The following is a 138,390-nucleotide window of genomic DNA, read 5'->3' as shown; positions in this document are numbered from 1 at the left end:
GAGGTTCTAAAGGAAGCATCAGTGGTTCCTAAGCTAAAGGAGGTTCTAAAGGATGCATCAGTGGTTCCTAAGCTAAAGGAGTTATAAAGGAACCATCAGTGGTTCCTAAGCTAAAGGAGGTTCTCAAGGAAGCATCAGTGGTTCCTAAGCTAAAGGAGGTTCTAAAGGAAGCAACGAGCCTCCTTTCCTTTGCTTATTGAGAATTCGGACAGTTCTTATCATGGCTGCCACACTAAACACTTCCGGGGTGAAGGAGAAGTCGACAGTTAAGGAGTTAGGAGGGACAATTTGGACGTACCTATAGACTCTGATTGTGTCAGGGTCCGAGGAGAACCCAGAAGCAGACTCGTAGACTCTAGCAAACTATAGTTCACAGGTTTTATTAAACAGAAGAAGCAAACAGGTTTACGGATGGCGTTCAAACAGGCGATCCAGGTCCAGGCAAAGGTCGGCACATGGGAGAAATCCAAAACACGGGAAGTCCACAGGGGAGAACACAGGAAGAGGGCTGGGGTCATGAAGACAAGCAACAATGACAATCAAGCACAGAGACATGAAGGAGCAGGTTTAAATACATGAGAAGGAAGTCACAGGTGAGACAAATCAGACTGATTACACAAGCGCACACAGGAGGCGTACACAGGAGGCGTACACAGGAGGCGTACACAGGAAGGGCAAGTGACAGAGACGCAGACGGACGGAGGCTATACAACAAAACAGGAAGTGAACACAGAGTGCGAAATGCAGACACAAAGACAAAGAAACAGGCCCTTACAGTTTGGACCAGGAGACGAAAACCGTGATTGGCCAAGAAGACGCAGGACGTGATGACATACAGTGCGTGACGTGCTTAGTCTGTGCGGAGGGACACGCCCCTCCAGGTATATCTGTTGTTGAACAATGAGGCTCGCTCTTTTGAACTCCACAAGGTTTGATTGAGCCCATATGGCCCTGGTTCTGAACACCAGGTGAATACAACTTTTGTTAATAAATGCTTGTGTAAACTTTGATCATTTCAGACCCGTTTTATTAGTTTGCCACGGATTGTAACATGCAGTGAGGTGAATCTCTCACCCTCAACTTTGGAACAGCGCTGGACTGCCAGCAGGTGCCGGAGAAACTAGCCCAGCACAAGTTACTGCAGCCTCACACCAACGAGCCATGCCACTGCATACACCAAGTCGGAAGTGCAGAACAGGGGTGTGCTGATTCATAAACACACTGCATTATCAGGGGCACCACCTTCTAATCAGTGTATCAGCCTGACGAAGAGACAGAGCGCAGGGAAGAGATACACCACGATTGACCGCCCCCAAACTGGCCCTTCTCCTTCTGATCAAACACAACACAGCCAATACACCCTTACCAGAAACAAGAGAACCTGGAAAACGCCTCACATCTATACCTGTTTACAGAAGTACGGGGATTTAACTCTAAATTACACCTTGGGGACTGCAGTGACGTACCAATTTGACCTGTGTGATGTAATAAACTGCAGGATCATGAGAAAAATGGAGAGAATACGATGTTTACCTGTGCAACATGAGATTTGGGGGTCCGGCACAGACTTATGAATTTCTATCTCCTAATGGGGGATGGTGCGCCCAATATAGTGACATATTGCGATCCATCTCACCCACAGCAACAAAACAAAAAGGATACATATGGGATTATACCGGAAAGAAACCAGCGCAATTACAAAACGCACTCTCCTTCACATGTGGGCAGCTAACAACCACTCCCAGGTCTGGCATGAACCCACTGCTGGTAACTTTTGAGGGACTTACGGAGCCTCCATACTCAGATGAAGCATACACATTTCCCACCTCTTTCAGTTGTGGGGACCACACCAATAACTCTTTCTACTTAATCATAGGAGTGGACGGCCAGGAAAAGATCCCATGCACTTAATTAAGATCCGTCTATTTCCCAACCAAAAAAAAGCACACAAGCTGAAGTACAGGGCGGAGGAAGCGATAAAAATGTTTGACACCACCAAACTAACTACATCTCAGGTTTTTACTGCAGAAACAGGGACCACATTCCAAAACACATGGGTGCAACTCTTGCAGACGGAAGCAAACTCCTTGCATGTGGGCTCCTGCTTCGCCTGTGCTTGCACACGTCCCACACTCCACATGGTTCCTACCACTAGCGGAACAAATCAGAGCCGGGCCCTTTTAACCCAAATGACAAAGCTCATCATAACACAATTATTCAAGATACACATCCCGCAACCGCGGGGCTTAGAAGTGCAGTACCACGAAGAGCAAGTATGTCACTTTGAAGTTCATCAAACAGACATGAAGTAGAACAAACCAAGAGAACATACATCACTAAAGGCATGTTTCCAACTCACAGAAACTCCTTTAGCTTAGGAACCACTGATGCTTCCTTTAGAACCTCCTTTAGCCTAGGAACCACTGATGCTTCCTTTAGAAAGGTCGGGTTTCCACGGCAAGAATTTGGGATTTCCCGGAAAATCCCGCTCCAAGGGTTGGACGCTTTTCCGCTACCCCTCCGTCGGGGTACTCAGGACCATGAACGGGTCTGGTTTTGAGGAGCCGTTTGCTGATTGGTCAGTGATTTACTACACGCCCTCAATATTTGAATATGTGGCTGTATGAATCCTCTGTTGTTAACATATTCAGCTTTGCACTGGTTGTTTTTTTATTTCGTTTTTTTCATGTTGGTTCCCTAAAGAGCAGACACAAGGCAGAACGGAGACCGGGACTCTGGAGCAGATGCTACGGCCGTAATCGATCCGCTACCGAGTTCGCTTGTCACGTCGCATTGCGTCGCTTTGCTGGCCGGTGCTCCATTGCGTGAACCGCCACGTGCCATCCAGGAGCTCCGGTTCACCGACGCTGGAATCTGCCGGTGCGCCGGGACGCCGGAGCTGGTCTGAGCCCCGAGCCCTGAGCCCCAGTATCTGTCCTGGCATCACGTTCGCGATCTCTGCCTCCATGTGGAAGTTGCAGCCGTCACAGCCAGCAGGGCGAGACCGGCAGCAACCGGCTTTGTGACTTTGGAGTGCGCTCTGGTGTCACAAAGTCGGGGTAACGTGCGTCTCTCTCGGAACCAACACGGAAGTTGCAGTTGCATAGTGGTGATTAAAAAATACTGTTTAAATGAGCTGAGCTCCTCCCTGCCCAGCCCTGAGAGGCACGCTCTCCCCAGCCTGGAGCTGGAGGAGGGCCCCGGCTACCCCGGCTACCCCCGGTGTGCCACCCTCCTAGCCCCTCCTTAAGCTCCGCCCCTGGTTCCCACTGATTTTGAAAGATGTTATAATGCCACAGATTGCCAAAACTCTTTACATACTGATTATGCTTGTCTCCTGCATGCAATGTCTAATGACAAGCTTGACTCCACCTGCTCAGGTTGGGATGAAACTTATCCAGTGACTCCCAAACACCTTACCACCCATATTTAACCCAGAGCAGGATGTGATGACAGCCAACCTCACCTGTTTCATGCAAAACACTGCCAACATTACAACTACCACTGCACTGATGGGACATGCACCCATTCACAGATGCTGTTACATGGTAGAGCTAACCCAATCCGCAACTGCTGCCCAGCTCTTAACAGCCCGCACGGATGTCTGGCGGTTTTGCGGAACTAGATGTGTTCATGATATCCTCCCATCCTCATGGACGGGCACCTGTTCTCTCGTGTCTTTCCTCTTGCCTACCCACATTCAATCGACCACTATTGAACATAGATTAGCCACAGCAAAAGATTGTTCAGTATGTTCTCCTTTCCGGCGCCACCTTCGCTCCTCCCCCGATGAGCTGTTCGTTGCATCACTGTCAGCCACCGGAGATATAAGCACGTCCCAACCAAGTATCGACTTGTGTGTGTGTGTGTGTGTGTGTGTGTGTGTGTGTGTGTGTGTGTGTGTGTGTGTGTGTGTGTGTGTGTGTGTGTGTGTGTGCGTGTGGTTTGTCCACTGGGTGTGGCCGGAACTGTTGTGGGAGGACCTGTTGCAACACCCCGGGGCCCGAGGCCATCGGGCCCGGACACCATCACCCCGGCAGACGGCAGCCCCCCAGAACCAGGGAGGCCCCAGCGAACCACCCCAGAGAGACACGCCCCCGCCCAGAAAGCACCAGATGAAGAATGCAGAGAGGAATCCCACCCAGGTAAGAAGAGTCCACAAGAGAAGGGCACAGGGCCCCAGGCCCCGACCCAAGCTGAGATCGGCCGGAGCAGGGCCCCCAGGCCAAGCGGGCCGAAAGCCCCCCCAATCCCAGCAGCGAAGCCCGCTGCACCCCCGGGAGCCGGCCCACCCACTGCCCCCCCCCAACCGGAGACAGAGATGGCCCCAGCCGCCGCGCTCCGGACCAGTCTTGGGGAGGGCCCCCAGACCATGAAGAGCGAAGGCCCAGCCGGGCCTGGTCAGAGGACAGCCAACAACCCGCCCCCAGGGGCCTCATAACCCACCACCCACGTTCCTATCTAGGCTGATTCTTGTGAAAAAAGTTAAGTATTTTGTGTGTAAAATGACTTTTCACGTCGAGTCCCGGAGGTTAGTGGGTCGCTAAGCGTAGCGATCCCAGATCTATAGTAGAACAATAGAGAGACATTCGCTAGAATCCAAGGACCATCTTTTTTTTTATCATAGATCGTGCACAAATTAATAAAAAAAACTATTATTAACGGCTCCAACCGCTCACCGAGCGCGGCCGACAACATCACGTTGAGTTTTCATCATAAATCTGGGTTTTACTTGGCCTATCAAAACGATTCAAAGACTGGCATAAAGCCTCAAGTCTGCCCTCAGTATCTATGGTGAAGTGTAGTCTCAATGCCCATGCGCCGTCACGCTACGTAAACAAGGCATGCGATTCGGACTGATGATGACTGTGATTAAAGCTCACCGCAGTATTAAATAATGAAGAGTAACAAACTACTGTCGTGGCTTCAGTCTGCGAAGGGAACTGTGGACCAGAAGAGAGCGAGAACTGAAGAGTACGAGTGTCAGCAGATTGCAGGTGCCGACAGCGGTGGCGCCAGTGCAGCCCCCAGTGGAGCTGCTAGCAAAAACAAAAGTCACAGACCAGTGAGGAGATATGACGAAAGCTACATAAAATTTGGATTTATTTGGAGCGGGAGCGAGGAAGAGCCCAGGCCGCAGGGTGTGGTATGTGGTGACGTTTTGAGCAATGAATGCATGAAACCATCGCATCTCAAACGACATCTTTCAACCAAACTCAAGGCACTTAACGACAAACCAGTGGAATTTTTTTTACGAAAACGTGATGAACTGAAACAGTCAAAGTCCACCATTCAGTCCTTTGGTACACCCATAGCCAAAGCACAAGAAGCTTCATATTGTGCCAGCCTCCGGATCGCAAGAGCCGGTAAGCCGCACACAAAACTTTTCTGTGCAATATAATTTAATTTAATCATTATTTAAGTACAGTCTTTTATTTTCCTATATTTAAGCGTAGTGTTACTAATCTAACTGTAAAATGTTACAATGGCTGACAATATTAAATATACTTCTTTAGGAGTAAAACCTCTGCCTTGTTTTTGATTAATGCTGAGGCTTACTAGGCTACTGTATAGTGTTGGTCATTATGGTGGTATTTGGAGAGCAAAGCATTTTCTGGGTGGTACTTGGTGTAAAAAGTTTGAGAACCACTGGTCTAGAAGTAAGTTTTTAAATAACTTTATACTCAGGTTACTTTGGGATTTCCAGTTCATGAGCCTTTTTTGCAACGCTTAGGGAAACCAGGAGCATCAGGACTCTTTTATTCTCTTTTAATTTCTGTGAGATCTCCTGACAAGCAAAGTGCAGGTGAGACTGGAATAGGGTGGCCCAGGTAGAACCATAAACCTTCACTGATAAAGATCAGTGAAGGTTTATGGTTCTACCTAGAACGTTTGGACTGGTGTACACAGCCAAAGTGTGTGTAGATAGTATCAGGAGATCACAATGTGTAGATACTATCAGGGAGATCACCTGTGCAGTTTGAACATATGATAGTGGGAGTGAGACCCATCTTGAACATCCTTTGTCCTGTGTAAAGTACTCTGTGAAGGACCTTGTATTGTAAAGTACTCTGTGAGGGACCTTGTATTATAAAGTACTCTGTGAAGGACCTTGTATTGTAAAGTACTCTGTGAAGAACCTTGTATTGTAAAGTACTCTGTGAAGGGCCTTGTATTGTAAAGTACTCTGTGAATGAGCTTGTAAAGTACTCTGTGAAGGAGCTTGTATTGTAAAGTACTCTGTGGAGGACCTTGTATTGTAAAGTACTCTGTGAATGAGCTTGTAAAGTACTCTATGAAGGAGCTTGTATTGTAAAGTACTCTGTGAAGGAGCTTGTAAAGTACTCTGTGGAGGACCTTGTATTGTAAAGTACTCTGTGAAGGAGCTTGTATTGTAAAGTACTCTCTGAAGGAGCTTGTAAAGTACTCTGTGGAGGACCTTATATTGTAAAGTACTCTGTGAAGGACCTTGTATTGTAAAGTACTGTGTGAAGGAGCTTGTATTGTAAAGTACTGTGTGGAGGAGCTTGTACTGTATGAGCAGTATGGTGGTGTTATTAGAGTACTAATGTACTAGTACAGAGTAGTGAGCCAAATGTTGGGTCTGTTGATGTTGAGATCTTCTTCCCATCTGGAGGTTGAAGGGATGTTGAGATATTTGAAGCTGACAGGATTGAGATGATTTTAGAAAGAGGTTTAGGAGCTGAGATCTTCAGGAGCTTTGTCACTGTCTGAGGTCAGTTCAGCTCAATCTCTTCTATATTACACTGACTTGGTTTATTGACTGAAGCTGAAGAGGTTCCAGATACTTGTTCTGACTGATAGCAGATGGTTCTATTAGCTCATTCAATGGAATTAAAGAGTTACTGGAGAAAAGTTCTTCTAAGGTTCTTCTTCCTTTATTTTGCCATCTTGGGAAGTTTCTTGGTTTCTTTCTTTGCAGGATGTCAGGATTGTTCCAGAGGGGGTGAAGAACCTCCCAGCAAGCTGTCAGAGACGTGGTTCTATTGATGCTTTTAAAGCAGCTGGGTTCTTTGATGAAGGACTGAAGAAGGGAAGATCTCTGGTCTGGAGATCTTCACACAAGGTTTTCTCAATGTCTAGCCAGCCTTCATCTAAGGGTTTCTGATTAATCCATTTTACTACATAAAGTACTTTATTGGCCAGATAATGAGTATAAAGTCTGGGAGTTCTAAGCCACCTTGGTCCTTGGTGTTCTGGAGTGTTTTTAAACTTCTAACTGATGGTTTGTTTTTCCATCAGAATGTTGAGACGTGAGAATCCAGAGTGTTAAGGCAGGTTTTTGGTGGTTTTGTTGGGATCATTGAGAAGATGGAGTTCATTTTAGGCAGGACCATCATTTTGATTGTTGCTACTCTCCCCAGAAGTGAAATAGGGAGTGTCCTCCATCGGGTGAGGTCCTCCTCCAATGTTTTAATAAGGGGGGGTAGTTTAAGTTCACCAAGTCTGAGAGTTTGGCTGAGATGTTAATGCTGAGGTATTTGATGTTCCCTGGTTTTAGTGGGGTGTTAGGTGTGTGCTGAAATATAGAGTTAATAGGCAAGACGACTGATTTGTTCCAATTTATAGAATATTCTGAGATTGAGGAGAACCTGTCTATTAACCCTTTTGTTTCTGGAAGAGAGGTCTGTGTGTCACATCATCTGCATAGAGACATATTTTATGTCTTACATTTACTGTTGGTATTCCTTTTATGTTATTGTTCTGTCTGATGGCTGCTGCTAGTGGTTCCATAGAAATAGCAAAGAGAGATGGTGAGAGTGGACACCCCTGTCTGGGGCCTCTCCCAAGATTGAACCTTGAGGACATTTGGTCATTGGTTTTAACACGGGCACTGGGTGAGGTGGACAGGATCTTTATCCAGGAGAGGTCATTTTCTCTAAATCCAAATTTCCGTGGTGTAGCGAATAGGAATTTCCAATTTACCCGATCAAAGGCTTTTTCTGCATCAAAGGGGGTGATAATGGTCTTTTGTTTATTGTGGTGGCAGTGGTTTTTAAGATTAATTAATCTACGTGTATTGTTAGTAGAGTGGTCTATAAGATTAATTAATCTACATGTATTGTTAGTGCAGTGGTCTATTAGATTAATTAATCTACGTGTATTGTTAGTGGAGTGGTCTATAAGATTAATTAATCTACGTGTATTGTTGGTGCAGTGGTCTATAAGATGTATTAATCTATGTGTATTGTTAGTGCAGTGGTCTATAAGATTAATTAATCTATGTGTATTGTTAGTGCAGTGGTCTATAAGATTAATTAATCTATGTGTATTGTTAGTGGAGTGGTCTATACGATTAATTAATCTACGTGTATTGTTAGTGGAGTGGTCGATAAGATTAATTAATCTATGTGTATTGTTTGTTTTTTTTTAAATATGTTTATTGATTTTTAATAATACAATACAATCAACAATCTGGTTACATCAACCTGTACCAGAGGACATGAGCAAAACAACACGAGACGCACATTCATACATCCATCCACACACACACACACACACACACACACACACACACACACACACACACACACACACACACACACACACACACACACACACACACACACACACACACACACACTTAGTGAAGTTTGCACACGAAAATATATAAACAATTTTAAATAGACCGTTGTACAGTACAACATAATGGTTTGGATACAGAAATATTAATGAGGAAGAACAAGAAACATCAACAAAAACAACAACAAAAAAAAAATCAAATAAAAAAAATAACTAATTAGTTATGATGGTCATGTAAGGTTCCCATAACCTCTCAAAGTCTCTTTGTTTTCCTTTTGCAATATAAGTTAGTCTTTCTAGTCCAATGCATTCTGAGAGTTCTTTGATCCATTGTTGTGTTGAAGGAGCCTCCATCCTCTTCCAGTTTAACGCTATAGCTCTCCTGGCGTGTAGCAGCCCAAAATCCAGTAGTTTCTTTTGCTTCCTTGTTCTTGAAAAGTTTTCTGGGTATATGCCCAATATACAAAGTTTGGCAGAAAGGGGAACTTTCACTTCAAAAATTTCTGATAAGCATTTAAGCACATCCTTCCAAAATTGTAATATATCTTTACACTCCCACATACAATGTATTAGTGTCCCTTTGTGATCACAACATTTGGTGCATGTGTCTGGATTATTGCTGGATATGTGATGAAGTATTTCAGGTGTTATATATGTCCTTGTCAGCCACTTGTATTGAAGTAACTTTAGTCGTGTATTAATTGTTTCTTTTTGAGCTCGCAAACAAGCGTCATTCCAATCTGCTTCATCTATATGTTCATGTATGTCATTTCTCCAAGCATTTAATTTATCTATCGCAGAATCCGGTGAATTCGACCTGAATAGATTATAATATTTTGACATCAAACCTTTTTGGTCCCGCTTTTTGAGAGAGATTTCTTCTACTAGTGATAAACTAAGAATGTGTATCATGTCTTCATACTTTGATGAAAGAAAACTTTTTAGTTGTAGGTATTTGAAGAAATGCTTTGTAGGGATTTGGAATTTATGGCACAGTTCACTAAATGTAAGTAATATCCCATCTTCATATAAATCTTTGACTGTTTGGACCCCCCCTTTCTTTCCATAGTTTAAATCCTCCATCCTGTTTTCCAGGTGTGAAGTGTTCATTATTACACAGGGGAGTGAATTGGGATAAAGATAAAGGATTACCAATTTGTTTATGTGCACTGTGCCACACGATGATAGTGTTTTTTAGAAAGGGGTTCTTAGTCTGTTTTTTAAGAGTTTTTAAATTGGCTGAATAGATATAACTATTAAGGGGCAAATTTGGACTAGATTGTTGTTCAATAGTCACCCAAGTAGGGGGTGGGTTTGTGCAAAAATAGTGTGAAGCTGATGTTAATTGGGCAGCCATGTAATACCATCTAAGGTTTGGGAGTTGGAGGCCCCCTCTTTCATAGGGCAAGTGTAGTAATTTAAAACGAAGCCTTGCTTTCCTATTGTTCCATACAAAATGACTGAATGTTTTATTGAGTTTATTAAAGAAGGATTGTGTTAAGGGCATGGGAAGTGTCTGGAAGTAGTACAAGAATTTGGGTAAGATTGACATCTTCAGGATATTTATTCGTCCTATCATGGAGATGGGTAAGTTTGTCCAACGATTTAAAGATTCTGTAACCTGATCCACTAGGGGGTCGTAATTAGTACCAACTATTTTGTTCAAATCTGGAGTGATTTTGATGCCCAAGTAGTTAAATCCATCTGTGGCAATTGTAAAGTTTGTTTGTATGGTTGGATTTTTTCTGTCCTCTTCATTAAGAAACATAAGTATTGATTTACTGTTGTTAATTTTATACCCAGAGAACATTCCAAATTTTTCAGTAAGGTTCACCAGGTTGGGAATGGTATTTTTTAAATCTGTCAGAAAAAATATTATATCATCAGCAAATAACGATATAAGATGATTTATCCCCCCAATGCATACCCCTGACAGTCCTGCCTGAGTTCTCACTGCAATGGCTAAAGGTTCCAAAGCAAGAGTGAATAGAATTGGAGACAGCGGGCATCCTTGTCGTGTGGAACGTTGTAAATTGAAAGGTTCTGAAATGTTGTTGTTAGTTAAAACTTGGGCAGTAGGGTTTGTATATAGCAATTCAATCCATTTGATAAATTCCTCTCCTAGTCCGTATCTTGGAAGCAGTTTCAGAAGATAGGCCCACTCAATTCTATCAAATGCTTGGCATGCGTCTACAGCCAGCATTGCTGTATCCTTTGCATTTTTTTTTTTCATACAGTATATTTAGAACACGTCTAATATTATGATAACCTTGTCTTTTTTGAATGAAACCTTGTTGATCATCTATTATTAGTTTTGGTACGAGTCTTTCTAAGCGTTTTGCCAGGATTTTACATAATATTTTCATATCACATCCCATAAGACTGATCCCCCGATATGATGAGCACTCAGTTTGAGGTTTATTAGGTTTCAATATTAGAGTGATTGTAGCTAATCTTAAGGATTCTGGGAGACTTCTGGTTTCATATGATTCTTTAAACATGTTAAGCAGTGGTTGGGCTAACTTGTTTTTAAACACCTTGTAACATTCAATAGGTAGCCCATCAGGGCCTGGGGCTTTGCCGCTATTTATATTTCCTATAGCTTCCAATATATCCTTTGTTGTTAGTGGGTTATCCAGAGCTTCTTTATCCTCATCAGATAATGTTTGGAACGGTAATTTATCCAGAAATGCATTTTGAACTGCTTCATCCACATAACACTCTGATTCATATAGTTTTTTATAGAATTCTCTAAAACTTTTATTTATCTCTAATGGGTCGGAAGTCAGTTTATCAACATCTGATTTTATGCTGGGGATTGTTCTATCTGCCTGCATTTTTTTAATTCTCCAGGCTAATAATTTTCCTGCCTTCTCTCCTTGATCATAAAATGTTTGTTTTGTCCACAACAAGCTTTTTGCCACTTTGTCAGTCATTAATTTATCATATTTAGCTCTCAAAATAGTTAGATTTTTAATTTTTCCTAAGTTGTTATTACTATAAATTTCATTTTCCAGTGTCTTAATTTGTTGTTCCATTAATATAATTTCTTGGTTATATTTTTTATTTTTAGCACTCGTGTAACTGATAATTTCTCCTCTTATATAAGCTTTAAAAGCTTCCCATCTGACACTGGCTGACGTTTCATCTTTATTAAATTCAAAATAATTGTCTATGCATTTTTCAATAACTTTAATGAAGACATTATCTTTTAATTAAAAGGCCTGTAATCTCCATCGTTTTTGGCCCTGTTCAACTTTATCCAAATTAACTTTAATTGAGACTGGAGCATGGTCACTCATAACAATGCTACTGTACAAACATTCTTCCACCCTTAATTCTATGGATGTTAGAAAATAGTCTATTCGTGAGTGGCTTTTGTGACTACTTGAAAAACATGAATACTGTTTGTTAGTTGGATTTTTAACCCTCCATATGTCATGTAACCTAAGGTCTTTTGTATAGTTATGTATTATTTTCCTGGTTTTTGTACGTGTATTGTCAATTTGAGAGGACCTATCGAGGGTTGGATCAAGGGTGCAATTAAAGTCACCTCCCATGATATATATGCCATCTAGGGCAGATAGTGTCAGAAAGAGTTTGTCAAAGAAGGATGGGGAATCATCATTGGGGCCATATACATTAACCAAATTGAATTTCTGTGACAATAATGTATCTCCCACCTGGGTCTAAAATAAGTTTAGTTTTTTGAAATGGTACAGATTTGTGGATCAAAGTTACCACCCCTCTGGCATGACCAGTGAAAGGGGCATGACATATCTGACCTGGCCATCTTTTAACTAGGATTTGAATATCTGGTGTTGTCATGTGTGATTCTTGTATAAAAACAATCTTTGAATTTAGGAGTTTTATTCTACTCAATACTTTTTTAACTTTTACCAATTTTCTCATTCCCCTGACATTCCAACTAGTAATAGTAATGTTAAAATTACTTCCCTGCTGTGTCCTTTCCATATATTTTTATAATGAACTTAAGGAGCATTAGAGCCAATAAGGTAAATAATAAAATAGTGAAATAGTAATAGATAAAGTGCAAACTTACACAGGCACACACACACATTCATACCTACACATATAAACAGTACTGAACTTTTGAACCTTCCCTTGAACCCGTGCACTTCATCCTGTGAAATGCACACCCACCCTCCCAGAACGTAGTGGTTATTAGGGATGCTGATCCACAAATCTGAGGAGCAGCTGGTCAACATGACCCCAACTCTTCTAAAACCCCTAACCATACACCATGCTACTTCACAGTTGTATTTACTTACCCTTATGAAATAGAACTAGAACACATTTACACAAATATGAATTTAAATTTAACTGCCAACATTAACATTTAGAACAAATGATTATCAAGTGTCTTTTACCACCAGCCTCATATTACAGCACGTGATGGAGCTTGTTCATGTGGAGCGAGTGTCCCCCGCTGTAGATGGGAGTTGTTTGTAGAAGTCCTCAGCTTCTTGTGGTGTGGAAAACAGGTGCATCTTGCCTCCATGTAGGATCCTGAGTTTACAGGGATTGTACTGAAATCCACGGAAAGCATTGATGTCGATGAAGCCTTTTATGACGGGGTGAAATCCTCTCCTCACGCGAACTGTTTCAGCTGAAAGGTCCTGTGCGAAAGTGATTTTTTGCCCATCGTGAAGTATTTGCTGTTTTTTAGCTTCACGGAAAACGAGTTCCTTTTCTTGGAATCTCAGGAACCGGACAAGAACCGCTCTATTTTGTCCGGGCCTTCCTGTCGCCAGTGTACGATGGGCAAGCTCGAGAGTGAACACTTTTTGTGGTGGGAGACCGAGCCATGACGGTAGCATCTCAGTTATGTATTCAATGAGCGGCCGTCTCCCCTCTACCCCTTCACGTATACCAAAGATGCGCAGATTCTTCCTCCTGCCCCGGTTTTCAAGATCTTCTGTTTTCCCCTCCAGGAAAGCAATTCTCTTTAAGGCGGATTGTAGGGCTGTATCGGCAGTCTGCTGTGACTCCTCAGTCATAACAATGCGGGTCTCCGCTAGCTCAATCCGGCTAGTATTAGCCGTAACTTCCTGGTTAGTGGCAGTTAGCTTACCCTCTAAAGTTGTGAGAGTGGTTGACATGCTCGTTAGTCTCTGGTCGATACCATCGAGTCTTCCTCCAAAGTCCGACCGCATTGCCCGGAGCTCTGATAGCACTTCTCCAATGCCCTCCGTGTTAGCAATGTCCATGCTGTTAGCAGTCTGAGTGCTAGCTATGCTAACACTCGTGTCATCCAGGAGGCTTACCGGGGTTGTTTTCGTGCTCGTCTTGCGTCTGCGGGTGAAGATTTCGCACTGTTTCGAAGTTGGTGTCTTTGACATGGCCTTTTTTAACTCGACTGTTGGCAGTTGGATAGGGTATTTCTAAGAAAAGTGTAGCATGGTGTCGGAGCTTCTCGGCTAGACCTCCATCTTGGTCACGCTTCTCCCCGGAAAACCCTATGTGTATTGTTAGTGGAGTGGTCTATAAGATTAATTAATCTACATGTATTGTTAGTGGAGAGTCGTCCTTTAATGAACCCAGTCTGATCAGGGTGTATGATGTGGGGTGTAATTTTTTTCCAGTCTGCTTGCTAATGTTTTACTAATTATTTTAAGATCTACATTGATTAGTGATATTGGGCGATAGCTAGATGGTAGTGTGGGATCTTTATCCGGTTTTAAAAGAACACTAATATTTGCACAGTTCATATGTTGGGGGAGAGTTGAAGATTCTTTAATTTTCTCAATTATTCTAAACAAAATAGGTGAGAGTAAAGAACATAATTTTTGTAAAATTCAGCGGGGTATCCATCAGGTCCTAGAGCTTTACCCTCAGGTCCTGGGACTTTACCAGCAGATCTTGGAGGTTTACCATCAGGTCCTGGAGCTTTACCATCAGGTCCTGGAGCTTTACCACCAGATCTTGGAGCTTTACCGTCAGGTCCTGGAGCTTTACCGTCAGGTCCTGGAGCTTTACCATCAGGTCCTGGAGCTTTACCATCAGGCATGTGCTGGAGAGCTTCATGCAGTTCTTCTACTGAGATGGAAGCTTTAAGGCCTTGGATCTGTTGGTCTTTTAATTCCAGGAGGTCAACTGTGCTCAGAAAGTCTATTTCAGATTGTGAAGGGTCAATTTGTGAAGAGTAAAGTTTTTGTATAATTCTCTGAAGGTATTGTTTATTTCTTGAGGGTTAAAAGTGATTTTACATTTTGAGTTTGGACTGAGGGGACTGTACATTTTTCTTTATTTTGTTTTAACTGATTGGCTCAGAGTTTGCTGGATGTATTACCAGGTTCAAAGTTCTCCCAGCGTAGTCTCTGCAGTTGAAATTGTGTTTTATGTTCAATTTATTCAAATCCATTTTTATTTTCCTTAGTTCCATCAATAGGCGCTCGTCTTTGCAGGCAGCATGAGCTGTCTCCATGGTTTTGATTTTATCGTCCAGGTCTTTCTCCTTTATTTTGTCCTCTTGGTCTTGTATGAGGAGTAAGAAATGATTTTACCTCTCATGAAGACTCTAGCGCCTCCCAGAGGACACAGGGAGAGACACCAGGCAGGTCTAGCACCTCCCAGAGGACACAGGTAGAGACACCAGAAAGGTCTAGCACCTCCCAGAGGACACAGGGAGAGACACCAGGCAGGTCATTTGTTTCTAAAAAGATTGTCCATTGTTTTTTAAAGAATGTGAGGAAGTCTGGATCCTTGAGCAGTGGTGTGTTAAATCCCCATTGTCTGATAGGAGGGTGATAGTTCTATTAGTGACTGTCATAGTGACAGGTCAAATGTCAAAGGTCACTGATAGTGATGGGGTGAATCTGTGTGTCCAAGATGTCTTTAATCACTGATTTACTCACCAGAAAGTAATCTAACCCTGAATAGGATTGGTGCACTGCTGAGTACGAGCTGTACTCTTTAAGAGTGGGATGAGAGGTGAGCCAAGCGTCTCAAAGACCATAGTGACTCATGTACTGCTGGACTAGATCTATTGATTAGTGACCATAGTCACTCATGTACTGCTGGACTATATCTATTGATTAGTGACCATAGTCACTCATGTAGTGCTGGTCTAGATCTATTGATTAGTGACCATAGTCACTCATGTACTGCTGGACTAGATCTATTGATTAGTGACCATAGTCACTCATGTACTGCTGGACTAGATCTATTGATTAGTGACCATAGTCACTCATGTACTGCTGGACTAGATCTATTGATTAGTGACCATAGTCACTCATGTTCTGCTGGACTATATCTATTGATTAGTGACCATAGTCACTCATGTAGTGCTGGACTATGTCTATTGATTAGTGACCATAGTCGCTCATATACTGCTGGACTATGTCTATTGATTAGTGACCATAGTCACTCATGTACTGCTGGACTAGATCTATTGATATAGTGACCATAGTCACTCATGTACTGCTGGACTAGATCTATTGATTAGTGACCATAGTCACTCATGGACTGCTGGACTATATCAGTGGATTCCCAGTGTCGGTGTTTACTGCTTTACTACCTCTGTTTACTTGTGGATTGAGGACCTTGTTGAGGACTCCTCCCACTATCAGTGTTTGGTCAGAGTGTGTTGAGAGGGTGGTGAAGAAGTTGTGATAGAAGGAGGGTCATCAACATTTGGGCCGTAGATGTTTGTGATCCACATCTCTATGTTCTGAAGAGAGATGGGAATAATTATAAATCTTCCCTCTGGATCTGTGATTGTGTCTTTACAAGAGAATTGTATTTTATTGTTGATTAATGTAGCTCCGCCTCTCTGCTGGGAGTTCTACCAAGCTGAGTGTGTGTGAGGGAACTATGGGTGAAATCAGTTTGTGATGTCCTATGATAGGTGTGTGCATCTCTTGTAATAAGACAATGTCTCTTGTAACAAGACAATGTCTGCAGTTTGTTTAAGTGTTCAAAAACGTCTTGTCTTTTTATTTGCGTGTCCATTCCTCGTACATTCCAGGTGACAAACCTGAACCTGTTCCTAGTTACACTCATCTTCTTGGTGTGTTTTCTGATGCTGTGTGTGTGTGTGTGTGTGTGTGTGTGTGTGTGTGTGTGTGTGTGTGTGTGTGTGTGTGTGTGTGTGTGTGTGTGTGTGTGTTTGAATGTGTATGTGCGTGCGTGTTTGAATGTGTGTGTGTGTGTGCGTGTCCGCATGTGTTTGTGCGACTGTTTGCATGCGACAGTGAGCGTGTGCATGTGTGTGCATGCGCGCGTGTTTGTACGTGTGTGTCCGCATGTGTGGGTGTGGGTGTGCGTATGTGCACATGTCTGTGCGTGTGTTTGTAGGATCCCTAAGTCTGACTGGCTATTCAAATGTGGTGGGGGAATACCTGCAGGTGCAATACTACAGCCACATAATCAGAGCCAGGCTATTTAAGACAGGTGCTCCCCTTTGTTCTCTCTCTGCTTCCTGATCTCTGTTCCTGCTGTGGCTGGCAGTGGTTGGTCCCCCAGGTAGGTGAAGAAGTGGTTTGACTCACACTTTTTTCTTGGTAACTATTTTAATAGTTGTAACTTTTTGTTTAAAGCGTGGTTGACTGGGCAGGGCCTGTGTTGCAGCCCTCTCCTCTCTACATTTAAGGAATTAGCTAATGCCCCATACCAGAGGTGGTGAATAGGGTCGTGGTTCTAAAATACATTCAGCCGTAAATATAGGTTAAGCCTGGCTAATGAGGTTTTCCCCTTTCCCAGGTTCTCCTGCCACGTGACCACTGCTGTTTTGTCTTAGTTTGATTTAGTTTAGGTTCCTGTGTTTACCAACTGGGTTACATTACTTTACTTTCTTTTTCTTTCTGTTGTATTGAGTTCTTTACTTTCTAGAGCTGAGTGTCATGATGTGGAGAGTCTAGGCACCTGTGGTGAGGTCCCTTCACTTGGTTTTTTGCATGTGAGTCTATACACAGGGACACTTTGTAGACTGCACCAGTTTGACGTGAGGTTTGCCGTGAGCTTGCTGAGTTGCACTAAGGTGAGTAGTGGTGGCACCCCTGGACACTCCGTGTAGTCTGCCTCTCCACACGTGGCGCCGGCCCGGTTTTGTTCTTTTTGCTTTGTACTGAATTTTACATTGAGACTTCTTAAACTGTAATTGTAATAAAACAAGACTTTTATTCCACTGTTTTTCTTAAAGAGTTGTCTCTTAACCCTTCTGTTCTTTTCCGCAGTTCCAGTCCCTGCCGGTTCTGTTCTGTTTTTGCTCATTTAAAATAAAACAATTTGATTTACTCATAAAATTACATCTCTGTCTTCCAGAATGAACCTGGGTGCCTGTTGATCTATTGTTCAGACACTTTTATAGTAAAATTAGTATTTCCCGGGATACCATCCCCCAGGTGGCGTTGTTTGGCATTTTTCATATTTCATATTTGTAGGACACCACACCACACAAACACAGGAGTGTGTGTCTGCCAATATGAGTGTGTGATATGGTGACAGCTGGATTGTGATGTGGAGGTTTTAATGTGGTGAACACAATGGAAATGTATTATTAAAACAAGGGAGGGGGTGTGGAATAGAAAAGAAAAGTGAGAAAACAGAAAAAGAACCAATTCAAACCCAGAGGGGACATTTAGCGGAGACGTAATGAGGCTTTTTTTTCTCCCTTTTTTATATCCCAGTGCTGACCGTGCAAGTCCAAGATAATAATTGCTACAACAATATAGTAAACATCATGTACATTAATGATGTAATATTAATTAGCTTCACTTTAATATAGGTGAAAAGCTGTTACTGTTAAATACTTACCTGGACCTGAGTACACCTGTGATGTGTGTGTGTTAGAGTGGTTATACTCAGCTTGTGAGGACCATCAGTAGAGCCAGGGGGGGACGGCGGGGTCCTGGAACAGCTGGCCGTTGACATAGAGCCTGTCCACTGTGAGGACGGCTCGGGATCCCTCAGCGATGAGCGGCGGCGGTCCAGGATGTCCTTCTTGAACTGCTCGTTGATGCTGAAGTCCGTCCCTCTCAGTTCCCTGCCGCGACTCTTCACCTGCTCTTCCTGTTTGAAATGGTCAAACATGGAGACGGCGGGCCGCGGGCGCTGGTTGTCCTGTCGTCTTCCTTCCTGGCAGTGGACGCGGGCGAAGGTGATCTTACTCACGGTGTCAGCGGCAGCTTCAGGCTCACATGCATGAAGTCCCGCAGCGATCTCGGCGTCCTCCTCTGCCCGCTCGGGCAGTCCCGCGAAGACGAGGTTGTCCCGCATGCTCTGACTCTGGAGATCAAGGATGCAAATTGCATATCACATGGAATCAATCAAAAAAAAAAAACGAAACTATTTGTCACAAACATAAACAATCAGTCCTGAGGAGAGTATATAGGGAAGACCTAAAGAGTCCATTAGAGGTTCTAGACTTCAGTGAAACAGGTAGGGCTCTTTCAATCACCGGGGGTGTAGTGAAGCTCGCATTGCTGAAGAGGTCGCGGATGAGCCGGTGAAGGAAAGCCACCACGTCGGTGTTTGGAGGGAGAACTCACGTTGGCTCGTCCTGCAGCTATAAGTTTCTCCAGTTGACCAGGTCATGGCAAAACTGGTAGAGGAAGCGTTAAGGTTTTATGCTATGTCAGAGTTGTTAGACTACATAGAGGGTCAAGTTAATGCAGTAATGCTGATGCCTCTGAGGAGTGTTCAGTCAGCGGCAGCCATCTTGACGCCACAGACTGACTGTGACTGTGACATCGCTGTTATCGCCCTGTACAAAACACTGGAAAAAATACAAAATTGTCATCAGACAGAAAAAAACAAGTCTGAAGCGGAAATGTCATGCTCCAAATAATCCGGAGGGTTTATCCTGCATGTGCTGTCTGTGGCCCTGCCCATTCTGGGACAGGTCTTGGGGAGAGTATTTAACAGGTCAAAGTAATAAGGTGAAATCATCACAATTTCTGAGTAACTCCAACCAGTCTACGAGCGATCTACCTGGCCCGTCAATCAGACAGAAGATGATCTGGACTTGAAAATGAGACAAAATATAGATGACCCTGGGTTAACTCAATATGAAAAAATTAAACAATACGACGCTCTGCAGCAGAGATACCTCAATCTGACCAGGCAGAATGACGTTGAAACCCGACTTCCCGGAGCAGCAGCAGCAGCAGGCTGGTGAGGAAATGGAGGAGGAGGGGGTGTAGTGAAAGACAGCGAGGAAATACTACAGATTATACCCCAGCGCGACCGTAGAAAGGCCAAGTACATCCTTAAGAAGCTATCGTCGGGCCGAGGAGAGTGGAACTCCAAAGGAGAGTTTGTTTACAGTGGGAGAGTCATAGAGGGGTCACATGTGGTTGACCTTCTCAAGAAGCTCCCTCAGCCGTGTCCTAAGAAAGGTCAGGCCGACCCGCGTGGCTGGAAGAATTTCTTAAGCGCTCTTGCCGAGCTGAACGTACCGTCCACCTCCATATATAAAAAAATATATAAATAATCCTCAGGCCCGTGAACAATACCAGCTTTTGAAAACGGACTTACCCCCAGGCCGTGGGGAGATGAGCGGCCAGTTGAAAAGATGTCAAAACCAAAGAAAAAACGAATTATTCTCTCTCTGAGTCGGTCGAGAAATGAGAATGAGGAGCCAAAACCAGTCAAAAAAGCCAAGAGACAGAATGAGAAATTTTGTCTTTCCAACAATAAAGGTTTATTGAAACCCAGTCTTTATCGTTTGGGAGCAGTCTTTAAACATTTGTAGGGAACACTCGGATTGACTATCACAATTTTGCTTTCTAACGCATGTATTATATCTTTTCATACTTTGCAACGCAAAGGTCGTTTTTGAAGACATCCTCCATGCACAGGGAAAGGGAAACTGCATGCACGATGACAGAGGTAGAAAACACAGTGCTGACCGCACACGTTAGACAGTGGATGTTGCAACATGAGATCGTGGTAATAAATAAAGTTGAGTCTAAAGTCTAAATAGTCTTTATTCCACGTTGATTTTCCAAAAAATACAAGATGCTCAACGGATACTAGGGATGTCCCGATCAGGTCGGTAGATATCGGATCGGGGCGAATCCAGCCGATCACCCCGCAGATCTAAAAAAACAAAAACACCTTTTCCCATCAGCTGCCGTAAAGCGAGCCCCGTGTGCGACCTGCCGTAAACTGAGGTGAGCAGCCTGAAGCCATTGAGAGGATAAACCAGCAGTCTGGAGGGATTTCAAGGTTGATAACCAAACCAGTTGGACTATTTGCTTCACCACAGTCCTGAGAGGTGGAGCTCCAGAGCTTCATCACAGTCCCGAGAGGTGGAGCACCAGAGCTTCACCACAGTTCCAAGAGGTGGAGCACCAGAGCTTCACCACAATCCCGAGAGGTGGAGCACCAGAGCTTCGTTTGACACAACTAATCTGATAAGACATCTGAAAAGTAACCATGCGGCGGAGTACGCTCAGCAAAGACCATCATCCGTGGACAAAAGATGACGTAATGGCCTCCTCCCCCCCACCGCGGTCCGCTACGTCACCTAATAACCACAGCAATCAGGGACTACAAGCTCCGGTGTGGAATCATAACAGGTGTACAGGATGAGAGTGGTGGTCTGAGGCAGGGGGGCTCTGAATCTTAAACTCCGCTGGAGGTCAGAGACAGGGCATCGGTGTCCTCGCTCAGGTTGAGCTTAAACAAGAAAAGCGTGGATCCGTTTCCAAACTGTCTGCGGGTAATGCTCAGAGGCAAATCTTGGAGGTGTCTCCCTCTTGTGCTGAACATGTTGTAGAACTCCCTGACCGAAGCCCCCTGGGTAAATCTAAGCCGAAAAGCCTTGGCCAGAACTTCACGTCCGTGCTGACAGAGGGCCAGAGATTCAACGTCGTTGCGGGTGAAATTAAAGCGGGACAGGTCTCTTGGCTCCGTAGAGGCTTGGTGGTGTACCATGCCGAGCACGACTGCCCAGAAACAGGTTCTCCTGTGTACAGACTCTGGAGTTTTGTGGGACAGAATAAGTTTTTACGTTGACGCGCAACAGGGGGTAGAGGGCGTTACCCTTTAGCAGAGCGACAGTGGGACCCAGACGAAAGGCGGGGGAGCCCGTCACTTTTTTGACAAACAACGAGGAGACGGAATGTCGAATGGCCGGCACTGCTCGGCTTGATTTGGATGTCCCCCGAGTTCAGCTAAAGCCTCTCACTAAACAATATGTCGCCGTTGCGAGGTCAGTGAGACTAGCTGTCAACAGGTAACATGAACACCTGGTCAGTGAAACTAGCTGTCAACAGGTAACAGGAACACCTGGTCAGTGAAAATAACTGTCAACAGGTAACAGGAACACCTGGTCAGTGAGACTGGCTGTCAACAGGTAACAGGAACACCTGGTCAGTGAAACTGACTGTCAACAGGTAACGGGAACACCTGGTCAGTGAAACTAGCTGTCAACAGGTAACGGGAACACCTGGTCAGTGAGACTAACTGTCAACAGGTAACAGGAACACCTGGTCAGTGAGACTAGCTGTCAACAGGTAACAGGAACACCTGGTCAGTGAGACTAACTGTCAACAGGTAACAGGAACACCTGGTCAGTGAGACTGGCTGTCAACAGGTAACAGGAACACCTGGTCAGTGAAACTAACTGTCAACAGGTAACAGGAACACCTGGTCAGTGAGACTGGCTGTCAACAGGTAACAGGAACACCTGGTCAGTGAAACTAACTGTCAACAGGTAACAGGAACACCTGGTCAGTGAGACTAACTGTCAACAGGTAACAGGAACACCTGGTCAGTGACACCAGCTCCTTCCTCCCACTAAGCTTGACCCTCTCTTCTCCTTCCTTCGGACTCTTCAGCCTCGTCACTCAGGCCTCCAGCATGGACCCAGACTCTGCTCAGCCCTGATGGCTTTGAGTTTGAACTAACAACCTGTAACACCTGAACCATCACTCCTCCTCCTACATAACCTCTGATATGAAGATCACACCTGGTCCACCTGGTTCTTCAGCCTCTGCCAGGTGAAATGATGGGAGAGTATTGCTTTGTCTCCAGTCATTGGTTCATAATGAGTGTGTGTGAAGGAGGCAGATCACTATAAGATTGTTCTTCTCTCCTTTTCATCCTTTCACATTCAGTAGTTTTTTGTCCATATTTTTTTTTACTTTATTTTAAATGAAATAAACAAACTAGAATATTGTGAATCCATTTCTTGTTTTGCAGGATTTTTTTATCCAGACACAGAAATGCTGGAATGGAAGCAGTGTAAACTTTGTAAAGACTGGCTGCATGTTGGTTGTTTGTTAAAATCCCACCAACATCTGGATGAGTCATCCAGCTGTGGCTGTAACACCATGAGTGAGAGCACAAGGTACTAAAACAATAGTTATCAATTATTCAATAGATGTGTGTCGTATGGCAGAAAGGACTGAACTACTTGGCTGAGATATTTATTCTGGACTCTTTGTGTTGGACGCTGTGTCTTTAAATGACATCACTACATTCCTAAAGGGGTTTGAACCATCAACCGTTGTTTGATGATCACATTGTCTAAGTAAAACATCAACTGATTCTACATCTTGTCTCCAGTTGGCTGATTAATATTGTTAAATGACAGTTTGACTTTAATCAAAGTGTAACTTTGCTGCTGCTGCATCTTTTATTGGTTTAACAACATATTTTAATCTGCAGGATGATTGAGGTGTTGAAGGGGGGAGATCCTGACTGTATTCTCCAGAGAGCAGATCAAGGTGAGTGAAACAAACGGTGCTGTTAGTGCTTCTATTCCCCACTGCTAATATATGTTCTCTCTCATGGAGTGGAGGGTCTGTTCAGACAGAATAAACCTCTGGAAGATGTCGTCAGCATCACTTTCCCTAAAGCAGCAGCTCAAACTGAGGATGTTTCCTTTCAGTGAGCAGCAGGTAAGAAAACATCTCATCAATCAGAGTTTTTACTTAACATAAGCTTATGTTAAGCTTATGCTTTATGTGGTCAATATTGTGAGTCTTTGTAAACCTCTCTACCGGCACCTTGTCAAGGTTTCTCAGATCCTCATCAACATCCTGATGGCTGAAGGTCCTACAAGGCCTGAGGCAGAGGTCATCATAGCCAGAGGGAGAAAGTTCTAACATGCTCTCACAGGGGAACCAACCGGACATGACAGTGGAGCTGAAGGTGGATTGAAGCCTCCTGTCCTGATCAGTCTTCACAGAGTGGATCTCTCTCTTATCTATCTGTCTGTCCTCTCCTCTGTCCTCTGTCCTCTCACCCCACCCGGCCAGCAGGAAGCCTCCACCTCTGAGTCTGCTTTCTGCAGGTCTCTTCCTGTTAGAGGGAGTTCTTCCTTTCCACCGTCGCTCACGCTTGCTCATGTGGATTAGTTGGGTTTTCTCTGTTAAAGTACCCTGTGCTTGTATATATAATAAAGAACTATGACATGATTTATGATGGTTTTATTCTTTTAAAGTTGTCATAAGTATTTGTTGAAGGTTTGTCATAGACATTTACTCCTTCCTGCTGAAGAAACTACAGTTATTCTTCATTCTGGTCCTTTGTTTTGCTTCATGCAGCCACACATTGTCACTGGATGAATGAAGGAGGCAGATCAGTTTAGTACCTCTGACCTCTGACCCTGAGCTTCACTGAGGTTACAGCTGACCTCTGACCCTGAGCTTCACTGTGGTTACAGCTGACCTCTGACCTCTGACCCTGAGCTTCACTGTGGTTACAGCTGACCTCTGACCTCTGACCCTGAGCTTCACTGTGGTTCCAGTTGACCTCTGACCCTGAGCTTCACTGTGGTTACAGCTGCAGCTGCTTAGACAACCTCGTCAATCATGTATGAAGTATAAAACAGAATAAACTTCTGTTACATGGCTCACCAACATTTTGGGCTATAACATGACGCAGGTGCAGTGAAGTGAAATGTAAAGCAGAATTTAGAATAGAGCAGAGTGGAGTTAGATGTGACACTTTTCTTATTTTGACCTGAAGTTAAGGAAATATGACAAATACACATCCTGAAATACACATTCTACCTCATATCTTTGTCAATAATTCCTTTCCATTAAAACATTATTGCCTCAAATAACAACGTTTTAATTTCTTTTCAGAAAAGTTTGTAGTGATTCCATCTGAGCCTGGAGATCAGTCAGAGGCTGTTTTCATGATGATTCTTCCATTTTAAATCCTCCTCACAAACATTTCTAAAGGTTTCATCATTTACAGTAATAAATGATTTAAAGTAATTCAGCATTTTGTTTAGAATAAGAAGAATCATACAGGTATCTAAAGAAATTCAGGATCTCCTTCACTATACTTTTTGGTTCTAAGTATTCTTCCCCGTTCATCATGAGAGTGAATCTTTTCTTTCTAGGCTGTTTTTATAAATTGAACTTGGAATATGATGGTTTGTTCTCCTTCCTCAATCCACTTGGCTCTGGACCTTATAAATACTCTCTGAGCTTTATTTAGATAAAATCTACCTGGATGTACCTTCCAGTGTACTTGTGCTTCCCAGAACTGAACATGTCCCATGAAGCCATGACGTAACTTTAGCCACTGTCGTCATTCTGCTTTTTAAATATGGCGGCGACCACATACAAGTATGACGGCGACCACATTCAAGTATGACGGCGACCATACGCCGCCATTAATTGATACCGCACTGGCGGGGTTTCAATTTTGAGAGTAGTATGGCGCGGACCGTGAGCAATTATGGCGGCGACCCTGAGCAGTATGCCAGCCACCATCTTGATACCGCACTGGCGGGGATTCCATTCTGCTGAAGCAAGGTCGCACTGCGGATCATGTACTCTTGCCTCCCACCGACAGTGGCGCTGTGATTGTGCTTCAAAACAAAATGGCGGCGACCTGCAGGAAGCGGCCATATTTCATGTACTACTGCCTCCCACCGACAGTGGCGCTGTGATTGTGCTTCAAAACAAAATGGCGGCGACCTGCAGGAAGCGGCCATATTTCATGTACTACTGCCTCCCACGGACAGTGGCGCTGTGGTGGTGATTCGGAATAAAATGGCGGAACAATGTGGCGGCGATCAGAAGGAAGCGGCCATATTGTTGGCCATCCTCTCCTTTTTTGCACGGTGGACATGAAAGTGAAAAGTATTCCCCTCATTAGGTTTCTTTTGAGTTGTGTTACAAAATGTTCAACCTGAATAAGAAAATGAAAATGCAGTTTGGATGATGCTTTAATAATTTTATTTATGAGTCAAACTAAGCAGCCAGAACCTTGAAATGAAAAAGCATTTCTGCTGACGTATTTAAATTTTCAAATTTGTTTTCAAAATGAATTTTGGGGACTATTTGCTGAGGCCCATTTTGAAAATTAAAACTTAAAAGTCATTTTCTTTTTCATTTTAATTAAGGCACAGAATAAGCACTCTTGTATAAGAAAATTAATACAGTTTGGATGATTGATCATTCATTTTTATTTATGAGTGAAAAAATGCAGCTTAATTCTAAAATGAAAAAGCATTTCTGTGAAGACATTTCAAATTGATTTTTGAGCCATATTTGCTTCCATAGAATGTCAAGGTGAACTATCTGTTATTGTGTATTAGAAAACTCAGTCCAACTGAGTGGATCCAACTTCTCTGCTCTTACTTTGCAAAGTAGTTAAGAGATGCAGGCGCCACTTTGTGGGCTCCCTCTCCTGCAGACAGCTTACCGTTTTCTGTGTGGTTTGTGCCTTGAAGCTTCAATAATAAAACACCCCGAAGACCAAAGGTTTGACAAGCTCTTTATTCCAAGACAGCAGAAGACAATTTGCCATAATAGTAGGTACTGCCTCCCCTGACTGCTTGTCACTGCCTCTGAACCATAGTGCACACTATGGAATATGGAGAAAAGATTATGATTGAATTGTGTTCAAATCGGACCTTTCTCTCAGTGAAAATGTTTTGTTCTGCAACAGAAGAGAAGGGAACAGTGATCTACACTAGAAGGTCCAGCTGGGCTGAATGAGACCGGCCACAACTGTCACTGGAGCCTGGCAGAATGGACAGGATGGACAATGAGGACATCAGAGGTACAGCTCATGGTGGACAGAACCAGAGCAGAAGGGTTGGTCATGTATGTAGGAGAGTTGAGAGCTGTGTGGGGAGAAGGATGAAGAGGAAGATCAGTGAGGAAGCTGATGGATGCAGTGACCTACTGGAGACATCCGATTCATCTTGGGAGTAATCGCAGGAAAATGTCCAAAAAAGAAGAACCAAGCATAGGGTTAGGGTTTCTTTATATTTAAATAAATCTGTTGTTCTGTACATTTATACTTCTGCAAGTTATTTTCAGAAGCACAGAAGACGCAAGGAGATAAAAAAGACTTATTTAATCACTCAGCATGAAGGCAAGATTAAGACGAGCCACAATGTGCTTGAATCAGTATCAACAAGATATTTACAAGATCACACAAACTTTATTACATTTTGAAAACATCCATGAAAGTCAAAGTCAGTAGAGAGTTGTTCCTTTTCAGAAGCTGGAGATAGTGCAGCTACAGCAGTTCCGTGCCGAGCGCATCCATCTGATTCAGACATTTGGCTGTCTTGCTTCATGTGGCAGGGGGAGACAAACACATTGGAAAAGTGTCTTCATATCCATATGGCAACATCATCATCTGCAAATGAAGCTTCACTCTTTATCTCCTGCATCTTCACCTGCTCCGGGGCCCCAGAGACACGCAAGGACGCTGGAAGAGGCTGCTGGAGGCCAGAAAAGCCTCCTGTAGAGTATACTCCAGAGTCTCCACTGCTGCTGCTGACCTGACAACTGAAAGCAGAAAGAAAAAGGATAATGCTTTCTGGATTGATGGACAGATTTCTATATGAAGCATACAGAGGTATAGTATCAGTGACCTGCTGTCTGATGGTCGGTCAGCCAAGTCCTTCTCTGGAGGAACTTCCTGTTCCCAGAGTCTGGGCTCTGGGCAGATGAGCACTTTATCATAAAGGAGTGACTCTGAATCCGGGGTGAGAAGTGGAGGAACGTCAGAACCAGGAGAGTCATGGGGAAACTGGCAGAAAGACAACAGGGACGAAGGTGAAAGAGGACAGGGACGCGGGTAAAACACTGGCATGGATTCTGTTAACTCTTACACTGCATCACACGGGGAAAGTAACAGATTACATTTGCTCACGTTACTGCAATTGAGTACTCTTTTTGTGTACTTGTACTTTTTGAAGTCATTTTGAAACTCAGGACTTTTACTTGAGTATGTTTTCATAAAAGTACTGTACTACAATTACAATTGTGTTTGTTACAGAGTACAGATTTAATCAATAAATGTATGGATTAAGAGTTGTGCTTTGGATATACAGTAAAACCTCTGAAGTAGGGATGCGCTAAAATGCAAAGGCCCCCTGAAAACAGGTGTCCTCTCTTCAGAGGGACGGGTCACGGGGACAAATTGTAGGACCACCAATATGTTATTGTTATTTAAAAGCACATAACTGAACCAATTCAAAGATATATACACATATATACATGCATATAAAATATATACAAAATAATTATTAAATAAGATTTAATGTACTTCAGGGACCACATACAGTCCAGTTTCACCTTGAGTGGACCAGACTGGTAAAATATTACTATAATAACCTTTAAAGTTACACTTGAAAGTTTTTCTTTCTTGTGGTCAGAGTGTGTGTAATGAAATTATCTATATTTTTGCAAGATCAAACAGTTAGTACTGAAAATGATTACAATCTCAACATAAAGTCAATTTTAATGAAACATTCTGCTGCGAAATACAATGGAAAACCTTGTATAAATCCTCTATAAGCGCCTTGCTTGGTGGGACCAGACTGGAGCCTCTTGGTGGGTTTTGGCCCTCGGGCCTTATGTCCTCTGCTGTTAAGGGAAAGTTAAACTTTCATGTACCAGAGGACGTGTGACGTTTGTTGATTGGCGAACACAGAAGTAGGTCACCTGTAGCTGATACTTTGCAGCCAGCAGAGGCTCTGTGTGCAGAGTAGTGTCCCCCTCTCCCTTTACTTCACTGCTCCAAACCTCAACAACAAACATGTCTGCTGTTTGGAAATTTGATAAGATCTGTGAGAGTAATGTAAAGTTTGCATCCTGCAACACATGCAACGACAAAAATACCTTGCATGATAAAAGGCTTCAACACAACAAACTTGATCCAACATTTCAAGAACAAACACTTGACGGAGTATTGTGAGTTTTCGAGGCTCACAGCAGACAATGAAAAAAAGACTGCAGCAGTTAACGCAGCCCACAATGGGCAACACTCGTACTTATGAGCGCTCATATCACAGTCAAGACTAAGTCCTACGTCACTCCTGTGTCAATGCTGAGTTTAACAGCTCACTGGATTGATGCAGATTTTCAACTTTGAAAAGCTGTTCTGCATGCCCAGGCTCCCATACTGCTGTAGCTTTAGCAGCCGCATTTGAGAAAATGTTTCAAACATGGCACATTCCAAAAGACAAGGTACACGTGATACTGAGAGACAATGTCTGAAACATGGTGAAAGCTGTGACAGATGCTGGGTATCCAGGTTTGGGGTGTATGGCACACACCCTGCAGCTGGCCAGCCATGGTGCAGTGCTGTCACACGCAGTAGAAGGGACATTAGTGCCAAGGTGAGAAAATTATCATCAAATAATGATGAAAAATAAGCATTTACTTATACATAGTTAATGGTTATATTTTGAAGTGGCATGTTAAGTTTCATGCCAAATTAACGTAATGTTTTACCCCCATTCAAGGTACGAAAGACACATTTTATTCTGAGGAAGGACTCAAGACCAAAACGTAGACATCTGTTTTGTTCTGATGACAGAGGGACCGAAACCAAGAACCTGGAGCTGACAGCACAGGGGCGCCACGACCAGGATCCTCTTCAATGTTTGGTGAAGTCCTGGCAGGAGAAAGCCAGCAGCAGCAGGCTCACACTGACAGTGCAGCACCATCAGAGAGGATCATCTACGTCTCAGAGCCGCCCAGCCCTTGGACTGCATCACCATTGCCAAACTGAAAAACTAATAAGGAACGATTCCCGGACCTTGCTAAAGTAGCAAGAGCTTACCTGTCTGCACCCTGCACAGGTGTGGAGAGTGAGCACTTATCCAGCGCTCACCCTGCACAGGTGTGGAGAGTGAGCACTTATCCAGCGCTGCATCCCACATTGTGGATGAACACAGGAAGAGACTCACAACAGAAAATGCAGAGATGCTCCTCTTAATTAAAAAGAATCTTCCCACAATGACTCAACAAGTCATTTTGGATGTGCAAATGCTGTTTAACATATTTATCCTGTTCAAAGCAAACACACTAAGTTCACTTGTGCTATTTTTAGGGACGTCCCGATCACACTTTTTTGCCCCCGATACCGATCCGATTTTTCAGAATTGAGTATCGGCCGATACCGATACTTTCCCGATCCGATACTTACATCACTATTGTAAATATACTCGATAGTGTATTTTTGGAACAACTAAGATGTCTGAAGCTAAAAGCACTATTGGCAGAAGCTTTGTTTACCTAGAAATTATTGTAAAACTCACTTATTGAATCAGAATTCTTCTCAGAATGACTTAAGAACTTATTTAAACGTTATTCAGTCAGAACAACAAAAACCCAGTTACACTCTGCAGTCTTGTTTCTCTTATTTATCTTAACTTAAACTACTTCACCTGCATTTTGTGGCAAATAAAAATTTTTTTAAATGAAACCCAGTGAATCAGTTTGACTAACATATAAACTATAAAAAACTACAACATAAACAGTATTCAGTAAAACCAATTAGAAGAACCCAATTCCCAATTGCCTTTAGGGGGTGCTGTGACTCACCAAACACAACAAAAACGCAGAAGACAGACAGACCACATAGAGATTTAGAAGTAGACTCCTGCACATAAAAACATAAACCACTAAATATAACTCTAGTTTTATAGGTCTATGGCCCCGCTCCACCTGCTTCTAGCTTCTGCAGCTCCACCGGAGCTTCTAGCTTCTGCAGCTCCACCGGAGCTTGTAATCCCTAATTGTTGTGGTTATTAGGTGATTGTTGTGGTGTTGGGATTTATGGCTGGTTATTAGCATTAAATTACTGTAAGTAATAGATTACTGAAAGTAATAAATTACTGGAAGTAATTTATGAAAGATTGAAATTATTAATGGAAGTAAATGGTCATTTACTCATTAACAACTCCTAAAGTAATTGAGTAATTACTTAAAAGGGGAAAAAAATGAATAAATTATCAAAAAAATTGATTAATAAAAAAATTATTAATTTGCATAAATTTGTTATTTATCTATTAATAATAAATCGGGGCACCACCAGATAAACTGGAAATAGCTAATACCAAAATATCAGTCTCGTTTGTAAAAAGTTTATTTAAGTTAGTTAATATTTCTGCATAAAATATAACAATCTTAAATAGAATGGAAGGTGTGAGATCCGAGCACAGACTGTTACAAACCAGTGAATTGTCAACAATAAATACACAGTTTTCACCAAGAAGCGTTCAATTCAGCTAACAGGCGTTTATTAACAAAATGTACTAATTCATAAATAATTTGAAATTATTTCATAAATCAACACATTCAAGTAGCAAACGACACCTAACATGGAGATCTAATATATTAAACAGCAACACTATGTACAAAGAGTGTGTGTGTGTGTGTGTGTGTGTGTGTGTGTGTGTGTGTGTGTGTGTGTGTGTGTGTGTGTGTGTGTGTGTGTGTGTGTGTGTGTGTGTGTGTGTGAGTGTGAGTGAGTGTGTGTGTGTGGGGTCTGGAGTGACGACTGTGAGTGGGTGTGATGACCTCAACCTTCCACCAGGTGGAGGCAGACGTCCGCGGGTCAAGGTGAGGTTGTGTAATGACCTCGAACGTCCACCAGGTGGAGGCAGACGTCTGGGTCAGTGCAGTGACTGTGACGACCACTAGGGGCGTGCGGCGGCACGCAGAGGGAGAGCGCAATGACTTGATGTGTCCACCAGGTGGATGTCAAGAGGGATTGCGATGACCCACACGACCACTAGAGGCGTTTGACTCGCTCTTTCTGGGGACATGGCGATTGCTTAGCGGCCAGATAAACAAGACATTCGTCGAGCGCGCATGCGCGAGGGCGGTCTCGGAGCAAGTTAGTCTACCGAGGGCGTAACGAACGGGCGGTTCCGTTGGCCTGGTTCTGAGCACTGGAGTCCTAAGTGGAGGTCGGGACCTGCAGTTAGAACTCTTGTGATCAAGGCAGCTCTGACCTTGCAGCAGATAACACATAGGTGTTACATGCAGTTGAGTGTGTCTGTGACTTTATCTTGATCAAGAAAGGGGGGTCGTAGCTGCGGGGGATGACAGGCAGATCACCAGCAGATCAGGGTTAGTAGAAGGAGGAGGGTGAATGACAGAGAAAGACAGAGAATTCTGACGAGGCTCGGTTCTGAACCCTGGTTCCTCCACACAGAGCTCCCAGTGGGCCTGGAGCTCACTTGGACCTCTGGTTCTGAGGTGGAAAACCAGAGTCCTGGACTTGGTTGGTGCGCGTGAACACACATACACAAACATATGAGATGCTGCGGCCTTCTGAGCGGCACATTTTCAACACATTGCATTTTCAACACAACATCATTCTAACACTATATCTCTGCCCAGACAAAAGCTCTCACCCTCCTGGCTGGACAGCACCGTCCGTGGTTCTGTTGGTTCTGGGAGGTTCTGGTAACTGGTTGTTACCGGGTCTGAATTCAGCATCCTGAATTCAGAGGCTTGGCTTCAGCTGCAGGAGTGGACAGCTGAGAGGATGATTTTGGAGAAGAGGAGACGCTAGCTGGTCTCCAGAATCCCCCAAAAAGGCAAAAATAGAGGAAACAGAAGGTGTAGTCCGAACTGAGTCCTGCTCGTCCAGCGGGCTGGTGTCTTGTTTCTTTTATTCCTCTTGGGTGCTCTCTATACCATCTTGAGGCAGGAGAGACAGTCAGATGAGAAACAGAGAGATTTGGTAGGAGAAGTTTCACCCAGGCTAGAATTTCGGACCCCTGTGGTGTTTGGGTCGGATTCGAGCATCCTCATTGGTCTGGCTCGCTCCCCTGCGGTTTTATGGCCTATCCGTTGTTGCTGGTGTTTTTCCTTCGGGGGAGAAACCTCTGGAGGAGTTCATGGAATCTTCAGCCCCAACAGTGGTTATTAGGTGACGTTGTGGTTATTAGGGGACGTTGTGGACCGCGGTGGGGGGAGGAGGGGGGCCATTACGTCATCTTTTGTCCATCTTTTGTCATCTTTGCTGAGCGTACTCCACCACATGTTTACTTTTTAGATGTCTTATCAGATTAGTTGTGTTAAACGAAGCTCTGGTGCTTCACCTCTCAGGACTGTGGTGAAGCTCTGGTGCTCCACCTCCCAGGACTGTGGTGAAGCAAATAGTCCAACTGGCCGCTGGACTGGTTTGGTTATCAACCTTAAAATCCCTCCAGACTGCTGGTTGATCCTCTCAATGGCTTCAGGCTGCTCACCTCAGTTTACGGCAGAACGCACACGGGGCTCGCTTTACGGCAGCTGACGGGAAAAGGTGTTTTTGTTTTTTTAGATCTGCGGGGTGATCGGCTGGATTTGACGATTCCCGATCACTTACAAATCACCAATATCGGCCCTGATCCGATATCTACCAATCTGATCGGGACATCCCTAGTATTTTTCTGTTTCACGGTATTTAGGACCATATTTATGTTGTTTAAGTGACAAATGGGTTATTTTATTTTACATGCGAAGCAACAGACCCATTATATTTCTTTTGTAAATTATAGGAAAGGTAAGCACTAAGTTGTTGTTTTTCTTTCACAATGCACAACAGAGTTTCTTAAGCCATGTTCTCGGGTATTTTTGATTCAGTAACTTATAGTTTATTTGAATGCAACCTGCATTTGACTTCGGATATATCCTTTGTTACTTGACATTATTTGATTTAGGCAGTGTTGTGAGATATATTGCCTTTTATTTATTTGATTTTCTGCACTATGTATGTAGCCTGTTGAGAGCCTTAATGTTTTCAATCTGTTACAGATTGTGTTACTGATATCAGGTCATTCTAAGTGTTTTTCAGTTGTTATTTGACTGAATTGTGCCTGCAAGTTTTTTGTATTTTTTTCTCTTGAATAAGTAAAAACATGCTTTTGTCTAAATTAAGGCGACTTTATGGTTCCTTTTTTCAAAATCATCTAGTCGGTAGCACTCATCATAACTAAATTGAAAAATGTACAGCCAATCCATGTGATCGGTATCGATGATCGGCAGCGATCGGCTCTTTGGCTGATCAGGATCGGTGATCCTGATCGGAGCATCCCGAGTACTGATGTATCAAGCGACATAGAAGACCTTTGACGGTGAGTAAGCACTTCCATCATGCCAACAGTTAATGGCACAGGCTTTTATTTTGACACATCCAAACAGGAACACCGTAGCAGGAGAAGATTATACAACACTTTTGACTCATGGTTGCAAAATAATAATTACTACGCTACAGTAAACTAAACCAACTAACTAATGACACCAAGTAAACCACAACACAACCACTAACAACACTACAAAACAGATATCATTGAACTTCATGTCAGAGGAGCTGAGTAAGGTCTTCTGGAGATGTGAAACAGCTGAAGGCTGTGATCAAAGAAAGAGACCAAAAAATTGAAGAACTGGAAAGAAGAGTGGACGATCTGGAGCAGAAGGCAAGGAGGGAGGACCTAGTGATATCTGGACTTGTTGGTAGTGCGGCCGTCTCCCAATCAGAAGGTTGCAGGTTCGATTCGCATCTCTGCCTTGGGAAAGACACTGAACCCCAAACTGCTCCCATTGGAGTGACAACATGGCTGCAACCTCCAATGCTGTGTGAAGGTATGTGATGAATCATGTAAAGCGCTTTGGGGGCTGCTCACAAGTATATAAGTGAAGTCCATTCACCATTCACAGCAGGTGACAGGGAGGGTGAGATGAACAAACACAATGGTCATCAACTTCTTCAGCAGCAAAGACAGTCAGACTATAGCTGCTTGCCACACTTTACCCCAAAAGGAGAGACAACAGGTCCAACATCAACACTAGATTAAATACAAAACACTGTGTTAAGGCAGGGGAAAAAGCTCAAGGGTTTATGTAAATGAACATCTGACTAAGAGAAATTGTGAAATTGCAAGGCAATAGAATCCTGAAAAAGGAGAAGCAGATTCAAGACACTTGGACAAGAAACTGCTAAATAATGATTGGACGAAATGGCACACCAGAACAGTCAGGGACATTAAAGAGCTGGACCAATACAAATAAAAAGCATGGATCACAATATGGAGAGATGGAACAATGAAGGAATGTCAAATATTTTTCGCTATGACGCATAGATATTCAGAAATACTGCTGGCGACTGACAAATATGGAACATTTGAAATCCTTTGACTTTCAAGACTAGATAGATACATTGGATCTCTGAAATAGAGAATGACATTGATCCAGAGACCCACTTCTACCAGAATACTGGCATGAACTCTGAAGACCCTCCAGTGTCACACTGGAATTAAACTTATCTTCAGATTATTAATAGTAGGAGTCTGTACTGTAACTTCTCCAAAATTAAAGATCACAACAGCTTCAACACAAATTTACAATTTCAGAGACTTGGTTGACTGACAAAGATCTAGAGGATGGATTTGAGTCTAATCCATCCATCTAGTCCATCATTTCATAATCTTCTAATCATTAGAAGATTATGAAATGTTTTGGCAAAACAGAGACAATATAAGGGGAGGGGATGTTGCCCTTTTTGTGATGCAGCCTTTAAAATGGAGTCATTGGTAATATGACCATGGCTAATAATAATTTAATGGAATGTATAACCATTGAAATTGAGGTTGAAAGATCGAGAAATAAAAGTGGTAATTGGTGTAATTGACACCAGGGTCGTGTATTGATCAGTTCAAGAATAAGATTTGTGAAATATATGAAAAAGAATGTGATAAGAATATTTTGGTTTGTGGTGACTTCAACATTGATTTATTGAAAACAAATGATCATATGAAAACAGCAGAATTTGTTAATATCATGTTTAGCTGGAGTTTTCATCCGTTAAATATAAAATCTAGCAGAATAGCCAAAGATGCTGCAACACTGATTGATAATATTTTTACGAATGTAACGGAGATGAAAATAACAAGTGAATTACCAGTAACCGATGGAAGTAATCACTTGCCTGTTTTTGCTGTTAAAAATGAGAACAAGGGTAAAAGGAGGAACAAGGACACAGACTAGTAATTTGATTAGAATAAAATCACCAGATTCAATTATGGCATTCAAGACAGACCTTATAAATCACAATTGATTAGCATCATCTACATCAATTCCCTGCCAATCATATGATGCATTTGTAGATATATTTGTGTTATTTTATGACCACCATTGCCCATTAAAATAACTTAGACAAAATCCAAAAGAGAAGGGAAAAGCATGGTTCACAGAAGGTTAAAAAAGCTTGTAAAAAGCAAAATAGGCTCCATAGGGGATTTATCACACAAAAGAAAAAAGGATAAGGAGGGCAAGTACAAAAACTATAAGACCAAATTGACATCAATTATGAGATTACTATTATAAAAAAAGAATACTACGATCAATTGCTATTTAAACACAAAAACAACATATAGGGAACCTGGAGAGTACTCAATGGTATAAAAACAAAAAATGACTTTCCAACATGTTTTATAAATAATAATTAAGTTATTGAAAATACTCAAGAAATTGTGATTTTTGTAATATCGGCCCAAATTTAGCAAAGGCAATTAGGGATGTGGACCATCATTCTGATTCAGCATTCAGCATTCAATGTTCCTGGGGGGAGTCTGTGAGAGTGACGTATCAGAAGTGGTCTGAAAGTTTAAGAGTAAAAAGTCTACGGAAGATAATACCATTGATATGTCACGTATAAGGGAAGTAACGGACTGTGTCCTGCCTTAAACTATTCACTTACATATGCAACAAATCATTTCAAACTGGTATTTTTCTGGACAGTATGAAAATGGCTAAGGTGGTCCCAATCTTTAAAAAAGATGGCAAACATATATTATCAAATTACAGACCTGAGTTATTGAGTGATCATCAATGTGTGTTCAGCAGTAACTGATCAACTTCCTTAGCAGTGATGGTATTTATAGAAGATATATCTTCAGCTATAGACAAGAAACAATAAGAGACAATACTCTGTAAGTGCTTTTATTGATCTACGTGAAGCATTCGACATGATTAATCTCCTTACTTCTGCAGAAACTGGATCCTTATGACATAAGAGGTGTTACACTACACTGGAGAAGAAGTTACTTAGATAATAGATGTCAGTTTGTAAAAATTAATAATACAGTGTCACAGTATAAAAAGTAATGTGAGGTGTTCCACAAGGTTCTGTATTGGGACCTCAGTTATTTTGACTTTATTTAAAAGATATCTGTACAATATTTAATAAATTGAAATGTATAATATTTGCGGATGATACAACTTTGTATTCCACAGGACCAGACACTAAAGAATTGTTTACAATCGTAGAAAGGGAGATGATCGCATTATATGAATGGTTTATTAATAAGTTATCATTAAATGAAAATAAAACAAAATGTATGGTGTTTGGTGGGGCTCGGACAAATTGTGACAGTCAATTAATCCTAAATGGAGTAAGAATTGAAAGAGAGTATAAGAGCAAATTCCTGGAAGATAAATTCAGTTAGAAGCCACATATAGAATATAGGAAAAAGATTGATCTAAAAGTATTGGTATTATTTATAAAACAAGCGACTTTCTGAACAAGAAATGTTTGCATTTATTGTATTTCTCACATATTATGCCATGTATGACATATTGTGTTGAGGTTTGGGTAAATAAATATAGAAGACATATAGACCCTCATTAAACTCTGGAAAAGAATTATTAGAATAAATAAAGCTTCCTATCGGGAAAACACTAAGAAACTATTCATAGAATCTTGCACCTTAAGATTCATAGATATTGTATTCTTTTTTAAATTAAGAGAAAATAATTATTATTGACGAGGATTGTGTGTATTCAAAAGAGGTAGTGCGAGAACCAATGTTAAATACAGATGTGTTTCCTTTCTGGGGGACATTTTATGGAATGGACTTAGCAACAACTTAAAATTGTGTAAATCTTTGTTGTGCTTCAAAAAAACATTAATGGTTCCAATGAAAAATGCCTTCTGTTGCATTTTGTTTTATTTTTCTCTTTTGTATTACTTCTGTTATGATTTATTTATTTTTTTTTAAATCTTGTATCACAGTTGTCCTGGGTAACTTAATGGTTTTTAAGGGATAGGCAAAAATAAGCTTCTGCCTCGACCCATGTCGGCTCCATATATTGTTAAAAGGAAAACAAAAAACGTGTGCATGAACTTCAAAGCACTATAAACTGAATGCACACAATTCAACTTTTGCACCGAGACTGTAACCGAAATAAATCCTTCATTCATTCATAACCCCAAATAATGGCATTTAAATCCCAACAACCCGAACTCCCATGATGCATTGCAGCACAACAGTTCAGTTCTTGCAGTTGCTCAGCGACTGCTCCACTATCATTGGACAGGTAGACACCGCTTATTTCACATAATGCCGTAGTTTGGTCTTAAAACATGGTGACGATGTTTATGTATAAACGCGGTCCCACGGCGCAGTACGTGCCACAGCGGGGCGGGGCGGTAGGATACGGTACAGCAAAGCACACCCTGCGGTGCGGTCCCACCGCAGACAGTATGGTTAAAAGGCGGGGTTGTGAACAACACGGGGACGTGTTGGGTGCAAGAGCGGTGGCCGGCTTCCTCCGGCCGCAGCTCCGCGGCAGTCCGAGTAAAGTCTTGAGCCTCGTTCTCTGTGACACAGCATAAGCATTCTCATTGTAAACAGCAGCGCCCAGCTCCTGCTGAAGCTCTGCCTCTCCTGTCACTGAGAAGAGCATCTGCACCTGGTTGAACGACCAACGTTTCAATAAACCCAGTTAAGAAAACAACCCGTGAGCGCAAAGCGGCGTACGTAAACAACAACGGGAGGGTTTATGGTCAATGAAATATTTAAATATTGTGGTCAAGTCAAGAGTGACGATCGTCACTACCAATCAGCAGACGGCTGCGCTGCAGCCCCTCCTCACAGACCCATTCCTCTGTGCTCGGTACCTCAACAGAGGGGTGACGGAACATCATAGCCGGTCTTTGGTCCTTCAGGGAAAGTCACAGCTTGTGACCGTCACCATTCTGAGTTCTACATTTACAGTTTCACTTCTGTTGCACTTTCATTTGTAAAGTTGTTCCTTTCATCAAGAACAACTACTTACAGGTTTATATACCGTTGTCTTTCTACTCCTCAGGAGACCAATTTCCTTCCTGTCAAAAAGTAATTCAGTAACTTTTACTCATACATCTTATATGAGCTACTTTTTAGTTGGACTAGAGTACACTTCTAGACGAGTACTTTTACTTGCACTTGAGTAAAATTTTATCAAATTAATTGTACTTGTACATGAGTAGAATATCTTTCATCATCTGCACTGCATGGCCTGGATCTTATTCCTTTTGGAATTCAGCTGTGCAAAGACAAAATAAAATGGCCAGTTGAGAAAATGTCAACTACACTGAAGAAAAATATCCAGACGAGAATTTGGCAGCAGGATCACTGCACACCTGTGTGCAGGATGCTTATCTCAGCTCAGTACAAATGCTCACTAAACCAGAAATAAACTCATCTGTGAACAATATACCAGAGAAATAGGCCTATTGTATACGTAGAAACAGTCCTTGATCTTTGAGCTCAGGATCTATCTTGTTGCTGCGTTGATGTGTGTTCTGTATGACATGCTGTACTGCTACGTACCTGCTGGAAGTGTGCGGGCAGCCTGTTGGCGGGGTACCATGTGGCTTTGAAGGTTTTGCAGATGAAAAACAAGCTGTAGAGTAAAACCATGACCAATAGAAAGCAGATCATCAGAGAGCCAAGGAAGAACATGATGATCTGCCACCAGGGAACAGCACCTGTCCAGGTGAGAAACAGACACAGACACAGACCTTGATGAGCTCTGTCAGTTCACCTCATTGCACTGTGAGCTAACTGCTTTGGTTGGTTCAGCCTCTTATTCCGCCCTGTTGGACCCTGTTGGACCCTTTGAACACCACCCAGGGAGTTTACTTTTCTGCACAGAAGAATCGGACCAGTAGCTGAAGCTGGAGCACCAGTCGCTCTGTCTCAGGTCTGTCTCAGGTTCACAGACCAGTCGCTCTGTCTCAGGTCTGTCTCAGCTCTGTCTCAGGTTCGCAGACCAGTCGCTCTGTCTCAGGTCTGTCTCAGGTTCGCAGACCAGTCGCTCTGTCTCAGCTCTACAGACCAGTCGCTCTGTCTCAGGTCTGTCTCAGCTCTGTCTCAGGTTCGCAGACCAGTCGCTCTGTCTCAGCTCTACAGACCAGTCGCTCTGTCTCAGCTCTGTCTCAGCTCTGTCTCAGGTTCGCAGACCAGTCGCTCTGTCTCAGGTCTGTCTCAGGTTCGCAGACCAGTCGCTCTGTCTCAGGTCTCCAGACCGGTTGCTCTGTCCCAGGTCTGTCTCAGGTCTACAGACCGGCCGCACTGTCCCAGGTCTACAGTCCAGCTGCTCTGTCTCAGGTCTACAGTACAGGAAGTAGAAGTACATTCCTTCTAAACACAGCGGGGGCTGCAGAGGCTACACATCTCGCTTTTCAGTTAATCTTTTAAGGTGGTCATCTTGTACATATTGATTGGCTGCGTCAGCTGCCATTTTATTCAGGCCGTTAAGATCATCTTCAAATATCAGCCACATGGCAAAACTGAGGTCATATTCTGAGGTGGCACAACATCCCAACAAAGAAATGAAATGGTGACTTTCTAGTGTGCCTGTGCACACTGCCAAGTCCTTCACATTGTTGTTTTTCATATATATTTTGGTAGTTCTATGTTAATGAATCTCAAAACATTGTGACTATACTTTCTAGTCTGATGCTGGTATCGGTATCAGTGCATCACTACTTCTTAGCAATTGTGACGTTTTCCAAAAGCAAACGGTCGACTTTTGAAGTACCCTTCCTTTACAAAGACAAGGTGTTGTTGAGTACCTTTGGTCTGCATGCAGTGCGGTGCGGTGAAATTGCTGCTCTTCTGGTAGAAGTCACAGCGTGATTGAACGCTCACGCAATAACGGGTCCAGGCCTTCAGGTTCGGTAGAGTCACCATGTTGGCCGAGCTGCTTAACACTGAGCCCTGAACACACAAAGGAATCACTTTCATTGCAGCCATTGTTCCACTAAACCAAACATTACACACACACACACACACACACACACACACACACACACACACACACACACACACACACACACACACACACACACACACACACACACACACACACACACACACACACACACACACACACACACACACACACACACACACACACACACACACACACACACACACACACACACACACACACACACACACACACACACACACACACACACACACACACACACACACACACACTGTGATATTGCAATAAATTGATTTCACAAGAAAACACAATGGCCTCTTGTGGTAATGTTTGTTACTTTAAGTTGTACATCACTTTAGTACGACTAAAGTGAGTAGCTCTACTAATTCATTCTCACTTCTCTCCAGTCAAATTCAGTCTTTCGATTTAATGTTTTCCAGACCTGGCGTCAGGCACAACTAGTCGAAAGCAGATTGACAAGGTTGATTTTATGACAGCAATGTGCTTTTTGTTCTTTATCTGGCGTAAAAACACCTCCAACATGTCCAGTGGTGAACTGGCCAGCTAGCATACCTGGACAAATCCCGGTGGGCCGAAACCATCAGTCCCAGGCCCTGGCAGCCGGTGTACTGGATTAACGGCTTTCCCTGTTAACTGACTTCCTTTAGCTTCTGTTTGCTGCTAGTAACAGCAGATGTTAAAATAAGACTCAGAAAAGGTTTGGCACTTCTAAACTTTATTGTAACCTGTGCTCACAGGCCCATCGGTGGATTCCTGTCGGGTTTTCAACATCTGCTCTTACTGGCCACAACAACGAACAACGGAGGAACTCTCTCACCAGTTAACCGGGAAATCAGTTGATCCATAACACCAGTCTCTGCTCTGGTCCAAAACACTCAAACCAGCCAAGTCCTCCTCTTTCAATGCTTCTCAACTGAAACATTACTCTTTGTCATTAATTGTGTGACTGTACCTGGAGGTTTGTTGTTCAGATGGACACTTGGCTCAGCAGGTCCATAGGAAGTTCTAACACTGGTCAATAAATTTTACTAGTATGTTGCTGACCTGACAACTTCGGAAATGTCTCCTTGTCAAACTTAATAATAATAATGCAGCAATATGTTAAAAAAGAAACTGTAGCTCCTCAAATGAAGGATTATTGATTGATCTTCCATTCTATAATTAATGGAGCTGAGTCGGGGAGCCAGGAGTGACGGTGCCAGCCTGTCAGGATTAGTCCCGGTATGCCAGCTGGCCAGTTCACCAGTCCACACATCGTATTTCCAATCAATTCTACTATCGGAGGTGTTTACACCAGGTAAAGAACGTAAAGCACGTTGCTGTCATAAAATCAACCTTGTCCATCTGCATTCGACTAGTTTTGCCTGACGCTAGGTCCGGGTTTGTGGCACAAAACATTGAATGCAAAAATGTTATGTGAAAGGAGAGAAGTGAAACTGAAAAGTGACAATGAATTAGAGAGTTTCAATTGAATTAAATACAGTTTCGATGTTATTGGGATTCACACTCAAACCAATAGATTCAATTTTAAAATAGACCATTCAGATTCAGATTTAAAATATCCAGATTCACTTCTTGCTTCACAAGAGTTATCTAATTGAACAAACTCAGTTTTAAAGTGTTAAAACATACACACTGTGTTTTAACTGGTCAGGAGTTTTATAGAACAACACATTTTATGCTCTCCGGATGGTCTGGAGGTTCATATATTGTAAATTCTATTTACCAATGTGTGGCAACTAATGTTATCGACAGGGCAATTTTTGTTATTACCACATGGAAACATGTATTTGAGATTTCGCCCTTTGTGTTTACTATATGCCACTATTCACAGGGGGCCGAACGATGGCGCAGTGGTTAGCGCTCTCGCCTCATAGTCCACACACACCTACACACACCCACACACACCCACACACACCAAGCTGTATATAGGTTAAGGCTGGGCGATGCAGCATTTTATCAAAATCTCAATATTCTTAGGCTATATCACAATAGACCATATATATCTCCATATTTTGCCTTAGCCTGAAATCAACACTTTTGATGAATCAATCATACTAGTATGACGATTCTATGTCTACATTAAATCATTCTTGTTCACACTACATTATATTAGGGATTGGGCCGATCCGATCCAGTATCGGGATCCGGTACCAATACCAATGTAATTTACAGATCGAAAATTTACGATCCATGAAGCCTTTGTTTTACTGTTACTGAAATGACTCCACAGTGTTTCCCTGCTCCTGCTCCATTCCACAGTTTGCAGCCAGCGAGCAGGCTAGGGAAGTAGCACTGTGCTATCGAACTTTTCATGGCAACATGTTGCTGTTTGGATGTAATTTACGCTCAAAACACCACAAAGCAACACAGCACCGTGCAATGTTAGCAAAGCAACACAGCAACGTGCAATATTTGCAAAGCCGTAGTCCAGCAGGGCGGCGCTCTGCAGCCAGACGTCAGCGTTTTCAAACTCCAGCTCTCGGAGGAGAACAGCACTGACATCAAAACAATGAACAGCAGCTCCTCCAGGCTGTCAGCAGGCAATTCACACCTCCGTGAAGCTGCGTCCTACTCCACGCTAAACTCCCTGAAAATAGTCCCAATCATTTGTTCTGTGTTCGAGCTGGAAACACTGCTGTTGCTGCTGCCTTGCTCAAGAATTTCCCCAGGGATTAATAAAGTCATTCTGAGGTTTGAAAGATAGAACTAGTTTATTATGAGATGATGACGTCACGCAGACCCCCACATTGTCCACATGGAACAAAAATACTTTGTCCTTTTCTGACCTGATACTAACCTCAAGTTGTCTTTTGGGAGAATACGTGTATACATCAGCACATTTCATACTTTACTGTAGAGAGGAATTTATTACAGCCTCAAAGTGAAAAAACATGGATGGGTGCATCCCTAATTAATATATGCTAATGTTTAACTTGGATGCAAAGAGGGGGAATCACAACAAAGTGAATGTTGACAAAACAGTATTTATTAAACTGCACAATCAGGAAATTATGATTTTGTTCTTTTCTTCTCTAACTTGAGTAAACAATCCTCGTAGCGCTTTCTGTGCAGGAGGTTTGCAACCAGGCAGATTATATCTTGGGTCAAGTGTGTTGATGAGTTTTCTGAATCCGGACTTTCCCGCCACACTAGCGGGGACCATGTTGTAGTTTCAGACACACTTCATTTTCTAGTGGGTGGATTTCTATAAGGCGATATACATTTGTTGTGCTGCGACCTTTTGTACAACACTGTTCAACGTCTTCCTTCTTCAATCCAAACCACTGACAGTTTAATGCCTCCTGCTAAAAGCTACAGGGACACTGGAATATTGACAATATAGTCATTTTCTATATCGCACTGAGAACAAGCCGGGATACATTGAGTATATTCGCCAAGCCCTAATATAGGTAGTTAGAATCTGTGTTTTTTTCATAGTTAATAAATATAATTTTTGGAATCTCCCTTGCTGTCATTAATGTACACAAAGGTGACTGAACTGTCAACCTCGTCTGTGTCAAGAACTCCAAACTTTACTGTTAACTTTGGTAATTGTAATGAATATAACTATTATTTAAAATTCCAAATGAATAACTTAGTTTATATCAGGAGAATAAGTGAATTGGCTCTCATTTCCTATTCAATAGCTGGTGCCTCCAAGGTATCTGATAGACAATACAGATACAGATCAATACATTCCAGTTATGCGTTGAACAGTTCTTATTAAACACATGTGGTCCCCAAGGCTGCATTTAAGCTGTCAGTGTAATGTGAGCCAATTACGATCATTTGCTCTGATGCGGTACAGACTGGATCTGCTTTAGGAAAAGATGGAAAGGGCATGCATTCGGATATTCTCAGACTGGATACAGGCCTCATTTGTATGTGGAAATAAAATATGAGACAATAAGACTGCCGTGTAACTTGGATGATCAGATTAAATTAACATTGCGTCTCTGCCACCATCAAATCTGCCACCATCAAGGCTATATTGTCGTTTAGTGAATCTGCAGTCAGGAAATGAGAACCCTAACCCTAACCCAATCCGAGAGGAGGAAAATCCAGCACAGTGGTCACCTGGGGAAGTCACATGACTTCTCAGGAAATATTTGTAGCATATGCATAAGATGCAATTTTGGCACTTTTCCTACTCTACCAAAAAATCCAAAGTTTGGTGAAGTTGTCAGGCTCTGTAAGATTAGCATTAATGACATGTTTTCTGACTTTGCTGTTGGCGCCTGGTTCAGAAGTACCCTGAAGTTTGTCAGGACTACATGTACACATGATGGCTCAGACTTTGCAGGCCAGTGTAATGGCGAGAATCAGATATGGGTCACTTGATAAGATACTTGTAACCACGTAGTCAACCAAATCTGACTTAGGCAGCAAATCAATCTGTCAGTGTAAATGTATTCTAAGTACCAAACGTCTTCCTGTCCAGTATCAGGAGCCGTGAGATGCCAGCTAACAAGGAAGGCCTGCATCTAGACTATTTTAAACAGGGAACACCGCAATATTATGTTGGTGGATTTATTGTTGGAAGTTGAAAGTGATTGGGATTGTAGTGATAGCAGGGTTACTGATATTTGTAATGTAAACAGTGTTGTGAGCTTGGATAAATACTGAGCATTTGGTCCAAGTGTAACTAAAGGGTTAACTGTTTACCAATGTCCCCAGCCAGCTCAGTAGGTAGAGCATGAGACTCTCAATCCCAAGGGAGAGGGTTCATGTCCCCCACCGGGCGCCACCTTCCTGTGGGCTCTCCACCCGCAGGAAAGGTTCTTAATGGTGCAATGTGATCTGGGTGACGGTGCTCAGACTGACACCCCCACCACCCGGGAACGGATAAGATGGATGGATGGATATTTACCAATGTTTCCTCCAAGTATTCCCAGTAACGGATGTGGTAGTACAGTCTGGGAAGAAGGTCCCTCATAGAGCTGTTGTTGGTGGTACGGGGGTCGACGATGGTGACCTCCAGGTCAGATCCAACAGGGACAAGTCGCACTCCAACTGGAGGTCCCACTGCAGCTGGACGGAAGAGGACAAGGACGCCACATCCTTTACCAATAGACAGGAACCTGACACAGAAGCCATTTTCAATGAAGACTTATAAACACATTTTCCTTTAATTGTATCAGTTTATGTAAGAATTTGACACCATTGATCAGGCTTCTCAAGCAGCACGAGACTAATTTAAATCATCTCTGTCGGACTACAACTTCTGTGTACTTCCAGTATTTTCAAATCCGAGCTCAACACAAATTCCCATAGAGTTCCTCTGGGTTTGCTCTGTTTAACATCTAAATCTCCGATTTTAGACGGTAGCCAAATGTGCCATCATTACTATGCAGGAAACTATGTTCCAAAACAAACCCAGAGGGTATTGAGCAGGAGTCATCCTGGCAAATGTGCCAAGATTTTTTGAGCTTAAACAAAGAAAAAAATTTAATTGAGGGTTTTAAAGCTGAAAATCAACTAGATTTGTCAAGATGGCCTCCTACATGCTTGTCGCCAGACCAGGGGTACGTCCAAATTGTCCCTCCCATCTCCATATCTATCGACTTAACCTTAACCTTGTGATGTCATCCACGGTGTTAGGAGGCTTCCTAAAGGAGTTAGTGAAAGGTGTTAGGAGGCTTCCTAAAGGAGTTAGTGAAAGGTGATCATGTTAGTGTGGCAGTTGGACACACTTTCACTTAATGACGTCATAATAATGCGACGGCGGCTCAAGTTAGTGACGTCTGCCATGGTGGAGAAAGAACTACAAGTTTCAGAAAATGAACTACAAAAAGTTCATTTGGGTTCTAGATGATTTCAAGTTGTTCTAGGCAGATTATTGCTTTGGTAACTTACATGATCTGCTCCTTTTTCAGTCATCCTGAGTTTCCCTGAACGCTCCGATGAGCAGGTTCCTTTAAATGTTCCCTTGCTAAAGGAAGCATCAGTGGTTCCTAGGCTAAAGGAGGCTCTAAAGGAAGCATCAGTGGTTCCTAAGCTAAAGGAGGTTCTGAAGGAACCATCAGTGGTTCCTAGGCTAAAGGAGGTTCTAAAGGAAGCAACGAGCCCCCTTTCCTTAGCTGATTGAGAATTCATGGCCGCCACACCAAACACTTCCTGGGTGAAGGAAAAGTCTATAGATAAGGAGAGAGGAGGGACAATTCGGACATACCGGGTAGACACAATATACGTGGACGCTTCATACCGTGCTGGCGACCATCGTCCCCTCCATATTGGTTGGGTCTCCACAGGAGTCAACACAGAGCTCCTATTTTGTTTCCAAACACTTGAAGGAAGCTGAAGTACTTCCCTGTAGGTGAACCACAGTCTGATGATGCCAGTGTTTAGTGTGTCCTATACACACACACATCTATTTTAGAATGTGCAATACTGACACTTCATGCAAAGCCTCCACTTATCATATATTGTTTTTCACACCAAACTGTATCATATCTTTTTCTGTAAAATAACTACAGACTGTGAAATACCTCTGTTAGAATCTGTATCTCTACTGCAGAGTGTGCATGCATTTATTTAATTATCCATGTTGGGTATTAGCAGAACCTCTTAATGTTACAAACTGTGGATGGTTAGGATCACACTGTGTTAAAGATGTTTGGTAATTCGTGACATTTCAAGCTAAATAAAGACTTTGGCTTTTTGGTACGTTACACGTTTCCCAAGTTAATAGTATTCGTAGCCTGGCAATGTCCAATCCTTCTGTATTTTTCAATAAAGTGTAATACTGCTCCCATCCTTTCCCTTTTCAACAAAGGAGAAATCAATTATAGAAAGTCAGATTTGCATGAATGAATTCTTTCATATTCACTTGAATTGCTATTTCTATTGTATTTTGAAAATACTCTTTATTCCAAACCAACCAATTGACATGTTCTGCTTTTATTGTTGCCAGTATGACAACAATGACCTAATACAACATTTTATATACACCTACATTTAGTTAGTATTTGACCTTATCACATGTTGCCGTATGAAAGAATACAGATGTTCTTGGATGTGTGCGTACCAAGAACATGTTTTTCCAGGTCTTACCATCTTTATCAGGGCAGAACTCTTTCTGCACCCAGTCAGAGTGCATCCCGTTTACACTGGCTTGTACTCGAACCAGATAGATGCCCAGATAGTGCAAATTGAAGACAGTGAGGTCACATGACCATTGTGAAGTTTCATTGCAGGCCGTGGTCCAGGTTGCACTCTTCTTTAAGTTCAGCTTGTACTTCCTGGAGAGACAAAATGTGGAGCAGTGATGGTGACTGGAAGGAGGAGCTGAGACGCTGCCCACACAAGGGGGGGGGGGGGGGGGGGGGGGCGCTGTTTGCCTGTCCACACTCGGGGGGGCTCAGTTCTGTCTGTGGACCCTGACATCAAGTCATTTCACAGTCAACTGCAAAGCTAAATACTTGTGCAGTTTAATAGACGGCAATTCTGGCTGAAGCCAGACCGCTTCCTGTATATAGGTGATGCACCCGAGTTACAGAGCAACCAAGTGACTGGTCTCATTGCCACGATGTGTGGACCACACACACCCTGTGCAGAGCATGCCAGTCAGGCAGAATCGGGTGGAGTTATCACAAATCTGATTGTCTGTCACACAATGGGAAATTAAAGTAAAATTAACGGTCATTTCAGCTGGGCGCCACCGTGGCACGCCACGGATGTGCAGCTAATTTGGTGCGTTGAACAGGTCACAGCAGTTCCCCCCAGGGCTGGTGGAGAGTCTGACTTTTCAAGCTTGAAACTGGACATTGTGCTCGTCAAAATCTCACACGAGTGACCACAGTGGCCAGCCCCACAAGTACAGTACCTAAAGTACTGCTACTGCCCAGACATTTAACACGGGCAGCGACCATGAAATGAATCAGAGATAAAATCTTCAAATATCGAAAAGCTTAGCTAACTTTGAAAAGTGCACTCTACCCTGACAGATTCCACTTCATGTTAATGATTCTTCAGTTCAGATTAAAGTTAAACATATAGTTCCACAGGGTTCTGTATTAGGAACTACACTTTTCACATAAAATGTGCTTTGAGTAGGAAAAGTCGAAATCTTGTAAGCTGCCTCTCGACCAGGTCGTTATTGAAAACAAGAAGCAGCTTTAAACTAACCTACCTGGGAAAATAAAGGTTAATCAAAGTTAATGCTGCAAGCAGCCTTGACCAGGTCCTCACAATCCCACACACGGTGGGATGTGGTGCATGTTGAGGTTTGATGTGTCGGAGTGTGGTGGAAATGTCGGCTAACTATTACATCTAAGTGTCCAAAATGTCTAATTCTGTGGCTCACAGAGCCCCCCACAGAGCCCCCCACAGAGCCCCCCACAGAGCCCTCCACAGAGCCCCCACCCCAAATAAGGTTAAAGTCACTGTTGGGATGCAAATGAGCAAGCGGCCCGTCTGTCAGCAGGCGGCCCGTCTGTCAGCAGGCGGCCCGTCTGTCAGCAGGCGGCCCGTCTGTCAGCAGGCGGCCCGTCTGTCAGCAGGCGGCCCGTCTGTCAGCAGGCGGCCCGTCTGTCAGCAGGCGGCCCGTCAGCATCACACTGCAGGTCTGTTAGACCCGACACGTCAAAGTTCAGATGTGCCTTTTGAGGGAAAGTCACAATTTTCACCATGAATCCTCATCAGGAGAAAAACTGCAGTAACATGCTACATGGATGTTAAAGTTATTAAAAAATGTCACAACAATAATGTTGCATGAGACATTAATTATTCATAAGAGTTGAAAACCTGAGCCAAAGAAACATGAGTCTTTGTGCAGCCAGTCAGTTCTGACGCTCCTGGACATTGTCTGAATGACACTTCCAAACACTTACGAAAGATATTGTGATGTAAAGGTGACGGGCTCTTCCACACTGGCATCATAGTCCCAGCTCAGCGTGTAGCGGGTGTTCATAGTGATCATCCTCACATTGTGGGGGGGCACCAGTGGTCCTCCAGCTGAAAGAAAACCGTAAGCAAACATGCTCAGTCATCACGATCAAGTCTTTTAATGCTGTAATTACAAGTTTTAATTGACTGAATAAAAATTATGTTTTTAACTAACACACTGCAGAACAAACACATCTAATTGGCTGAGATGAGAACCATATTTTTTTGCTTTGTGGGATAACTTATCGACACATTCAAACTTCATAGAAACACATTTCTTAGTTTGTAATGAATATTTTGCCGGTAGAATTGTTAACATTGTCAAACATAGCTTTCTGGAGCAGTCCATACTCACTCCCTGCTTGGTTTTATGCTTCTTTACCATCACTCATTAACAACATTTCACAATCACTACCGATTGTCAAACAACTAAGAAATGCCTCCATAATATCTCTATTCATTCACCTATAGTCAATAATCACCTTTTCAACCATCTTTATTGGACAAATATGGAATCACAGGAGTGCCAAAATTAAAAGGAAATAAATGTGGAAAATATAAAGAGAATCAATAATACAAAAAATATACAAAGGTGCTCATATTCTTTTTCTATCTTGTCTTTGCTTATTCCATTTTGTCAATGCTGGTCCTGTTTTGTCTTTGTCTTTTCCAGTTACTTTTTCTCATTACATTTACTGGACGAGTCCAGCGTCTGGAAAAGACAGAAGCAATACAAAGCAAATCAGCAGGACTGTGGGGGGTCTGTCTGTTCAGGGGGACTAGTCCATACCTGATCACATGATTCCTGCTTGAAGGACGTCGTGTTGAGCAATTTGTGTTCATGCCAATAGATGGCACTGTTGCATTAAGAATAAGTTTGAAGTATTCAATTGATTTCTCCTTTTACACATTTCTTGTACAATATTGAAAATATAATTTCTTTGTTTTGGTAACAAAAGTATTTAGTTTGATAAAGAATCCGCTGGTTATGTTGGTTTTTGATGTATTGTGGGCGTGTCCACTCTGTCGTATTTATATTTCTGGGTTTACTGATGAACGAGTGACGACATTTGGGACTTGAGAGGAAACATATATTGGCTGTGTGACTAAGGCCGGCGTACAGTGGCTCTGGAGTAGCCTCTCCTCAACTCCTCCGTCATAGTTAACTTTCTCTCCTTTACTTCAAATAAACCTGCATATGTGTCTACTTCCTGCTACTACAGAGCCACTGCAAGCAGGAATCATGTGATCAGGTATGCACTAGTCCCCCTGAACAGACAGACCCCCGTCTTTTCCAGACGGCCTGACTCGTCCAGTTAATGTAATGACAAAAAGTAACTGGAAAAGACAAAGACAAAATCAGGTGAGGACTGAGGTTCTGGTACAACAGCAGTACCATACTCTTCTTCTATAAACAGTATTCTTGCTGAACATTCTGAAAAGTCAAAGTATTTCTCTTCCTTGCTCTGCTGAGCGTCCATCACTGTGTTTGGACGCCTGGTTGCCAGTGAGTGTTGTCGCTGTGACGTCACAGTCAAGATGACGGCGGTTCAGAAACCAGAAACCTTAACTTAACCTGACTTAACTTAACCTAATATCACTGGCTTTTGCATTTACTAGTGGATGACAGCAGCATGACAAAAACGTTCTATTATGTGAATACTTTGATTGTTTTTATCGCTATTTTTAGTGTCACAAGCTCTTGAAACCAAATGCTTGTTATAATCTCCTCCCAGGCCTGGAACTTCTTTAATAGGAAATGTCTCGTTTTTATGCTGTACTTGACTCTAATAAGAGTCAATAAAACACTGAAAACTGAAATGATTCATGCTGAGTTGTATTTCAGCAGAGCAGTAATGTAAGTTCAATTCTTTATCGACTGTCACTACAGTGAAACTAGATCTTTTGTTTTGAAAGATTTGAGTGTGACCTGCTGGATCACACTCTCCCTGATCAAGGAGTTCAGATTGCTGTGATAAAGAGTGACATGTCACTCTTGTCTAATAGTTTGAGGAGGAATCAACATGGCGTCCACTTTCGATTTGTGGAGCTGTTTTAAACCATTCCTGATTCCATCACGGGCTTTTCTTTTACTGTCCGACTGGTCAGCACATCCCTGTAAGAAGAAAGAAGGAGGGTCGAGCTGCTTCCTACCAGCGGGACGGGGAAGGCAGGAGGAGGCGAGGCCGAGGAGCAGAGCAGCAGAGACCGACATGCTGTCATCCTGAGATCCGGTCAGCTCTGCTCTCGTGCTGGGCCATGGTCTCCATTCGAACCCTCCCTGGTGGTTCCTGGTGCTAAACTAGGTCCTGGTCCTGGTCCTGGTCCTGGGGGAACCTGAAGGAACCTCTCAACCGACGGAAAGACGAGATACGAGGTGCCGCATCCACACTGCGACTGCGCTCATAGACCCATACAAAGTAGAGTTATACATGTAGAATAGTGGTTTCCCCACACCATAGATCCTTTGCGCTGACGCCACGAACTGCCCATGATCCTCTCTGATTCGCTAGTGGTCCGGTATCGGCATAGACATTATATACGTAGACGCCAATAGAGTGGGGAGGGACATGTCAACAGCGCCGCCATCTTGGACCGGTGGTGGTGCCGGCATGGGTGAATGAACATCGACGATGAAAAGAGGTTCTCCTTAATCTCTAAGTAGAATTATAAGTTGAATTTTAAACCAATTTCCAAACTGTTAGATTTTTTAAAAACGTCATACATGTAGCCACTTTGTTTAGTGTTTAATGTGTTTTACTGGGCTGTAATTCATGTGAAATTGATTGACAATGTTTTGTAATTCCTGTGAAATGCGTTCAGTCAATAAATTGTGAATTTCTTCAGCGAGACAGATATCATAATGTATTGTGGATGAAGTTTCCAGTGATATACTGAGCAGAATCACTGTATTGTGATAATACTGTTATTGTGGGCAAACAGGTTACTGGCTATACTCAGCTGTAGTAATGGTTATAATAATAATATCAATAATAATATAAGAATCCAGTAACTATAATACAATTATTAAAACTATAATAATAATAAACAGCATTAGATCATTATAATAAGGTAATATAATATAATAATATAGCAAAAATAACAGTACAATGAGAATTCCAGTAAATATAAAATAAAATAATAACAGCGTTTTTCCTCCCTTCCACAGGGAGGAAAAACATATTTATTGTTGTTGTCGTTGTGTTTAGCTCATATAACATTAACTTGGGACATAGATGAGCTGGAGCCGTGGGAAATGCTCTCTATTCCCTGGCTTAAGCTCGCCCTCAAACAACAACAATATCAAGGTCTATTGGGTTCATCTAACGGAGGCTATTTTAGTTGCAGTGTGTAGAATATTACATTTCAAAAGAAATGAGTTGCTCAGAACCAGTCAGTGTACTGTTCCCCGCCTGTTCCAGCAGGAGAACCTCAGCCTGATCCCAGTAGGAAGTTCTGTCTGGCTGTTCTCAAACAGCTGAGCAACATGTCACACCTCACTCCTTTTAGACATACTGACATGTACACAAACAGTATTATTATATGTATTGATTAGAATAGCAGATCAATTGATTGCACGTTGCACAAGCAGTGAATTAATGTGATAACACAGGACTCTGAACATGTCCATCTGTTTCTCACTAGGACCTCTCCTATGCACTGCCCACATGTCCTGATGCTTTGACAGCCAGACTCAGTGAAGCCATGGCCGAGGTGGAGAGTCTGAGAAGAGAAAAGAGGAATGAAAAGATGGAGAACGGAGGGCAAAGAGCACAGTGGGGGGTCTTCTGGAGGAACTGAGAGGGAAACATCTAATAACTGAAGAGCTGGAAGAGAATATGTCATATAATATGGAATAATAGATAAATGTATCACAATAAATATATATGGAATAGGTAAATATCTAACTAGTATTTTCTATGTAATATTAAAGGTAACTATGTAAAAATAAATGAAAGTATAATAGGTAAATATGTTATTGTGTGTAAATATGTTAAAACAAATTTAAATTTGTTCCACAAAAAAGTTATAACTTGTGCCCTAATGTACATGTTCATTGTACATAAATGTCCCATTGTGTGTAAATAAAGGTTTTTGCATATTGTTGTCATGGCTCCATCATGTTGCTGCTCTAAAAGGAGAGGACAGCGTCCCAATGTCCCGTCTGCAAACTGCTTCCATTTCCTCTCAATACTTTCTGTAAGTATGCTACATTAAATCAATAAATAAATGAAATTATTTTTAATCTAATAAATTAAAAATGAAAGCAATAATTCTTCAGTCATGTAAATGTATATTTGCGTGGTTTTCTTCAGAAAACACTTCGCTGTCACACAGATTTGTTAAGGCTGACGGGGCAGACTTGCCCCTCACAAGATGGCGGCCGCTCTGACGTGTCGGAGCGGTGGGCGGACACAGGCTGTGCGGCGTCTAGTGTTTATGTCTATGGTCCGGTGTAGGTACCAGATCTGTCCGGGGCGTGGCTTGTATAAACTACGGCAACTCTACATGGACAAACTACAATACGGGATTGTTAGATAGATAGATAGATAGATAGATAGATAGATAGATAGATAGATAGTTAGATAGATAGATAGATAGATAGATAAATCTTTTCATAAGGATTCTACCTTTGTCGCTATGTCCAATATTATAATATTGCCTATGTATTTGGTAATATAATGAGCTCTGCCCTGAAGCCAGCAGAGAGAACTGAGCAGTGAAATTATTCCAAAAACATAATCCAGTAAAAACACAGATCGAAGGAGCCATTTTAGTCATACTTTAATTTTGTATAGTCTTGTTCATTATCATTTCGACCCGACCAGACTGCCCTGGCATCTCACATGTCACATGACCTTTGGGCTTTAGGTTGGTTAGAGGTGACGGTGTCACAGATAGAGACAGTGTGAAAGGTGGGAAAAGCCTGGTTCTTACTGTCGCCATCCTCGCCACCGACACACAGTCACAGCCAGCTCTATATTGGCAGAGAGAATAACTAAATGAATGTGAACAATCTGTTTTGACGGCTTTAATAATAAATGGGAATGTAACCCAAAGAAATGAGCATTAGAACTGGATTGATTGTTTTCCTCCACGTGAGGAACATCAGGCCCTCCACACCAATGATTGGGCCTCCACATCCCCACAGTATGGCACATTGAATGTTTATTACCCCGGAACCATTTTCTGAGTCACATGTTCATATAATGGAATATTTCAGTTAATTATTTGAAAAATTCTCCTGGCTAAGGTATTGATTGGTTACATTAGGTTAATCGTGTGTAGGTTAATGTTTTATTGTGCAGAAATAATGCATTGACTGAGATTGTGTGGACTGGCTGTCGTCCAGAGGCAGTGTACAGTTTGTCCAACAGCTGATTGGTTGTTTAGTGAGACATCAGAGCCTGCAGAGGTTCAGGGAGGACGGATGGACTCTGTAATGCTTTTTCCCTTCAGATAGTTCTTTTTTAAAGATGTGTGATGAAAATATTTAGTCCTGCTTACTAAACCGTATGACCACATAATGACTAAAAGCTTTTATTCTGAAGTTAGTGCTGTGTCTCCAGGAAGATATCCAGTGATGAGGTACACCTTGCCTGAACTGTATGGTGCCCGGGAGTGTCTTAAAGAGGTGTCCCAACAAAAGATACAGGTTTGCAGTGAGGAATGTCCTCAGAGAGGACCATATCCCTGTGATGAAATAGGTTTGACATTTGTTGCCTTGTCATGACAGAAAACAGTCTTCGTCCACCCACAACCCCTGAAGAAGCTGTTGAGCTATACATGTTTTTACGTGCTTATTTACATGTCCACATATAGTGTCAAATGGCAAACTTATCCTCAAACTGCCCGAGTATGACTAAATGGACTTTGACACTTACAACAGGGAATAATGCAAAGAAGATATACTGGAAGTTGGAACAGCTTGTATCATCATTAATAAATCAAACTGGTTACAGCTGTCAGGTCTCCCTCTGTTCCTTCTGTCCCCCAATGTAGTCTGTCTTGTCTTTTGTCCTCATCTCATCCATGTGCGTTTGTGGCATGTGTCTGCTGCTCATGTGCCTCTCACTTTACCTTTCCTATTATGCCCATGTATGTCAATTGTCTTGATGAATTGTCTTCACCTGTGTCTCAACCTTTCCCCTGAGTATAAATTCCTCCACCCCTTGTGCGTGTGCTGCCAGATTGTTGTTATACATTGCATCTAGATGTCCTGTGTCCTCAGTGTTTGCCTTGTGTGTCGACTTTTGTGATTTGGACTCTGAGCTCGTTGTATGGACTTCTGCTGGGATCCCCCGTTGGACACATTCCCCTGCTCCTGTAAGACTGAAATAAAGCTGACTTTTGAACGGGTTCCCTCTGGGTGAGAGTCTGCTCTGTGGTGTCGTCCTGGTTTGTCAGAACAGTGTCTCGTTAACATAGATGTCTATGAGGACTGAGCATTGAATTTTATAGCGCAGTTTTTGCAATGTCTGTTGATCTTTACACAGGCCATTGACCAATCAGAGCATTATTTTTTATTCTGTCAAAAGTAGGGATGGGAATTTATAAGATTTTGCCGATTCTGATTTCATTTTCGATTCTGTTTAACGATTCAAGTCCTTATCAATTCTCCTAACGATTCCTGAGTATTTTTCTGAAGGAGAAAAAATTAGTTTTACACAGTCTTCTGTACCAAAAGGAACAATAAATTTTTTTCCAAACATGAAACTATAGTTTTTCCCTTAAAAAACAACAGTCAAATGTGTATTTGCCTTCATCAGATGCCCCCTGGAATTTACACTTTTTCGAATTTTGCACTGTGGACAAGTTAACCCTCTCTGGGAGGCGGAGCCTGGAGAGGAATGTGGAAGTGAGTAGGAGGAGGAACTCTTCTAGGTCTGCAGGAAATGCTGAGTTTTCATATTGTGTTGGTGCTTTTTTTGTGGGGATTTTCAACACAGAATGATCTAATACATAGACATACAGTAGTAGACCTCTACTAGATTGCAGTAGATCGTTTACTATATGGGGTGAAAACTAGAGGCTCACGCATTTGAAGGTTCTACTAACATATGTCTGCAGGCTCGTTGGAGAAGACATTCACTACATGGGACAGATTGACGACAGAGTTAATTTATTAAAAGTCCCTCATTAGTCTTCAGACTAATCTTTAAATTATCATAAAGGCATTACATGTGTTTATTTCTAAAGTACCACGTTGTTCCTTTATCATTGTTTATGTGTTAAATAGCAGTTAATATGACGACAAAGAATGAGAGGTGCGAATCCTAATTGCACTTCACACCTTTAACTTTAGCTTACGGCTCATTTTTGATGAAAAACAGAGTAAAGAGCCAGATGGCTGTAAAGACTTAGTTGTACTTTCTCTCATTGGAATGGTGGCGAGTGTTTACGGCATGGAGTGTCTGTGGCAGGGATGGACTGCCTGCTGCTGGACCAATCACTTGGTGAAGGAATCACTTGGTGAACGATGTAACCAAGTGACCACATGGTCAGCTGCACAGGACGGCCGTGCTCTCCCAAACACTTAAGGTAAAGGAAAGCCATAGATTTTACACAAACATTGAGTTTTGAATCAGAGAGGCTGACTTCCCTTCTCAGGCCTTTTCTATGACCTTTGACCATTCCGGACAATCATAGTGGACGTCTGTTCTCTGAGGCGGGCTCTTGTTTGCAGTCACTTCCTTGTTTACACATCAACAGGTTATCGTTCTTGAGTATCAGTGAAACCATCATGGTAGAAAATGGAGGGAAAAACACATGAGGGATGTAATCCTATTGTCTCTAACAGTGAAGCTAAAATGGCAGACTACATAGAAGAATATAAATGAAAATAATCAGATTTTTACTGGTAAACGAGCTTCATGTAGATAATACATTGGTGATACGTTCAGGTGCACCACGTAACTCTGCCCTCCGTGGCTGCGCTCCAGGGCTGACCAATTGTCCTGAGAGGAAAATCTCCTGTCCTCACAATCACAATCAGCAAATACTTCATGACCAAAGATAAAACCCTCAGTGTTTGTGTATTTTTGCAGTAATTTACTTGCCCTCTCTCTCTTCCTCTCCAGTCCAGTCCGTGGCCCCACCACAGGAAAAGTGTTTAAAACTCCTTTTTTTTCTTAAAAAAAAAAAAAAAAAAAACCTGCAATCCCACAGAGAAATTCATGTTATTATTATTATTATTATTATTATTATTATTATTATTATTATTATTATTATTATTATTATTATTATTATTATTCATGTTACAACGTGGACACATGTGCTTATAGACAAGTGTGGCCTATACTGTACATGCACAAATATATTTTTCTTTTTAAATATGGTGGGTGCAGCTTATGTTTATTTTTCAAAAATAGTTTACACTGTACTGTCTGTGGCCCATATTGATGTGATTATCGACATCATCAACATTTTTCACAAAAAATCTTTAATCAAATAGTTTTCAGCAAACTGCAGCAGGTTTCTGTCCTGTCCATTCCTACATGACCCCAGGTTCCTCTGGGTCACTTTTCAAGTGTATTCATTGCAGCGTTTTTTCACAATCACACTAAAATCGCACCTAATTGAAATATTGCTGTCAAGGCAGATTAAAATAAATAAAAATTCCCTAAGAAATCTAATTGTTTTCAGTAAACTGCAGCACATTCCTGTTCTACATGACCCCAGGTTCCTCTGGGTCAATTTTATAATGGATTCACTGCAGCTTTTTTTTTCACAATTACACACTTAAATTACACCCAATACATGTACTGCAGTACAAACTGATTAAATAAAAATCCCCACAGGGACATTAAAAGTATATCTGAACTTATTCAGGATGGTGTAGTGACATCCACTCATCTCTCTCTCTCTCTCTCTCTCTCTCTCTCTCTCTCTCTCTCTCTCTCATTCTTTCCTTGTATTTTTGTGGGGAATTAATAAAAGTTTGCCAATATTTAAATAAATATGTCCTTGTGTTTTTTGGTGTTTTTTTTATCTCACACTATTATAATAAAGCAGCCGGTGGATCCACACGCTGCACAAAGTGCCTTTATTTTACACTGTCCACCTGCTGTACAAAATGTCTGCTCACGCCACTGAATATTATGTTTTTGTCCTTATTTGTACGAGAGACTGACAGCAGGTCACCAAGAGGAGTACCGACACTTATCTTTTTTCAATTAAAGCTTATAGTTTATGTCTATGGTTCTATCGACTTTATGTAAGGATTTTTATGCTTTTTGTTATGTCTGTACTGCTATTTACTTTATGTGTAGGTTTCTTTTTGTAAATTCTTCTATATCCTTTTTGTCAATAGTTCTACATATTTTATGTCTATAGTTCTACATACTATATGTCTATGCCCAACCATCTCGCGCTTCACCCAAATCACGTGATTTCGCGACAGCTCTCTGTGTTGCCTTTAGGGACAGTCAGAACTCCAGAAACTTGTGCTCGTCGATTCAATCATAACAGACCACAACACCCGAGGAATGACAGCGACAAGCAGTAAGTGTGTGTGTGTGTGTGTGTGTGTGTGTGTGTGTGTGTGTGTGTGTGTGTGTGTGTGTGTGTGTGTGTGTGTGTGTGTGTGTGTGTGTGAGTGTGTGTGTGTGTGTGGGCGCGCGCACTATGAAGGCGCTTAAATAATGTTAATGTGCGGATCCGTTATGTGGAGGATCAGAAGGCTTTTTCACTAAAGTTTTTTAATCCGGTTATTTTATTCTTGTCGGGATTAAACCTCATTAAACCTTATTAATCTGCATTCTTCCACATAAACCCAGGACCTATTCAGTCTTTCCTCTATGTTGAGACAGAAACATTTCTATACAGTTCAGGTGAATCATTTCCTTAAGCACACAGATTCAGATGGTCAGCTTCATTATTTTTGAAATAATCTCTCCTAAATATCAATGGTACAAAAGTAAATGAATAAAAATCCCAGGAATTTAATGATGATCAACAATACTGGACCTCTTCTGTGTTGTCTCTCTATGCCTGTCTTACTGGACAAATTAGTAATTCATTATAGATTGAAATAATGTTCAAAACACTTCTTCTGTTTTTCAATGTAATAATGTAAATAATGATACAACATTTAATCAACTAATTTGAACTTTTAATAAACCAAAATATCTGTACATTCCAGTCTTGAGTTGGATGTGCTCATTACACAGGAGCTTTACAGACATTGCTATGGTCACATTGGTCCAGATATGAAGGTTAAATGTTTTTATTTTGTGACAAATTAGAAACAACTTGTGCTCCTGCTTATGTGTTCATCAGACAAGAAGAGAGAAGCTGGGACGCTCATGGCCTGTTTCCTCTGGATGCTCCCATTACTGACGTTGGTCCTGCCAGGTGAGAACACCTGAGCTGCTCCACTACCTTGAGCCCTGTCCACGCCAGCCCAAACCATCTTTTTTATCTCCAGCGTTCTCCAAAAAATTCCATCCTCACATCACTATGAACATGGCTCAAGACAATGCCTTAGGCCATGTAGTACATATGCCAGGCCTTTAGGGGCACTGTGACTCACCAAATACACCAAAAACACAGAAAAAGACATGGAAAACATGGAAATATAAAAGTTCTACATAACTCTGAGTTGTGTAGGTCTATGCTCCTGCTCCTCCCGGTACTGCAGAAATCCAGCATGTCAACTTGTTAAACCTGCAGCACCGCCTGGAACATTGAGTCTTTTATTGTTGTGGGTTTTTTCGTGATGGGGTGGGGTAGCGAAGGTCAATGACATCATCTTTTTCCACAGACGTGCGTCTTGCCCGTCCACACCACAAAGCGAGCCGGGGTTTTAGAATTTCCCCACTCAGGGACCCGTGGTAAAAAAGAAAACCTGTTTCCAGGCTCATAAAATGCGGCACAGTGTGAATGATCGTCCGAAAGTGGTGCGTTTACGTGAAACGGCGTTCTAGTGTGGACAGGCCCTTGACCTGCTCCACAGGGCCTCTTTTGGTCACCTGCAGGTCAAACCCTCGGTCCCCTGAAGTGAAGGTTCTCTCCACAGAAAGCACAGTGATGGTGGTTAGTCGGCTGATTCTCCACCTTCACAGATGTTGAAATTCATCAAAGCGCGTTTTATCTGGTTCACCTGTTCAAGATCCAGAAAAACCTTCAGGTTTCACAAACTCCAAAATGTTACTTATGTTGTAGTGCAAAGAAGTACAAGTTTACTGTGATATTCACATTTCATTGAGTGAAGTGATGAGTTACATCATATAAAAGTAGATGTTCAACACTTTCAGGTCCATGGGGCACAGTTTGTTTTAACCAAACATTTCTGTCACTAACTTAAAGATTTAAAATAAAGTGTTCAGTGCTTCCCGGAGAGCCACCTGCTGATAACTAAAGGTGTGCCGGAGTATACTGGTGCCACAAAAGACAAAAACAGATAAATATCAGATGGTAATGCCAAACATTTCAATTCAAGTTGTGAATTTTGGTTTGTCTGTTTCTTTTGGAGAAATGTGCTCTACACATGCTCTGAACTGTGACTATTGAGTGTTGGGAGTAAGTGCAGTAAGTCAGTACTGTGGATTGACACAAACACTGGATGTGCTGTCTTTCTGTTTTCCAGCTGTGACTGAGCTTCCAAAGCCTGTGGATGTCACCGTGGTCTCCACAGGGTTCAGTCATGTGGTGAAGTGGAAGCCTGGAGCAGGAACTCCTCTTCAGGCGTCCTACCATGTCAGCATTACAACAGAGAGGTGGGCACTCTGTGGCACATGTTTCAGTCAATAAGACACTCATGAGGAGCATGGAGTCCGTCCCGTGGAACGTGTCCTTCACTGGAACCCTGGGTCTGGTGCTGTGAGGAAACATGACAACTTTAGAGTTTGTGCAAAGAGTACAACCGCTCAAGTAAACCAGAGATCTAGTACAGATCTAATACAGAATATTAAGCCTCTAGAGGGCAGCAGCTAAACCTCACACACTACAACTGGTCTGACTGGTCAGTCTGATGCGCTTCTTATTTTGAAGTTTTTATAACCAAGGTCTCCATTGGTTGTAAATAGTCACTAGAATTTCACTCTGATTAGGATCCGATTGTCCAGTTTACATGAAGACTGCTGACAGTCATCACATGTGTACAGTTTTAAAATATACATCAGCCTTTAACTTTTACACATATGGCCACATAGAGAAATCTTTATGACATAGACCCTCAAGACATGTGGCATTATGGTACGTTTTTTCATCAGGTTGATGGAGGGTCTGTAACTTCAGGTTGATGGAGAGAGTCTGTAACCTCAGGTTGAGGGAGGGTCTGTAACCTCAGGTTGATGGAGAGAGTCTGTAACCTCAGGTTGAGGGAGAGTCTTTAACCTCTGGTTGATGGAGAGAGTCTGTAACCTCAGGTTGAGGGAGGGTCTGTAACCTCAGGTTAATAAAATGTCTGTAACCTCAGGTTGATGGAGAGAGTCTGTAACCTCAGGTTGATAAAATGTCTGTAACCTCAGGTTGATAAAAAGTCTGTAACCTCAGTTTGAAAAAATGTCTGTAACCTGACGTTGATGGAGAGTCTGTAACCTCAGGTTGAGGGAGGGTCTGTAACCTCAGGTTGATGGAGAGAGTCTGTAACCTTAGTTTGATAAAATGTCTGTAACCTCAGGTTGATAAAAAGTCTGTAACCTCACATTGATGGAGTGCCTGTAACCTCTGGTTGAGGGAGGGTCTGTAACCTCACATTGATGGAGTGCCTGTAACCTCTGGTTGAGGGAGGGTCTGTAACCTCAGGTTGATGGCAAGTCTGTAACCTCAGGTTGATGGAGGGTCTGTAACCTCAGGTTGATGGAGGGTCTGAAACCTCAGTTTGAAAAAATGTCTGTAACCTGACGTTGATGGAGAGTCTGTAACCTCTGGTTGAGGGAGGGTCTGTAACCTCAGGTTGATGGAGAGAGTCTGTAACCTCAGTTTGATAAAAAGTCTGTAACCTCACATTGATGGAGTGCCTGTAACCTCTGGTTGACGGAGGGTCTGTAACCTCAGGTTGATGTAGAGTCTATAACCTCATTCTGATGGAGAGTCTGTAACCTCAGGTTGATCAAATGTCTGTAACCTCAGGTTGATGGCGAGAGGAGTGCTGCAGGTGAGAGAGGAGTGCTGCAGGTGAGAGAGGAGTGCTGAAGGTGAGAGAGAAAGAGAGAGAACGAGAGAGGAGTGCTGAAGGTGTGAGAGAGAGAGAGAGAGAGAGAGAGAGAGAGAGAGAGAGAGAGAGAGAGAGAGAGAGAGAGGAGTGCTAAAGGTGAGAGAGGAGAGGAGTGCTGAAGGTGCGAGAGGAGTGCTGAAGGTGAAAGAGAAAGAGAGAGAACGAGAGAGGAGTGCTAAAGGTGAGAGAGGAGAGGAGTGCTGAAGGTGAGAGAGGAGTGCTGAAGGTGAAAGAGAAAGAGAGAGAACGAGAGAGGAGTGCTGCAGGTGAGTGAGCGAGAGAGAGGAGTGCTGCAGGTGAGAAAGAGAGAGAGGAGTGCTGAAGTTAAGAGAGCGAGAGAGAGGAGTGCTGCAGGTGAGAGAGAGAAGAGTGCTGAAGGTGAGAAAGAGAGAGAGAGAGAGAGTTGTTTTTTTTTAGTTTTTCAACAAACTTATTTTAAGCAAGCATGGATTCCAAGTAATAATTCATTATCTTCAAGAGAAGCAACATAAAAGCAGAGTTAATAAAGCAGGATCAATACTTCCACTAAAGAGCGTTAAAGCCGGATCAATACTTTCCCTACAGAGCGTTAAAGCAGGATCAATACTTTCACTACAGAGCGTTAAAGCAGGATCAATACTTTCACTACAGAGCGTTAAACCAGGATCAATACTTTCACTACAGAGCGTTAAAGCAGGATCAATACTTTCACTACAGAGCGTTAAACCAGGATCAATACTTCCACTACAGAGCGTTAAAGCAGGATCAATACTTCCACTACAGAGCGTTAAAGCAGGATCAATACTTTCATTACAGAGCGTTAAAGCAGGATCAATAGTTCCACTACAGAGCGTTAAAGCAGGATCAATACTTTCACTACAGAGTTAATAAAGCAGGATCAATACTTCCACTACAGAGTGTTAAAGCAGGATCAATACTTTCACTACAGAGCGTTAAACCAGGATCAATACTTCCACTACAGAGCGTTAAAGCAGGATCAATAATTCCACTACAGAGCGTTAAAGCAGGATCAATAATTCCACTACAGAGCGTTAAAGCAGGATCAATACTTTCATTACAGAGCGTTAAAGCAGGATCAATACTTCCACTGCAGAGTTAATAAAGCAGGATCAATAGTTCCACTACAGAGCGTTAAACCAGGATCAATACTTTCACTACAGAGTTAATAAAGCAGGATCAATACTTCCACTACAGAGCGTTAAAGCAGGATCAATACTTCCACTACAGAGCGTTAAACCAGGATCAATACTTTCACTACACAGCGTTAAAGCAGGATCAATACTTCCACTACAGAGTTAATAAAGCAGGATCAATAGTTCCACTACAGAGCGTTAAACTAGGATCAATACTTTCACTACAGAGTTAATAAAGCAGGATCAATAGTTCCACTACAGAGCGTTAAACCAGGATCAATACTTTCTCTACACAGCGTTAAAGCAGGATCAATACTTCCACTACAGAGTTAATAAAGCAGGATCAATAGTTCCACTACAGAGCGTTAAACTAGGATCAATACTTTCACTACAGAGTGTTAAAGCAGGATCAATACTTCCACTACAGAGCGTTGGTCTGCTTCCAAAATGACATGATGGGAGTACTTGTAAAAGCACTCCCATCAAATTGAAAATCATTTACATTATTCATTACTGAATCATTGGTGTCCCAAAGGTGGTACAAACTGACCACAGGAGAAAGGTATCATCTCGATACCACAAAGACCCGAGTAGTAGCTGTAGAATTCACCAAGCGTTAGATTGTTCACCCACTAATAGTGAACGTGAGCTGGGTTCAGACCGTGGTGAGACATGTTCGTTTCACCCTACTGATGATGGGTTGTTGCAATAGTAATCCTGCTGTGTTTTATGGGGGGGGCACAGGCCTTGGTCAGTGGGTTTCCTCTTTCAGAGTCTCCATGATTATTGCCTGCCCCTCCCACTGCATTTAGGGATTGGCACACCACACTTTGCAGTATTTTCATTTGTAGAAATAATCAAATACCACTTCACAATTCTACAGCACATTGTGTTGGTCTATCACATAAAATACATTTACATTTGTGGCTGTAAAGTGACAAGATGTTGAAAAGTTCAAGGGGTACGGAGAATATCCTCCCTTTCAGTGGTTGGATCAATCCCATAATGCCTTGTGGTATGATCACATGACCCTACATCTGGCTTCACGAGAAAGTATGGGAGATGATTTATTAGCCGGTTGTGTTTCTTCAGCAAGTGAAACACAAAGAAACATTCTCCTTGTTCAGAGTCGGACCAGGAAGAGACAGTCCTCTGAGAGTCGTGTTTCTTCTCAGTCCTCTGGTCCAACTTTGACGGCGTGAAGCATCACATGGTGGCGATACCGAGCAGACATGCACAGTGAGGACGATCTGACTCGACCTGCTTAGAACCAGGATGTACCCCAACCTAAACTGGGCTTGTTTCTGTCCTGGAAGGGGCCAGTCGGTGGATGTGGTGTCCGGCTGCGAGCATGTTCAGCACCAGCTGTTGTGTAACCTGACAGAGGCCTTCTCTGACCCTACGAAGACCTACATCACCATGGTCAGAGCCACGCTGGACAAGCAAACCTCACATCCAGCTTTCACCTCCAGATATACGCCTCTCGGTAAGTGACCTCTTACTTGAACCAAGGGGAGCTTCAATACAAGCAAGCCAAACTGTATTTATTTCACTGTTTGGCGACAGGAGGGATAATGTTATGAGTAGTACTGGGGTAGGGGGTAATGACTAAGAGTAGGACTAAAACTCCTCAGGAAAACAACCCAGAGCCGAGCAGAAGCCACTCCCAGGCACCTGCAGCAGAGGCCAAGATGGCGGCGATGTGAGTTTACAGAGTATCCTTAACAAACTCCAGGAGAACAGACTTTACTTTTGTGACATTCAACAGGAGCTGAGAAGAACCAGTGACAGACTGGACCAAGCAGAGGAAAGAATACCTGAGAGCCGGAGGAACAACCTGTGATTCTGCAGGATACTGGAGGAACAACCTGTGACTCTACGGGATACTGGAGGAACAACCTGTGATTCTACGGGATACTGGAGGAGGCAAAGGAGCTCAACATATTGGCGTTCATGACCGACCTGATGAAATACACACTAGACCTCCCCAGTGGCAGAGAGCTCAGGATTGAACAGGAACGCCACGCATTAGAGGCAAAGCCCAGTAGGGTGCGGATAAAACCCCAGTCGGTCGTGGTTAAGTTCAGGAGCTTCATAGTGATGGAGGATGTGCCTGGCAGAAAAAAGTGGCGACTCACAATAATGTCTGCTGCCCCGTATCTGGCACAGATGCTGGTTTTCTTTTGAAGACGGCATTCAGTGCTACAGTGATGCGACAGAGGCAACGAGGATGTCACAAGGACTCTTGGTGACCGTCATGAAACCTGTTGGAGACCATCATGAAACCAGCCGGTCACCGTCATGAAACCAGCCGGTCACCGTCATGAAACCAGCCGGTGACCGTCATGAAACCAGCCGGTCACCTTCATGAAACCAGCCGGTGACCATCATGTAACCAGCCGGTAACCCTCATGAAACCTTTTGGTGACCGTCATGAAACCAGCCGGTGACCGTCATGAAACCAGCCGGTCACCATCATGAAACCAGCCGGTGACCGTCATGAAACCAGCCGGTAACCCTCATGAAACCTTTTGGTGACCGTCATGAAACCAGCCAGTGACCGTCATGAAACCTCTTGGTCACCATTATGAAACCTCTTGGTGACCATCATGAAACCTTTTGGTGACCGTCATGAAACCAGCCGGTGACCGTCATGAAACCTCTTGGTCACCCTCATGAAACCTTTTGGTGACCGTCATGAGGTTTCATCCGGTCACCGTCATGTAACCAGCCGGTAACCCTCATGAAACCTTTTGGTGACCGTCATGAAAACAGCCGGTGACCGTCATGAAACCAGCCGGTCACCATCATGAAACCAGCCGGTAACCCTCATGAAACCTCTTGGTGACCATCATGAAACCTTTTGGTGACCGTCATGAAACCAGCCGGTCACCATCATAAAACCTTTTGGTGACCGTCATGAAACCTGTTGGTGACCCTCATGAAACCTTTTGGTGACCGTCATGAAACCAGCCGGTGACCGTCATGAAACCTCTTGGTCACCATCATGAAACCAGCCGGTGACCGTCATGAGGTTTCATCCGGTCACCGTCATGAAACCAGCCGGTAACCCTCATGAAACCTTTTGGTGACCGTCATGAAAACAGCCGGTGACCGTCATGAAACCAGCCGGTGACCCTCATGAAACCTTTTGGTGACCATCATGAAACCTTTTGGTGACCGTCATGAAACCAGTCGGTGACCGTCATGAAACCTTTTGGTGACCCTCATGAAACCTTTTGGTGACCATCATGAAACCAGCCGGTGACCGTCATGAAACCTTTTGGTGACCCTCATGAAACCTTTTGGAGACCATCATGAAACCAGCCGGTCACCATCATGAAACCAGCCGGTCACCATCATGAAACCTTTTGGTGACCATCATGAAACCAGCCGGTGACCGTCATGAGGTTTCATCCGGTCACTGTCATGAAACCAGCCGGTAACCGTCATGAAACCTTTTGGTGACCGTCATGAAACCTCTTGGTGACCGTCATGAAACCTGTTTAGTGACCATCATGAAACCAGCCGGTGACCCTCATGAAACCTGTTTAGTGACCATCATGAAACCAGCCGGTGACCGTCATGAAACCAGCCGGTGACCATCATGAAACCAGTCGGTGACCGTCATGAAACCTTTTGGTGACCATCATGAAACCAGCCGGTGACCGTGATGAAACCTTTTGGTGACCATCATGAAACCTTTTGGTGACCGTCATGAAACCTGTTGGTGACCCTCATGAAACCTTTTGGTGACCGTCATGAAACCAGCCGGTCACCATCATGAAACCTTTTGGTGACCGTCATGAAACCTGTTGGTGACGGTCATGAAACCTTTTGGTGACCGTCATGAAACCAGCCGGTCACCATCATGAAACCTCTTGGTGACCATCATGAAACCTTTTGGTGACCATCATGAAACCAGCCGGTGACCGTCATGAAACCTTTTGGTGACCATCATGAAACCTTTTGGTGACCGTCATGAAACCAGCCGGTCACCATCATGAAACCTTTTGGTGACCGTCATGAAACCAGTTGGTGACCCTCATGAAACCTGTTGGTGACCATCATGAAACCAGCCGGTCACCATCATGAAACCTGTTGGTGACCATCATGAAACCAGCCGGTGACCGTCATGAGGTTTCATCCGGTCACTGTCATGAAACCAGCCGGTAACCGTCATGAAACCTGTTTAGTGACCATCATGAAACCAGCCGGTGACCCTCATGAAACCTGTTTAGTGACCATCATGAAACCAGCCGGTGACCGTCATGAAACCAGCCGGTAACCCTCATGAAAACTTTTGGTGACCGTCATGAAACCTGTTGGTGACAGTCATGAAACCTTTTGGTGACCATCATGAAACGTTTTGGTGACCGTCATGAAACCAGCCAGTGACCATCATGAAACCAGCCGGTTACCGTCATGAAACCAGCCGGTGACCGTCATGAAACCAGCCGGTGACCCTCATGAAACCTTTTGGTGACCATCATGAAACCTTTTGGTGACCGTCATGAAACCAGTCGGTGACCGTCATGAAACCAGCCGGTGACCCTCATGAAACCTTTTGGTGACCATCATGAAACCAGCCGGTGACCGTCATGAAACCTTTTGGTGACCCTCATGAAACCTTTTGGTGACCATCATGAAACCAGCCGGTGACCGTCATGAAACCTTTTGGAGACCATCATGAAACCAGCCGGTCACCATCATGAAACCAGCCGGTCACCGTCATGAAACCTTTTGGTGACCGTCATGAAACCAGCCGGTCACCATCATGAAACCAGCCGGTCACCATCATGAAACCTTTTGGTGACCGTCATGAAACCTGTTGGTGACCATCATGAAACCAGCTGGTCACCATCATGAAACCAGCCGGTCACCATCATGAAACCTTTTGGTGACCGTCATGAAAACAGCCGGTGACCGTCATGAAACCAGCCAGTGACCGTCATGAGGTTTCATCCGGTCACTGTCATGAAACCAGCCGGTAACCGTCATGAAACCTTTTGGTGACCGTCATGAAACCTCTTGGTGACCGTCATGAAACCTGTTTAGTGACCATCATGAAACCAGCCGGTGACCGTCATGAAACCTCTTGGTGACCGTCATGAAACCAGCCGGTGACCCTCATGAAACCTGTTTAGTGACCATCATGAAACCAGCCGGTGACCGTCATGAAACCAGCCGGTAACCCTCATGAAAACCTTTGGTGACCCTCATGAAACCTGTTGGTGACCGTCATGAAACCAGCCAGTGACCATCATGAAACCAGCCGGTGACCGTCATGAAACCTTTTGGTGACCGTCATGAAACCAGCCAGTGACCATCATGAAACCAGCCGGTGACCGTCATGAAACCTTTTGGTGACCCTCATGAAACCTTTTGGTGACCATCATGAAACCAGCCGGTGACCGTCATGAAACCTTTTGGTGACCGTCATGAAACCAGCCAGTGACCGTCATGAAACCAGCTGGTCACCATCATGAAACCAGCCGGTCACCATCATGAAACCAGCCGGTGACCGTCATGAAACCTCTTGGTGACCCTCATGAAACCTTTTGGTGACCATCATGAAACCTTTTGGTGACCATCATGAAACCAGCCGGTGACCGTCATGAAACCTTTTGGTGACCCTCATGAAACCTTTTGGTGACCATCATGAAACCTTTTGGTGACCATCATGAAACCAGCCGGTGACCGTCATGAAACCTTTTGGTGACCGTCATGAAACCAGCCAGTGACCGTCATGAAACCTCTTGGTGACCCTCATGAAACCAGCTGGTCACCATCATGAAACCAGCCGGTCACCATCATGAAACCAGCCGGTGACCGTCATGAAACCTCTTGGTGACCCTCATGAAACCTTTTGGTGACCATCATGAAACCAGCCGGTGACCGTCATGAAACCTCTTGGTGACCATCATGAAATCAGTTGGTGACCGTCATAAAAACCAAACTGTCATGAGACCAGCCGGTTCCCAATGCAGTGGACCACCGCAACCAGACCGATACAACGAAACACCGTGACTGGACCGAAACAGTGGATCACTGCAACCGGACCAATGCAATGGAACATGGAGCAGCACACCAGCCGCTGGGTGTGGAGCCGCTCATTTGAATTAACTGGATCTGTTTGACAGGCATTTTTCAAACCAGCCAACAGATTGTTCAGAAGTTCTGATCTTACTTAATTGTAACCTTAAGACAGTAATCCACAGTGATCCCCACCTCTCTCTTTGGTCAGAATTAGGCAAATCATGGCTTGATCACTGAAGCATTTCATATTGTTTTGTTATAATCTGAGGTTTTGTTTTTTGTCAATTTCCCAATTATGACTGTAGCAATAGCACAAGTTTATGTTCTGTCACGTTGTGTTTGTCTTCAAGATCACATGGCTCTGCCACTGCTGACTGTCACACCCTGCGGCAGAGATCTGTGTGTGGATCTTCAACCTCCTCACGAACACTATCGAGAGATCTACAACATTCTCAGTTACCACCTCCATGTCGAGAGCAGCAGTAAAGAAGATGGTCAGGTAATAAATAACGTCAGTATCAGGGTTTAAATTTCACTGCAGGATTGCAGGGATTGCTCATGTTTTCGTCTATTCCTGCAAATCTGTCTTTCATAGTGCGGGAATTTCCTGCACACAGCTGTGGTGTGTGTGTGTGTGTGTGTGTGTGTGTGTGTGTGTGTGTGTGTGTGTGTGTGTGTGGTCCGCCTGCTGCAGAAAAGCCCTCTCCTCGTGTTCTCCCTGTAAGTGCTGTATAAAACCGTCTGCAACTCCGCAGTTAGTGGCAGATCAGATTATTTTTTTTTTTTAATGAAAACACATTTTCAGCTTCTGTGGGAGGGCGGCAGGTGGGAGAGCAAGCGTGAGGAGAGAGAGCGCAGCGGATCGGACTTACATGATGGACCTGAACGCATCACTCGGGTCAGCGCGTGATAGTTACAATAGTGAGACGAGGTCAGAAAGACAAGTATCACCTGGACATTCTGGAGAAGCAGAGGCTCAACACTGCGCAGATACAGGCTGGTTTAGGATCTGAGGCTCATTTCAGAGCTTGGCCCTCCCCAAGAGCAGTTTGACTTTAACAGAGCGATCAAGTGCAAGGCTATATCTAGGGGGGGTCTGAGGGGGCTTCAGCCTCCCCTTAACATAATCAAGTCTTTTTTTTTTTATGTCTTTTTTAAAGAAAAGCATCCTCCAAGCTCTTGCTCAATCAGAGCTCCCCTCTCAACAGCAACATTTCAGGTACAGGGGTAACCGACTTGTTTTCATACTTTATCGTGTGAATCTCTTTCATTGAAGTAATGAAAGTAATCCTTGATTCCTTCATCAAATAATTTTCTTGATCTTTTAAAGTATTTCTTTTTAATTTATTCTGAATTGTTGATGACCTCTACAAATGAAGAATGCATTTTTAAAAGCATTGTATAATAATTTACATAGCATCATAAAACAACAAATATTCTTTTTGTATTATTAAAAATGATCTGAAATGAAAAATACTTAAGTTAGACATTCATCTATTATGCAAAACTGATTTTTATTGTGTCATTTAATTTAACAAAAAATGGCATGTGTATAACTTGAATAATGAGAGCTGCATATAATGCACACTGGCATAACACCACACGTAACGTGCACCACACGTAACGTGCACCACACGTAACGTGCACCACACGTAACGTGCACCACACGTAACGTGCACCACACGTAACGTGCACCACACGTAACGTGCACCACACGTAACGTGCACCACACGTAACGTGCACCACACGTAACGTTCAGCCCCCCTGAAAACAATCATGGCAATCAAGGCCATGGTGCCTTGAAGTGGAAGGAGATGAAGAAGAGGAGAGAGGACAGAGGAATAAAACAGAACACTGAGAATCACAGCAATGCATATAGTTCAGAGAATGTACACAAGTGAGATTTTTTAGTTTCTTTTGAAAGAGATGGAGCAGAGAAGCCAAAGAAGAAGCAAAGTATAGTGCATGGAAACAAGAGACCACCAAAAGTACGATTAAGAACATGGATGCAGCTTGAAAAGATAAGAGAGGAGGAAAAAGAGGCAACAGAAATAATGTAAATAATTCAGAGAAAGCAAAGAGAAGAAGAAAGAAACACTATTTGCTGTATCCAGAAAGGAGAAGATTTCAGTGATCTGTTGATTGATGGGATAATGTAAGACCTATAGTTAGACTCATGCATAGTATCTCCCCCTGAGTGTATACATTCTCCCCATGTGAAGCAGGTAGGGGGGAATTTCCACCACTTTGGAAAATGAAATTCAAGAGCTGAGTATCATTGGGCGTGCACCGATAACACTTTTCTGAAGGACAAGTACAAGAACATTTCAATACACCTTTACAGAGAAAAAACTATTCCACATGTGCAAGTAGGGACACACTCCGGCGGCACAAAGCCAGTAGTGAGATGCGACACCGGTGTCACATCGTCGTCGCATCACCCGCGATGAGACAGCTTCACGTCACCGGCAATGTGACAGCTGCATCTTCTGATCGTCATGGCGTTGCATCACGTCGTGTTGCATCACGTCGCATCTCGAGTCGGTGGCCAGCACACCATAGCTCTGTGTCTGCACACACCGGCAGGTGTGTGCGACACGCGGCGGCCCGTCCAATGGAGCACTGGCCAGCGATGTGACGTGACGTGACAGGACGAGCGAACTCGATAGTGCATCAGAGCTGCACCCAGCTGGACGACGGACGTCCGTGGCTGCTTCCAAGCTCCGATCCCAGAACCACCAGTTCAAAGCTGAATATGTAAATATAGAGGATTCATACAGCCGACATATTAAAATATTGCAGGCGTGTCTTAAATCACTGACTAATCAGCAGATGGCTCCTCAAAATCGGACCCGTTCAATTGTCCTGAGTACCCCAACGGAAAGGTGACGGAAAAGCGTCAACCTTTGAATCGGTTATTTTGGAACCTTAACAATTCTTGCAGTTTAAACGTATGAAAACCCAAATCGTACTGGACCATCCCAGCACTTTTTGTGCAGTGGAACATATTTCTCCTTCTCCCCAAAGGAGAAATATGTCAGCAGGTACAACTCTGACTTTATGAAGGTGGGTGAGGCAGAGTCCAGAGCCAAATACTCTCACATCCACCAGATAAATAAATGTTTATGAGATCATCACAGTGTATCATATCATTTATTTTACTTTGTTAATCTAAGTGGACTTGATTTAATTTTTGAATACAAATCAAACCAAGACTCGTTAATATTTCAATGGGACTCAATATAGCACTGGGTCAGAGGTCAAGGGGGTTGAGAACCCCTGATCTTGATCATGGAACACACCACATATATCAAGCTTTGAAGATCTTACGGAGCGAAATGCATTCTGTTCTGCCTTCAATAATAAATGTTCAATAATTAGATTGTAAATTGCTCGGTTCAGACTTCCTGTTAATCAGAATGTATTTTATGTTGTTTATTGTTCATCTTCGCCTTAGTGCCTTTATTTTGACACAGGAAGTGATTCACCGGAAGTAACAAGTAAAGCTCAGAGACAGTGGCCGTTTTCCAATACCTATACTTGTCCATACTTGTGCTCTCGTGTACTCGTGAAACGTCATCAGTGGGAGACCAAGTACTGTTCCAATCATTAGGGCGTTTCTTACCGAGTACACATGGAATACCCGGATGTATCCTCGCTCCGCCCACTTTTTCGAGGATGCATCGACACTGACCTGTGCAGACTTGAGAAGCCAATTTACCCATAATGCATTTTGCAAGAGAAGCCGGAGGAGATCGCGGAGGAGGAAACACCCAACGGTGCGTAAAAAATCTGAAATATTAGCGTCATTGTTCAACAGAGTGCAGTTTTAAGTGTTTTAGATGAGAATATAGTTGTTTAAAATGTTATTATGAGGTTGATATTTCAAGAACATGCAAACTTAAACATTTGTTCTGGCGTTTTCATGAGATCTAAATGTTTTAGTGTAAATCTAACAGTGTTCAGGTACATTTAAATTTGCTGCTGAGGGGAAAGATCCTGTTTAAAACTATTTAACTTGAATGAGAGGTGAAGGTACTACTGGCCATAGTGTTTTGTCTCAATTGCACTGAAGTGTTCTACCTATTATACTGGAGGTTTTACTGGTTCTACTGGTGGTTCTACTGGTTCTATTGGTTCTACTGGAGGATGCTGTGGATTCAAACTAACACCATGCACTATTTTAACCCAGGACTACTGAGGAACCTGAAGCCTGATCCAGTGGAAAAGAGGAACTCCTCCAGATGAGGATGGGAGTGAGGATTGTTTTTGATGCTTGAATTATTACATGTATATATTTTATTTATACATGTGTTAATAACTTATTGAATTGGTTGTGTCATTCTTTTTGTTTTATTTTCTCCTCATAGACCTCATAATGGTTGAAATTCCTCCGAGACAATTTCTTCTTTAAAGCAACATTACATTGTTTATCAAATAAAACAGAGAAATGTTCAGTTCTATATTTTACAGTCATAAACAATCATTTACAGTCTGTCGATCTCTCTGTCTTTATCCATCTATCTCCATATATTTACACATGAGTAGAGAACATGGCCACATGAGGAGAGCTTCCTGTCTAGATGTGGTTCTGCTCTCTGAGCAGGTCGTTCTTCAGGAGCAGGTAGCTGGACAGTGAGTCTCGCTCGCACATCACTTCCTGCCAGGTCCCTCTGGACGTCCTCAGTGTCACCTGGTCATCTCCATCATCATCCCTGGACCTTCCTCCTCCTCTTCCTCCCTGGACCGTCCTTCTCCCTGGACCTCCCTCTCCACCTCCATGATGTCACCCGATGCCACACAGACAACACTCAGACAGCAACCAGAGGACGTCTCTCCAGGCTCTCAGAAAGACGGAGCACCAGCAGGTTTGGCCTGGTGTCTGTTGGGTTTCATCCTGCCTGTCAGTTAAAATTCACATGAAAACATTTTATACATTTTGATGTAATCATGAATCAGAATTCATTGTGTACCTTCGTGTTCATGATTGTGATTATTGAGATAAAGCAGGTTGCCAGTACAGTGATATAATAACAATGCATGCAGGCATGGGTACAGTACCCCCTCTGTCACCCAGCAGAAAGTACCTGGTAGATACAGTACTTCCTCCATCACCCAGCTGGTACCAGTACTTGCTGGTACATGGAGGATCTGCGCAGGACAAGAGCATTCTGCACAGATCCCCAGTTGCCAATGTACACATCAATAAACCTCATATATTATAGACTCTTTTTTAACGACAAGTAGATGCAGGGAAGATTCTACCTTGCTGACATGTTTCAGCTGCATCTATAGTCTTCCTCAGAGCATCATCTGGTTGTGATGACGTGTTGGCCTTTATCAGGTGACGGGCCAGATGAGGCTCTGAGAAAGACTACAGATGAAGCTGAAACATGTCAGCAAGGTAGAATCTTTCCTGCATCTACCTGTGGTTACAAAAGACTCTGTAATATATGAGGTTTAGAAGGACAAAATGAACAATTCAACTGTCAATAAACCTCCTTTGGTATGACAAATAACTAGAGAGGAAAAGTTTTCTGTTTAGGGAACAGATGTGTTGTGGCTCTGCAGGACGAAGAATTAGAAGGTGACACCATCAACGACTCCAGCAGGAGGAAGAATTAGAAGGTGACACCATCAATCAGCAGTACAGCAGAATATCTGATGACCAGCAGGAGGAAGAATTAGAAGGTGACACCATCAACCAGCAGTACAGCAGAATGCCTGATGCCCAACAGGAGGAAGACTTAGAAGGTGACACCATCAACCAGCAGTCCAGCAGAATGCATGATGCCCAGCAGGAGGAAGACTTAGAAGGTGACACCATCAACCAGCAGTACAGCAGAATACCTGATGACCAGCAGGAGGAAGACTTAGAAGGTGACACCATCAACCAGCAGTCCAGCAGAATGCCTGATGACCAGCAGGAGGAAGAATTAGAAGGTGACACCAGCAACCAGCAGTACAGCAGAATGCCTGATGACCAGCAGGAGCATCAGTATCAACATAACGATGCTCCTGGAAACCCTGAAGCTGGAGTCACGACACCTCCAGGAGAGAAAGGTTCCAGGGTAGGAACATTATTGACCTGTGTATCACTGCAGGGGTTCCTGGGAAAAAAAAGAAAGAACTTTAGAATTTTTATAAACAATGTAATAGTTCTATGTACATAATGTTTCTAACTTGTGTTTTTATTGTTGTAGGTTCTGCTGAAGTTTATTAAATAAAGTTTCCTTTATCTTCTGCTTGATATCTTTCTTTGCTCGATAGTAGAAGCCATGTGTGTATTTATGTATTTACTCTCACACAGTATAAGCCATTTATGTATTTATTCTAAAGAGAAATTACAGCTAATGATTGGAGTGCTTAACTGTAGAATGTATATTAGACAAATGTAATCCAGTACATATTAATGACATGACCAGAAGGATGACAACAAGCATCAGGAATGTGAAAAGCTGGTTAATTATTTAATAAACATCAGGGATCTTCAGTAAAACAGTAAAATAATTGTTTGTATTAGTAGAACATTTCTGATGAGCTGCTTTTATTGTTACTGAACTGAAAGGAGAGGAAGAGTAAAATAAAGGCTGTATAGGAGGTAGAAGTAATAGTAACACTGTACTATACACAGAACTATACACTGTTCTTTATACAGTACTGTACACAGTACTATATGGTACTATACACAGTACTGTACATGGTACAATACACTGTAATATACACAGCATGTATGTGACAGAAAAGGTACTATTTTACAATAATGTTCTAAAATATTGATCATCATATAAAATATCAGGTACAAATCACCTTCCTGCTGAACCAGATAGTTAGTACATTGGTGGTTATAGTTAGTTCATTTGTGGTTATGGTTAGTACATTAGTTGTTGTGGTCAGTACATTAGTGGTGTTGGGATTTATGGTTGGTTATTAGCATATAATTACTGTAAGTAATAGATTACTAAAAGTGATAAATCACTGGAGTAATTTAAGAAAAATTGAAATTATTAATGGAAGTAAACGGTCATTTACTCATTAACAACTTCTAAAGTAATTGAGTAATTACTTAAAGAGAAAAGAAAATGAATAAATTATCAAAAATAATTTATTCCTAAAAAAATTATTAATTTGCATGAATTTGTTATTTATGTATTAATAATAAATCGGGGCACCACCAGATAAACTGGAAATAGCTAATACCAAAATATCAGTCTCGTTTGTAAAAAGTTTATTTAAGTTAGTTAATATTTCTGCATAAAATATAACAATCTTAAATAGAATGGAAGGTGTGAGATCCAAGCACAGACTGTTACAAACCAGTGAATTGTCTACAATAAATACACAATAATCACCAAGAAGCGTACAATTCAGCAACAACAGACGTTTATTAATAAAAATGTATTAATTCATAAATAATTCGGAAATCATCTCATAAATCAACACATTCAAGTAGCAAACGACATCTAACACGGAGATCTAATCTATTAAACAGCAAACATTATGTACAAAGAGTGTGTGGGTGTGTGTGTGTGTGTGTGTGTGCGTGTGGTCTGGAGTGAGTGGGTGTAATGACCTCGAACGTCCACCAGGTGGAGGCAGACGTCGGCGGGTCAATGCGGTGACTGTGACGACCACTAGATGCGTGCGGCGGCGCGCAGAGGGAGAGTACAATGACTTGATGTGTCCACCAGGTGGATATCAAGAGGGATTGCGATGACCCACGCGACCACTAGAGGCGTTTGAGTCGCTCTTTCTGGGGACGCGGCGGTTGCTTAGTGGCCAGATAAACAAGACGTCCGTCGAGCGTGCATGCGGCAGTCTACTGAGGGCGTAACGAACGGGCGGTTCCGTTGGCCCGGTTCTGAGCACCGTAGTCCTAAGTGGAGGTCGGGACCTGCAGTTAGAACTCTTGTGATCAAGGTAGATCTGCTCTTGCAGCAGATAACACCTTGGTGCTACATGCAGTAGTGTGTGTGAGTTTATCTTGATCGGATAACGGGGGGTGCGTAGCTGCGGGTTAGTGAAAGAGGGGGAGAGAGGAGAAAGACAGAGAATTCTTGCGAGGCTCAGTTCTGAACCCTGGTTCCTCCACACAGAGCTCACTTGGACCTCTGGTTCTGAGGTGGAAAACCAGAGTCCTGGACTTGGTTGGTGCGCGTGAACGCGCATACACAAACATGTGAGATGCTGCTGCCTTCTGAGCGGCACATTGAAACACATTGCATTTTCAACAGAACATCATTCTAACTATTCTGCCCAGACAGAGCTCTCACCCTCCGGTTCTGGCTGAACAGCACCGTCCGTGGTTCTGTTGGTTCTGTGAGGCTGTGGTAACTGGTTGTTACCGGGTCTGAATTCAGCGTCCTGAATTCAGAGGCTTGGCTCCAGCTGCAGGAGTAGACCGCTGAGAGGATGATTTTGGAGAGGAGACGATGGCTCTGGTCTCCAGAATCCCCCAAAAACAGGAAAAATATAGGAAACAGAAGATGTAGTCCAAACTGGGTCCTGCTCGTCCAGCTGGCTGGCGTTGATGTTTCTTTTGTTCCTATTCGGGTACTCTCTTCATCATCCTGAGGCAGAGACATGTGTCTCCCTCGAAGGATAGATTGAGAAGCAGAGAGATTTGGTAGGAGAAGTTTCACCCAGGCTAGAATTTTGGACCCCTGTGGTGTTCGGGTTGGATTCGAGCATCCTCATTGGCCACTTCCGGGGTCTGGCTTGCTCCCCTGCTGTTTTATGGCCTGTTCATTGTCCCTGGTGTTTTTCCTTCGGGGGAGAAATTTCTGGAGGAGTTCATGGAATCTTCAGCCCCAACAGTGGTTATGGTCAGTGCATTTGTGGTTGTAGTTAGTACATTGATGGTGATGATGGTTAAGGTTAGTACATTTGTAGTTGTAGTTAGTACATTAATAGTTATAGTTAGTACATTGGTGGTTACATTCATGGTTATAGTTAGTACATACATGGTTATAGTTTTATAGTTAGTACAATGATAGTTAGGGTTAGTACATTGATGGTTAGGGTTAGTGCATTTGTGGTTCTAGTTTTATAATGAGTACATTGATGGTAAGGGTTTAGTATATTGGTAGTTACGGTTAGTGCATTGATGGTAAGGGGTTAGTACATTGATGGTTAGGGTTAGTACATCAGGGGTAGTACAGTTGTAATTTGTTAGTACATCAGTGTTAGTACAGCTGTAATTTGTTAGTACATCAGGGTTAGTACAGTTGTAATTTGTTAGTACATCAGGGTTAGTACATCAGTGTTAGTACAGCTGTAATTTGTTAGTACATCAGGGTTAGTACAGTTGTAATTTGACAAAATTTAGAAAAGTTCAAGAAGTACCAATACTTTTGCCACAGGTAAAGTGCAACACAATAACATGCAAAGAGTTGAAAAAACCTCTTACAGCTTCTAGAAGTGTATCAAATCATTCCACGCTATTAATTTAACATGTTTTTATTTCAGTTTTTCATCAAAACTCAGTCTCTGACGCGAGAGACTGTGAAGGATCTGACTCCTGGGCAACGATACTGCATCTCGGTGAGCTTCTGGGACATCTTGGAGGAAACAAAGTCCAACTTTAGCAAACCTGTGTGTGCATTAACCCGAGGTGTCCATTCTGCCGGTACGCTCTTCTCCTTTTTCAGTTCTTTTCTTACACAAGGACATTTTAAGCAAACTTGATCCATCGTCCGATGTGGCCACACATCCACATCCTAGAAGTAGGATGGGTCAGTTATGTAATCTTTATTGCAGACAGAGGTCCATATAAAACAAAAATCAACAAAAAGTACATAGAGAAAGCAGAAAGTGTAAAAAAAAATAACGAAAGATACAACACACTGAACTGCATATTAACACATTTTACAATTTATGCACCTATTGTCAGGGTTATGCAGGGTGGAACGAAAACGCATACTCAGCCAGTTCCATAAAAACAGGTTTATTGCAACAAAGTTCAGGGAACACGAGGAGACGCAGGGGACACAAGGGCGAGGACGAGCGGAGCGACAAGATGACAAGAGGCGAGACATGTTGACGAGACGATCTGAAAAGAACGACAGAGGGAGAGAAGTGGACACAAGGAAGGGGTGGACACAAGTGGAACATGGGTTAATTAGAAACACGAGGTGAGACACACAGAGGCAGACACAGAGACCTGACAGCCCTTCAAGGGCCAGCACCTGACGGCCCAAACACAGGGGGGGAACTCGGAAGGCACGGGGGCCAAAGGCAAACTAAGAACAGGGACTGACAGGTCAGGGAACATGGGAAACTAGAGACGGGGGAAACACATTTAGGTGTTACTAATTAAAGCAATTAGTTTAGTTGGTCAGGTATTTTCTTTTTTCAGTGTAGCAGCTTTTCAATGGGCTGACGAGCTTCTACAATGTGGTTCCCTGACCCATCCATTCGACACATGAACAATTGACTGGCACGATGCCAACATGGGACTCAAACCAGCAGCCTCAGAGCATCATTGTAGGCCACTTCAAGTCTACAAGAAGCTGCATGGTGTATAGCAGTTTGATGTAGGCCCTGAACTGTAGGAGCGGTGTATAGCGCTGTGACGTAGGCCATGAACAGTAGTCGCGACATATAGCGGTGTGACGTAGGCCCTGAACAGTAGGAGCAGTGTATAGCAGTGTGACGTAGGCCCTGAACAGTAGGAGCAGTGTGATGTAGGCCCTAAACAGTAGCAGCGGTGTATAGCGGTGTGACGTAGACCATGGACAGTAGTCGCGACATATAGCGGTGTGACGTAGGCCCTGAACAGTAGCAGCAGTGTGATGTAGGCCCTAAACAGTAGCAGCGGTGTATAGCGGTGTGACGTAGGCCATGGACAGTAGTAGCGGTGTATAGCGGTGTGACGTAGGCCCTGAACAGTAGGAATGGTGTATAACGGTGTTATGTAGGCCCTGAACAAAGTAGCGATGTATAGTGGTGTGACGTAGGCCCTGAACAGAGTAGCGATGTACAGCAGTGTGACGTAGGATCTAAACAGAGGTAGCGACGTATAGCGGTGTGACGTAGGCCCTGTACAGTAGTAGCAGTGTATAGCGGTGTGATGTAGGCCCTTAACAGTGAGCATCTGAGAGAATCCCAGCACATAGCAACCAGTCATCAGATATGACGTTGCCTCGTTATTTAATTTTCTCACAGACATCAAGAGGACTGTTTGCCAGATTAAAGATCGGAAAACTATATTTCTTGTCCCTAATGTTTCTAACTATCATTATGCTGCTTTTCTAGATAGGTTTTGTCAATACTTTAGCTTGTTCTGGAATCGTCCCTTCTTCTTTTGCCCTGATGGACTTCATCTCAACATGGTGGGTAGTCAGGTGTTAGCTGTTAATATGCTACATGCGGTAAATTCATCTCCACGAGACTGTTTACATTCCACGGACATGCCACCCAAGTGTCCTTCCTCGTGGACTGCTGTTGGCAGCAGCAGCACCCCCTACTGTCCTCCACGGTCATTGCTTTCTGAAAATGAGTCACCTCATCTGCTTCCTCCAGCCCCCCCACTGTCTTTTCCCGTCAATAACATTCTCATTATGTGTTCTCAAAGGAAAACTTTCTTCCTGCTGCCCCCTCACCCTCTAATCACAAAACCCGCCATGTGGAGACTGTCTGTCCCACCACCATTTTATCTAAGACAACATCAATTCCACAGGAGAGGATTTAATCAAAGAAATTTGATCAAAATCAAAACTGCCTCTGTATTTAAACAAAATCCCACAACAATCAAATGTGGATTGTTAAATATTCGTTCACTTTTGTCCAAATCTTTATTTGTGATTTGGTAATGGATCACAAATGTGATTTCTGTCCCCTCACTGAGACCTGGTTAAAAGGAGACGAATATCTCAGCCCAAATGAAGCAACTCCCACCACTCATGTTAACCATCATGTCCCTGGAGAAACTGGACGAGGAGGAGGAGGAGCATCTATCTAGAACTCTAGTCTTCTTATTGATCCCAGAACTAAAACTATCCAGAAATCCTTTGAAAGTCTCACTCTGAATCTCATGACTCTGACCAGAAAACCCAGCAGCAGTTCTACTTGTCCCAGTGTACCGTCCTCCTGGACCATACTCTGAATGTCTGTCTGAATTCTCAGACTTTCGCTCTACTTTAGTACTTTAGTGATATCTATCGAATAATTCTGCGGCCAAATTTGGGGAAGTAATTCTATCAATATTGACTTCAATTCCATCTGTGGATCAAATAGAAAATGGCTGTCACACCCAGGTTGAGTTTATTGTAGATGGAACAGCAACCTTACTTGCTCAACATTCGATTCCATTGCCCCCTTGAAGATAAACGCAACAACTCAGAGGAGGATAGCTTCATGGTATAATGATAATGTGCGAATGTGAAAGAAAACGGCATGAAAATTGGTGTAGAAGTGGCATCCTACTCAATCAGAAGTATTTCAAACAGCCTGGAGGGATAGTTTGTTAATCTATAAAAAACCCTTTACAAAACCCAAACTGATTTCTTTTCCTCCTTAACTGAAGAAAACAAGAACAATCCTGGATTTCTCTTCAGTACTATAGCCAGGCTGACAAAAAGTCACAGCTCTGTCGAACCTAATATCCCTTCAACTGTGAGCAGTAATGTCTTTGTAAACTTTTTTAATGCCAAAATTCTAATTGTTAGGGATAAAATTAAAGATACACTGCCAAAAGTAGTCATAGGCCTATAAATCACATCTTCAGTTCCCTCAGTAAAACCTGATTCTCAATTATTCAGCTTCCACCCTATAGAGCTCCTTGAGTTATCCTCAGTTATGGCTTCATCTAAACGAACAACTTGCCTGTTAGATCCAATTCCAACGAAACTGCTTAAAGACATTTTCCCCTTGATTAGCACATCAATAATAGATCAGATCAACCTATCTCTAATAACAGGATATGTGCCACAAGCCAGTGGGCACTGTGCGTACAATGGTTTTGACGGTGTGAAAAAAAAATATGTTAAAGGCAGTGGCGGGCCGTCAGGGCCTGCAAGGCCTTCTCTGCAAGCCTAAGAAGAATATCTGAATCACAGGCTGATGTTGATTATATTTTGTCCATGAATACTGCTTAAATAATTCCAAATTATCTGTCTGCTTCCCCTCATAGCTTCTCCCCCAACTGCGCTGCTTCCAAACGTGTACTTCCATATTAAAGCTTTTAACCAATCACATTTCAGCCATCACCTGTTGCCGGGTCAAGAAATCTGCCCGAGGCCTTCAGATTCAAATCTGCAGGCGTCTGCAGCGTAAAATAAGTGTCAGTTGCTGCTGCTTCAACCAATCAGATTTTGATATTGGCGACTTGGGACTTGTGACGTCAGTGTATTCAAGCCCTCTGATTGGATCATCAAAGAGTTCACTCTCCAGCTAGCTGACTGCATCTGGAGCAGCTGCATGAACAAAAATATAGTTATGTTGATTTAATAGAGGTTTTATCAACCCACAATGACTAAAGGAGAAGATAAAGACATTTGGTTGCAGATTTATTGTCAAAACCATTTTCAAGACAGACTTTTCCAAGAGGTGTTTGAACTCACCGCAGCGCTCCAAGTGCACGGAGATCCGGTTCAATTTACCAGCGCACACGACAACTTCCTTGGCAGGATTCAGGATTATGTTATTTGCCATTGTATTTTTAAGACCACGAAAAACTGACGTTTGTCACCGTCCTCAACCATCAGAAGCTTCGGTAATAGCAGCTGCTTTTTTTATGCAGCTGCTGCAGAAGGAGACGTGACAGCCTTGTCTTGTCCCTCTTTCTAAACTAAAGGAGTTTGATACCACCCATTTATTTTTATTCTTGCGAGGACTGCCTTTTTCACCTCCGTAATATTTCCAACATTAGAAACATGCTGACTCAGAGTGATGCTGAAAAACTAATCCATCATTAGTTACTTCCAGAGTAACTATTGTAACTCCCTATTATCAGGGTGAAACAATAACTGGTTCAAAATGCTGCAGCCAGAGTCGTGACAAGAACCAGCACCAGAGAGCACCTCACTCCAATACTAATCTCGCTTCATTGGCTCCCTGTTCAATCTAGAAGAGAATTTAAAATCCTCCTTCTAACTTAGAACGCTCTTAACAACCAGGTTCCATCATATCTTAAAGAACTGCTAGTCCCAGATCTCCCCAGAAGAACTCTTGGTTCTCACAGTGCTGGCTTACTGGAGGTTCCTAGATTTTCTAAAAGTAGAATGGAGGCAGAGCTTTCAGCTTTCAGGTTCCTCTGATGTGGAACCACATCCCAGTTTCAGTTAGGGAGGCTTTTCAGGTGAGACTCAAGACTTTTCTATTTACTAAAGCTTATAGTTAGGGCTGTTTTAAAACACTGCTGTTCTGTTTCTAGCCCCCTACCCGAACCAGGTTCTGTTTCTTGCCCCCTATCCGAACCAGGGCCTGTATCCCTCCCCTAATCTCTCTGTCTATCCTATCCTTTCCTCTCCTCTATCCCCTCACCCCAACTCGCCAAGCCGCTACCTCTGAGTCAGGTGTCTGCAAAGGTTTTTTCCTGTGAGAGGGAGTTTTTCACTTTGTGTTATTTTGTGTCTGTGAGAGAGGGAGTATATTTGTACGCCCACATGTGGAATATGTGGCTCTTTGTAGTTTCACCATCACTTTTTTCACTCTTGGTCTGTGGACACCCCTGTTGGACACCCCTGATCTCTGCCATACTGAGCACACCTTCAGTATCCGCTGCAGTCCAGCACTATCAGGGCCAGTAGAACCAGGTCCTCTGTTGCAGTCCAGCACTATCAGGGCCAGTAGAACCAGGTCCTCTGTCCGGCTTGATCCGTCAGTGTGTCTACCACCAAACGTGTTTATCGATCAGCATTGACGTCATTACACGAATTAAGTAAATTGTTAATTGAGCAGCAGCAGGCAGTGAGGAGCCGTCAAAGCCTTGAGTCTATCCAGCAGCACACTGCTGGGGTCTGCTGTGTGTGGGGGTGGCAGTGTCGGGGGGGGCTCTGGATTGACCTGCTCTGCCATGTCTTTGGTCAGACTCTAGGACTGCAGCGCTGCTGTGCCTGCTGGTGGTGCTGGCTGCAGCGTTCTCTGTCTCCATGCTCGTCCTCACTGGTTTCATCTCTCGGACAAACACAGCTTTGCCGTCAGTCCTGGTAAGTGATGCAAGTTGGTAAAAGCAAAGAGGTTTAATAACTTGTTATTACAAAGTGTTTAAGTTACTGTAAATCTAATAGTGAAATAAAATACATTTCTTATGGATTTGTAGTTACAGTATCAGTTAAATAAACCTGTTTTTCACTTCATACCATGCAGATCTCATCGATTACAATTGTTAAACATTTTCAGTGTGTGATACACAAGAAAAATAGGAATAAAATGAAATGAAAATAAAAACAAAAATATAAGAATAAAGTTTAAAAAAAAAAAGGTTTAACTATAACAATGAGTGATTTCAGTTTACATTAGGGTCTTTTTCACCAGAACGAACCAGGTATTAGTTCAGAGCCAGGTCCAGATTTAGCACCAGTTCTTTGTCTTTCCACCGCCAAAGCCCCGGCCTATCAGGGGCTAAACTGGTGCTAAGCCGACCCCACATCATCCACATCGTTGCTGGGCCAGAGCGGGTCCAGAGCGGGGCCAGAACGGGATCTGAGCGTAGCCACAGTGGGATCTGAGCAGGGCCAGAGCGGGATCTGAGCAGGGCCAGAGCAGGGTCGGAGCGGGGCCAGAGTGGGCCAGAGTGGGGCCTGACACGTCATCAGCTGGGGGTGGAGTTATTGCCCAGAGTGGAAAACCAGCCCGGTCTGCCACTGCTCTCACTCGGCTCTGATGACAATGGAAAAACAACTGGTTCTTTGGAGGTGAAGAACTGGCAATAGCCTCGGCCCTGATCCAGCACCTGGTTCTTTTTGGTGACATTGGTACAAATGTAAGTCGTGATGATGAATATTACTGGAAGGCTTTGTTTGTTGTTTAATTGATAATGATTATTGTGTGGATCTCTCCTCCTCTTGGCCGGGCCCCCTCTGGATAATCAGAAGGTTCAGCTGACTGTTGGCGGAGGAAGGAGTGACACTTTTTCTACAGCAGGATCGCAAACTAGGATTTGAGCAAATTACGCCTGTCAATTGTGTTTTGTAGAAGTCAACCACAGAGTATATTTTTCCATCTTCAATCTTCTTCCCCTCTCAGTCCATTTGGGGTCTCAGTGGCAGTACAGAGAAGCCCAGCCATCTCTGTCCCCTGCAACTTCTTCCAGCTCTTCTGGGGGGACCCTGAGCCGCTTCCAGTCCCAACCAGAGATATAATACCTCCAGAGTCCCCCAGGGTGTTTGGTGGATTTTATCTGTGAAAAAAGACATGATGGCATTGCAGAAGGAGGTTGTGTACAGGTGAGGAGGGAGAGAGTCTAGGGGTTGAGTGATATTGTTGAGGAGTGAGAACAGAATTTCTGTTTTTTTGTGTTTTCTTAGTTAGCTGAGACCATATTTGTGAAACATTGGGTTTTGGTGAAGGCAATGGAGTCCTTACAGGATGTGAGGTGATTGGTGTGGATTTCTTTGTGAATACTGAGACCTGTTTTTTTTGTACAGCCGATCAAGTTGCCAACCTTTGGCTTTCATAAGCCGAAGATCGAGGGTAAACCAGGGGGCGGAGATGGAAAAGGAGACTGGTCTGGTTTTTAATGGAGCGAGCACATTTGCAATATTGTGGATTCCAGTGTTGTAATGAAAAACCAGTTCATCAGGGTTGGAGAGGTTGTGAAAGTCAGGGAGGGAGTTGATATTTGAATTGGAGGGTTGATGTTCCTGGTTATTGTGGAATGAGATGATACATGGTGTCTTCGTGATGGAGAGAGTGAGTTTAACGGTAAATAACAAGAGAGAGTGGTCAGTCATGTGGAGGGCAGACACCAGAGCAACAGATCTTGTACAAACTGTGTTCTTTACAGTGTGTAGGAATGGAGTTATGCTGTCAAAATCCAAAGCTCTCTAGACAGGAAGTGAGGTCTTTGGTTAGAGGGAGGTTGATGTTGTCCATGTGGATTTTGAAATCACCCAGCAAGATTGTGTTTGGTGAGAGAGAGGAGAGATGGGCGAGGAAACCGGCAAAGTCATTTAAAAAGTCACCATTAGGTTTAGCGGAAGCGGTAACCGCAGCAACGAAGGTGGCAGTGGGACCGGACGGCTCACAGACCATGGATTCAAATGATCTACAGACACCGAGATTTTCCACTTCTTGCTGTAAATCATGGCGAGAGCTCCTCTGTGGCCGGCACCACAGGTTTGACAGATGTAAGCAATGGAGGAGGAGTGGATTCATTCACCTGTGAGAAGTCGCTGTGCTGTTGCCACGGCTCAGTTAAACAGAGAAAGTCAAGCTCACGGTCGGTGAGGAGGTCCTGGATGAGTTGTTCCCTGGTGGTCGGGCAGAGTGGAGTTGAGTTTTGTTGTCGCAGCTGGTGGAGGTGTTCGCCAGCTGAGCTGCTGGAGCGTGGAGGGCAAAGGGAGCTGGACCAGATGAACCTTATCGCTGTTGAGCTGCTTTGGTGGAAATTCCGGCGGTATTAAGTCCAGGTGGAGGTGGAGTGCACCGAGCGGAGGTCCAGGCAGGTGACAGCGCAGTCAAAACAGCTGGAACGGTGAGCTAGTGCTGGTTAAAACTCACACAGATGGCAGTGCAGGCAAATTATAAAGTCATTCTAACTGAGGACAACTGCAGTCTGATGGAGGCATAAAACCATAAAACGTGTCTAAAAGTTAAAAGTTATCGGCGGGCAGTGGCCGCCAGCTGCTCCAGCGTTCACTCAGCATGACATCTCAGAGAGCAGCGTCGTAGGCCTTCTCTCAGACCACAAAACACATGTAGACAGGACTGGCAAACGCCCATGGCTGGTCCGTTGTTCTGTGAGAGGGTGAAGAGCTGGACCGTTGTTCTGGTCCGTTGTTCTGTGAGAGGGTGAAGAGCTGTCCACATTGTTCTTCCAGTATCTGAGGTTGGACAATCGGTTAGTCTCTGTTCCAGGACCCTACATAGACTTTCCCAGGGAGGCTGAGAAGTGTGATGCCCTGATGGTTGGCACACACTTGCCGGTCCTCCTTTTTTAAAACGGAGACCACGAGCCCGGTAATACTTTTGGGTCCACCTGAGGGAGCTGTTGAGTCTCTCCCAATACTAATGAGGAATTGCTTCTTTCTGAGTCTGTTCTGTCAGTGGTAGATCCTGTAATAGTCTGTCTGGACTGAACTTGTGTGTGTTCTACTCAGGCATCCATCCGTCACACAGAGGAAGAAATGGCGGCCCCCTGGAGAACGTCCTTGTCCTCCTTGTGGAATGTGAAGCCATGTGACACTGAGGAGTACTCCACACCGTCCACACCGTCCTCCCTGCTTCACAGTGTGGAGCAGTGTGCAGCAGAGACCAGTGCACAGAGCTCAGGCAGCGCCTACAACCAGAGAACAGGCACCACCAGTCTCCCGGCCTCTTCCTCCTCTTCATCCACACACACTGACTTCTGCATGCAGCAGTCAGAGCTCTTCTTCTCAGCTTCCAGAAGCCATCATAGTGTGGATGATGATGAGGAAGACCTGGGTGAAGAAAGAGAGATCCAGGATGTCAACCTGCTCTCATTAAGACTTGGAAGGTTTGAAGACATGGAGAACCAGGAGAAGCTCCACTCAGCAGGAGACGAGTGGCCTGGTTCCTCTGTACAGCTCTCACTCTGTGAGGAAGAGTCTTCAGAAGCAGCCTCAGGCTGCACAGACGATGAAGAGGCAGATGGAGACTCTGGCTATATGAGACGCCCACAAACTGACCTCTCCTAGCGTCCAGTGCCAGAGGCTTCAGCTGGCACCAGAACTGTGGCAGCATCTCCATCTACAAGTTCTTACTATGCTCAAGTTCTTCTGTTTTAGTCCCAGGAAATACCTGTACTGAACAGCTTTTCACTGGATAAATGTTTTGCCGGATCATATATGAACAATGGGAGATTTCCCAGGAAAAAGTGGAAAAATTCAGCTTTTTTTGTATTGTCGGGATCGGGTCTCCTATTATCGCAGATTCATTCCCCCACAGAGGCTGTGAGACCAAACCGAGTCCACAAGCACAGATATTAGTGGTCACCTTCATTATTACCACTGTTGCAAGCTGGCGAGGACATAGTCACAGGATAAAACTCAACCTCGCTGTTAGTTCAGGATGAGTTTTAAAAAACCTTGAATTCACTTCAGCTGTACTTCTTAAACGTTTTAAATACAAGTTCTCTACCTCCCTCCTCAAATCCGTCCAAGTAAAGGCTTCCACCAACACCGCCATTTTTAGCCATCTAGGATGAAAGCTCGGACCGCGGGAGAATGGTTTTAAAAAGCGCAGTCAGGCTTTGTGTGGGGTTGTAGGACAGCCAAGGTTCTGGTGGGAAGCCCGTGATCACTATCATAGTGTGTCTGATGATGGTGGAGTCACAGCAGCAGCTGGTGCTGTGACCTGCAGCCTGTTTCTTTGGTGTGTTTAGTTTAGAAGATGAAAGACCGCAGCAGTAGATGCTAACGTAAAATGCTAGTAGATGCTAATAGATGCTAAGAAGACGTACTTTACCCTCCTGTTGTAACTTAACGCTCCTGTTGTTACTTTACCCTCCTGTTGTAACTTAACGCTCCTGTTGTAACTTTACCCTCCTGTTGTAACTTAACGCTCCTGTTGTAACTTTACCCTCCTGTTGTAACTTAACGCTCCTGTTGTAACTTAACGCTCCTGTTGTAACTTTACCCTCCTGTTGTAACTTAACGCTCCTGTTGTAACTTTACCCTCCTGTTGTAACTTTACCCTCCTGTTGTAACTTAACGCTCCTGTTGTAACTTTACCCTCCTGTTGTAACTTAACGCTCGTGTTGTAACTTTACCCTCCTGTTGTAACTTAACGCTCCTGTTGTAACTTAACGCTCCTGTTGTAACTTTACCCTCCTGTTGTAACTTAACGCTCCTGTTGTAACTTTACCCTCCTGTTGTAACTTTACCCTCCTGTTGTAACTTAACGCTCCTGTTGTAACTTTACCCTCCTGTTGTAACTTAACGCTCCTGTTGTAACTTTACCCTCCTGTTGTAACTTAACGCTCCTGTTGTAACTTAACGCTCCTGTTGTAACTTTACCCTCCTGTTGTAACTTAACGCTCCTGTTGTAACTTTACCCTCCAGGCTGTCCTCTCTGTCTCTGAGCCAGGACTGCATCCATATTCTCCTCATATTTTCAGGATATATTTCCAAACACATAAACGCCACAACGCTGAGGCTTGGTTCATGTGTGTGTTTTAGTACACATGAATGCGTCTGCACCCTCCCATCCCACCCCACCACGAGTCAGCATGTGTTCCTACAGTCTGCAGACACGTTGGTCTCATGCAGGGTGAGAGGTTGTGGCTACTAAAGATCGTTAGTGTGGGGAAGCCTTTATTTGGTGTTACTGCAGTAACTTCAGCTGCAGGGATATTGAACGATGGACATACTTTTTCTTCTTACATTTGACATTTTTCATTGATCTGTTGTCTCACTTGTATATGATCGCACTCACAATTAAAGAAATGTTCCTCATCATTTCAAAACCATTAGAAAATACAACTTCTCAAAATATCCATTCAAATGTAAAAACTGAATCAGAAACCACGATGAATAAAGTTCATTGACACTTTAATCAACCACGAAAAGTCACATAATCCTCATTGAAATGTTATTATACTCCTAAATCAGTTGCTGTTGTGCTGCAGGTCAGTGAATATAGTTTAATATGCATGTATAAAAACCTTCAGCTGGATTGGTCACGTCTCCATGAGCCGGCTGGTTTTCAATGTAGTCAGAAAATAGACTCTCTTATGCCCCAGTTTGTTTTGTGGGAACTGTTAATACATGAATAAACTTCCTCTGGAGCCACAAAACCCGTAGAACCTTCAAAACGATGCCACAGCCTGAAGGACTTTCAATAGAACTTCCTGTTGCACCTTTCAGAGAGAAGACTGGTTGTTTGTGTCGTTTTAAACTAACTGCTGCACGCACAGTTAGAAGAACAAACCCTGTGTTTTTTATAATGATGACAGCCTTCACATATGTAAGACATAAATAAAGGGAAGAGAAAGTTTATTATTATAAATTCTTTGGTTTCTATAGTTTAATTCTAAGTTGTGTAATAGTCAATCTTTTCAACAAAACTCTTGATGTCCTCCGTGGAGCCTCACGGGGTGTCTCCCATTGTTACCAACAGATCCTCATCACACACTATGTGACTTATAGTTTCTTTGTTAAAATACTAAACATTTATTTTCCTGGCCGTTTGCGGAACATAGCTGTTGAACCGTGAAGCCAACTTCCTCTGAGTTCTTCCTGTTTTTCAGAGTCCAGCAGTGCTGAACTGTCAACAAGATCATAAAACAATCTACACATTTCACCCGATACCTTTAAAATGTAGACATGATTCCACAGACGGACAGAGTTTTGTCCTGAAGCTGCAGATGCTGCACTCATCAGGAGCTTTATACGTCTTCACTCACATGGTTCCACGGTAATCCTTCACATCACTGAGATGCCTGAGTGCCTCTGACTGTGTGGCTTCCAGTGTTGCCGCAGTCACCTTGAAAAAGTAATCCAATTACTGATTACTCCTTTAAAAGAAACGTAATTACTTTTAAAAGCAAGCAATCAGTAAAGTAACTAAGTTAGAGGCGGGGCTTCCTACCAATATATCTTTTTACTCAGGAAAATAAAAGTAGTGTAACATCCTTGCAGTTGTGTTATTGATGCAATGTTAAGGTTTATTGAAGATGTTTGTTGGTTCGGATATTATTGTTACCTGAACGAGCTGGCCTATGATTACCTGAGAGTAGAGAAGGGTGTGTGTGTGTGTGTGTGTGTGTGTGTGTGTGTGTGTGTGTGTGTGTGTGTGTGTGTGTGTGTGTGTGTGTGTGTGTGTGTGTGTGTGTGTGTGTGTGTGTGTGTGTGTGTGTGTGTGTGTGTGTGTGTGTGTGTCCATTTGAAGGAGAATGAAGGAGCGGCCCAGTTCTGTTCAGTAATCAAGTGTCTTTACAGAGAAGAAACTCGTCTTCCTTTCCAACGCCCTGCGGGACGCTACAATAGTAACACTACAATAGTTACATTACAAAAGTAACGCTACAATAGTAACACTACAATAGTTACATTACAAAAGTAACGCTACAATAGTAACGCTACAATAGTAACGCTGCAATAGTAACGCTGCAATAGCAACGCTGCAATAGTAACACTACAATAGTAACGCTACAATAGCAACGCTGCAATAGTAACACTACAATAGTAACGCTACAATAGTAATGCTACAATAGCAACGCTACAATAGTAACGCTGCAATAGTAATGCTGCAATAGCAACGTTACAATAGTAACACTACAATAGTAATGCTGCAATAGTAATGCTGCAATAGCAACGCTACAATAGCAACGCTACAATAGCAACGCTACAATAGTAATGCAGCAATAGCAATGTTACAATAGTAACACTACAATAGTAACACTACAATAGTAACGCTACAATAGTAATGCTGCAATAGCAACGTTACAATAGTAACACTACAATAGTAACGCTACAATAGTAATGCTGCAATAGCAACGCTACAATAGCAACGCTACAATAGTAACGCTGCAATAGTAATGCTGCAATAGCAACGCTACAATAGCAACGCTACAATAGTAATGCTGCAATAGCAACGTTACAATAGTAAAACTACAATAGTAACGCTACAATAGTAATGCTGCAATAGCAACGCTACAATAGTAACGCTACAATAGTAATGCTACAATAGCAAAGCTACAATAGTAACGCTACAATAGCAACGCTACAATAGTAACACTACAATAGTAATGCTGCAATAGCAACGTTACAATAGTAACACTACAATAGTAACGCTACAATAGCAATGCTACAATAGTAACACTACAATAGTAATGCTGCAATAGCAACGTTACAATAGTAACACTACAATAGTAACGCTACAATAGCAACGCTACAATAGTAACACTACAATAGTAATGCTGCAATAGCAACGTTACAATAGAAACACTACAATAGTAAGGCTGCAATAGCAACACTACAATAGTAACACTACAATAGCAACGCTGCAATAGCAACGCTACAATAGCAACGCTACAATAGTAACGCTGCAATAGTAACGCTACAATAGTAATGCAGTGACTTCGGCGAAGTAACAGTAATCTGATTACTGGTTTGGAAATAGTAACATGTTAGATTAACCATTACTGTCTCCTCCTCCATGCTCCTGTCTCCGCCTCCATCCCCCTGTCTCCTCCTCTATGCTCCTCTCTCCTGACATGTGGAGCATGAAGGGAGTAGCTTCAGGCTGAGGAGTCTCCTCCTCCATCCCCCTGTCTCCTGAGACGAGGAGCAGCTGGACACAGGTCTCCTCTTGGGGGTGCAGCTCCTTCAGCGACTGCAGTGTGGAGACTGGAGGAGCCAGCACAGACTGAGGAACGATAAGCAATAAAAGTCATGTTGAAGGAGATGTCTTTCATGATTCAGTACAAACAGAAATCCACACTCCTACCTCCTTCAGGCACTGAGGTAGTGTGTCTTTAGGGAAGAGAAATGTGGAGATACTTTTCCATTTCATCACCACTGCTGCCACCAGAGCCACTGCCACAGAAATGCCAAAAAATGCCAGCACAGCTGCCGTCCACGGAGATCCATTTCCTGCAAAATAACCACGGGGTGGCGTCGTATATCATTTTTCAACCAGGAGGAATCTCACAGATCTGTGAAAAGCTAAGTATGTCATTGATTATCTTTAGGTGATTACGTAGGAGAGGTCTGCAAGTATTACAAGTTCAAAATATTAGAAATTGATGCAATGGTTGTTACTTGTCTTTCTGCCACAAAGAAAGATTTACTCTGGAAGTATTACCCTGGAAGTATTACACATTGACCTGAAGTGCCCCTCAAACATATTTATACTCTCCACCTCTATGGATGAACTTTATGAGGAGTGTGTGAGCTCGCCACAGAACCTCACTACTGAACCTCACCACTGAACCTCACTATACAACCTCCCAACAGCACCTCACTACAGAACCTCACTATACAACCTCACTACAGCACCTCACCACTGATCCTCACTACTGAACCTCACCATACAACCTCACTACAGCATCCTCACCACAGAACCTCACTACTGAACATCACCACAGCACCTTACCACAGAACCTCACGACTGAACCTCACCACAGAACCTCACTATACAACCTCACCACAGCACCTCACCACAGAACCTCACTACTGAACCTCACCACAGCACCTCACTATACAACCTCACTACTGAACCTCACCATAGCACCTCACTACAGACCCTTACCACTGAACCTCACCACAGAACTGTCAGAGAAATCTTGTTTTGTCTCATCAAGAATGATGTGAACTATGCAGTATGTGTTCTAGGATGACCTGTGTCAGTACTTTTGGAACCCCTGTGCTGCTTTTGGTGTCCTTCAATGCAGACTGAAAATTTAAGCTTTTAAAAAAGGCGCTGTCTGACATCAGAGTGAGACAAACTCTTGGACAATCATGCAAAGGTTAGGGTCACTGTGACTTTGTCTCTTCTTGCAAGAATAATGTAATAAAATTGTCTTAAACATTTTCAAAGTCTGTGTATTCTGTCTCTCTGAGGTTTTTTACTGGGAAATTCTCCTGACAAAGAACCTCACCAAAGAACCTCACTACAGAGCCTCAAGAGAAGGAAACATGGCAGTCAAAGAGAACAGCAGAGAGGTGGATGCATTGTTCTTCAGGCCGCTGATCTGAAGAACTAGGCATCTACTCAAATTCAGGTTCAAGCTAAATAGTTAAAAAAATGTTTCACACACAGAAAAAAGGGGTAAAAAAAATTCACCATGCTGGGAAACGTGAAGGCAATCGGGTTGGCCGGCACTGCCAGTCCCTTATTTATTTTTCAGGGAGTTGGCAACCCTACTTCCAGAGCAAGCTGCTACTACGCAAGCTCGTTAACAATTAAACAGTCGAGTCGTCCACCACAGGGGTCAAAGCATGTAAAGAAAATAAAAAACATATAAATAAAAAAAAAAGCATGTAAAAAAAAAAGTAGCGGCTTATCGTCCGGAAAGTACTGTAACCATACGAAGATGAAGTATTTATGGTGGAGACAGAGTCTGAGGTAGTGCTGCTGTCTTCTACTTGTTTTTGCCGCGATGCTTCACATGTTGATGATTGATGACTCTGTGTTCGCTGCTGTTGCCAGATTGGCTGTTTTCCCCCGACATGTTAAGGCCCCTTTACAGTGAGCTTAAGCCGGGTTTCCACTGGAAGGCTCTATGGAAATCTGGCACTCTCTTAAACAACATTGAACTATGAGAGCGCCATTCATAAACACTAGAATGAGCGTGCTCACAGTGACGTTCATGAGGCAGAAATACAGAACGTTCAGTTCACGTTCGTCCAAAATATGAACGAGTTCATGAATGAGCGTTCACGGAACTCGTTCAGGCACAACACTGGATACAACACTACCATACATTTCACAGTGATACAACACTACAACACTACAAAGTCATACCACACTTCACAGTGACCAATCCCCAGGATGCCAATTCCCCCCGGCCCACAGAATCCATGTGTCTCACCTGCAGCAGTGGTGCTGTCACAGGTGATGTTACTCGGCATGCTGGTTTTGGAGCTCCTGGCAGTATTCACTTGCAAGTTCACTTGCAGGCAGTATTGGCTCCACGAGTCCAGGTGGTTCAGGATCACCCGAGTCCGTTGTACGACATGGCTACTTCTCTGCAGTAGACAGAAATTGAGAGTTCTTTTTGTGTGTGGTGATCAAAGTCTGCTTCACATTCCTCCTCTGCATCTAAAACACCAACAAAGCACTGGATAAGATTCTGTTTTTAAGAAGCTCTTCGTAGTGCAGGAATAAAACACAGGTTTTACAAAACAGCATGCAGAATACATCTGGATACATTTTTAATAGTATTTGAGAAAGAACTAAATAGTAAACTCTTCTTGATATTGTGTGGCAGAAGATAAAACTAGTGTGAGATCCAACTATCAATGTTCTTAATAAAATACATTTTAACTTTTGTCATCTTCAGTTTAGCTGGTAATGATGATATGCTCAAAGTAGAAATGTTAAGATTTGGAAAAAAGTGGAGCCCAAACAACATGGCAGCACACAAAACCACCAAACCTTCTCAAACCTTCTCAAACTGGCCCAACTCTCAGAAAAAGAATATATCAAAATCCCAGCTGTGAAGGAGTTCCACATCTTCACAAAAGCCCACAAACCAGGCACACAGGGAGCTGCTACTGAACAACCTGGAGAAGCCAGCAGTGGTACCAGCAAGGCTAATGAGAGATCACCTCAACCCCGCAAACCTCAAGGCTCACACTGACTACCCTCAATGGGATGTCATGAAGCCAGCCACTGGTGTGCCTCCCCTGGCCCTGCCAAGAGGGTCAGAGCTCCACCACAAACAGAGGCCAGCACCCAGCATCTGGCCTCATCACCAGGGAGAAACCAGCCCTGTTCTCCACCAGGAGCCAAATCAGGAAATCCATGAGCACAGATTTCAAGTGACCAGCGTCTTGGATCTCCACGGGAGAGCCAGGACACTCTAAAGAGTGCCCCTGAACCACAACTCTTTCATCTTCTTCTTCTTCGTCTGCACAATGCAACCCAACCAGAGTTAGCACAGCGATGCTAACTGCTAACCAAGGAACCACCAGCTCCCTCCAGCCTGGACATCAAACCGACTCTTTTTTAAGTGTCATCCCAGATAGACGCTTCCCACTTAGACGCCTTATTATAATAAGTTAATTATTTGTAACATGCCAGTGACCTCGGATGAATAGTAATGTATTTTTACACATAAAGACAGATAGTTCTTTTGAAGAAGTATCACTCAACATTGGTTTAAAATCACCAGAACAAACTGTCAATACAAGGAAGGTTTTTTTTTCTGTGGGGCCAAGCCAGTGCTTGTCCACTGCTGCTTTCAAACGTGTGTGTGTTTGTGTGTGTGTGTGTGTGTGTGTGTGTGTGTGTGTGTGTGTGTGTGTGTGTGTGTGTGTAAAAGGTTGCGTATACGTAAGTTAAGACATCTCTCTATCTAATTTATAACATGTAAAAAAAACATGTGTGTGTCAGTATGTGTAAAAAGAGTTGCACAAAGCACAGATCTCACAAAGAGATTTTACCATGAGCAGATTCTTGATGCTCACAGCTGTTTGCAACATATCAAATACTCACATCATCAGGCTGAGGTTCACTTTCAGGGAAATGCTGAGAAACGTCCGCTGGTCGACTCTCTTCAGCTTTCCTTCAGGTTTTTGTAAACAAAACACGGACAAAGTTGCTATTTCTGCTTTAACTCCCATTGAGTCTGGTGCTGAACAAGAGCGAGGTGCCCCATCTAATATGGCGGCAACACTGCATCACTCTCCAGCACGACACGAGGCGTCTATCCTTTATAATGTCTATGGTTTCAATCAAATACACACACACACACACACACACACACACACACACACACACACACACACACACACAGGCAGCAGGTAGTGAGGTTCACGTTGAGGAGCAGCAGGTACTGAGGTTCACGGTGAGGAGCAGCAGGTAGTGATGTTCAGGTTGAGGAGCAGCAGGTAGTGAGGTTCAGGTTGAGGAGCACCATGTTGGGATCTGACAGACCACAGACAGTCGGTTCATTTCTAATGAAAAACAATCTTCATTTGTCTCTGAGGGTCCTGTTGCAACTGCAGCACCATGCATGCAAATCCCCCCCCCCCCCCCCCCCCGCCCGATGCACTCAGCCAGTCACCGATTGGGTGAGGCTCCCAGGATTCCACCCCAAACTCACCAAAAGCCTTTTGGAGGGATTCTCTCAAAGAGCTTTGCTCCTCCTCTTCAACGGAGGAGGAGGGTTGCTGGAAGCAGGTAACCCCAGAGGTCTGCAACCAAAGACCTCAACTCCTCAACTCCTCTTCTGACCGACCACCAGGGTCAGACCTTCCCTCGGATCCAGAGACCAGCACCCAGAGTCTGATCTCCCATCAACCAGGGAAGACCAACCAGTTCCTCCAGGACGAGACCAGGAAACGACACCTCAAAGAACCTCTTTGTGCTTTTTCCTCAACAAGCAGGAAAACCAGCACAGACCTGAGCGACCAGATCCTCTGGTCTGGACAAGGGAACAACCATGAGGCTGCAAAGGAAGACTCTCCTGAACCATCAACTTGGTCTTCTTATCCTAATGAACCATCAACTTGGTCTTCTTCTCCTCCTGAACCATCAACTTATTCTTCTTCTCCTCCTGAACCATCAACTTGTTCTTCTTCTCCTAATGAACCATCAACTTGTTCTTCTTCTCCTCCTGAACCATCAACTTGTTCTTCTTCTCCTCCTGAACCATTAACTTATTCTTCTTCTCCTCCTGAACCATCAACTTGTTCTTCTTCTCCTCCTGAACCATCAACTTGGTATTCCTCTCCTCCTGAACCATCAACTTGGTCTTCTTCTCCTCCTGAACCATCAACTTGGTATTCTTCTTCTCCTCCTGAACCATCAACTTATTCTTTTCCTCCTGAACCATCAGTATGTTCTTCTTCTCCTCCTCCTGAACCATCAACATGTTCTTCTTCTCCTCCTCCTGAACCATCAGCATGTTCTTCTTCTCCTCCTCTTGAACCATCAACATGTTCTTCTTCTTCTCCTGAACCATCCCCTTGTTCTTCTTCTCCTCCTGCTGAACTCAGCCAACCACAGGTAGCAGGAGGAGCTACCAGCTCCAGGAGCAGCAGCTTCTCTCCAGCCTGGACAACAACCAAACTCCTTCTTCAGAGACGTGAAGGAAGTGGTACCAACCACCTGGGTGAGAACCTGAGATCAGTTCATCCTGATGCTCTGTATGGATGTTTACCTTTATGAAGATGTGCTGGTTCTATTACAGTGACTGAGTTCTATTGATAATATTAGATTATATTACAGTGACTGAGTTCTATTGATGATGATATCAGGAGTAGTTATCAACCTGTAAACCAACGTTAGCTCTGCCACACACACACAGGGTCTGCATGCTAATCTCTGCTTTACTAACCAGTTAACTACCAACCAACACATTTCACATCAAAGACAACATCAGACAGTAACTGAACACCGTCTGACCCTCCAGATCACCTTCAAACCAACTCATGTTAGAAATGTTCCTTTAACAGAGACACTCAGGAAGCAACGCTACAGACGAGCTTCATGTTCTATTGTTCTCCATCACCTGGTGGAGACTGAGGACAGTCCTCCTGCTCTTTGGTAACCTCCGTTCTGAATGGAGCTGATTGCTCTCCATCACCTGGTGGAGACTGAGGACAGTCTTCCTGCTCTCTGGTAACCTCAGCTCTGAATGGAGCTGATTGTTCTCCATCACCTGGTGGAGACCAAGGACAGTCTTCCGGTTGAGGAGCACCAGGTAGTGATGTTCAGGTTGAGGAGCAGCAGGTAGTGATGTTCAGGTTGAGGAGCAGCAGGTAGTGATGTTCAGGTTGTTGAGGAGCAGCAGGTAGTGAGGTTCAGGTTGAGGAGCACTAGGTAGTGATGTTCAGGTTGTTGAGGAGCACTAAGTAGTGAGGTTCAGGTTGAGGAGCACCAGGTAGTGAGGTTCAGGTTGAGGAGCAGTAAGTAGTGAGGTTCAGGTTGAGGAGCACCAGGTAGTGAGGTTCAGGTTGAGGAGCACCAGGTAGTGATGTTCAGGTTGTTGAGGAGCAGCAGGTAGTGAGGTTCAGGTTGAGGAGCATCAGGTAGTGATGTTCAGGTTGTTGAGGAGCGCTAAGTAGTGAGGTTCAGGTTGAGGAGCACCAGGTAGTGAGGTTCAGGTTGAGGAGCACTAGGTAGTGATGTTCAGGTTGAGGAGCAGCAGGTAGTGATGTTCAGGTTGTTGAGAGCACACCAGTGTTGGGCCCAAGATTTCATTGAACACCTTCATGCAGTTTTTCTCCCACAAAGGGAGAGACACCTGGAACAATGGAACAATGGAACATTGGAACAATTGAACAGGCCATAAAACAGCAGGGAGGAAGGCTGCAACCCTAAGGAGAGCTGCAAACCCCAGGTTTGGAACCAATAGAAACACAGCAGTGACTGCAGTTTCTCTTCCAGCCACTCATTGGTCCAACCGACCCAGACACCATAGGTGTCTGAAAATTCAAACTTGGATGAAACCCCCTTCCAACTATTGCTCCGGACCTCTTCTACCCAACACCCGAGAGACACACACATCTCTGCTGCATCGGAAAGAACAACAGAGCACAACGTGGACCCACAGAATCAAACCAAGGTTCAGCCCACTGGACGAGCAGAACACAGTTTGGACTACTTCTTCTCTTTTCCTTTTTATTTTTTTTGGGATCCTATGGACACGAGCCTGCGTCTCCCCCCTTCAGCTGCACAGTGCTCCACTCTTCTGCAGATGAAAGCAAGGCACCACACTTCTGGGTTCAGGACGCCGAATCCAGACCCGGTAACGGACAAGTTACTGCGGCCTCACAAACGGTGATGCTCACGTCATGGACGGACAGTAAGAGAGCTTATGTCAGGGGGGAGGGGTGAATAAGTGAAGGACCTTCACAAAGTTTGTAAATTGTTTTTCAATTCCAGTGTCCTCAGAACAAATTAGGGAAGCATGGGCCAGAGATCTGAATTCAGATATAACACCAGGACTCTGGGCTATGTCCCAGATACATTGCTGTTCAATTAACCCAGCAGCTTCCCTTCAGGATCCGTGCACATTCACATGAAAGGGGCAGAGTTTGTAGCGTTTGACCAATCACACAGACGGAGAAACTCTGCAGCGCAGTCTACAGATTACTGCAGGAGCAGGTATTCTCTGAGAACATGAAGAATTCAAACACATCCACCAGGCTCAAAGCATTACTGTTGCCGTGTCCAAAGCCAGACCATTCTAGACTTGTTAATGTGTGACTTGATGGGATTATACGACATTAATTCATCGGACAATATAAACGGACGGAATTGTGATCACTCAATTTCACTTAATTACAGGCGGCATTTCAGGCAGAACTTCCTCACTGCTCTACGTTTAGTATATATTTTCCATCCAGTTGTCTTGAGGTCGAGTTTTACCCGTGTGAGTGTTTTGTGTTGTAAAATGAATTCATCACCATGATGTCATGAGAAGTTCTGTGTTCCATTAAGTCATGTTTATAAAGTTCTGTCAGGTGTAATCATTGACCTCAATACTACAGATCAACCCTCGTGGAGCAAAACAGACTTGGAACACAGAGAAACTCAGCGACAAAGGATTTATTTAAAAGATTGTTCTAAATACTTTCTCATCTGTTCTCCGCTGCCTTCAGTACTGAACCTGTGTTGTATTTGGTGCTATATAAATAAAGTTGAATCGAATTGTAACAGTGCACCAATTACGATCATCTAAGAATGGGCAGGTGATTTTTCAAGAGAAATCTGATTGGTCAGGAGGCGGAGCTTTCACCTCTTATCCAGAACGTAACCTGCACAGGAGCAGGTTAGGCATTCAGCGCAAGTTACCGGGTGATTTATCCCGGTGAGAAGTGAGCGAGCATTGTAGTACGGACAACCCAGGGTTAATCCTTGAAGTTATCTCGATAAGAGAAAATCCAGTGTCGTAGTACAGGCTGATGGAGGCAAGGACCCATTTGCTTTTGTAAAGTTTCTTATTATTGTTTCTTATTCTGCCGTGTCATTAGACCCAAATGTGACCGCCTAAATACGGTCAAAAGCTTACCAAATCTGGCAGGCTCATCAAGACTGGCAAAAAAATTTAAGAAAATGTAAAACTGTACACCCAGTGTTTCTCCCCAGGGATTCTGAGGAGTTGTTTCTAAAATAAAAAAATAATAAATATAAAATATAATATATAAAAAATAAAATCTGTCCTCTCCCGCACTCTGAGGACATCACCAACTGCAGCTGCGTCCATCAGTGTTGCATCATTCACACCAAAAATTACGCAATAACATGTTTATCAAAGTGTGACCACTTAACCTGCATGTCCTGACTTTCCAAATAAAAGCCCCAAATTCCTTCAAAACCGATCAGGAGATTCAGCGGGAGCTGGATTCTGCTGTTTACAATGAGAAATTTAAGCTGTGTGATTGAGGAAGAAGGCTGGAGGCTCTTAATCGAATGGCGTCCACTGCCAGCCGCTTCTGCATTCTTCGCCGGACACGTCTCCGCATCGGTCACAACCCCGACTACCTTTTATCTATAGTGTCTGTGGTGACACAAAGTTGGGCCTGGGTGTGCTTTGCCATACCGTATCGTACCCTCCCGCCCCGCCCTGTTCCGGCATGTACTGCGGTGGGACTACGGCTATAGAGAGAGCAGTTCACATATGCCAACTGGCATTCTCAGTCGGAGTCCCGCAAATAAGGAGGACCCGTTCAAGGCTGCTTGCAGCTTTAATTTGTGGTTTTTTTTTAGGTTTATTTGAACCAGGAACTAAGTTAAATAAGCCATTAAACATAAAATAAATACCAGATATCCATAATGGCAAATACATAGTATATATTTCTATATAAATGATTTTAAAGTTACATTTTTTTCTTCCAAAATTCAGATTTTCTTCATACACATTTCAAAAATTGTTTTACTTGTCTTAATAAATGAAGGAAAGATCACAGGGCGGAACTACTCACAATGCAATACATGCTACAGTCATATTTCAACAATATTTATTATGTATCCATTAGTGTATTTGTTCATGTATTTATTTCTACCAGCTTTGCAAAACAATGTTCGTTCAGGGGGGGGGGGGCTCTTTCCAGTTTCAAACTGAGTCGAGCATGTGCACTGAATGCCTCGTATGAGCTTCAGGAGCCAGTAGCAGCGACACAACTAGCACTATTAGTTGCCTTTCGCCAATATTGGCAGTAGCGGTAGTAGTAGTTGGCTGCTTTTCCTACACCGTATACATTTATAAGGTGCAGTTAGAGTCGCAGCAGCACAACAGTGACATTTCTGTTTTCCTCTCTGCAGCTGGACGGCTGGAGCAAGAATGTCTCAGTGAAGGAGTTAATGAATGTGATGACTCGGGAGTCACTGTTCAGTAAAGTGACTCATAGGTTTTGAACAATTCGTTCGAACTCAAACATCACCAATACCTTCTGTGCTGTGCATACCTTTGCAGGGGACTTTAATCATGCAGACCTAAAGAGAGCGCTCCCAAAATTCCACCAGCATGTTAAGTGTGCCAAGAGGAGCTAATATCCTGGACAAGGTCTACTCCAACATCAATATGGGCTACAGGGCTAGACCACTACCACACCGGGTCAGTCCAACCACCTGTCCTTACATATGTCCCCCTCAGGAAAACTGCTCTTACCACCACAAAAGCTGTGAGAACTTGGCCTGATGGGGCCACTCAGCAACGCAGGACTGTTTCAGCACAACCAACTAGGACATTTTTTAACAGCCAGACCTTGAGATGTTCTCTGACAGTGGCCTATACTACATTGAATACTGCATGGACACTGTGACGGTGAACAGACGCATCCCAACTGGAAGCCCTGGTTGAACCGGGAGGTCCAGCAGCTGCTGACGTAGAAGAACATTGCCTCCAGATCTGGAGGCAGACTCTCTACAGCACGGCCAGACCCAACCAGAGGAACACCTCCTTCAGTTCTGGAGATAGACGTTCTACAGCACTGCAAGAGACAACCAGAGGAGAGCCTTCAGTAATGCCAAATTGGACAACAGGAGGAGGATTAAGCACCACCTGGAAAGCAACAGCAGCAGGCAGATGTGGCACCGAGTCCAGCAGCTTGTCAACTACAGGACGAGCCTCAGGGCTGCTAAGGGTGATGCATTGCTGGCAGAGGAGCTGAATCCCTTCTTCACCCACTTTGAGGTGGAGCCACCAGAACCAGCTGCTCCACCCTGAAGCCCAAAGCAGTGTCTCCTTCAAGGTGGAGGAGAGTGAAGTGAGGTACACATTCTGTACCGTCATTCCGAGAAAGGCCACTGGACAGCATACCTGGATGGGTAATGAAGGCTGGAGTCTTCACCACGATCTTCAACCACTCTCAGTCCCAGTCAATCGTCCCCCCCCCCCCCCCCCCCCCGATGAAATCCTCCATCATAGTCCCACTACCCAAGAAATCCCACATGACCAGTCTTAATGACGACCGGCCAGTTGTACTCACCCTAGAGGTGATGAAGTGCTTTAAAAAACTAGTCCGGGATCATATCACATCTTTCCTTCCTCTGACCTTCGACCCACACTAGTTTGGGTCATACAAGTCCAAAGAAGATGTGGTAGCTACAGCACTCCATGCTGCGCTCTCAGCTGGAGCTACGTGCAGCTGCTTTTTGTGAACTACAGCTCAGGATTAAACACCATCTTACCTCAAAGACTGGTGGACAAACTGATGGACAAACTGATGGACAGACTTGTGTTCAAACTGATGGACAGACCGGTGAACAAACTGATGAACAAACTTGTGGACAAACTGGTGGACAAACTTGTGGACAGACTGCTGGAGAAACTGGTGGACAGACTGCTGGAGAAACTGGCAGCCAGACTAGTGGGCAGACTGGTGAACAGACTGGTAGACAACAGACTGGTAGACCAGGTCTATCTCACGCGATTTGCATGTGGATCATGAGCTGTCTGTGTCGTCGCAGTCAGAGGATGAGAGTGGGCCCACACCCAATTACAGCCCTGAACCTCGCCACCGGCTCCCCACACGGCTGTGTGCTGAGTCCCCTGCTATACACCCTCGATACCCACAGCTGCACCCCCACCCACCGCAGTAACACCACCATTGTGAAATCTGCGGTTGACACCACGGTGGTGGGACTTCACTCCAAAACCAAGGAGGTCAGTGTTGACTTCAGGGGGACATAATACCTCTGAACATCAGGGGGACTGTGGAGAGGGTGGCTGGCTTCCGTTTTCTGAGAGTCCACATCGAGGAGGACCTGACCTGGACCCTAACACCACTGGGCTGCTAAAGAAGGCCCAGCAGAGACTGCACTTCCTGAGGATGTTGAGGTAGAACAACAACCCACTGCTGGTGTCTTCTTGCCAGTGTACCATCCAGAGCATCCTAACATACTGCATTAATGTGTGCTACAGCTCAGTACAGCTGCACAGAGAAAGGTTCTCAAAGGGTCATCAAAACGGCTCAGAAAACTGTCATCTGCCCTCTCCAAACACTAGAGGAACTGCACAGTTCCCACTGCTGCAAAGGAAACCCACAATATATCAGGGACAGCTCACACCCTGGATCTTCTCTGGTTCAAACAATACAGAACAATACAAACAAGGACAAACTGTCTATTCTATTCTATTCTATTCTATTCTATTGCCCGTTGTAGTTTAATCATTTATTGGTTTGTATGTATGTACTTTACCAACTTTTTGCAAAAACTTCTCCCCCAAATTGCATGAAACCTTCAGGGAATATTCGTCATCATACAGGGAGTATTTGTCATCATTCAGGGAGTATTCGTCATCATACAAGGACTACTGTATTAGAGTTTTTGGACATTATGACTAAACGTTTCTGAATAAATCCCCAAAAACTGCAAAGAAGTTTCTCATACAAAGCGAATGAGAGAGACACCTCATGGAGGAGCTCAAAGGAGATCAGCGTCCGTTTCCATGGAGACGCTCAGTGTTTCACACAGTGATGTTGCTAACTGACAGGCTAGTTAGCATGGATATAAGCTAACGTCTATCATGCTAGCGATGCTAACTCAGTTTTGGCGACTGTAGCATTGGTGAAGGTCAGTGCTCTACCGAGGGCCTGTTCTCTCTTCCTATGGACTGCTTCAGAGGCTTCACACTGAGCCGTCACTCATTACCCCATGGCGGAGCCATTCACAGCTGAAACCACGGTGTGCCTCACCTTCTCACTCTGGGAACTCTTCCAGTACGTGATGTTGTAGGTGGCTCCAGCGTAGACGCTCCTCACATCAGAAATCCACAGCACAGGGTCTTCAATGCCGACTTCCATGGTTGCCCCCTTGGAGACAAGAGACACACTCGGTGGACCAATGATGGCTGAGAAGGAGGAGAGATGTAAACACATGGAGAACACATGTATTTAAAGGAATGACTTCAGGTCCAAAAAATAAGTCATTTTAAGACTTCAGAGAGTAACAGCTTGAAATCCTTCAGCATGCAGCATGGCAGCCACTCAAAGTTGTGTTCAGAACTAAACCGGAAATATGTGATCATGTTGTCGGCTACAGCTTGTGATCAATAAACAAATACAAGTATTTAATTGATTTTTCCTTTTACATATTTCTTATTTCATCAACAATATCGTAAATGTCATTTCTTTGTTTTGGTAACAAAAGTATTTAGTTTGATAAAGAATCCGCTGGTTATGTTGGTTTTTGGTGTATTGTGGGCGTGTCCACTCTGTCGTATTTATATTTCTGGGTTTACTGATGAACGGGAGACGGCATTTGGGACTTGAGAGGAAACATATATTGGCTGTGTGACTAAGGCCGGTGTACAGTGGCTATGTAGTAGCCTCTCCTCAATTACTCCACGTCCGTCATATTTAACTTTCTCTCTTTTACTTCAAATAAACCTGCATATGCGTCTACTTCCTGCTACTACAGAGCCACTGCAAGCAGGAATCATGTGATCAGGTATGGACTAGTCCCCCTGAACAGACAGACCCCCCACAGCCCTCGCTGATTTGCTTTGTATTGCTTCTGTCTTTTCCAGACGGCCTGACTCGTCCAGTAAATGTAATGACAAAAAGTAACTGGAAAAGACAAAGACAAAACAGGACAAGCATTGACAAAATGGAATAAGCAAAGACATGATAGAAAAGGAATATGAGTACCTTTGTATATTTTTTGTATTATTGATTCTCTTTATATTTCCACATTTATTTCCTTTTAATTTTGGCACTCCTGCGATTCCATAGCTGAGGACATGTCTGATGCAATGTTGAAATAATGAAGTGCAACATGTGTGTCGTTATGACAGGAGAGCTGTGACAATTGTGATGTCCGAGTTCAAAAATACTTCTACATAAAAGGTGTGACTTTCCGCACAGAGTATAAACCATTACCACTCATTTCCACTCATTTCAACCTGCAGTTTCACAAATCCATCACACCAAAGTCCAGATGTTCACAGAAAAAACTGACGTTGTCTCCATCAAACTGTTTAAGTTTCCTGACTGAAGTCATTTTGTGAAACCTGCCAGAAGGGTTTCTGGGATATCAAAGATGGAGTGGTGGCAGTGCCAGACAGAATGTCATTTGAGAAATTCAGGATGAAAAAAATCCAGACTGTCTCAAAGAAAGAGTCTTCAAGCCACCAGAATACTCTGAAATGTAGTGAAACTGATGGCTGAGGATTTTTCCAGTGAGAATCTAGATGTGGAGAGATCTAGTGGACACATGGAATCTTGTGACACGACGCCTCTGGAATCTTTGGGAGTTTTCGTGATGCTGAGACATCAACAAACCGGGGATGTTCCCGCAAATTTAAATGCTGGAAATAAGTTTTTGTATAAGTCAGTGCTTTAAGTAGGCCGGCATGCACCAGTACCAGCACTTTTAAATTTTACCTCTGAGGAGAAAAGAAACCTGAACTTTTTCTGTCTTTCCCCAGCAGTCAGTACATCCGTCCAACCTCTCTACAGTTTATAGCTTGGACCGTATAGTTCCTATGATGTGCAGTGCGCGAGTGCAAGACCTGGGGTGCGTCTATTGGGAACATGTGAAAAATACGGTAATTATGCACGTGTTGCGGAGGTCTCCCAGGACCAGATGTGAGTGATGTCACGTGATCATCGACAACGTCAACATTTTTCACAATAACACACGTAAATCACACCCAATACATAAACTGCTGTGCAGGCTCATTTTTGAAAACATTTCCTAAAAATTCAAATCAAATTGTTTTCAGCAAACTGCACCACATTCTTGTTCTACATGCCCCCATGTACCTCTGTGTCATTCTTCAAATGGATTCACCGTGGCAGTTTTTCCACAATTGAAGGCTTAAAATATACCCAATGCATGTAATGCTGTACAGGCTGATTAAAAAAAAGAGGACAGGAGGAAGATCTTATCTAATTCAGGATAGTGTGTAGTGACTTCCACTCCTCGCTCTTTTTTAGGGATTTTTTTTTTTATCTGACAATATGCAATTACTTACAACATGTGCCTGTAATATACTTAAAAAAAAAAAAAAAGAATAATAATAAGGCAGCCAGTGAATCCACACATGGTGCCCTTTCTTTTCACTGCCCAACATATCTGTGCCCCCTGCTGAACACCACCCATGTTTTTGTCCCATATTTGTATGACAGACTGACAGCAGGTCATTCAGGGGAGTACCGGCACAAATTAAAGCACGGGTATGAGTGTAATGAGGAATTTCCTTCAGAAAGGTTTTGACAACATTTTAGAGATGGACAACAACAACTAAAACTGGATTACAGTTTCCATTTCCCTCTGTGGATTCTGGGAGAGGAACTTTAAAGAGCACGATTTGCAGGCTGATCTTAGATTTTCTTAAATTTCAAATGTGAAGAAAAACTGAGTCCCATCAAAGTTCATTGATTCACAATTAAATTCAATGTTGTTGTTGGTGCTGTTTTAAAATTTGAAACATATCTGAAACACTGCTGCTGGCAAGATAAGAGTTCATGGCCACATGTAGAAGGAATGCATCACACTGTATTCACTCACTGTCCTTGTCCAACGTGATGGGGTTACTCTCCACCCAGATGGAGCTCTCCACCCCCCGGAGGGCCTGCACCCCGCCTGTATATTCTCCATACGTACTGATGTGGTGAGAGGTGAAGTCACATTCCAGGGCTGAGATGTTCACACAGCCTGCTCTGTATTTTGTCACTGGGCTTCTGGAGCACAAACACACAGAAAAAGGTGATTTCCTACAACACTTCACTTCTCATCAACATTAACCATCATTCAAATCTCTGCTGCTTTCAGCGGCATTGAACTTTTATTTAAGTTCCTCTCCCAGAATCCACACGGGCAAAATGTAGGACCCAGTTTTAGTTGTTGATGTCCATCTCTAATACATTGTCAAAACAATTCTGAAGAAAATTCCTCATCACACTCAGACAGTCACTTGTTTCCAGCATTTAATTTTGGTGGAACATCCCCGGTTTCTTGACGTCTTAGCGTCACAGAAACTCCCAAAGATTCCTGAGGCATTGTGTCATAAGATCTCAAATGTACACTGGATCTAGGCAGATCTGGATTCTCACTGGAAAAACCATCAGCCATCAGTTTCACTACATTTCAGATTTTTCTCGTGGCTTGAAGACTCTTTCTTTGAGAAAGTCTGGATTTTTTTCACCCTGAATTTGTCAAATGTTGATATTTTGTCTGGAGTTGCCGCAACAACATCTTTGATATCGCAGAAACCCTTGCAGCAGGTTTCCCAAGATGGCGTCAGTAAGGAAACATAAACAGTTTGATGGAGACAAATTCTGGGATTTCTGTAAACATCTGTACTTTAGTCTGATGGATTTGGGAAACTGCAGGTTGAAATGAGTGAAAATTAGTGGTGATGGTCTTGTTTAGGTGTGTTGGTTTATGCTCTGTACAGAAGTCACACCTTTTATGGGAAGTAGATTTTAAATAGGTATTCTGGGAGAGGAACTTTAACACTCTTACTTCAAAGACAATTGTCAGTCCAACCTGAAGGAACCTGAAAAATCAAACATCTTAGTCCTTTTTCAAACCATTGACATGATCGTTTATATAAACTTCATTAAATAAACAATTTTTTTTATGTGTGACTCTGATGATTGTTGTCAACATCTGAGCACAGGAACATCTTCATGAAGGTCAGATCTCAGTAGACTAATTAGCTTTGATGACTTATTAACTTGTGTTTACTGAAAATAACACCACTCTATCGACAACAGAAGAAACAAGTCTTGAGCTCATGCAGCATCCTGTTTAAAACTAATCCTGAGCTTGTCAGTATTTACCAGAGTACTGGTCAACATGTTCTGAATGATTTTTTACTACAGGTCAATAAAGCCGTCATTGTCCAACAGACCAGGCCAGACACACTAAACGTCTTTAAACCAGACTGTGAAAGTCAAACCCAAAACCACACACACTTTGCCACACACGCAATGCAAAAAGTTTTTCTATGGATTTTCAAAATGAAAGATGTTGTTGTCAATGTCTGATCATAAGTTGATGGATGCTGGAGGATTTTACTTTCAAAGTAAAAGCTTCTCCACCTGTTTTGAACTAAAGATTTCAACCTCTCTCCACAGTCACATGACTCATAAAATAAAACCAAGGTTTATGCATCTGTGAAAGCTCCCCTGAGCTTTGATCTGGATTTAACAAGTGGTCTCTGGTCCCCTTGAAAACGTCGATCTCTATTCTCATAGAAGTGATCTTTCCAGGGGGCAGGGGGAGAGGATGTGACATAGAGCACAATGCATTTTGAGTATTAAACAAACAAAACTAACCGCTAGAATCCGAAGAAGTTGAAGATGTGGAAAGAAAAAGCTGGGAAATACATTGCAGGTAGACGTGAAGTAGTGAAAAAGAAGTAGAGGAAGAAGTAGAGAGGAGAAAGTCAAGATGAAGATGTATTGAGGAAGAAGAAGTAGAAAAAGAAATAGAAGAAGTAGTAAGGAAGGAATAGAGAAGAAGAAGTAGAGAGAAAGGAATATAAAGAAATAATTAGTGAGGAAGAAGTAGAGAGGAAGAAATAGAGAGGAAGAAGTAGAAGAAGAAATAGAAGAAGAAGTAGAGAAGAAGAAGTAGAGAGGAAGAAGTAGAGGAAGAAGTAGTGAGGAAGAAAGAGAGAGGAAGAAGGAGAGAGGAAAGGAGTAGAGAGTACAGTACAACAGTAGAGAATAATAATATAACAGTGAGTAAAAACAATTAACAGTGTCAGTGCTCAACTAATGTTTAAAGCCAATGAGTACATACAGTATGTGTCTTGAGTCGGCACTTGAAGGACTCAAGAGACAGAGTGGTTGTAATGTGGACAGGAAGTGGTTCCAATGTGGACAGGAAGTGGTTGTAATGTGGACAGGAAGTGGTTCCACAGATGGAGAAGACACGATCACTTCTATTTCTGAGTCTGGATCTTGGAATATCAAGGACCATCTGATTTGCCAAGCTCAATGATAAAACAGGAGCTGAAACACGTAAAAGTGCAGATAAATATGAAGTACCGACTCATTTAACAGCTTAAAAACCAATAATGAAATATAAACAATTCTAAAGAAGACAGGAGTGATGTGCTCCCATTTATTTGTCCCTGTTAGAAGACGGGCAGCAGCTGGAGATGATGAAGAGAGGTCTGGTCAAAGCAGAGTGGGTGCAGGGGACTAAGGTATGTATGACCTCCCAAAGTGGGAGAGGAAAGACTTTACTTTGGCCGACAGCCTCAACGGGAAGAATCCAGTTTTGACAACAGAATTGATTTGTTTGTCAAGTTTAAACCCACTGTCAAAAATCACCTGCAGAGTTTTTGAGACAGGTCAATGAGGGATTTCCAGAGGGCCAAGAGCACTGGTGCAATCAACTCGCTGGTCTGGTCGGCTAAAAACAATGTCTGTTTTTCAATTCATTGACACAAAGAAAATAAATGTCCAGCGTAGACCTTAGATACTCCAGGCCGTTAAGTAGAGGCTGTGATGGACCTGCAGTTCTGGGTCTAATTGGTAGGTGGATCTGGACATCAGCAGAAGCAATAAGAAATATTATGTTTCTAAAAAATGGACCCCAGGGGTAGCAGGCACAAAGAAAATAGAAAGGTGCCAGAAACAGAGCCCTGAGGGATCCCGCAGGAGAGTAGGGCTGTCAAGGAGGAGAAATGAAGAGCTGAATAGAAAAGCTCCTGTCTGTCAGAGACGACCCATTTAACCCTGTCCCCTGTCTGATACGGACCAGAGCTCATTATCACTTTTAACTGTGAAGCACTTTGGTAAGTCTTGGTTGCTTTGAAATGTGCAAATAAAGTTGATTGATTGACTAATAATGAGAAATGTGTCCCTCTGCCATAAAGCTTTTAAACAGACTACACTCATTTCAAATTGTTTTTACTTTCAATTACCATAAATATCTTGAATGATATTACTATTGTCTTACTTATTGTTTATTATTAACGTTCTTACCATTTTACCGTCTTGCTAAATGCTTATCTTCTGGTTTTATTGATTTCTTATGTTCTGACATTTCCTTATGTTTCCTGCTAATTCCTGACAGATTGAATGAGTGATGACCAAATACACAAATCTGAACGTACAACTGGGAACTACAAATGAAATGCCCCCTGTGGATAAATAAAGTGTCTGAATCTGAATCTGATTGATTTATTGCAAATTCTGCAGGCCTTTCCAACAAATTTAACATTGTTGTTGCAATTTGTAATAGAAGTATTTAATACCAGCAGATCCTAAAGCCTGGATGAAGAAAGAAAACATTCACTGACTTGTACTTAGCTGTATAGAGCAGGCCACTGTCGGCTCCTTCAGGCGGATCCCATTTCAGCACCAGATTCATGTTGTAGGAACACAGGCGGACGTTGATCGGTCTGCCAAGGAGTGCTGATAAAACTGCAGAGTGAAGACCCCCCCCCCCCGAAAAAAACAAAACATTTGTACAATTCTAAAATGTCTATAAAAAGGTTGCGCAGTAAAATCCTCTACAATGTAATGTCTCCTTGTTTGGCCATTGTCCAGGAACCACAGGGGAACATGTTTCACCGATAGAGGATATAATCTTACATTTGTATTAGAAATTATTTAATTAGGTATTCAATTAATAGTCAATAGTTTAATTATGTCCCGTTTCTGAGCCTCTTGTTTGCCTGAGTCAGTCTTGGATGATGTATCATTAATCTCTTCACTCCTTTGGCTTTTACTAAGTACCTGCATGCGCCACGATGCAGAGAAATCCTTGCCTGAACTCAACAGTAATTAGGGTTCGAGTCTGAGCCTGAGCTAGAACCCGAGCTGGAACCCGAGCTGGAGCCCGAGTTGGAGCCCGAGGTGGAACCCGAGCTGGAGCCCGAGCTGGAACCCGAGCCACGCTGGTTAGGATTCGAGCCCGAGCAGAGCTGGGCGAGACCCAATTGGAATGCAAGGAAATATTATTAAAGAGCAAGCCTGAAAGGCAAGACCGAGGCAAGGACCCTATTGTACTTGGAGTGTTTCTTTGTTTCTTCATCTCCTTACGCTTAAATGAACCAAAGCTGACCCCAAAACTCGCTGAAAAATACACCAAATTTGGCACACTCACCAAGACTGGTGAAAAACTTAAGAAAATGTAAAAAATAACACCTAGAGTGCCAAAATGTGCTCTCCAGCACCAGCCAAAAAAACTAAAACAGCACCACAGCCCGTAGGAATGTTGTACAGACAATAAACCCAAACTCGATTGTTTGTCTTATTAACACCGTCAATTCATGTGCTGATACCCCTGACCTAAATCCAACAGGAAGTCCACAATTTACCTTCCAAAATAGGATTTTTGCCCCAAATTTGGTCTCACGCAAACGCTATCTCCTCTGAGGGCAAACATCGTATTGGCTTCAAAATACTATCAAATCACAGAGACACTTCTGCTCAAAAGTTGTGTACAACTTTGTAATAACTTAAGTGGTTTGGATTTTATTAGCCGTCAAAGTTCTGAATGCCAAATCCTGCCGCCTGCCTCCTCTCATTCTAATACATTGGAAAAACAAAGATTCTCTGGAAAAATCTCCTTGATAGAACACCTGGACCAAGTGGCGATTGTGGCTAAACCATGACTCCTATCTACAAAGTGAACAGATGAGAAGCGCGACAAGAACCTGCCAAACAAGAAGATATAACACATGCGGGGAAAATTCAATAAACCATGGCCTTTTCGGCAACAGAGACAAAAATGCTGTCAACTGTTTTCTTCCCAGGATTTACTCATTTCTTTTTTTAAATTTGTTAATTAGGAGATATACACTATAACAACATTTCAATCAACAGTTTTCCATTGTACACAATATTTTCAAACAAAGACACACGTCACTTATTACAACAAATAATTTATTTGGTGTATCATAATCATTATTTATACACACTACAGACATTCACATACATTTTTTTTTTAACATATATCAAGCATTATACCAATATAACCATACATACATAATAAAACAAAAGAGAAAATTAAATAATTAAAAAATAAAAAAATAAATACCCCTGGCTAGCTCAGTTGGTAGAGCATGAGACTCACAATCTCAGGGAAGTGGGTTCGTGTCCTACGCCGGGCGCCACCTTCCCGTGGGCTCACCACCTGCAGGAAGGTTCTTAAATGGTGCGATGCGATCTGGGTGACAGTGCTCAGACTGACACCCCCGCGGCCCGGAAACGGATAAGCGGAAGAAAATGAATGAATGTAAAAAAGAAATAAATACAAAAAACAGGGGGATGTCAGGCAGGCAGAGAGTCCAAGCTTTTGCAGTAGTCCAGAAAGTGACCCCGTTTTATATCGAATAGATCTTTATTGCTTTTAGCTGAGAAAATTATTTTCTCCATTTTAATGACTGACAAAACATCTCGTAGCCACAGAAATAATGAAAGCACCTTAGAAGATTTCCAAAGAAGTAAAATATTATGTCTAGCTATTAGTGATGTAAACGTTAATATATTAGAGTGAGCAGGTTCTGTGAGCAAAGTGTTTACTGGAACCCCCAAAAAACAGCCTAGAAATGCTTCGGAACAACTTCAGTTTTAAGAACTTTGAAAAGAATCGTAGAATATTGGCTCCAAAAGTTGTTGAGAATTGGACACAAAAAGAATATGTGACTCAGGCTGGCATGGCATCTTTCACATTGATCCACCATCTGTGGGTACATTTCAGATAGTGAACCCTATATAATACCTTGAATTGAATTAACTGCAACCTTGCAGAGGGAGTACTGGCACGAATCGCTAATATCGCTTTTTTCCACTGTTGGTCAGAAATGTGTATACTTAACTCCTTTTCCCATGATTTTCTAATTTTATCTGTTGATTGTCCATCCAAGTCCATGAGTCGCCTGTATACCACTATACATATGTATATAATTGACCTTCGATTGGGTTCAAGGGACAGTAACTGTTCCCTGGAGGGGCGGTTGGGAGAGAGGGATCGGATGGAGAAAGAGAAGATGTACAATGCCGAATCTGAAAGTAGCAGAAGAAATAAGTGGCTGGAAGTCCCTCTGCCGAGCATCGGTCAGAGAAACTTAAAAAGATATCATTTTGATAGAAGTTTTGATGCCAGCATTTTTTTGTATGTAGCGTCAGTGGGACTGGGGGGAAATAGAGGATTTTTCATGATTGGCATTGTTATTGATGCTGAAAGAAACAAATTGGTTCCTGTATTGTGACCATATTTTCAAAGAGCACTGTACCACCGGGCTTTTTGGATATTTAGAGGGATTAATTGGAAGAGAAGACAACAAAGCTTCCAGTGATGATGAGGAACAAGACAAGTGTTCAAGTTTACACGACAGCAAGACTGGGGCCAATAGGTCAATTTATGAATGTGAGCTGACCGGTAATAATACAGGAAGTTAGGCAAAGCTCGCCCACCACTAAACGTCATCTAGTGTAATAGAGATTTTATCACTCTGGGGTTCTTGCTCTCCCACAAAAACGATATTATAAGATGGTCAAGAGTCTTGAAAAACTTTTTTGGCAGAAACAACGAAATACATTGAAATAGAAAAAGAAACTGGGTAAAACGTTTATTATAATTGTGTTTATCCGACCCAAAAGAGATAAGGGCAGGGAGCCCCATCCCTGAAAGTCTACTTTAATTTGATTCATCAATGAGATGAGATTATCCGTGTATAAGGAAGGTAAAGTGCGGGTGAAATTGATTCCTAAGTATTTCAATCCAGAAGGGTGACGTTTGAACGGGATATCTGTCTGGTTCAACGCAAGCACTAACGAATTTACTGGGTAACATTCACTTTTAAGTAGATTAACTTCGTATCCTGAGAGTAATCTGAATTTTACCAATGAGGATATAATTGAGAAAACACCAAGACTCTGATCAGAAATGTATGAAAACAAATCATCTGCATAAAGGGACAATTTAAGGTTCATACCAAAACGCGAGATTCCTTGAAACTGATGTAGTGACTGTAAGGATATGGATAAGAGCTCAATAGCAGGAGCAAAAAGGAGGGGTGATAATGGACACCCCTGTCTAGTGCCTCAGGATAGAGCAAAGTAACTGGAGGTAACATTACTTGTGTGGACACATGACTGAGGGGAATCATACAATAACCGAATCCATGAGATAAATCGAGTTCCAAAACCAAATTTACCTAAAACCACAAAAAGGTAGTTCCATTCCACTCGATCACATTCAGAAGTGTGCGGACATTATAAAACAATTGATGGATTTAATTAAACCAGTTTGCTCGTCAGAATAGAACAAAGGCAAGATTTTCTCAAGACGACAAGCCAATACTTTAGCCAGGATTTTTATATCGACAATTAAAAGAGATATAGGTCTGGAGGACGCACAAAATGTAAGGTCTTTATCTTTCTTTAGAAGAACTGTGATTACTGCTTGAGATAGTGTGGGGGGCAGCGAACCACATTCCAAAGATTCATTGTACAGCGAGGCCAACAATGGAGCCAGTTTGTTCAGATTTCTTGCAAAATTCAAGCGAGAAGCCGTGTGGGCCTGGAGCCTCACCATTGTACATTGATATGACACGATGTGGGATTTCCTCTAATTGAACTGGTGCATTTAATTGTTCAGCCATGACAGGATCAACAGGAGGTGTGCTAAGATCTTTAAGAGAGGAGTTCAATTCCAAGGGGCCAGTTATGGATCGGACATATTCATATTCATATAAAGATGAGTAATACTTTTTAAAAACATCATTTATAGCTATCGGGTCAGAAACCAACTCGCCTGTTGTGTTTTTAATTTGAGTAATCAGTCCAGATGCTACTTGATGTTTTAGCTGCTGGGCCAAAACCTCCTGGGCCAAAACCTCCTGGGCCAGAACCTCCTGGGCCAGAACCTCCTGGGCTCATCGCCATGCTCATAGGAAGTCACACGCCAGTGGGACAAGACTTTCTCTGCTTCAGCTGTTGAAAGCAAATCAAATTCTGTTTGTAAATCTAGTCGTTTTTTATTGTGAATTGGAGAAGAGTCAGTTACAATTTGTCTATCGATGTCATACATTTTTTATCATCAATTCTTTGAACATTTGCTCTATGCTCTTTATTTAAATGGGCTGAAAAAGAAATGATTTGTCAACAGAAATAGGCTTTCAGAGATTCCCACAGCAATGCATATGAGACAGTGTCGGTCTTATTTATTGATATATATTCATACATTTTTGATTCAATGAAATCTTTAAATGCCCCATCTGATATCAATAAAGGGTTAAACCTCCAGGGTGAAGAAAAAGAGGGCTGACTTTGTAGTTTAATATCAATGCCATGTGATGCACGATCTGATATAACAATCAGATGATATTCAAATGTTTCTACTTTAGAAATAAGGGAGCCGTCTAAAAAAGACTGGTGTACCTACGAGTAAAATGAATATGTTTTTGTGTTTGGATTTGGATTATAAAACCTCCATGGATCCACAAATCCATTCTGCAACATGAAATGTGAAATGGATTTAGCCATGGAAGACTGACTCAGAATCTTAGGGTTTGATCGATCTAAAACAGGATAAATAACACAGTTTAAGTCACCGGAAAAAATTAGAAGATGAGAATCCAGAGGGGGGGGGCTGCTCAACGATGTGTCAGTGAAACTTGGATTATCAAAATTGGGAGCATACACAGAAACTGATAACACAGGTTTATTACACAAAGTACCATCCATCCATCCATCTTCTCCGTTTCCGCGTGGTGGGGGTGTCAGTCTGAGCACCGTCACCCAGATCACATTGCACCATTAAGAACCTTCCTGCGGGTGGAGAGCCCACAGGAAACACAAAGTACCAATAACAATTAAATATCTCCCGTTTGTCAGCTGTTACTTTTGATGATGTGAACTGTACTCGATTATTAATTAGCATTGCCACCCCTCTGGCGTTGGAATTGAATGTAGAGTGAAACACAGGTCCCCCCCATGGACACCTGAGCCTAATATGATCCCTGTCCTGTAGATGAGTCTCCTGGAGAACAATTACATCACTTTTGAGGAATTTCAAATGTAGAAATATTTTAACGTTTAATAGGGCTATTTAATCATTTTAATTTCAAAGTCAATAATCAAATTCCGCCAATATTAGTTAGGTTCTGACTTGGAGTATTAGTTATAGGCATTATACTTTAAAAAAAGAAGAAAAAAGACATAGTAGACTGACCCCCCCCCCCCCAAACAAAAAACAAAAAACCATAACACATAATAAAATAAAAGCAAAATGACAGACCAAAAATGACCACAAAGCTTTAAGACCCCCCCGTCAGGATCCGGTGGGTCCGGTCCTGGCAGTTTTATGTTTTGTGTTCTGTTTGTTTTGGTGGGCGTGGTCTTTCTGTTCTGTGTGTGGTGTTCCTTCCTCCCCCTCGCATTTGGACAACGAAGCAGGTGCAGCCGAGCGAGAGGACAACTCGTCTCACCTGTGGCTCATCAGCGGCTCCACCCTTAAAAGCCTGGAGCTGCCAGATGGTCGTCACTCCTGCGATGGTAATGGTTTGGTCCAGCTCTCTTCAAAGTTTTTCCTCTAGTGGTGATCCCGGAGCTCGCAAGTTGTAGCATTTAGCCAAGACTCATCAATACTGGGTTTTGTACCTTTGGATTTTCGTTAATCTTCGGCTCCCCCCCCCATCCTGCTTTCGCAGCATTTCCTGTTCCCCTGTGGACTCCCAGTCCTCGCCATCCTCTCCCATCCTGTGCGGTGGAGAAGCTTCTCAGCGGTGGTTGACTGGGAGCTGAAGGATCCCCATTTTCAGTGAACATTTGATTTATCCCATTCAAATCTGTCCAACGTTGTCTCGTGTGTTCTGCATACGTCGGATGCGTCTGTTCCGCCGGAACACACGCAGAGGTCGCCCAGCTCCGTCATGCTGTAACTCCTAAACCCTTGCTCCAATTTGGATATGAATACTCTCAAATTACAGCTGAGAGTCTGCACTTTAAGCCCATATTGATTATATAACTGTATCCTGAATATATTTTCGTAAACAGCTAAAATAACACACTTGTGTCACTGTCTAAATATTTCTGGACCTAACTGTACGTCAATGCGTGCTCAGCTCGGACGTCCATGCCCACGGATTTCAATTTTACAACCCGCGAAACCACCCTTCATCGAGCAGAAAGTCAGTAAATCAAAATTAGACAAAGAAACAACATGACCTGCAGCATGAAAAAGCACAAAGTTGACCAGGAAAACCATCAGTTCAACTCTGACCGGGCTGAAGAGTTTAGTTTTATATTACCGGCCCACACTTGATCTGCACACAGACCAGCGCTGTCAGCAAAGTGGATCATCTAAAGCGGCACTTCCACTCTCTGCATGCCGTCAGCTTTAATGCCAATGACCCTACAAAATCCCACAGCTGCAAAACAGAAATTAAAAAGTTAATGTCATACAAGCACTCCGTGCCTACGATATGTCGGCATTGGCACAAGAGAGCAACGGCGGCATCATGGCTTGTTTCATGGAACCTTGCCAAAGCTAAGAAACCATTTGCTGATGCTGAGTTAAATATAAAATGTGCAATTGATATGGATGATGAAGTTTTAAGTCATGACGAGAAAAGCAAGAAAACCGTTGTGGAGCTGTTAAAGGTGCATTTACACCTAACGACGACAAGTCTGGCATGAATCTCAGTTCCTGACCACCGATCACGATATTGACCTGCATTATATGATTCAGGGTCGAGGCATCACGTACCATCACAGACCGTCACAACCTTTTATCATGCATTGCAAGTAAGAGTACGAAACGGTGGCGGATCATTACCAGTCATTCCGCACCGTCACCATTATTGTGCCGCGGTGTTGCGAACTAGTGCACAAAGCTGTGCGCTGCGGTGGGCTGCTGTGCGCCGTTACATATCGTCCCTTTCTATCATTAATCTTTTCAGGAATGTGGCTCGTTCAGGGCCGGTGCCAGGGCCAGTTCTTAAATGAGCACCATCAATGGACTGGTTGTTTTTCCACCGTTAACGAAGCCAAGTGAGAGTCAAGTCATTGCGTCACTTCAAAACGTTATACGTCACTGATTTCCCTGATGTATCACAGGAATAAGGAGATGGACTGTAATCATTGGTTTCGTCCAGGACAAAGACCAAAGAGCGAGAAAACATTGCGTCTCCTCGTCGCTCTATTGTGTTTTTTCACATCCGTCTTGATTTAGTCCAGAGCCCTGGAGTGGCCATAGAGAAAATGTTATTTAGTTACAAAGACGTTACTATGAAAAGTGTGAAAAAAACTACACAATGGAAAACTGCTTCTAAATTATATATCCACTGCAGCTGACAGCGTAGCGCCGGAACTCTGCAGCACTCCCGAGAGCTCCCGGCTCCACGATCGCGGATCCGATTATTTCATCCCCCCACATTATTAAGTTGAGGGAGCGACTTATTATGTCGTTCCCACTCGTTATTTCAAATAAAATTCTCTATAACCACTCTGGGGCTCCGTGTTCGTTGTAGATTTCAGAAAGCAGGTTCAGCCTCTCTTCCTCCTTGTAGGTAGCGATAACTCCGCCCCCAGCTGATGACATGTTTGGCCCCGCTCTGGCCCAGCAACGAAGTGGGGCCAGCTTGGCACCCGTTTCGCCCCTGACTGGCTCCGAACTAGCCCCTGGTTCTTTCTGGTGGAAAAGCCCTCTCTGTGAAGGAGTGCACCAGAAGAAATAAGAATCACCGTCTCAGATGTGTCTCATGGAGGCCGGGTGTTCGTCCAGGGCCAAACAAACAAGGTCAATAACTGGGTGTGTATGGCTCCACACACACCCCAGTTAATCTACCATCAGCTGCTGTACAGTTCACACACTCCAAATCGCACCACATCCAGAGAAATTCCATGGAGTTGATCAGAGAGGAGGATGCGGCAGCGGGGTGAATGCTGTCACGCTGTATAAGCATCATCACACATCACAACTAATCCACACGCTCAGTTGCAAACTTCACGAATACAGGGGATTCTTGATATTCTTGGAAGATTTATTGGCAGCCAAAAAGTTGTCCCACGAATATCCGGAATGGAAAGCACCAATACAGCCATTTAAGAACTATATTCAGATGCATTACATCCGGGGTCGACTGGTCATTAGGGGCAGGTGGGGCTGAGCCCCACCTGGTGTCATCAGAAAGGAGTGAATGCAAAGTATGCTATTAATTCTTTAAGATTATCTACAATATTTTCTAATCTACAATATTTATATTTTCTGTGAATAAAACTTCCTCTTATATAGCACATAGTTACTGTGTGAGGACTGTCCTCCCTGGTTCCTGGTCTCCTCTTGCTGTTTCAGGTTGTTTCCTCCTGATCCACACTGATGGTGCATTAGTGTAGCTCGCCCCTCTTTCACCATGCAGTGTGTATTGCTTTAGTGTAGCTCGCCCCTCTCTCACCATGCAGTGTGTATTACATTAGTGTAGCTCGCCCCTCTCTCACCATGCAGTGTGTATTGCATTAGTGTAGCTCGCCCCTCTCTCACCATGCAGTGTGTATTGATGCAGTTAACTGTAAGTGCGCATGCTCAGGCTGTGGCTCCATTCATTCAGTTTACGTGATTTTGATGCCTCGTGGGAGTCTGAAGCCTGAAGTCCCACTAACAACGATGCTCAGAGCTGATTGGCTGGAGCTGATTGAGGCGGAACTTCACAGAACTGGAGCGAGTCGTCACAAATACCAGCTTGTTAGCAGCTAAAGCTAACAAACAGTTAAGAATCTAAATTAATTAGGTCGATTATTTACGAGTACGAGTGTGAAACACTTACTTTAACACAAAAGATTAAAATAAGTAGTTGTAAACTGTGTGACGAGGTGAAGAACACATTTTAAGAATTTCAACAAGGTGGCGCTTAAGTGGTGGTTGAGTGGTTGCGACGCCATTTTCCAAATATTATGACCTGGTTCAAATCCCATCATTGATGTATTTTTTTTTAATTGAATTATTTTTTTTGATCAGCTATCTCCAAGGCTTAACATTTTTACGGAATCTACGCCTATATGGTTGTTAAAATCTTGTGGCTAAAAGGTTGTGCACACGCTTTACTTTGGAATGCAGTAGTGTCACTAGACCTGAAAGAAAATCTTGCCCCACCAAGTATTTACATCTAAAAACGCCACTCATTACATCACATAAAGAATGTCAGGAATGTGGCAGGAATTACAGGAAAATTATATTGGTAACTCATCGTCCTGATGTGTAAACGCACCTTAAAGCAAGAGCTGCTGTCGTATAATAGTGCAACAAGAAGAGTGGAGAATTTAGTGGAGTGTTATTCTATTCAGTTCACTGACCTATAAAAAGCAGAATCCAGAAACAGACTTTCTGATGCTCATCTTGGCCTCAGGATCGAGACGACAGGATACAGCCTGACATCAGAGGGACTTCCTCATCCCATCGCTGTCACTTTTCTCACTGGTTGGTGAGTAAATTCAGTAATTTTCTTTTGTATTTGGTAATCTAACTGGTGCACTATAACAAAAATTACAACAAGAGCAGTATTAAGTTAATTTATAGAGCAGTTTTTATACTTCAAATGCAACAGACCACAATTAAAAAAAATGAATTCATGAAATGAGAGAACAGAAACAAACGCAGCACTGAAACAACAATTGTGGGATTTAAAAACTAACAAACTGTAAATCTTTCCCTGTATTTCTCTCTCTGTCTCTCAGTGTGCATGTAAATAATTAGATAGTTGGTTTTGCACTTCCTTTATTGGCTTTTTTATGTGACCCTCAACACAAGTTTTGAAAATCCCAGGCTTAAATTATTACTACAACCACCTTGACTACTATTATTCATAATAATAATGACAATAACAACAATAATAATAATTAAAGCTGTAAGCAGCGTTGGACGGGACCTCTGGACCTCTGGCCCGTCGGGGTCGGCCCAATCGCGCCCTCCGGCCCCTTTAAATGTTATGTACCTGAAAATCACACAGGTTCCTCCCCAGGTGTCCCTGACCTGGAACCTGGTCTAATCTCACATGCTAATATGCTAAGCTAACTAGCCTAGCATTAGCATGAAAAGGCATTCCACCTCCTGCTCCTCTTTGTCTTGCTCTGTTCTCCTCCTCCTCCTCCTCCTTCTCCCCCTACTGCTCCTCTTCCTCCTGATCCCCCCTCCTCCTGCTCCTCTCCCCCCTCCTGCTCCTCCTCCCCCTCCTGCTCCTCTTCCTCCTGATCCCCCCTCCTCCTGCTCCTCTTCCTCCTGATCCCCCCCTCCTCCTGCTCCTCTTCCTCCTGATCCCCCCTCCTCTCCTCCTCCCCCTCCTGCTCCTCTTCCTCCTGATCCCCCCCTCCTGATCCCCCCTCCTCCTGCTCCTCTCCCCCCTCCTGATCCTCTTCCTCCTCCCCCTCCTGCTCCTCTTCCTCCTGATCCCCCCTCCTCCCCACCCTCCCGCTCCGCTTCCTCCTGCTCCTCTTCCTCCTGATCCCCCCTCCTCCCCCCTGCTGCTCCTCCTCCCCCTCCTGTTCCTCTTCCTCCTGATCCCCCCTCCTCCTTCTCCTCTCCCCCCTCCTGCTCCTCCTCCCCCTCATGCTCCTCTTCCTCCTGATCCCCCCTCCTCCCCCTCCTGCTCCTCATCCCCCCTCCTCCTGCTCCTCCTCCCCCTCCTGTTCCTCTTCCTCCTGATCCCCCCTCCTCCTTCTCCTCTCCCCCCTCCTGCTCCTCTTCCTCCTGATCCCCCCTCCTCCTGCTCCTCTCCCCCCTCCTGCTCCTCCTCCCCCTCCTGCTCCTCTTCCTCCTGATCCCCCCTCCTCCTGCTCCTCTTCCTCCTGATCCCCCCCTCCTCCTGCTCCTCTTCCTCCTGATCCCCCCTCCTCTCCTCCTCCCCCTCCTGCTCCTCTTCCTCCTGATCCCCCCCTCCTGATCCCCCCTCCTCCTGCTCCTCTCCCCCCTCCTGATCCTCTTCCTCCTCCCCCTCCTGCTCCTCTTCCTCCTGATCCCCCCTCCTCCCCACCCTCCCGCTCCGCTTCCTCCTGCTCCTCTTCCTCCTGATCCCCCCTCCTCCCCCCTGCTGCTCCTCCTCCCCCTCCTGTTCCTCTTCCTCCTGATCCCCCCTCCTCCTTCTCCTCTCCCCCCTCCTGCTCCTCCTCCCCCTCATGCTCCTCTTCCTCCTGATCCCCCCTCCTCCTGCTCCTCCTCCCCCTCCTGTTCCTCTTCCTCCTGATCCCCCCTCCTCCTTCTCCTCTCCCCCCTCCTGCTCCTCTTCCTCCTGATCCCCCCTCCTGCTCCTCCTCCCCCTCCTGGTCCTCTTCCTCCTGATCCCCCCTCCTCCCCCCGCTCCTGCACCTCCTCCTCCTGATCCTCCCTCCTTCTGCTCCTCCTCCCGCTCCTCCTCCTGTTCCTCCTCATCCTCCTCTTGCTCTGTTCTCCTCCTCCATTGCTATAATAACCTTGAAATTCACACTTTACAGTTTGTCTATGTTGTGTTCAGTGTCTGTAATGAAATTCTCTATATTTTTACGAGATCAAGCAGTTCCTGCACCTTGTTGAAAGACCATGATATGTCGCGCCTCAACGTTTCAATAAGCCCAGTTAAAAAAAACAACCAGCGTGCACAAAGTGGCATATTTAAACACCAACAGGAAGGTTTACTACCAATGAAATATTTAAATATCGCGGGCAAGTCAAAAGTGATGATCGTCACTACGAGTCGGCAGAGGGCTGCGTTGCTGCTCTTCCTCACAGACCCATTCCTCAGAGCTAGGTACTTCAACGGAGGGGTGACGAACAATCGTAGCTGCTGGTCGCGTTTTTTTCCGATCCATCCACAATTTTTTCAGTGGGACCACAAGAAAACCCGTCCCACACCACCCTGCCCTGCCACGCCCCACCCTGCCCTGGCACAAAAAGTGCGGTGGGACCGCTGCTTTTCTCTCTGGACAGCTTGGCGGAGATCTGTAGGATTTTATCCCAGTCAGAGTACGTCAGCAGACGGATGAGTACGGGTTTGGGTCACTGGCCGACTGGCGGGCGGAATGCAGGGGTTCCGTGTGCTTGTTCAATAATCAGGGGCTCTGTAAAATGGAAGGATTCCAGCTTGTCAAAAAAGCACCTAGCCCGACCCTTCAAGCCTTCTCGGAGCCGACTGTGATTCTCTAGTGAGTCAACTTTATCCATCAGCAAGTCCCTCTCTTTACTTAGTTAAAGGACCCTGGTATCCAGTTAGTTTGTCTTCCGGCGTACTAATACGGTCCTCTGCTTAAGTAATATGTCAGCACATCCTATCCATCACTGTTTTAAGCTCCGAAATGGACTGGTTGATTTCCGCGATTTTGAAGTCAAGCTTTTGTGAAAGGGCTTCATTGCCATGTGGTATTTAGTGTGAGTGAGCTTCCCTCCGTCTCGTGTTGTCCGCCACTCACCGACCTTGCTGATTGCTTCACCTGTTGAAGCTTCCCCGGCTGGAAGTGGCTCACAATTCAAATTTTCAGCTTTATTTCTGGGTCTCAAGTCGATATTGTAGCCTCTGCATGAGGTTGGAAGTTTAATGGGTATTTCATAAGGTTTAAACCGAGTGCGCTGCCAAGTGTCTACCGAGTTCCGCTGCATCACATGACCCCCCCCCCAATTTTTGATACTTTTGTGTGTATGTGGTAATCAATGTTAATTTGTTTAATAACAAAATCTCAAAATGTTTCAATTGAACTGCACTAATTGCTACATTTTTGACCGCCTAACCTTCGTAAAACTTTACACACGTTAGACGTGGCAAACCATTTTATAGTCATTGCATATGTGTCTGGCAAAATGGCTCCATAGCCCCCCCTACATTATATTCACATTTGTAACATCTACTACGCGTAACACGTTTAACACATTACACCTATGTCCAAGAAATGTGGCAGACATATGCAGCAGGTCGAGCCAAACAAAAATGTCACAGACAACCATACTCTAAACCCAACACGAAGTCCGCAATTCTGTTTTATGCATGAAATGCGTGAAACACTATCATCATAGGCCGTAAGTCCTAGGCCACATGCACACGAGCCAAAACGATCTTTTTTCTCCCGGGGGATTTAAAAAAAAAATTCCATCCACACGCCACTATGAACACGGCTCAACACGAGGCTTGAGGGCATGTAGTACATATGCCAGGCCTTTAGGGGTGCTGTGACTCACCAAACACAACAAAAACGCAGAGGAAGACAGAGCACATAGAAATATACAATTAGATTCCTGCTCATAGACTAACATATAACTCAGAGTTGTATGGGTCTATGGCTCCTGCAGCTCGACTGGAGCATGTAGTCCGTGATTGTTGTGGTTATTAGGTGACATCGCGGCCCACCGTGGGGGGTGATGACATCATCATTTTTCCACAGATGATGGTCTATGCCGTCAACACCTCACAGCTAAGCCTGGGTTTTAAAATTTCTCCACTCTGGGACCTGTGTTGAAAAAACCCTGTTTTTGGGCTTCTAAAACGCTGCCTCATGTTCATCATGTTGATCAGCCAAAAACGGCTCGTTTACGTAAACCGGTGTTCTCGTGTGGATGGCCCCCGAGAGACCGGAAATCTGGCCAGTATTGACCTTATTCTGCTCCGCCCACTTTCAGCTCTCCGTTCTTCCACATTTTGTCTTAAGCATTTCCAGTTACCAGGAATTATATTGTATTGGACGGCAGCGCAGTGTTTTTATCTCGTCTATAAAACTACTGTAGCGTGCGAATTTTAAAAATATATATGAGGCAGAATAATCTTTGGAGAGAAGACAAATCTCCGTTTATTGAATGATAACACAGCTGCACGCGAGAAAAGTAAAAGGGCGACCTAGCCACCGGAACAAAAAGTGTGGGAATAATACATCCAAACATAAACAGGCTGAGGCGCATGCGCAATACTACTACACTGCTTACATTTGTCCCCCCTTCAACTAGAACTGTCCCCATCTCATTAACAAAATAACACACGATAAACAAAACATACATCTTCTGCATTACTCCTTCTCATCTCATTACAAACTCATTGTATCGAGAAGGTGCTCTTGTACTGCATCCAGCGCGAGAAACAGGCACTGGAGCTCCCACAGATGAAGGGAACACATCGGCATCGGGTCCTACATTCACAGCCCCCCTCTCAGCCTCAGGCAATGAGGATGGAAGTCCCAGTGGGTCAGTTCGTAATGGAGCTGAATCTAGGGGACCTGTGGACAGTGGACACAGAGCGGCTGCTTTTGCAAGACCAGCCAAAGGGAACGCAGTGGGCAAACAGTAACGACGAAGCCTGTCATAATGAACAGGCTGGAGGGGAAACTCATCTCCAAAAAGGCTACCAATATCATTGGTAACCCCGACCATGTCATCCATATCCAGTCTTCGCTGAATGACATAAGGTCCTTTCCGGTGTGGAGCCAGTTTGCGCTTAGTTGGATCATTTAACCACACCAGATCCCCCACTTCCAAAGGACAGTGTCTCTGTTTAGTGTCATAATAAGTCCTCTGTTTGTCGCTCGCTGTCACACTGTTGTCTCATGTCTGTCGGAAAGCAGTGTCCAAGCGTCTGCGGAGAGAAAGAACAAAGTCATCTAAAGAGTCCAGCATCTGGCTGTTCTGTAGTCCAGGACCCAACAACACATGCACAGGAACACGAGCCTCCCTACCATGAGTGAGAAAATAAGGTGGGAATCCTGTACTGGAGTGCATACTGTGGCAGAAAGGAATCCCATTCACCTTCACACACCAGCTGATCAATGACAGTTCTATTTAACCTCTCCACCATACAATCAGATTTTGGATTGTATGGTGGATTTTGTGTGTGTTCTTCACCCCCAACATCACACAAAACTGTTTCACCACCTCAGACTCAAACTGCCTTCCCATGTCAGTGTGAAGCGTCTCCATCACACCATGTTCCATGACAAAGCTAAGGAGGCACTCTGCCACCGTAGTAGCTCTTTGGTCAGTAACCGCATACAAGTTAACAAACTTTGTGAAATAGTCCTCCACCGCGAAGACACACCGGTTGCCTTTTGAGTTAATGGACAACTCCAATATGTCCGCCGCAACACGCTGAAAGGGGCGCTGAGCCAAGGAAGTCTTCATCGGAGCCCGGTGGTGGGGAACAGTGGACTTGCGCCTCTGAAAACATCTCCTCCAAAGCCGCGATGCGTTCCTCAAACGACCTGCTGTAAATTAAAATATCATCAAGATTCACCATGCAGATATGCCAGGGAAGACCTTTAAGTACCAGCTCCACGAGTCTCTGGAACGTTGCAGGGGCAATGGTGAGGCCCATGGTCATGGAACGAAACTGATACAGACCATGGCCGGGAGTAAAAGCCATTTTCTCACAGTCTTCCTCTGCTACCTCAATCTGCCAGTATCCATCCGAAAAGTCCAATGAACTGAACCAAGTAGCCCCAGCCAGTGCGTCCAATGTGTCACCCACCCTGGGAAATGGGTGGGAATCTTTCACAGTCACAGCATTCATGCCCCTGTAATCAACACAAAACCTCAAGTGTTATCTTTCTTCCTCACGAGCACCACAGGAGACGACTAGGGACTACAGCTTTCCTCTATGATACCATCTGCTAACAGCTGCTGTACATGCCTGTCCATTTCTCTCTGCCTGTCTGGGGAGGTCCTGTAAGCACGTCGTTTAACACTGGGGTGGTCACTTGTATTAATGTTGTGTTTTATCACACCTGTAGCCTTCGCAAAACCAGGCCCAGGGCGAAAAATATCCCGGTGTTTACCTAACAAGGAGCCCAGTTGCTGTCTCTGGTCATCAGTCAAGGGACAGTCTGTAAGGTCAGGTAAGGTCATGGACTGCTGGTCAGAGTCAACACAGTCAGTGGGCTCATAAATGTCACTCTGATCTACATGGTAAAGTACCCCTAGATGTGAACCTGAATGCATCCGCAGCTCGTGGTCTGTGGGGTCAAGTAGCCCCGGGACAGTGACCCAATCTTTAACCGGCGCCACTGGACGTGCAACCACCAACTCCATGTCACGAGGCTCTGGTTCCACATACCCTATATATGAGTCTATGTGGGGCTCAGTGGACCGTGGAGCCGCCACCTGCACAAGAAGAACCATCTCACTGTAGGCCGGAATAGTGACATCAGCAGACATGGAGATATTAAAGCACTTGGGGATAAGGTCATTGGTATGTAATGATGGAATGTCCACCTCACACAGACAGAGCAAACTGTGGCCAACATCAAGAATAGCATGAAATTCAGTCAGAAAATCAAAACACAACAGAACTTTCTGCGTAGATCCCCTGACAACATGCACAGTCTGCTCCACATAGATGTCACCCAGACAGATATAAGCAGTCATTGTCCCCACCGTGTCCAACAACTGTCCATTCACCGCATGTGCAATCATGTAATTATTGCATAACAGACGTTTACGCAAAGCAGGGTTCGACATCTTAAAGTCCTCTGATATTAGGGAAACATTAGAACCAGAATCAACCAGTATAGCCACATCAACATTCTCAATCGATCCCCTGACATAGGAGGTACATTTTGACTCACCCATGGTGCAGGAGCATGTACTACAGCTGTCGAGTGTCCTCCGTGACCCTGAGAAGACATAACTGATGGTCGGGTCTCAGCACCACTTACTGGAAGTTTCCCTGGTTCCGTCCAAGTGGGGAGGGAGAAGGGGATCGCCAGGAGGGTGACAGGAACCTCTCCGCTGTGGCGGTTCACCGGAGAAACGCCCCCTCTGAGGACCTTGGTTCCCGCGATGAGGGGTTGGAGAATCAGATGACCGGGAGGGCCACTCCTCTGCATACAGCGGTCCGTCCCGGGGAGAGCGAGGCCCTCTGCTGCTCTCTCTGGAGGCAGTTCTGCAGCTAACTCCACCACAATCACACGCGCAGAATGGATGCTGGTACATGCGTCGCTCGTAGCAGTTCTGTCGCTGCGCTCTGAGGTCCAGATTATTCTGTTGAATATGGTGTAGTATGCGTAATGATCATCTAATATGATCACAAGTCTGTCTTTGTAAAATAAATAAATCCTGTTTGGTCATTATGTATAAGTTGAGTCAGAACATGACCAGTCTTCTTGCGAGGATGAAAGTATAAAGTTTGTAGTCGACATTTAACACTGATATTGGTCTATATGAGCTTCCCCTCCTTGGGAATGACAGAGATCCCCGCCTCATTCCAAGAAGTTAATGTTATATTGCATGCTCTGAGAAGGATTGGCATTAGTTCAGCCTTAAAGATCTTATACCACTCTGAGGAGACGCCGTCCGGACCAGGTGATTTATTTGCTTTGAGAGTGGAGATGGCTGTATTCAACTCCAGCTCGGTTACCGGAGCTGTTAATATTTAATTTTGTTTATTTGAAATCACAGGCAAATCGAGAGATTTTAAGAAACCATCAATTTGCTGGTCACCTTCTGGTTGGGGTTGGGTATAAAGGCCCTTGTAATATTTTCTGAATGTTCTTTGTATATCATCTTGTTTATACTGTATAGTTTTGGAATCTATATCTCTTATTTTGTATATCGTATCGTCTGCTTGTTGTTTTTGCAGTTTTCTCGCCAAGATGTTTTGTGATTTTGCTCCAGGCTCAAAGTAAGTTTGTCTTGAGAATAACATATTTTTTCCAATTTCCTGTGTAGACATTGTATTTATTTCCTTTCTAATTGTTTTTATTTTAACTAGTAGTTCTGTTGTTTTGTTCTCTTTTATGCTTTGTCTCAAGATCTTTCAAATCTTTATTAAGGTCTATCAATTTTTTTTGTTTTTGTTTCTTTCCATAGGCACAGAATGATAATATCCTCTCTCAGAAAACAGCTTTTAAAGTGTCCCAAACTGAAGCAGAGTCAACATCTCCATTATCGTTTTCCTCTAGAAACTTTTTCATTTCCTCTCTTATTTGGGTTATGAATCTTGGGTTATTCAGGACATTTGTGTTCAACCTCCACAAAGTTCTACCCGGGTTATAGTTCATATCAACCGTGCAGGAGATGGGAGCGTGGTCAGACAGATCAATACATCCAATATCACAACCACTTATTCTATGATGGTCTCTCTTTAGTACAAAAAAAGAATCTATTTTTGAGTAGACATCATGTGGATGTGGATAAAAAGTATAGTCACGGCCTGTTGGATAGAAATCCCTCCATTAATCTAGTATTCCCAGCTTTGTCATTAAAGCATTGATTTTCTTATGCAGTCGAGTAGTAACTGGGTATTTGGATGAGTCCTGTTTTGGATTAAGGCGGATATTCAAATCTCCACCACATATGACAACCCCTGTGCCTCCAATCATCAAATCAAATATCTTTCTATAAAAAGCGAAATCACTTCCAGAGGGAGCATAAACATTACAAATCGTTATATTAACATCATATATTTTCCCTGAGACTACTATATGTCTCCCTTCTTTATCAATCGTCTCTGAAAGCAGTTCAAATGGGATTTGTTGCGATATCAAAATTGCTGCACCTCTCCTACGACCTGATTTAGAAGATGAATAGTATATCTTTGAAAAGCCCATTCTTTTAAGTTTTTCATGCTCTGGTGGGGTGAGGTGTGTCTCTTGCAAAAGCATAATCTGTGCATTTTTCCTTTTCGTTTAATATCTGCCTCCTCTTAGCCGGATTTAAAATCCCATTCACACTGAAAGAAATCACTTTAAGAGTTTGCCTATTCATTGTCTATTATTATTATTTACATGTATTGTCACACATCCAGAAACCTCTGTTATCCCTGAAAACTTGTATACTAAACCCATCCTTCCTGAGGAACACCAACAAAACCAATATAAAACGGTGTGGAACAGAACATCACCACAAGATCAAATAAAACGTATCTGCAGTGAACGATAAAGGGATTCCTCAGTGATTAATCTGTGTCTTCTGAACTCCTTGAGTTTGTTCTTAAAGTCAGAGCGCTGGTGTTTTGATTGTGCGCCGCTACGCACGTCCTCCTGGTTTCCGACCTGGTGTCCCCTCCTCCCCGCCACCTGCCCGATGGACAGGAGCTGGACCTCCTCCTAGTTTCTGACCTGGTGTCCCCTCCTCCCCGCCACCTGCCAGGTGGACAGGAGCTGGACCTCCTCCTGGTTTCTGACCTGGTGTCCCCTCCTCCCCGCCACCTGCCAGGTGGACAGGAGCTGGACCTCCTCCTGGTCCGGTGTGGCAGTCTCTTCACCACATCAACTGGAAGCCCCAGCGCAGACATGTCCCTCGTAGCCTCCACCCCGTCCTGGAATGGCCGGGTGCCGTCACCATAAAAGATGCGCATCTTTGCAGGATAAGGCATCTGAAACTTTAGTTGTTTTTCTTTCAGCACTTTTTTTCGCTTCAGTGTATTCGCTGCATTTCTTTAATGCTTCAGGAGGAAAGTCGTGGTCAACATAGAACCGCATGTTGTCGCAGAACACCTTTTTCTGCTACGCTCTCTTTATCACTTCTTCTTTAGTCCGCCAGCTACCGAACCGGGCCACGATGGAGCGTGGTTTAGCTGCCGAACCGGGCCACGATGGAGCGTGGTTTAGCTGCCGAACCGGGCCACGATGGAGCGTGGTTTAGCTGCCGAACCGGGCCACGATGGAGCGTGGTTTAGCTGCCGAACCGGGCCACGATGGAGCACGGTTTAGCTTGTGTGCCGGCGGACTTCGGTGCCAAAGCTCGATGCGCCCGTTCAATCCCCGAGTCTCTGTCATGCGGAAAGTCAAGTGAGGTTTTCAGCAGGTTATCCAGGAAGCCAGCCATGTCAGTGCCCTCTTTATCTTTGGGAATACCATAAATCCTCAGATTGTCTCTCCGCGCTCGAGCCTCCTGGTCAATCAGCCTCGCTTCCAAGCTAGCCCTGCGCTGCGTTAGCCGCCTGACTAGTTTTGATGTTGCTTGAAGCACGGTCTCGGTTTCATCAATTCTCCCTTCCACTTCGTCCAGTCTGTCCTTTGCTCTCTTTAAGTCTTGCGTAATGTCGGAGAGTTGTGCCTTGTTGTCGCTTCTGAATTCCCGAATTCCGTTGAAGATACTTTGCAGGTTAACCTCGGAGCTAGCTTCGTCCTCACATGGGTGCGAGTCCGGGGAGCTACTTCGGCTTCGGCTCTGCCTCGAGTCTGGGTCATCTTGGGTCAAACCCATACTTAATCCACTTCTAGTAGTAACCCCTTTCCTCATTCCTTGGTAAAATGTTCACCAGGAATGACAAAAAAAAGTTTTTTGGGTTTAGTTGAAAAAAACCTTTGGGGAGCTGGAAAATTAGGCTGCATCCTCTTCGCACCGGAGGCACCCTAGTTTTGGCACAGAATATGGTCAATATACAGGCCTTCCTGGTGAAAAGGTATCAAACAGTAACTATTATCTCAGCGGGCGTGGCCATGACGCTCCAATGAAGATCTCCTGTGACAGGATGTGATGTCTGGATCTGCTCTACATGCTGCAATCTGCCTCAAACTTCACATGTTCCACTACAGTGCTGCCCTAAACACATCCATTCGCAGTCATAGCGCCACCTATTGGTAGGAGGAAGTTTAGGGAATTATATTGTTAAATACTATGGCCCGAAACTTTGTGATATAATTAATGAGATTGATAGGAATATGAAGCACATAAGGACACCCATACTCTAAACCCAACAGGAAGTCCGCCATTTGTCGTTAACGGCGAACAGAGCGTCATCTGAGGAAGGCTGCAGGCGCAGCCGAAACATGTCAGCAAGGTGAAAACGTTCTCTTGTTTTATCTGTCGTTAAAAAGAATTCAAAAGTATATGTAGTCAGAACGACATAATGAACATAACCTAAAATTTGGCCTGTTTATACAACTGTCCTTCCCAATAAAAAGGGTTTCACAATTCTTTGGCAAAAAGTCAAAAGGCATGGCCATGGTAGCCTGCCAAAACTCTGATTGTTCGGCATGAAACAGGAAGTGATGTGTAACTCTGCTGTATTTTACATTTTTGACACTTTGACATAATATCATCCCACATTTCTATCATACTCTGACGTACACCAAACCTTGGCATGCACAATGTTTCAACGAGCATGGGTGTGTGAGGACCCACACGTATTATACTTTTTATCTGTAAATGGTACTTAAATGATACTTTTTAACTTTTACTTGTACTTTATTGATACCCTTTTCACAATTACTTGTGCTTTATTGAGACTTCTTCATTTATACTGGCACTTTATAGATACTTTTCTACTATTACTTGGCAGTATGACGATACAACTAGTCAGCAGGAAGTGGTAAAACGTCATCTGAATTGTTCTAGTTTCTTTACATTTGAATGTAGATTGTTACTTTTCCCTCGTCAATAAAATAAAACAAAACATGTTCTAACATTGTTAAATTAGTATCTCTGAGGGTGCTGCATTATTACATTAATTTTTAGTTTTATATTTGTCAAAGCTGGACCTTGAAATGTGAATCTGATTTTATTTTTGTATTATGATTGAGTTGGAGTTCCATACTGAGATTATAAACTTAGAGCATGTTAAAGTCAACTTCCATTACCATTAAGTATGGACACACACACACACACACACACACACACACACACTCACCTGTGGAACTGCTGAATGCTGAACACAGTAGGAAAAGAGCAGTAATAGAAGGAGCCATTTAATCCGTCGCTCGGAGCGGGTTCTCTGTGAGAGACCGTGTGTGTGTGTGTGTGTGTGTGTGTGTGTGTGTGTGTGTGTGTGTGTGTGTGTGTGTGTGTGTGTGTGTGTGTGTGTGTGTGTGTGTGTGTGTGTGTGTTTCTATCTTTTCCTGCTCAGGATCGTGCATAGAAGGCGGAGAAACAATGAAACGAAACCATAGACATTATATTATAAAGAGTACAGACGCCGCAAAGGCTGCCGTGGCGCAGGAAATACGTCCGCCATATTGGTCCGGTCGTAATAGGCCATAAGGTGAAAGCCATATCCTTTCATCACGTTCCGACATTGGGGCACTACAATCTTTTTGCTCCGTTACAAAGACATATTAGTCCTGAACTAGATGTCAAAAGTTCTCTTTTAATGCGGCAGTTTTTATAAAATCAAAGTTTAAAGTCGGAACTACTTTCTTTACCAGCGTAATGATATTGTTGCCATGCGTGTTAAGGTTTGAGTCACATGTAAACTGCTCGTCCAATAGGAGGGCTCAAGACATCCAAGATGGCGACGACAGTGATAGATCTTACAGAAGGTCAGAGAAGGAAAACGTGACAAAAAACTTTAAAAAGCCATCAGAAATATGCATGCATGGGTTTTATATGGCGCTTTTCAGGAGACTCAAAGACGCTTCAAATTGCATTATTCATTCACTCCATACTAGGTGGTGGTAAGCTCTGTATGTAGCCACAGCCGCTCTGGGGCAGACTGCTCTGAGAGGCTGCCAAACTGTGCCATCGGCCCCTCTGACCACCACCACCCTCTCACTCTCTCAATACATTCGCCCTCTGACCACCACCACCCTCTCACTCTCTCACTGCATTCGCCCTCTGACCACCACCACCCTCTCACTCTCTCAAAACATTCGCCCTCTGACCACCACCACCCTCTCACTCTCTCACTGCATTCGCCCTCTGACGACCACCACCCTCTCACTCTCTCACTGCATTCACCCTCTGACCACCACCACCCTCTCACTCTCTCACTGCATTCACCCAGGCAGTTTGGGGTTCAGTGTCTCGCCCAAGCACACTTCGGGATGTCGCCAGGCACAGATGGGAATTGAACCTTTGGATTGGGAGACGGCTGCTCCACCAACTGAGCCATGGCCCCCCCATTTATATACTGCGGTCAAGCCAGTCTGCAGTTTTAAAAATTAAGTCAAGTGAGCCAGTGTACCAGATCTGTCCGGGGCGAGGCTTGCACCCGTTCCTTCTTCTTCTTCTTCTTTGATTTCTTAACGGCGGATGCGGACAACAGTAGCGCACTGCTGCCACCCTCCTGATTTTCCATGCATGTGAATGATCAGCTGCATGGCTCACAAGTCTTAAGAAATGTAGCATGCAAGCAACAAAAAAACACCTAAACTCTACTTATAAATCCAGTGTTCCTAAGATATTCAAACAAATAATTAACAACTATATGATCAGAAGTCTTATTCAAGATGTTTTGTAAACTGAAGATCTCCCGCAAGTCCTCCACCCTGATTCTTAAAACATTCCTTTCCCTGTCGAAGGTCATGCACTTAATCAGAATATGCTCCACTCCATTTTACACTTTATAGGAACAATGTTTGCTCTTAAGGCCTGCTTTCTAAACTTACCTGCCAGCTCATTCCCACCTCGGCCCACATGAGCTGGGACCCAGACAAACCTAATATAAAACCCCATATTTTGGATAGACTGAAGATGAATCGGTATCTCACCGATAAGATCAAACCTTTCTCTGATACTACCTGGTTTAAAATCTTCTCATGCTGATAATGAATCAGTACACACTATCACTCTTAGCGGCTGGTTCTGTTCCACCCATTGTAATGCCTTTATAATCACTACCAGCGCCGCTGAATATACTGATACATGAGCAGTCACGCTTGCAAAAAATGTTCTGTCATATTCTGGGATCACATACGCTATAGCCACTTCCCCTGATTCTGGGTCTTTCGAACCATCAGTAAAGATTTGCACATAACCATAATATTCATCTATGTGCCTCCCTCCGCAAGCTGTCCTCATGAGAGGAAGTGTCCACCTCAGGGACTGGTGACCATGGCGGATGTGGCAGACAGATAACAGATGGAAGTGCACACTGGAGAGGTTGACTAGAGAGTGCAGGACCCTGAATAACAGCGAGCTTCTTTAGTTCAGACTCTGCAGCTGATCCATAAGCCAAGCAGCCATAGTCTATAACGGACGGACTCATTCCAGTGTATATTCTTTTCATTGAGGCCATATCTGCTCCCCATTCCTGACTACACAAACATCTAATGACATTTATAACCTTCTTACATTTCTCCATTTGCTTTTCAATATGACTGCGCCATGGAAGCTTACAATCAAAATGCATACCTAGAAATCTTACACAATTTACCCTTTCATACATCTTAAACTTAAAATTTTCTTAAATTTTCTTAAAGGAGAAAAATATTACTTTGCTTTTTTCTACTGAGAACCTGGATCCCCATTCTCCAGCCCACACTTCCACCGCATCAATATCATACTGCAAACTTTTAACTGTAAATTCAATATTCTTTCCCCTTTTCCAGAGTACTCCATCATCTGCAAATAGTAACTTGCCTACGTTCCTCAAGAGTATCATAAATATCATTTATCATATTGAAAATAAAACAGGAGCAATAACACTCCCTTGAGGCACCCCATTCTCTACAACAAAGCAGCCAGAGAAACAGCCATTTATTCTCCCTGTTATTGAGGAAGTCCTTTATCCAATTATACATCTTCCCATCTATTCCAAGCTTCTGTATTTTAATTAGCACCCCATCCTGCCAGAGCATGTCACATGCTTTTTCCAAATCAAAGAAAACTGCAGCGACTACTTCTTTACAAATTCGAGCTTTCCTTACATCGTTTTCTAGTTTAATAATTGGATCCATAGTCGACCTCCGTCTTCTGAACCCACTTTGAAATGGGGAAAGCAAATGTTTTGACTGAACATAAAAGCCTATTCTGTCTAATATCTTACCAAGATGTGAAGATAATGCAATAGGTTTATAATTCCATGCTACTGTGGGTCTTTACCTGCTTTCCTGATCGGAATGACAACCGCCATCTTCCAACTCCTTGGTATTTCCCCCTGTTCCCATACTTTATTAAATACTTCTAACAATTGATTTAGTTCACTGTTACTAAGATGCTTTAGCATTGCATAACTTATTCTGTCTTTACCTGGAGTCTAACTCTTGATTTATTTATTGCTTTTTTCAGTTCACTTGTTGAAAACTTCCATTTGAATCCTCTACATTTTCCAGGAGATCTTTATTTTGTTCTTTTGTTTCCTGTCTTTTCATTGTTTCATCATTAGTTAGATTAGACCTGCTCTGAACCTGAGCTGGAGCTCCAGCTCTCATGGCTGCTTTCTCTTCACCCTTCACTGCCACTGCCTCACTCATTTCCCCAACAGCTCTCCTCACATCATGTATACAGGTTTGTCTTCATAAAGTGCTACAGTATTTTTGCCAATATTCCTTTTTTGCTTTCTTTGTAGTTTTCCTCACTATTGCTGTCTCTCTTTTATATTCAG

General features: G+C 43.5%; 3 protein-coding genes across 12 annotated transcripts; 1 reads left to right on the top strand and 2 right to left on the bottom strand.

The window, feature by feature from the left end:
* Positions 1-26,241: 26,241 nt before the first annotated feature.
* LOC308118468 (interferon alpha/beta receptor 1a-like) lies at positions 26,242-52,130 on the bottom strand. Of its 7 annotated transcripts, XM_080477898.1 has the most exons (10): positions 51,849-52,124; positions 49,640-49,763; positions 47,862-48,049; positions 45,679-45,839; positions 40,627-40,771; positions 39,380-39,537; positions 27,371-27,528; positions 27,173-27,284; positions 26,939-27,064; positions 26,243-26,608 (listed from the first exon to the last, which is right to left on the bottom strand). In XM_080477898.1, exons 1-10 carry the CDS (start codon positions 51,907-51,909, stop codon positions 26,585-26,587), a joined length of 1,257 nt encoding a protein of 418 aa, XP_080334024.1. In that variant the 5' UTR covers positions 51,910-52,124; the 3' UTR covers positions 26,243-26,584. The 7 variants fall into 7 exon arrangements, with proteins under 7 accessions (XP_080334027.1, XP_080334024.1, XP_080334028.1 ...); XM_080477901.1 differs by lacking the exon at positions 26,939-27,064 and having other exon boundaries at positions 26,242-26,608; positions 51,849-52,130; XM_080477902.1 differs by lacking the exon at positions 26,939-27,064 and having other exon boundaries at positions 26,412-26,608; positions 27,371-27,473.
* A 6,962-nt stretch (positions 52,131-59,092) lies between these two features.
* On the top strand, positions 59,093-91,779 carry crfb2 (cytokine receptor family member b2). The gene is made up of 8 exons (XM_080477893.1): positions 59,093-59,198; positions 59,976-60,050; positions 61,285-61,414; positions 65,306-65,475; positions 70,379-70,527; positions 79,497-79,656; positions 85,059-85,177; positions 88,292-91,779. Exons 1-8 carry the CDS (start codon positions 59,183-59,185, stop codon positions 88,847-88,849), a joined length of 1,377 nt encoding a protein of 458 aa, XP_080334019.1. The 5' UTR covers positions 59,093-59,182; the 3' UTR covers positions 88,850-91,779.
* On the bottom strand, positions 79,772-135,028 carry LOC308118467 (interleukin-10 receptor subunit beta-like). 4 transcript variants are annotated; one of them, XM_080477895.1, is made up of 7 exons: positions 134,758-135,028; positions 112,540-112,663; positions 108,786-108,958; positions 105,968-106,122; positions 95,686-95,842; positions 93,600-93,745; positions 91,803-93,518 (listed from the first exon to the last, which is right to left on the bottom strand). In XM_080477895.1, exons 1-7 carry the CDS (start codon positions 134,813-134,815, stop codon positions 93,285-93,287), a joined length of 1,047 nt encoding a protein of 348 aa, XP_080334021.1. In that variant the 5' UTR covers positions 134,816-135,028; the 3' UTR covers positions 91,803-93,284. The 4 variants fall into 4 exon arrangements, with proteins under 4 accessions (XP_080334022.1, XP_080334021.1, XP_080334020.1 ...); XM_080477894.1 differs by having other exon boundaries at positions 92,066-93,518; positions 108,882-108,958; positions 134,758-134,979; XM_080477896.1 differs by lacking the exons at positions 91,803-93,518; positions 93,600-93,745 and adding an exon at positions 79,772-80,079 and having other exon boundaries at positions 134,758-134,979.
* Positions 135,029-138,390: the final 3,362 nt, after the last annotated feature.

Source organism: Lipophrys pholis, assembly GCF_963383615.2.
Source record: "Lipophrys pholis genome assembly, chromosome: 13".
NCBI classification, from domain to species: Eukaryota; Metazoa; Chordata; class Actinopteri; order Blenniiformes; family Blenniidae; genus Lipophrys; species Lipophrys pholis.
The sequence above is the reverse complement of the archived record's forward strand: the minus strand, read 5'-3'. Positions and strand labels throughout refer to the sequence as shown.

Coding starts and splice junctions, on each gene's coding strand:
- crfb2 (XM_080477893.1), top strand. Junction 60,051..61,284: donor ACTGACGTTGGTCCTGCCAG/GTGAGAACACCT, acceptor TCTGTTTTCCAG/CTGTGACTGAGCTTCCAAAG. Junction 70,528..79,496: donor GCAGTAAAGAAGATGGTCAG/GTAATAAATAAC, acceptor TTTTTATTTCAG/TTTTTCATCAAAACTCAGTC.
- LOC308118468 (XM_080477898.1), bottom strand. CDS start 51,909: ATGTCGGTCTCTGCTGCTCTGCTCCTCGGCCTCGCCTCCTCCTGCCTT. Junction 27,529..39,379: donor TGCCCGCACACTTCCAGCAG/GTACGTAGCAGT, acceptor TCTTTCTGCCAG/TTTCCCCATGACTCTCCTGG. Junction 27,285..27,370: donor GACCGACCATCAGACAGCAG/GTCACTGATACT, acceptor TTCTGCTTTCAG/TTGTCAGGTCAGCAGCAGCA.
- LOC308118467 (XM_080477895.1), bottom strand. CDS start 134,815: ATGGCTCCTTCTATTACTGCTCTTTTCCTACTGTGTTCAGCATTCAGC. Junction 112,664..134,757: donor AGCATTCAGCAGTTCCACAG/GTGAGTGTGTGT, acceptor TTCACTCTGCAG/TTTTATCAGCACTCCTTGGC. Junction 108,959..112,539: donor CTCTATACAGCTAAGTACAA/GTCAGTGAATGT, acceptor TTTGTGCTCCAG/AAGCCCAGTGACAAAATACA.